Raw genomic sequence first — 144,179 nt, 5'->3', positions numbered from 1 at the left:
GGCGTAGTTTCGCTAGTGTTACTTCGCACCCTTACGCCTGGCGAATGTTCGCTAGCGACATAACTACGCAAATTCACTAACTTGCGCAGTGTACTGAACGCTACCTTTTACGCTAGACTTCCTTCGCCACCTCAGACCTGGTGAAGCGCAATAGAGTAGATAGGGATTGTTTAAAAAAAAGTCAAAAATTATTCTAAGTCCCAAAAAACGCTGGCTTGTTTTCTACATTATGGGTGATAGGCTGAAAAAGATCGAAAAATTTTTTGGGGCTCCCCTCCTTCCCCCCTACATTTCCTGACTCATGGCAACTTACCTAGACAGTGGGCACATGTGTAGGGCAAAATAAAATTTTTATTTGCTGTTTTGAAGGTTTCCCAGGCATTTGTAGTGCTGATACGTGTTCCTCGATTGAAATTTGAATTTGGCGCTGTATGCAAATTAGCCTTCGCTAGCGTAACTTCGCTTTACATAGCGAATCAACGCTAGCGCAACTTCGCAACCTTACGCTACCCCTGAGCGCAGCTTCGGATTTTAGTGAATTTGCTGAGCGCTGGCGAAACTACGCCTGGCGAAGTGCGGCGAAGTTGCGCCTGGCGCAACTTCGAATCTTAGTGAATTTGCCCCAAAGTGCTTTAGTGCAGGTAGAAGAACAGGTAGAAGAGGTAACTTGTCTTTATTTATTTCTGAATGCTGAATTGCTGACCATGGGCCAGATGTGCCTGGATTACTATGGGTCTATTCAAGATATCAATAGAACTCCCCACCTAACATACTTCTAGGCCCCTCCTGGTTGTTCCATTACAGGTATGGGGTCCATTATCTGCAAACCCATTATCCAGAATTACCAGAAGTCCATCTCCAATAGATGCTGTTTAAAAAAAATGATTTCCTTTTTTCTCTGTAATAGTGATGGGCGAATTTCTCTAGTTTCGCTTCGACAAAATGACGACAATTCCAACGCCAAATAAAGTCTATGGGCGCCTAGAATTGTCGCCAGCGAAAATTCACGGGCAAATTTTTTCGCCGCCGGCAAAACACGGAAATTCGCCGCAAATTCGTGCCTGGCAAATAAATTCGCCCATCACTACTCTGTAATGATAAAACAGTAGCTTGTACTTGAACCCAATTGAGATATAATTAATCCTTATCGCAGGCAAAACAGTGCTACTAAGTGTAGTTAATGTTCAAATTAAGCCTTAAGGTCTGGAGATCTACATTACGGAAAAATCCCTTATCAACAAAACGCCAGGTCCAAAGCATTCTGGATAGCAGGTGCCATAACTCAGTAGTCAGTAGTCTTCACCCCATTTAGCAACTTAACCACCCATGTGGCCCAGTCCTATTGCTTTACCTCTCGATAAGGAATCAGTCAGCAGACAGACAGGGAGAAAGATAGACACTGGCAAAAGCATTGGTGAAATTTAAAATAAATGAAGACACAAAACTTTTTTTGCGAATGGAGGAAACTTAAGACATACAAGTGGAAAATAGTCAAAGCGAAACCACATCCCTTGTCTATGTCATCAAAACCAAGCAGCATGTGTTTTCCAAGCAAATAACCAATAACATATTTAAGGGATGAGAGAACCGCACTTTTTCTGTCTTTCTTTCTTTTTCCCCAACCCTATCATTTTCTGCTAATTATTGTTTTTAAAGGGTGGCAGACAGAAATAGAGAGCCTGGCTGAATACAAATTGTCTTTTTCTCAAGACTGAGGCTTTTCAGATTCCATGAATTTCAGCAGCAGCGTCTGCCAAGGAAAAAGGTTGACTTGGTAAAATCAGAAATAGCTGCGCGAGGTATAAATTACGGAGAGACACGAGGAGAGAGCCTCTTCCATGGGAGAGGAGGAGAATGTGCTTGCGGAAAGAGGTCTCCTATCCAACATGTAATTCAGTGTCCCGGCATGAAATAATTTCTGCTTTATAAGTGTCTGCGTAAAATACCAGTTTCTAAAAGACATTGCTTGTACCTGTCTAATTGTCGTACATCTACTGGCATAGTGCCATTGTCATGCTGATCTTGGTACATAGAATATAGAATGGGTTCATCAATAAACAAGAACAACAACATGGTCTTCATAATGCAACATACTTTCCAGGCAGCTCATTGTCCGATATCTACCCCATGAGTTTATGGGTGTTTTTTGGAGTTTGGGGGCACCACAACAAAACCATTGGTATCATAGGTCACGCTTTGCCAAAAAACCTAGATAAAAACTATGTTTCCCAAACATATACAGAAATTGTGTCAGAACCTCATCCACAACCACAGCCTTCCTATAGCCCCACACCTATTAACATAGGCTCACCTTTTCCATACCCTGACACCTGATAGTAGTTAACCCTTAAAGTGTCATGTGCATCCAGTACAGGTATAGGATCCCTTATTCGGAAACCCGATATCCAGGAAGCTCCCATAGACTCCATTTGATCCAAATAATCCAAATTTTTAAAAATGATTTCCTTTTTTCTCTGAAATAATAAAACAGTTGCTTGTACTTGATCCAAACTAAGATATAATTAATCCGTATTGGAAGCAAAACCAGCCTATTGGGTTTATTTCATGTTTAAATGATTTTCTAGTAGACTTAAGGCATGAAGACCCAAATTATGGAAAGATCCGTTATTTGGAAAACTCCAGGTCCCGAGCATTCTGGATAACAGGTCCCATACCTGTACCACTCGTAGGTAAAGTGTTTCTCCTATAGGGTGTTGGCATGCTGGTACTTCAATTCTAATGCCATAGATTCTATCATTGGTGGCATTTAAAAGGTTAAAATGCCCCCCTCCAAGAAATCAGTAACAAAAGATGTAACTAAATGCCCATATGCTACAGCCTGGCCAATCAGCTTCTAGTGATAACTTAATATAGCAGCAGTGTTTTAGAGCAGTCCATCATCATCATCCTACAGTTTGGAATAAATTATTCATACAGAAAACACTACTTAGCATAATCCTGCATTACGCAGACTCCACAAGTGCTTTTATTTTGTATGTGTGTGTTTTTTAATTTAAATTTTCATGGAAAAGGTTACTTTTTTCCTACAACTATGGCTATTAGAAGGGGAGGTATAAATAAATAAATGCAGCTTTCAGGGAATACCAAAATACATTCCCTCTAATATTAAGACGACAATATAAATAATCCTTATTGACAAAACATGAAACCAATAGGATGTTGCATTTAAGGTATGAATTCCAAATTACAGAAAGACCCATGCCCGGATTTGTGGAAAGGCCACCTAGGCCCAGGCCTAGGGCGGCAGGATTTTAGGGGGGGAGGCAATCTGACCAACCACACCCACATTGGTTCAAAAACACTGGGGATGCGCTGGAGATACAATCATTTTTTAAATTTCCCCATTGATGATGAAAATTTGCATGAATAAAGGGGAGGGGGCAGGGGCGACGAACGGCAGTGGGCCTAGGGGCACCCACTATGTAAATCCGGCCCTGGAAAGACCCCTTATCTGGAAAACCCCAGGTCCTGAGCATTCTGGAGAACAGATCCCACAAACAATGGTCACACCCTCATTGCACCCCCGCCTAATGGTTTTAAAATTAGTGGTGAGCACAACTTTCCCTTGTTTGTTATAGTTATACAGGAGCAGTGACCAGCTCCATGTTGTAGCTCCCACCCCTCCCAGCTATAGTCAGGTGATCCCACTGGTGTCTAATAAAAGGGCAGCCAAGTTTGGGAGGTTTACTTTGAAAGCAGCAAGTAAGTTGCAGGTAAAACCTAGTCCCTTTGTAAAATGTATAATGAAGCAATAGAATTCTTAATGAATCAGATAAAATTGAGCATAGGACTGGCCAGATTTGGGATGACTTTGACGTAGTTGGCCAGCTTAAATATATTGCAATATATGGACAAACAATCCCTGTTTTGTTTAAAGGGTAAGGCATTTTTCAGTAGCAGTGTGCACAAATGTCTCTGTCTTAAATATATTGATAATGGTTTGAGTGCAGAGGACTCTTGCATTTGTATGTGTATATATATATACGACGGTTCAGAGAGAACCGAAACGCGTTGATGTGGGGTAGACTGTAACACTCCAATAAAAATCATTCTTCACAACACCCGTGAGTGCTCTTAAATGATTCAATATGCTATCTCCTGAAGTAGCACCCGGGGCTTGACGTTTTGAGGGTGAGTGCCGTTCCACTACATGATTTATATATATATATATATATATAAATGCTGGACTTTATATACTGAATTTACTGAGCTAGCCCTGAGGTTTAGCATATTTGTAACAGCAATGACCCAGGCCTTTAAAGTTGCCCACAAGCAGCTGTCTTCAGATCTTGTTAAACTATATTTTAAGTATCAATGGCGCTGCATATGCTCAGTTTGCTCTGGGCAGCTGTTCATAAACAAAGCTTAGGTGTTGCTGAAAATGATATAATTAGAAAATTAGGTTTGTTTGTCATACCTAATGCTACAGGGCTGATTATTAATCAGTTACAGAATGCTCTGGTTTCTCCTCAGCCTGTATATTTTACTGAATATTGTGAGTAAGTCCCTAAGCTCAGTAAGTGACAGCAGCACAGAGCATGTGCAGTGAATCAGCAGAAAAGAAGATGGGGAGCTACTGGGGCATCTTTGGAGACACAGATCTTTACTGCTAAAGGGCTGTGGTTGCCACAGTTTAGTATAGAAGCCCATCTCAAAATAAGTAGCATTTCTAGCATAATGCTTTGATTTTGATCTTGACCTTATATATGAAAAACATAAAGATAAAAAAGAGTTATTAAATTAGGCAAAAAGTTGATATAGTTGGTATTTTTTGTCCACTGACAGGTACAGTACACATTGATATCTTTAGAAAAGAACAGCATGCTAAGTTCAGCTGTTACTTTTAGAAAGCAGTGGGATGTTGGTCTAAAGAGACATCTGATTGCATTTTGTTAAATCAGTATAATTAGGATCCATTTTTTTAAGCAAAATGATACGACACCCCTAACAGTGTGTAGCAGACTCCATGAAATTCAACCTTTTCAAAGCAGACCTTCGCTAAGATATTGGTCAAGGAGACTGATCAATGGGGCTCCATACACTGCCAATAGGCTGCCAAATAGGTCGGAAGAAAATGAGTTGGCAGCTTTTATAGACCAGCTGATAGGGATTGTTCAGCTTCCGAACAGTTAAGCTGTTTTCAGATAGTACACAAGAAATAAAGACTTTTATGCAGTTGCTTTCTATTTTTTTCCCAACATTGAACCTTAAAATTGAATGTTCCGGTCTCTGGCATTTCGATCTGGCAGCTCAGTAATAGCGGCAGATTCGTAACAATTTGCTACATTAGTTGATACATTTCTCAGCAGTATCTGTGGAATATTAGGAACTATTGTATCAATTCTAACAGCTGCCTTTAATGAAACGCAGAGTTTCTGCTCAGCAGGGACAAACATAAGAAACGTATAAACTAAACATATTATTTAGAACAGTTTACGGAATTGGCGACCCCACCCCAAACCCCAAACCAAGCTTCTTTAGAAAGAGAAGGTGAAAACGGTCGCAACTAGAAAATAGAAAGTAATTGAAAAGTCTTTATTTCTGGTGAACTGTTTGAAAACAACTGAACTGAAAAAAAGTGTTGGAAGGTGAACAACCATTTTAAGCCTTGAGGTAGGAATCAGGGGGACCCTGTGAGAGTAGATTGTAAGCCTTGGGGTAGGAATCAGGGGGACCCTGTGAGAGTAGATTGTAAGCCTTGGGGTAGGAATCAGGGGGACCCTGTGAGAGTAGATAGCTTGAGTGCTAGTTGAGATGCTGTAGTAGTAGTTCTGGATAGCAAGAGCTAGGCAGAATAGTAACAAGTCTTCAAAGTAACATCATGTGACATTATAATAACACCATATATACCATGCTGTGAAATTCCCTATATGAAAGTATACACTAAGTTTTGTTGCTGTTGGTTTGCACACGCTAAATATACAGTATGCTCTTTCTTACTGGTTAATACATTATTACTGCTTATTAAGAACCACAGGACCCAGCACATTCCTTTTTCTAGGCACCTTATATTATATTCCCTGTAACCTATGTTAGATAAGCCAAATCTAACTGCTGACTTCATGTTACATTGCAGTTAAAATGAATGTAAAAAAAAAGACCCATGTCCATCACTTTAGCTTTGACTTGTTGGCTGTGTCATGAATAGGGGCCATAGTTTCACCTTTCTCTAACACTTAATATTAGACTAGACCTTCAGCAACATGATGCAGCCCGCTGTGATATTTTCAGTGTGTAGCCACTAAATATCATTATATAACGTTGCTTGTTCCTTGTCACTAATAAGCTTTATACTGTTATATAGGGCATTGTGTTCATTATAACCCTGCTGAGAAGATACACTGTCGCCATGCTGTGCAATTAGTATAGACACTCTATCAGCACAACATAGTTCAGATTAAATGCTGATTTACATATTTTGCCATCTGGAACACAAAGATGCCCACATCCACCTCCTCAAAAAGCCTATTATAGCTTTCAGCCCACCAAAGCAGCTGCCTCCGCTATTTCTAGGACCCTCCTGGAATCTCAACTGTAGACAGTAGTAGTCTCGACAGGGCCACACACATACAGCTGAGGACAGCAAAGCCCAAGTTACACCCGTCTGCCGAGAAAAAGAACATTATTCCATTTACTGGATGCTGTAGAAACAGAATGAACCATGGGAACTCTGCCCAAAACATTTCTGAACAAAGATTTATTTGTGCACGAAAAAAAGGATCACTATAATAAAAAGTTTCTATCGTGTGATCTGAGAAGCCCCAAGACCCACATTGTGGAAAAACACTTTCCCTATGGTCACCAGGAGTCAAATTTGACATGAGGGAATGTAATAATCATAAAATCCAACTATTTATTTTTTACAATCAACTACAAGATATGCACCTTCAGAGCATAAACACCGCCCCTCTATCAGTAGTCATTACTTTACCTGAGTCCCGCCATCCTTTTTCCATGTCAGCAGCCTAACTTTAGCAGAGATGTTCATTTTTTGTATGTTCTGTCCCATGTTTTGTATGAGTTTGTCATGGCCACTGGAATTCACACATTTTTGACCCCTCATGACGATGTAACTATTCCAAGGAACATGTGAGTAACCTTACACTTGATAAACATGTGGACATATGGAATGGCACAATAAATGCACAATTGCAAGGAATGAGACTTTTGCTGCCATAGAATATCTTTTATTCTTCCTTTGCCCATAGAAGTTAAACCATTGCTTTAAAAAGGGGCACTATACCCCTATATATTCCTGTGCTCAACACAACAAGTCAAAGTTGTGTTGAAAATGTATTCTGCCTAATGTATGAATTAAAAAAAAAAACAATTTTCCCAAGTTTTTGCTACTGTAAAACACTAATGTAAAACTGTTCATTTTCCATAAACCACCTCCTCTTCTTCTCTCCTCCCTTTTCCAAGCTGCAGCCTTGGTCTTGGAACTCACCAATTTCAGCCAGCGGGGGGGGGGGATCCATACCAGTAGGGAGATATGGTAGAGGTCCTGGGTTGGAGAGGTTCATGAGGGCTGGGGCCCACTGTTTTTTTCCTATTGCCCTGCCAGCCCATTCTGACACTGATTCTGAGTAAACATGCCCCTAAGCAGTTCCCTTTGTCACAACAAATAATGTAATTAGAAAAACCAATCTTCATAAAGGGATACTTTCATGGGAACAAAAAAAAATTAAATACACATTAGTTAAAAGTGCTGCTCTACCAGTATTTTGCACTGAAATACGTTTCTCAAAAGAACAAACAGATTTTTTTTCTGACAAAGGGCTAGACATATTGTCCTTTTCCCATTTGCCTCCAGTCATGTGACTTGTTCTCTGATAAACTTCAGTCACTCTTTACTGCTGTGCTGCAAGTTGGAGTGATATCACCCTCCCCCCAGCAGCCTAACAACAGAGCAATGGGAAGGTAACCAGATAACAGCTCCCTAACACACGATAACAGCTGCCTGGTAGATCTAAGAACAGCACTCAATAGTAAAATCCAGTTCCCACTGCGTCACATTCAGTTACATTGAGAAGGAGAAACTGCCAGAAAGCAGTTCCATCCTAAAGTGCTGGCTCTTTTTGAAAGCACATGACCAGCCAAAATGACCTGAGATGGCTGACTATATACCAATATTACAACTAAAAAAAATACACTTGCTGGTCCAATGACATTTTTTATTGTAAAGTGAATTATTTGCAGTGTAATTTTAAAATTAAAACAACATCATAAATATCATGACAGAATCCCTTTAACCAAATCCACAGCAACAGAGCTCAACTCATTCGCCGATACTGTAAATCCGTAAAGGGATTTTTAAAAAACGTTAGCGGAGATAGAACTTCATGAATCACCCACTGAATACAAATATATTCCTTGAGACGTATATCACCAGAAAAATATGATGGATCATTAGAAAGAAGAATGTCCATTGTATTTTCATAAAAAACCCTGTTTAATGTGCGCTGCCAAGAATATATCAGTGTGACATCTTTATATGAGTCCCTGTTGTATGTACAACCCACTGTGAGATTATATGGCTTTGAGATTTTTTTTTAGTAGTTCAGCAGCTAAATTTATGTCCCCAAATCTGTGTTTGGTGCCCCTGTTGCTCCGAATGGATCTTCTGTACAGGCTGCAGCAGGTCAGCGAAGCATTTTTGTTTGTCTTTATAATGCTGAAAATGACCTTAAAGCTATTGATTCTTCAGCGCTTTTATCGTTTTCAGTTGCTGATTATTATGGGTATTAAATGTACAACGCAGGGATTTGTTTAACCAAGATTCACTTTTATGTTTGCTTTTTTCTTATTTAACCACTCGGCTGATGTATTATTATAGCGATTAAATGTAAAAGGTATGGATTTGTTTAACTATGAATCAGCCTTATGTGTTTTTAACTACCCAGTCTGTATATTATTATACATCATGGAAACAGCATTTACAGTTTGTATGGTATTTGTTTTATGCCAGGGTTTGTATATATGGTGTTATTTCTTTCAATTAGTGTATGCCACACTGTTCAGTTGCTACTGTATATAGTGTCCTGTCTGGGGTTGGACTGGGCCCCCTAGGACCCATTAAAAAAACAGACATACAGAGCCAGATCCTGCGGTTCTCTGGATGGCCAGTTTGATCCTTTTTCCTGCATAGGGTTTTCTGCATGGCTGCCATCATGGATGCACCTACAGGGGGGGGAAAAGGAGTGGATTTGGAAGGCAATCTTGCCTGGAGTGTCAGCAGTCACATTGTGAGGATAATAACTGAACATCAAATATTTTCTTTGAACCTCTAAACTGATCAAAACTATAGGCTGGTTGGTTACTCCCTAAAGTAGAAGTGCACCTTTAAATATCCTTTTCGTATAATGTAGACAATGATATGCTAAGACAATTTGCAAATGGTAATTTTTAAATTTTTTGCCATTTTTTTCAGTTCTTGAGTTTCATAGGAGAGGGCCTGAATAAAAAAATGACAATAACAATAAAACTGTAGCCTCATAAAGTCATTGTTTAATGGCTGTTGTGGTCACTAACCCACATTGAAAAGCTGGAAAGACGCAGAAAAGGAAGTAATTCAGAAACTATAAAAAAAAATTAATGAAGACCAATAGCAAAGCTGTTAAGAATAAGACAATAGAAAAGTTAACTTAAAGGTGAACTACCTCTTTAAACCAATTGGGACTAATGTTAGTAAACCCAGACCCAGTAAGTTGTGTAGTTGATCAGTGTAGCCAATGACTAATTGGTTGAAGGTGGCACAGTGATATCACAAATGATGTGAATAATCGCCACGTCTCACGAGGCAATTTCGAGCGACTTTGAAAAACGTGTCGCCGCGACTTTAGCACTAGCGGGTGCGAGATACCAGCAAGCCATTCAGGGAGATTAGTCGCCTCAAAAACGCGGCGATTAGTCGCCAGGCGACTAATCTCCCTGAAATCTTCCCATGTGGCCTAGCCCTAAGTGTCAATTGCTGAGAACAACAAAAGATAAAAGACAGGAGATAGTGAGCAACAAGCAGGGCTATGCCAGTAGACACAGGAGCATACTATCTAATGAGAAGATCAAAGTACCCTTTTTTTATTAGCCCGACAACAAAGAAGACAATAGTCTCTCCAAATAAAAATGACCCAGATCTTGTGAACCAACAGGTGTTCTCAGATATTTAGAAGCCCAGCCTTAAAACACTGCAATACTGACACTTCCCTTACAGGCAGAATTCTGGATGTTGGAGACGGGCTTGCAGCAACAACAACAAAAAAAGAAAGGGGGGGGGGCAACGAGAACAAAATAAAACAAAACCTTGCAAAATATTTTAGTACATAAATTACATATTTCTTGTACATATGAGGCACAAAATATACTGCTTAAAGCTAACTGCTAATTGGTTGCCAGTGTTGCTTACCCATATTAGTAAATTGACCCTTAAAAGGATTGTTCACCTTCCAACACTTTTTTTAGTTAGTTAGTTAGTTTTAGATAGTTCACCATGAGTAAAGACTTTCATTTTCTATGTGTGATGTAAATTGATACATTTAGTTGATACATTTCTTATCTTTGTCCCTGCTGAGCAGAACCCTGAGTTTCATTACAGGCAGCTGTTAGATACAATTGATACAATAGTTGCTACTGTTCCACAGATGCTGTTGATGCTGTTGAGAAACAGTTTAGAGTCTGCACCTGAATTACTGAGCTGCCAGATTGAAAGACCTGGGATATTAAACTTTAAACTTAGATTTTGGAAAAATGGTAAAAATGAAAAATAGAAAGCAATTGAAAAAAAATATATATGTGAACAAAAATATATAAATGAAAGGATGTTATTGCTGTTCTTGCAGACCAGGGCCGGAACTAGGGGTAGGCACCTTCCTAAGGAACAATGATAGGGGGTGCTGGGCACGTATCTGTTAATGGGTTTTCTGCCTATCCCTAGTTCATGTTCACTCTCCTCCGTCACTCTCCCCTCCATGACTAACCCCTCTCATCTGCCACTTTCCCCTCTCCTCCATCACTCCTCCCTCTGTCACTCTCCCCTAGATTCACTATTCCCTCCCATCTGTCAATCTCCCCTCCATCACTCTCCCTTACGTCACTCTCCCCTCCCATCCGTCACTCTCCCCTCTCATCTGTCACTCTCCCCTCCCCTCCATCACTCTCCGTTCTATCACTCTCCCCTCCCATCTGTCACTCTTCCCTCCCCTCCATCACTCTCCGCTCCATCACTCTCCCCTCCCATCTGTCACTCTCCCCTCCCCTCCTTCACAATCCACTCCATCACTATCCCCTCCCATCCATCACTGTCCCCTCCATCACTGTCCCTTCCCCTCCGTCACTCTCCCCTCCATCACTCTCCCCTCCCATCCGTCATTCTCCCCTCTCTCACTCTCCCCTCCGTCACTCTCCCCTCCATCACTCTCCCCTCCCATCTGTCATTCTCCCCTCTCTCACTCTCCCCTCTCTCACTCTCCCCTCCATCACTCTCCCCTCCATCACTATCCACTCCCATGTGTCACTCTCCCTTCCCCTCCTCCACTCTCCCCTCTGCTAAGGCTATGCACACACATATATTCGCTGTTGGGCACACACTCGCATGGAAGGGGGAGCGGAGTGGCCAGCTGGGCTGCCTAGGGAGTCTGGCCCTCCCCCGGATGCAAGTGCTTAATGAATGAGCAATAAGGGTCTTTATTTTGCACCTCACACTCCTCTAGCACTTGAATCATGGGTCTTAATAAATGAAGCCCCTGACTGGTTGCTTTGGGTAATTACACTAATGCAATTTTGCATCTATGTTTATGAATCAGCTCTTTTATTTGTAAATGTTGCTATGACTTTTAGTTGCTCCTACGTTATCTCCTACTGCAGCATTATTTTGTTTTTTACTTTCTTGCTCAACAACCAATTTTAACCAATTTAAATTCAGTTGAAATACAGTTAAAGGGATTGTTCCCCTTTTAGTTAACTTTTATTATGATGAAAGGACTGCTATTCTGAGACAATCTGTAATTGGTTTTTATTTTTTATTATTTGTGGTTTTTGAGTTATTTAGCCTTTTATTCAGCAGCTCACAATTTCAGCAATTTGGTTGCTAGGGTCTAAATTTACCCTAGCAACCATACATTGATTTGAATAAGAGACAGGACTATGAATAGCATAGGGCCTGAATAGAAAGACGAGTAATAAAAAGTAGCAATAACAATAAATCTGTACCCTTGCAGAGCATTTGTTTTTAGATGGGGTCAGTGACCCCCATTTGAAAGGGGGAAAGAGACAAAAGAAAAAGGCAAATAATACAAAAATTATTAAAAAATAATTGGTCATTATATAACAAACTAAAAATTAACTTAAAGATGAACCACCCCAAGACCTCACCCTTCTTTTATTACAACATCCTCACATTCTGTATAAATAGGGACAGGGTTTGCCTTGCCTTACCTTGACACCTTACAAACAGGGTCTGAATGCTCTAATTTCTACTGTATTGCTTCATCTCAATGAATGTGATGAGTAGTGATGGGCGAATCTGTCCCATTTCGATTTGCCAAATAATTTGTGAAATGGCGAAAATTTGCAAAATGCATTGAAGTCAATGGGCGTCAAAATAATTTTGGCGTGCAACAATTCTGATGCGAGCGACAAAAAAAATGCATTAAAGTCAATTGGCGTCCAGTTTTTTTTATTTTTCCTGACTGATTTTAAGCTTGCAAATTTTTGCTGCAGTTTCACGAATTTATTTGCAGGCAGCAAAATGCGGAAATTAGCCGCGAATCCACGCATGGCGAATTTATTCACTAATCACTAGTCTAATAGGAGGCATAAAGCACAATTTGAAAACCTTTACACACTATGCATAATTATAATTTGAGTTTTTCCCTTCCCCTCTAATGTATATCCTAATGCACGAGGTAGTGATGTAATTTCCATATGTGATTTATTTTACAAATATTCTCCATCAAAACTGCCTTTGTTTGGTTCTCTTTAATGTAGAGGCTGCTACAATACATTTTGATTCTTAGCCTGGAAATCCCTATGCTAATCCTTTACCCTAACATATGTTATACATAGAGGCCAGGATACAATCCCACATATATGCACTGCATCTGTGCCCCTTCTATATAGATTTCTTGGATCTGAATCAGCTGAAGAGCAGCTAAAAAAACACTAATGTATCTTACACAATATCAGTAATAGCAGTAGTCTCCCACACAAAAATTCCAGGCATGTGCCATCATGAACAACTGGTTTATTGTTATTATTAATGTAGGTTACCCAAGGGGTTAATGCCCCTACTGGTTTATAAAGTCCCCCAAGCTATGATGATTTGTGCCTGGTGGGTGGAATGTGTTCCCAGTGAGTTGTTCCTGATCTTAGATCTAAAGCAGGGGTCCCCAACCTTTTTTTTACCCGTGAGTCACATTCAAAAATAAAAAGAATTGAGGAGCAACACAGGTATGCAAAAGGTTCATGGGGTGCCAAATAAGGGCTGTGATTGGCTATTTGGTGGCCCCTATGTGGACTGGAAGACTATAGGAGGCTCTGTTTGGCAGTACACCTGGTTTTAATGCAACCAATACTTGCCTCCAAGCCTGGAATTCCAAACTAGGCACCTCCTTTGAGGCCACTGGGAGCAACATCCAAGGCTTTGGAAAGCAACATGTTGCACAAACACTCGGCGGCTGGGGGCGGGGGAGTGTGCACACGCGCGGTGGTGCACCAGGGCAGTCTGATTCTGTGTACTGAGATGTACCTGCTGCTACCTGTTAATAAATCATTATTTGGTTCATTTCTAAAGCTCTATGGGGCAGATTTACTAAAGGGCGAAGTGGCCGTTGCTAGCAACAATTCTGCAGAAATCTCATCCGCAGGGACATCACCAATTTACTAACAAGCATGGACTTTGCCACCTTAGACCTGGCGAACTGATAAGATGAAGCTACATCCTCCTCAATCTGCAATTTGCTGGTGTTTTTTTCATTTTAAAATTTAAAACAGAATTGCTATTTAATTTAAATAGTAGAAACTTGCATTGGTTTTATACAATGAAGAAGACAAGAGAAGGAATGCACTCTGGTGCCAGGTACCCAAATGATAAACACTCACACACGTGTGAATGAGACTTTGGGAAACGTCATTTGGGGTAAGGTATAACCAATATATAAGGGCAGATAAAAGGGTCTATAGTTAACAAGGAGCATTGTAAGCAGAGTTTTAGTTTGACGTGTCAGTATAATTAAGTGAGACCAAATAAGGTGAGGCATTACAATTCGTAAGTGAATAGGTCGACAGCTGGGAGAATTCAGATAAGCTAAACAGATAAATATCAGGACATATAATGATTTTGTGTAACAGTTGGGTCGGGGTGGTAGGAAAGAAAAGTTAGTGCCAGCAAGTTATGCAGCACTTTACATTCATTTATAACAAACAGGGCACTGACACAAACAATACAGAGTAAAAAAAAGCAGAGATCCCTGCTTGCAAGAGCTTACAATCTAAAGGATATAGATAATATTTACCATTGTAAAGGCTTTAGACATTCCAAGTAAGCACTGATTTTTGTGTCATGCTTATTTGGAAACACTCACTGCATATTGTATTGATTTAATATAATGTGGAGAGTGTTCATTTGGATTGTGGGTGCACACAAGCATTTGCTACAGTCTGTAGTGTGCACCCTGTGTTGTTGAACTGCCACAAGTCTCTGTGCTGCAAAACACATGAATACAGTGCTGCCTGCATTTAGCTGCAATTTATTCATTAGGGGTGGTGAGGGGAAGCACAAATGTGTTGATCTTCTCATCCTAATCATCATCATTTATTTATATTGTACCAGCTTATTTAATTAACAGAGTAACATATAGGACAGAAGATCCTATTTGCTAGAACTTGAACCATCTACCAGTCCTGTAAATTGTTCCTCGTTCCGATATGTAAGTTAGGGTGCACCAGCGGATCAGAGCGCAACAACTTCCTTTCTACCCAATTTATGCAATGCTCTGCATGGTGTGTGGCGACATATTCCTTTATAAATATCAGAATAAGCTTAGATCAGTGGCACAGCTTTCCAAATCAGTAGCTCTTGCTTCTATTGATGCACGGATCCCTTTGCACTCAGTGTACATACACTTAAAGGACTGATTGTAGATGTCACTTACATCAGGGTTGGACTGGGCTAGTGGGACACTGAGAAAAACCTGGTGGGCCCTGGACTTTAAAGGGCATGTAAAGGCAAAAAAATAAAGTCCCATTTTTACTTTCTTTAATGAAAAAGAAACCTATCTCTAATATACTTTAATTAAAAAAATATGTACAGTTTTTATAAGAAACCTGACTGTATGCAGTGAAATTCTCCCTTCATTTACTGCTGAGGATCCGAATTGTCAGATGGTCCCTAACTGCTGAGCAGGGAAACAATCATACTTATGAACAGCAGGGGGAGTCCCCGCCTTACTTCCCAGCCATGCAGAACTCAAGCAGCTTTGTTTATGACGATCCCTAAGCAGCCCAGACCACACTGAGCATGTGCACAGTCTTAGTCTTGCAAAGATGTATAACAAAGTTACAAGATGGTGACCCCCTGTAGCCAACTTTGAAAGCATAAATTATTTGTTTGATTAGGCTTGTGGTGCAGTAAGTTCATGTTTATATTTAGTATACAAAAACAACATTTCCAGCCGTATTCTATTTTAGACTTTACATGCCCTTTAAGGTCCCCACTGACCCAAGCGAATTCCCCATGACTCTGGAAACTCTTTTATGCCTCTTCTTCCCAGTGATGGAGGAAGAAGGTAAAAGAGATGTGTAATGGGGGGGGGGGGGGTGACAAGGGGAAGTGTTGCACGAGGGGGGGGGGGATTGTGCAGACGTTGAGAGGGGGACACCCCAGTTTAACTTGCATGCCGAACTCTACAAATGATGCCAGTCCAACTTCCTCACTATTGTGTCTTATTTGCAATGAAATGGGTGCAGGTGAGTTCATTACCCCTTTGTGCAGCAGTGACACTGGAAATCTTGAAAAAACGCTGCATTGTGGGAACAAAAACATGACAATTGCACTTAAAATTTCGCTTTGCTCACTGCAACACTGACGTCAATGAGCCCTAGTGTATATATACAGTTATGCACTCAGTAATGTGTTATAGTGTGCATATACAGCATAAGAAGGAAGGAGTGGTTGGCTTGTATCAATATATGATATTTGGGACTGTACCATTTAATAAATCACTAATCATCGCCATACCAGAAATCCCTGCGTTTGTAGATTATTACACATAGAGACAGTCCCACTTTAGCAGGATAGATGGGGGGAGTGACTGCTACTGTACCCCCCCCCATGTCTCTTTCTGCTGATAGATAATCCCAAAGAGGCAGCTGACTCGCAGGCACATTTGTGTGAGCAGCTGACCAACAGAAGGAGCGATAAAGTGCAGCAGAGTAAAGCACAGATGCCCAGTTCACTGCTGAGCATTTCAGACCATTAGGTGGTTTCTCAGCTGTCCCCCGGATAATCTAATCAGGGTCCATGCCTCCTGCAATTACTTTTTTAACTAGTGATGCTTTGGTAAATGAACCCATTGTGCTACTGATAACTGCGGCATGCTGGGGGTGTAGAATGTTCTGTTGGTTCTATATAGGAATTATATAGCTGTGGTTCTCATCACTAGGTGCATGTACTATACAGCATGTCTATTTATGTCTATCGGAACGATTATTATAATTAGTAGTGGTAGTAAAACAAATTTATAGAGCTGCAGTATATTCGTACAGATGTTATAAGGGGCCCTGATCAGTAGAGCTTACCATCCAAATTGTTTTGTTCTTCTGTGGACGTTTTGATTTTATAAAGGTTCCTATAATTTCTATAAGAGAAATATTGAGAGTTGATTGAGTAAATTTATTCTACCTTTTGCACTATTTACTGCAGCTTCTAAGATGGGTTTCTTACCCAGATTGCAATTTTAGCCTAAGATGTTATTTATTGCCTAACTGGCAGCCTGGCCGCAGCCTCCTTCAAGGGATACATAAAGGGGTTTTTCAAAACGCAGCAGTTAATAGTGCTGCTCCAGCAGAATTCTGCACTGAAATCCATTTTTCAAAAGAGCAAACAGATTTTGTTTTATTCAATTTTGAAATCTCACATGACTGGGGCAGCTGGGAAACCGACAATATGTCTAGCCAGATTTCAAAATGTAATATAAAAAAAATCTGTTTGCTCTTTTGAGAAATGGATTTCAGTTCACAAGTCTGCTGGAGCAGCTCTATTAACTCTATGTTTTTCCATGACAGTATCCCTTTAACATCTTCCATTGGGCCATGGGTTTGTGGTCCCTTAGGAGTCACTAGGAGGCAGGTCCGGACTGAGAATTAAAATAGGCCCTGATATTTCAGGTACACAGAGGCCCAATCAGCCCACACAGAAGCCCAAACAGCCCTCACCAGCCCACTTAATACTGACTTTCTATGGCACCTTATAGCAGCCCCTCTGGCATTTGCCAGAACCCACAGATTGCCAGTCCGGGCCTGCTAGGAGGTATAACTACCTAAATAGGGACCTGTTTATCTTATATAGAGATGTACCATAAACCCATGCTAGCTTAGGTGTTCCTCACATGTAAGGACAATGCTGAAGAAATGACTCACCCTATAAAAATTAGATCATTTTATGACTGTACCCAAGCATTGAGAAATTAGGCCTAGGGTTCCCTGCTAGATTCAAACAATATCAGGAAGTGACATCCATCCCTGCTATAAACTATAAACTTTGCAGACCCACCCTTCTGTGAGGGTAGCATTAAACCTCAGGATTGGAGTTCAGCAGGATTTTTTAGTCTGCTGATGGATTACAAATCTGCAGTATCTACAGTATTATCCATATCACTGTATCCCAGTCTGCATCTCCGAGCTGCTCAGTTGCACATCTCTCCTGGAGAGCGGTGGTTAGCTTTGTCATTGCAATGTTTGACTTTGTTCAGCCATTTTTCTTCAAGTACTTTAGTGTATTAAACGTCTTTCTCTCTCATTGTTCGGGCAGTGGAGCACATTACACTGCTGCCTCCTACACTCATCAAGTCTAGACAAAAGCAACCGCAGTTTAATGGGGTAGAAAATAGGCTACAAACTGACAATATTCCTTTTGTTTGTAATCACATTAGACAAGTGAGAGCCTTCCTTATGTTGGGGTTTTCTTCCCATCTCTTCAACCTTCCTGAGTATAAAGTAGTTCTGTTAGTCCAAGACTATTCTAAGGGCCTGCAGTAAATCCCATATTTAAAGGGATACTGTCATGGGAAAAAAAATTTTTTTCAAAATGAATCAGTTAATAGTGCTGCTCCAGCAGAATTCTGCACTGAAATCCATTTCTCAAAAGAGCAAACAGATTTTTTTATATTCAATTTTGAAATCTGACATGGGGCTAGACATATTGTCAATTTCCCAGCTGCCCCAAGTCATGTGACTTGTGCTCTGATAAACTTCAATCACTCTTTACTGCTGTACTGCAAGTTGGAGTGATATCACCCCTCTCCCTCTCCCCCCCTAGCAGACAAACAAAAGAACAATGGGAAGGTAACCAGATAACAGCTCCCTAACACAAGATAACAGCTGCCTGGTAGATCTAAGAACAACACGTAATAGTAAAAACCCATGTCCCACCGGGACACATTATGTAACATTGAGAAGGAAAAACAGCAGCCTGCCAGAAAGCATTTCTCTCCTAAAGTGCAGGCACAAGTCACATGACCTGTGGCAGCTGGGAAATTGACAAAATGTCTAGCCCCATGTCAGATTTTAAAATTGAATATAAAAAAAATCTGTTTGCTCTTTTGAGAAATGGATTTCAGTGCATAATTCTGCTGGAGTAGCACTATTAACTGATCTGTTTTGAAAAAAACATGTTTTCCGATGACAGGATCCCTTTAAGTACTGGCTGTATGTGTGTGCATGTAGGAGTAACTCAGGACTTTTCATATAGAAGAAAAGGAACACAACCTGGGTCAAGGAGCAACTCTGCAAGGAACTACATAATTTCCTTCCTGCTGGGTCTCATTGAGTTGAATCCCCAAAATACATAAGTTGCAGGTGCTATGCTGTTAGTGTACCGGGTTTAGCTATTCTCACCATGCCACTGTATAGGATTGTCCCATGCCAGCATTATGTAAGTGCAGTCTGAGGTGAAATAATCATTACCATCCAAACTGCAAACTATTAAAACACCTTGTGGCATCTCCAGCCATGATATTGAGACTATATGGCAGAAAAGCAAAGCTAAAGGTGACCAAACACACTTGCCTCCAAGTCTAGAATTCAAAAATAAGCATCTGCTTTGAGGCCATTGGGAGCAACATCCAAGGGGTTTGGAGAGCAACATGTTGCTCACGAGCTACTGGTTGGGGATCACTGTTATAGAGTATGGACACCTTAAGTTAAAAGGCACATTTGATTGTTAGTGCTTTCAGCAGGTTAGTAGTATAACCCAACCATGCTCATCCCTCCTCCAAATTTTCACCCAGGCCTGACCTTAACCTTCGCTTGGATTAAAGAATCTGTAATAGCCTGCAGGGCTGCCTTTGATATGTGATCTGCCGCTAAAGCACAATAAACATTTACATATACATATTTGTTTATTGCCAGAGCCAGCTTTCTATTAGCACGACATCCTTTTAATATAGATTTTATTGTAACCCAAAGCCATGGCATAGAAATCTCATATCATAAATCACATAAAAAGAAAGACAACTTCTTTCTCGAAATTGCTTTAAACAATAGAAATGTATCACTGAGTATTTAGTGTTCCAGTCGACTGTTACAAAGTTAAACAGGGGATAATAGGAACTTAAAGGTCTTCGAATGCCTGGAAACTCAGGGCTGCAAATAAACAATATTTCCATTAGCAAGGGGATAAAGATCCTATCATCTCATACAATAAATACAGTGCTCATTCCACATGATAAAAGCAGATTCTTCTTAATAAATGCATAAAATAGACATGCAAGTTGCATTGCCAACAATAACAAATGCCTTCATTGAATGCCAAATAGACTAAAGGGCAATAAAGGAACAATATAATTTTCTTCTGTCTGAAGTCTTCTGCCATAATGCCAGAGCATTGTCTGAGTGGGTTCTAGGGCCCATGGGGAACCTGACATCTAGGGCCCACTCCAACAGCAATTAGATGGAAACAGTGGCAAATGGATAGGGTCGCTACCTTTTCAATCATATTGCTTGATGGGGATTGGGGACAGTTACATTAGTAAATAGTACAATAGTAATACTGGCCTGGCCTTGGCCTCAGTTTTACCATCTAAATAGAAATACTGGCTTAGTGGAAAACAGGTGGAAATAAGAAAGGGCGAATTCCCTGACCAGGGCCCAACAGGAGATCTTCAGGCACACTGATAAACTAGTCTGACTCTGTGCTGTGACTTGGATTACTTGTCTTAAATGAGCGCAAAAGCCTAACTAAAGAAGTAGGTTAGCAATGTTGTACATCATGTTTTGAGCTTCTGTACCAGCCCAAGGCAACCACAGCCCTTTAGCAGTAAAGATCTGTCTCCAAAGATGCCCCAGTAGCTCCCCATCTTCTTTTCTGCTGATTCTCTGCACATGCTCTGTGCTGCTGTCACTTACTGAGTAGGGATGGGTGAATTTTTTCGCCTTGTTTCGCCGAAAAAATGACGCCCATAGACTTTTATGGCATTGTGCATCAAAATAAAAACAATTTCGCCGGCGGCAAATTTTTGGCGAAACTAAACGGGACAAATTCGGGCATCCCTATTACTGAGCTTAGGGACCCACTCACAATATACAGTACACATAGTATAGAAATGTCACAGTATAAGGCTGATTAGTAATTAATACATATTATCAGTGGCGGAACTACCGGGGGAGCAGGGGGTGCGAGCGGGCCAGGGCCCACACCCCCTCAGGGCCCCCCGGCAGCTCACGTGCCACTGACAAATGCGGCTGTACGGAGGGGGGCGGGGCCCGGCTGCGCGTCACGCACCAGGGCCCGCCCCCCTCTAGTGACGCTACTGCAGATAATTACTACATGGCAGCACAGAAACCAGTGCAATTAACATCAGAATTTAATAATCAGCCCTATAGCATCAGCTTATATTACAGACCAACCTCATTTTCTGCTGGATAATTAGTGACGACCCCTAAGCTTAGCTTCTCAACAGCTGCTCAGAGCCCACTGAGCATGTGAGTGTCACAGACACTTTCCAAGATGGTGACCCCCTGTGACAAGTTTAAAGTCCTGGATCATTGCTGCTATTGACAAGCTGAAACTTTAGGCTGGTGCAATAAGTTTAGTATATAAAATATGGCATTTCTAGTCATACTCATTTTTAGGGTTTAGTTCTCCTTTAAAGGGTATCCTGACAAGTGTAACCTTACTGTAAAAGCTGAGCTGACAACCTTAAGGGATAAACTCCACTGAAGAATTTGTAGGATGGTGTTGGACCGACAAAACGTATCCTACAAGTCAGATTCAGTTGCATGGGTCAAAGTATAATGAGACTGATACAAAAAAATCTGATGTGTAAACTACATGGAAATGTTTCCATGTGACGCAACACGACTGTCAGACAGGAACGCAGCATGCAGCACGGGGCTGGAATTAGGGGTAACCAATGTGTAAAAGAAAACGGATCCGTACACACACCGATTAGTGCAGTCGGGGATTATCCCCTTTTATTCAGCCACCAAACATCAACGTTTCGGGTGGGAACAAACACCCACCCTTCATCAGGTCCTGATGCAGGGTGGGTGTTCCCCCCCGAAACGTTGATGTTTGGTGGCTGAATAAAAGGGGATAATCCCCGACTGCACTAATCGGTGTGTGTGCGGATCCGTTTTCTTTTACACATTGGTTGCTAAGGGACCCGGCCGGGTCAACGGAAGGAACGCACCACCAGCTTGCAGGAGTGGTGAACTACAGGTGTGCGGTAGGATAATTACATTGGAATTAGGGGTAGGCAGAAGAGGCACCTGCCTAGACTCCAATATTTGACACAGCAGCACCGATACAGGAAATTTAGTTAAAAATGCCTTTATTTTAACATATGGCTTTTGATCTGCGACAATGGAACTTTTCTGGCCTGGCCCCAGTCCTTTATCAAGAGGCACCTGCCTAGGGCACAAAGATGTGGCAGCACTGGGCAAGTACCTGTTCAAAGGTCTTCTGCCTACCCCTAGTCCAGGTTCTCTCCCCTGTTGCTCTCCCCTCCCTCTGTCACTCCCTCTTCCCTGCCCTTTCCCTTCGTTGCTCCCCTCTCCCTTCTTTTTTTATGGGGCATGCACAGTTGCAAGCATGCACACACATGGGGGGCGGGGGTAGCCGACCAGGCGGGGTGCAAAGGGTGCCCCAAAGGGTGCCCCGTTGCTTCATCCAACAAGATAAAAATCTGATGAGGTCTGAAATACACTGACTGTCAGCTGTAGCTGCATGAACAAACTACATCAAGCTTTATCTGATCCAACGTTACATTCTATGCAATAGTAGCCTGCGCCAGAAAAAGCACCAGAAAATCCGAAGCGCAAGTTTACTAAAGTGCGAGCATTTTTGTCATTGCAAATATTCTGGCGAACATATATATTAACCCCAAATATTGCATTCAATATTGCATTGTTCACAAGGTGTGCTAAAGATTCAGATCACCAGAATTGTCGCCAAATATGCATGAAATTGTTGCCAATCTTTATGGCCACCCAGAGAATGGTTTTATATAAAAAGAAGACAGAAATGATAGAGTAAAAGAGGAGTATACTTTTTTTAAACATAAGGTGGGCAATTTATACGAACTTTAGTAAACGGACCCCAAAATCGAACTCACAAAATCTGATCAAAATCATGTTGTTTTACCCTGAAACACTGTACATGTGCAAAGGCATCTTTAGAGACATGAATGCTCTATGTGTATCTCCAGCCTAGTACAGTAGAAGGTAACATTCTCATAGCCTATTCTTCTGTTCAGCTTTAACTGACTGACGTGAAATAGAACACCTCTGTATATTCTCATATATACTGTAGTCATATAAATATCTTTATATATATATACTGTATGTACTGTATGAAACTGTTAATAGAGGTCACACACATGATTATTTCATTAGAGAGCAATCATTTGAATGCAATTTGCCTGAATAGGCTATTTATTTCAATCTCATGATTGATTCAGCAGATACGGTCAGCCCTACAGACACTGAAAGCATTTCATAGTCTGGCTGTGCGCTACTAGAAACAGTAACATTGAAATTATCTTTAAAAAAGGCATTTTAATCATGTGGGCTCTGCCTCCCTTTCTGGGTGTTTGCCCTCAGTATCGTTTCTCCTACACAGGGCCTTGGCTAAACTCTTTCTCAGCAATTCATTTCAGGGTTATTCTCACAGTCTCACAGGAACAAAACAGATCTATTGGTGAGGATGACTCCCCTGATTGCTGATTGGGTGAGCAAGACAACTTAATTATGTCCACCAGATTCACATATACTGTATATATAGTGGAGAAAGGCTTTGGTCAGGTATAGTTTGAAGAGTAAAGTGAAACTATATCATTATAATTAATATCATCAATACCATTATAATAACATTCTCTGCTTGTCCCTTGGATGGGAAGGGAATAACGATTCAAAACAATGGCTAACTCCCATATGGTCCCAATGGAAAGTGTAGCAGAATAGATACAACATGAGTTGGAAATTGATAGTGTCGGCTTATGGAGGACGTGTAAAAGAAAGTCTATTTTTTTCTATGGAACTAAGATATAGGCACAAGGTTGAGAGCCAAGATGAAAAGCTTGGGAAATCTAAAAGAGAGGGGGGAGAAACGCTGGGAAGAGGCATTGTTTGGTATTGTTAATAGATACCTAACATTAAAAGTCATTTGCTTGGTCGGATTGGCAGAAAATCCATTGACATTGCACATTATAATTCCTATGCTAAACCAGTTTACATATGTGACTGTCTAAGTATGTGTAAATAAATATATATATATACATATCATGTTATTTAAAGGTACAAAAAAAAAGCACAGCACTCACATGACCCTGGATAAATCAAATAAATAATTTTTTTCCCTTGTTTCGCCGCGGAAATGACGCCCATAGACTTGTATGGCATTGTGCGACAAAAAAAAGACACGCATCAAAATTGTTTTGACGCCCATAGACTTTAATGGGCGTCTGCGACATTTCGCCAGCGGCAAATTTTTGGTGAAACGAAACGGGTCAAATTCGCCCATACCATTTATGTTTTTAAGAAGATGAAACTCTTAGAGCAGAATGGAAATACAATTCAATAGTTTCCTACGGTGTTTCCTATGGTCTGTAGGGATTGTGTAATAAAGCACAACTGAAAGTGGTTTATTTTTATTATAACCCCCCCCTCGTGGAAGCGAATAAAATCAATGAGGGGTGCCTGGGACATCACAACAATAAGGTGTTGCATGGCTCCTCATGCAGTATCGTGGGCTGGTGCTTTTTTTTTCTTTTGAGTTCAGAAAACAATTCAGAAAAGGTGGCAACCCTAGCTCCCACACACCCTAATACAAAGAGCAATAGAGATACCTGGTGCTCAAAAGGTAGAGGCTCGGCCACCTCACAGGTACAGTTCAATAAAGAAATCCAATAGCACCCAGGATTAATGCAAGAAAATCTGCCTTGCGTGTTTAATGAGGAGTGCAACGTTTCGGGGTCACGCCACTTTGTCAAGCATACAGCCCAAATGTGCAGTGAGTATATATAACAAAGTTAACCATTATTCAATTAAAGGATAAGTAAACCTTAAAAATAAGTGAATTTTAAAATAATACGGGTGTTATTCTAAGCAATTTTGCATTGTACATTCATTATTTATTTTTCTTAGATTCCAAGATATCAAAGGATACAGGAACTGTTATCATAAATGAATTTTGTTACAACAGTGACACCTACTGGCCAGTTTCTGACCATTCTGACCACCAAGTAGTCAAGGAAGTTTTCAGGAGAAAGAAAGAGGCTGCTCCGTCGTTCGTCTGCTTAGGAAAGATGTGAGAAAGGTTTCTAATTTTTTTCCTAAGCAGAAGAACTTTAGAGCAGCCTCTTTCTCCTGACAACTTCCTTGACTACTTGGTGGTCAGACTGGTCGGAAACTGACCAGCAGGTGGCGCTGTTGTAACAAAATTAATTCATATTAACAGTACATGTATCCCTTAATATCGTGGAATAAAAACGAAATAAAAAATGAATGTAGCTTGCAAAAGTATTTAGAATAGCACCCTCATTCATTTGAGATTCACTTATTTTTAAGGTCAGGACAGTGAGGTTGTGGAATGCACTGCCGGGTGATGTTGTGATGCTGATTCATTTAATGACTATAAGAATGACTTGGATGATTTCTTGGACAGACATAATATCAAAGGCTATTGTGATACTAAGCTCTATAGTTAGTATAGATATGGGAATATATAATTTATGTAAAAGTAGGGAGGGGTGTGTGTATGGATGCTGGGTTTTATTTGGATGGGTTGAACTTGATGGACTTTGTCTTTTTTCAACCCAATTTAACTATGTAACTATATTTCCAAAATGTTGCTGCGAATAGACAGACTACCCTATCAGCCTTTGGATAATGTGCTGCGGTCGTACTGTAGTTTTCACTTTAAGACACTAATGAAGTGCACCTATACCCAAGCCACTGTGTGCACTTGTGACTGAACCACTCTTTATTCTGTAAAGGGACTTACAGTATATTTCCCTTATTATATGCATTCTTCATATTAATCCTGCATGGAGGGCAAGTCATGCTTCTCTTTGCTCGCATGTCCAATTACCTAGGGTTTCTCTTCTATCATTAAATTATCCAGCCAATTTATTTCCTTAGCTAGTAGAAATACAATTTATTTTCTGTTTTGCTTGCTTGCTCTCCAACTGGGGCTGCAACTGTTCTCATTTATTTCTCAATGTATGGTCTGTAAGAAGAGATAATTGGCAGTTTGTTATCTTTCAATGCCTGGATACATTCTGTATACTGATGGGATCACTTACCTGTCCCCCCTGGACACTCAGATCCGGATGACTTATGATTCCATCTGTGTCTTCAGACTCTTGCTAAAAGAGCAATGTATTGTGGCTAAGCACCGTATGCTTTTATTGCATCTGTCACAGCATCATGGCATCTTGTCAGTCCAGACTCACCCAAGCTGATAAAGTATTGCTGGAGGCAATCAACCAACAATAGAAAAAGAGACACATACAGAGTATTAATGCACATGCTTTTATGCTCTTAATAACAAGTTTGTATTACTTAAAGGAATTGTTATACCCCTCAAACAATGTAGGTCTCTATAAAAATATATTGCATAAAACAGCTCATATGTAAAACCCTGCTTCATGTAAATAAACTATTTTCATAATAATATACTTTTTTATTAGCATGTACCATTGGGTAATCATAAATAGAAAATTGCAATTTTAAGTAATAATGACTGCCCCTAGGATCCTACGATTCACGGTGCACACAAACAAACCATACACGTTAGGTCACATGAGCCAATTAACAGACAGAGTTGTGTCTTTTGCTTCCACACTTCTTCCTGTTACAGTTAGAGCTGTAGTATTTCTGGTCAGGTGATCTCTGAGGCAGCACACAGACCATCACGAAATGGTGGTTCAAGGCAAGAGATGTAAAAGGGCAATATTTACGTAAATACATATTTCAGTTTGGTAAGATTCTTTAATATGTCACTTAATTTGATACAAACTTTCTGTTGCTTAAGTATTCATTTTGGGGGTATAGTTTTCTTTTAAAGGGATGCTTCATCTTTAACTTTTACTATGTTATAGAATGGCTAATTCTAAGCAACTTTTCAACTGGCCTTCGTGTTTTTTATTCTTCTGACTCTTTCCACCTTTCAAATGACTGACTCTATCTTAAAACAAAAGCTCTGTAAGGCTTCCCATGTATTGTTATTCCTTCTTTTTATTACTCATCCCATTATTCAGGCATCTCCTATTCATGTTGCAATCACTTATTCAAATCAATGCATGGTTGCTAAAGTAATTTGGACCCTAGCAACCAGACTGCTGAAATTGCAAACTGGAAAGATGCAGAATTAAAAGCTAAATAAATCAAAAACCACAAATATTCTATAATGAAAACCAATTGCAAATTGTGTCCGAATGTCACTCTCTACATCATGCTAAAAGTTAATTTAAATGTGAACAATCCCTTTACGACGTTTTGCCTCTTGTAACAAGCATTATAACAAGGCTCAAGGGTTTAGAGGACCCAGATGGATGAGCAATTAAAGAGTATGTTTGCACTGTAGATAATGCTTTACAGAGGTATATATGCTTTTAAATATCATATGTCACAATACTGTCTCCCTTAGGAATTGAGTGTCACCACTCTTTCTCCTTCAGAAACTATTTCCAGGAGACAGCTTGCATTCTTTAACTGCTTTTAAATTCTGGTCCTTGGTATAACATGATATTCCTGCCCTACCTTGACGCATTCCTGTTTCCGGTGTCTCTCTGTTTTACTATTTCCAGCTCCACCAGGACACTTTTCCAGGGAACATTCCCAGGCTCAGTGTCTGTCTCTGTCTGTGGATGCCAGACTTCTCAGATATCTCCCAGTCATCAGAGGGGCTTTTTCTGGGCCCTCCACCTGGATGGGACAGCGTCAATATATCTCTTAGACTGTAGGTCCATCAGCGTATTTCCAAAAATACACAACAATGTAAGACATTTTGCTCTATGTGCTCCCTTCCTGCACAATGATTAGACTGAGCTGCTACAAAGCAATGCAATAAGTGACCTACAAGTGTCCCAAAAATATATTTATAGACATATTTATATATGAGTACTTATGTAGATTTATACAGATTACTGTGACCACATTCATCCAAGTACAGAATGACTACAACTCTCTTTATTGCTCAAAAAAATGTCTGGACTTATTCATGCTATAAAGACAGGCTTAAATATCACAATTAATTATTCGGCATGTACAGGCAACCTGACAGAGGATTTTGGGGTAAGGGCATCTCTATGCACAACAACATTTGGGCAGACCCCCCCCAATGTGTGCTCCAAACAAAGATACAGAAAATAAGGTCCTACAGGTCACATTGCTAGAGTTCCCAAAATATCTGAGAAAGTAAATTCACTATCAAACCTTGCACTAAAGGGCCTTTAGGATGTGCCACTGCCCAGCCTCACAGTTTAACCTGTTCCTAATAGACGCAGCACATTAGGATAGGACTGATAGGAGTCAAAACTGTCCCTGGCATTTCAAGTTCACAGAGGCCCAATAAATTGTGACTGTCTATGGCATCTTATAGCAACCCCTCTGGCATTTGCCAAACTGTAGAGTTTGCCAGCCAAGGCCTACTGCACACTTAGCTTGTAACCAGGGCCGGAACTAGGGGTAGGCAGAGTAGGCACGTGCCTAGGGCACAAAGCTGGGAGGGCGCCAGGCACGTACCTTCTCTGTCTCCTACCCCATGTCCGGTTCCCTTCTTTTCTCTTCTTGCTTCTCAGCGCTTCTGCGCATGCATGCGGGCAGGAATTTGCGCATGTGCGCGAGCAGGAATTCGTGCATGCGCACTCGAGCGCATATTCGCGCATGTGCACGGGCGCCGCAACTGCCGGATCTGCCTAGGGCGCCTGCCCAGCGTGGCCCGGCACTGCTTGTGACTCCTTCAGCCACTCCAGAAGTGTCACCATAAATGATGTTCTTGCTTGCAATACAGTTGGTATTAGTTATCCCTGTCCTTGCAAGTGTACCAAGCCCTTGAAACCTGAGGATTTGTTTCCCTTGAAAACAAAATGTTAGCACTATAGTTACTGGATCCAGGATATGATGTCTGTGCAAGAATTTCTTAATCTGCTTACAATACATCCATGGTCCATTGGTACTATCCTGAAACTTCCAATTTCCATCAGCTTTTGCTTTGATGAGGTTCCTTCTGAACGCTAGAATTATAGTTGCATAACAATATGCCTCAGTCAGATCATGGATTGCTTCTGGGCCTTAGGCAGTTCCTCAAAGAAGGATGGACCTATCTGTAAACCTTTATCTAATCAATGGCCTGATCTCAAATTCTCTTTTGAGGATTCCTTCACAGTTCTGGCTTGAGCAATTTCTGAATACAAGTGTGAACGTTTTCTGTAGTATTAAACAAAGGTCCAACAGGCACAAAGCAGCCCTGCTCATGGAGCAAGCGGTAAGTACAGGGCTCTGTTGTGGCCTGCAGCCTCTGGTGCCTTCAAACTTGGATGTCTGAATAACTCACAAGTTAGGGGGCAGCAGGGGGGACCCTATGTGCCTTCCCTTCCCCTCATGAATACAGTGCTGTTTTCAAGCAGTGCTGTATTCATAAGGCACATAGGCCTTCTTCTGTGGGAGAAAAACCTTCTCATTAGAGTGGGCCTCTCCATGAGATATTAAATAGGGAGAAGCTCATTTTGAATCATTACTGTTCAATAGAAGAGGTTATGTAGCATGTGTGATTCTGTTTGATCCTGTCCTTTATAATCAGATGAATTCCTTTCAGTACTTAATTAATGCCACGTGTTATGACAACATTCTAAGAGTGCCACAAGGGTTGGCAAAGAAATCAAAAAGCATCACGAGGAGTACTCAGAAAAGACAGGAAAGAAATAGAAGCTCAGCAAGAGGAGCACTAAAGCACACGGTACTTGCAAGATGAACTCATTGCAACACCAGAATCCAGAAGTCTGAACAGGAAGAGTGAAAGCAGGAACAGGACCAGGAATGAAGAAGAGCAAAACATCTATAATAATAATAGACGTGGAAGGATTCTTGGACCATGGGGTGTCAGACAAATTTGCTGTGCACATTGATAATACAACAATTGTGGAGGGGATAAGGTTGTGGTTAAGCAATAGTTTTGCAGCTGTTGAGGCGACTGGCTCCTACTTGAAAGCTGGAAAAGGACAGAAGAGGAAAGCAAATAATACAAAATAAAAAATGAAGACCAATTGAAAAATGGCTGGGGCCTGCCTATTTACTGACATTCAAATGTCTATTTTTTCATGAATCTCTAGAAATGTGTGGGTTTTTTTCTATTTCTCTAAAACTGTAAAAAAGATGTATTAATTGTAACAATCATTGAAAACTCTGAGACAGAAATTTGCCAAGTTAACGTTGGCAAATTTGTCAAAGTTCTATAGAAGTCAAGACTTGCGCTGATCCTATTGGACTTTTTTTTTTAAATCACTTTGGACTTTTAGAGGTTTTGGGTTATTTTTTTCTTTTGCTAGGACTTGTCCAAAAAATTCAAATCTTAAGAGGTATTTTTATTTGTTTGGCTTGTTCTGTGCTTTTTGTGTTTGTGCTATTTAAATTTGGATCTTTTAATTCCATGGCATTCATGGTTTTAGAGAAAGTGAATTTATTTGTGGTTTCAAAAACTTTTAAAACCACTAAAATAAGAATGCTGATAAATCTGCCCCTAGGACGTACAACGTACTAAACGTACTAAATGTTACAACGTACTAAATGTTAACTGGAACGTGAGCTACTCTTTTAAGATGACGAAACACAACAGGTCCTGAATTCAATAACCTGTACAACCATATGCTGGGAATCATGATTCCTTTTGCTTTGTTTGCTGTAGTGAAAAGAAGTACCAGTGAGCTTGCTTGCACCTTTTCATGGGCACAAACCCAAAAAATAGGTCTTTCTCCAAATTACGAAAAGAAACAGCATTTTGCAATGTCACATGGATAGAGAGATATGTAGCTGCATAGGAAGAGTAGCATCATAGAAACTGAGGTTATAAGGACACATGTGAGGTTAAAGAGGGGTTCTACATAAAATATAGCACTGGGGGGTCTTTTACCTTTATTTATGCCTACGAGGGCCATTGGGGCATATCTGTTCATCAATGATGGCAATAGAAACTTGTTTGTAGCCTGTACAACAAAACAACCACAAAACTACGTTCAGGTATGAGATCTGTTATCCAGAAACCCCTTATCCAGAAAGCTCTGAATTACAGAAAGGTTGTCTCCCATAGACTCCATTTTATCCAAATTATTTATCCAAATAATGATTTCCTTTTTCTCTGTAATAATAAAACAGTACCTAGTACTTGATCCCAACTAAGATATAATTAATCCTTATTGGAAGCCCTATTGAGTTTATGTTTAAAACATTTTCTAGCAAAATTAAGGTACGAGGATCGAAATTACGGAAAGATCCGTTATCTGCAAAACCCCAGGTCCTGAGCATTCTGGGGAACAAGTCCCATACTTGTACTAAGTATAATTAATTACTAGATGTAATACTCAGTGGGCATTTGAAGGATGTACATTTTATCTGTTATTTCATAATTCTGCTCAATATGTATTTCTCAAACAGGAAACAAGAATGCAAATCAGATCAAACATGTTGGCTAATTTATTTTATCACTCACTCACTAGCACGGCACCTGCACAAAGCACAGGGTGTATCCGATCATCTCAAAGCCTGTTTGTACTGTAACCTGAAAGCAATATTATTTGTTATCTGTGCAATGAAACGTGATTTGCTTTGAGCTTCCGTTACAGAGTGTTTGAGGGGATGTTATGGATAAAGACTAGGGCAGCCTTATGAATAAAGGGCCCTTTTACAACTGAGGTAGTGCAAAAATGGATACAACTTCTTGCACACACTGATGCCATTTATGAAAGGTACTTGTGTGTGTCTCCTCTTCTGAAGCTCAAGCGAGTGCTTGAAATGCAGCATTGTGGGTAAAAATTTTGCCATTTGTGTGTTTATAAATGAGTCCTAAAACGTTATAAAGCCAGGCAAGACTTCCTCTATTTTTCTGATGATTTAACCACCGGAGTGTGTGAATAAGGTTATCTCTTCAAAGCAATCATGGCTGCCTTCATCAACTGAATATGTACAAGCAAGCAGATCATTAGGTCTCCCTTGACAGACAAACCAATGCTATGATATTGTAGTATGTATTATTAGCATAAAATATTGAAAGTAAAACAGCATAGAGTATATTGTCCCTGTAAGAAGGTCCTGCATCCCTTCAGCATTTGTTAGCATTAAACCTTCATCGCTAACACTTGGGGGCACATTTACTAAGCTCGAGTGAAGGATTAGAATGAAAAAAACTTCAAATTTCGACCATCGAATAGGCTACTTCGACCTTCGACTACGACTTCGACTTTGAATCGAACGATTTGAACTAAAAATCGTTTGACTATTCGACCATTTGATAGTCAAAGTACTGTCTCTTTAAAAAAAACTTTGACTACCCACTCGCCACCTAAAACCTACCGAGCACCAATGTTAGCCTGTGGGCACCTTCCCCATAAGCTTTCTAAGTAATTTCTGATCGAAGGAAAGTCGTTAAAATCCTTCGTTTGATCGAAGTAAATGCGGTAAATCCTTTGACTTCGATATTCGAAGTCGAAGGATTTTACTTCGATGGTCGAATATCAAGGGTTAATTAACCCTCGATATTCGACCGATAGTAAATGTGCCCCTTGATATTCTGGTGATGGTGTTTTTTTTTTAAAAACTCTACTTCCACCACCTGAAAAGTTCCATGAAAAATGATGTTCAATTGTCCAGCACTGTTTCATGGGCTTGGACTGTGTCCAGCTGAACACTGGGAGGCGAGTTTATCAGTTTTTATGTTCAAGTTTGTTCAACACAAAACAAAAAACAATCGATGGCTAACGTACTGTCGATACGATCACAAAAACACTTGGTTTCAGCGAAAAAGGCATTGTTACGTTCGTTTTTACAAATCTAACTGGTATAAAAAAAGCTACAAAAATAAAATAGTATTTAAAATATTTTTAAATACACCTCCCATTGACATCTACGGATGCATAATGTAATCAATGTTTTCACTTTGAATCTCTTAGGGCTAGTCCACACGGGGAGATAGCGACGCGTTTGCGGTCGCGGCGACAGTCGCCGCGACCGGCGCAGGCGACAGTTTTGTATGGGCGCCTATGTAAAAACGCCTGTGCTAACCACACGAGGCGATGCGCTTTTCAACAGTCGCCTGAAAATGCCTCGCCAGGCTTTTTCAGGCGACTGTTGAAAAGCGCATCGCCTCGTGTGGTTAGCACAGGCGTTTTTACATAGGCGCCCATACAAAACTGTCGCCTGCGCCGGTCGCGGCGCTTTGTCGCCGCGACCGCAAACGCGTCGCTATCTCCCCGTGTGGAATAGCCCTTACACTGTGTCTGTAATACCATTTGTTCTAGGACACCCATCTGGAGATCTATAATCTGATCCCACGACAGGCAAAAAAAACAGATCAGCAGATTAAAATGCACGTCCAAGTGTTGAAGTTTTGCTACAATTTGCTGGGCACTAGGGTTCATAGCTAAGTGATACATGATTGCCTTTCATAGTTTCATCTATGCACTTAAAGGGGACGTCACCCGAAAAAAAATTCCAAATCATATTTTATCGCGTTTCTCGAGCGAAATAAACTTTAATTACACTCTAAAAATTATTTGAATCTTGTTTCCATCAGTGTGGGAATTCATAATTATAGGAAGCAGGCAGGAGCCTGCAAAACCAGCCTATTGGGTTTATTTAATGTTTAAATGAATTTCTAGTAGACTTAAGGGGGCAAATTCACTAAGAGCCGAAGCGCCTAACGCTAGCGTCAATTCGCTAGCGTTGGGCAATTTCGTTACTTCGCAAATTCACTAACGAATGCTGGCGTAACTTCGCTAGTGTTACTTCGTACCCTTACCACTGGCGCATTTGCGCAACGGACATAACTACGCAAATTCACTAACGCACGCATTGTACTGAACGTTACCTTTTACGCTAGACTTCCTTCGCCACCTCAGACCAGGTGAAGCGCAATAGAGTAGATAGGGATTGCTTCAAAAAAAGTTCAAAGTCCCAAAAAACGCTGGCGTTTTTTCTATATTATGGGTGATAGGCTGAAAAAGATCGAATTTTTTTTGGGGCTCCCCTCCTTCCCCTCTACATTTCCTAACTCATGGCAACTTAACTATACAGTGGGCACATGTGTAGGGCAAAATAAAAATTTTATTTGATGTTTTGAAGGTTTCCCAGGCATTTTTAGTGCTGCTACATATTCCTCCATTGAAATTTGAATTTGGCACCGTATGCATATTAACCTTTGATAGCGTAACTTCGCTTCACTTAGCGAATCAACGCTAGCGCAACTTCGCAACCTTACACTACCCCTGAGCGCAACTTTGGATTTTAATGAATTTGCGGAGCGCTGGCGAAACTACGCCTGTCGAAGTGTGGCGAAGTGCGGCGAAGTTACGCCTGGCGCAACTACGAATCTTAGTGAATTTGCCCCAAGGCATGAAGAAAAAGAGTAAGAAGAATTTCACCGGCACACAGGAATTGTAGTAGCAGGGCAAGCCCTTGCAATTTTATTATGCAGTAGTGCAACGTTTCGAAGGGGCGTGACCCCGAAACGTTGCACTACTGCATAATAAAATTGCAAGGGCTTGCCCTGCTACTACAATTCCTGTGTGCCGGTGAAATTCTTCTTACCCTTGTTGTGAGGCTGCCGATTCCTCTATCACTGGGCACCAGGATAAGAACCTTTGGGAGTGTGTGGTGTGCGGCTTCTCCATATTCTATTGGCCAAGGCATGAAGACCCAAATTACAGAAAGATCTATTATCCGGAAAACCCCAGGTCCCGAGCATTCTGGATAACAGGTCCCATACCTGTACATAATGATTTTCCCTTATTTTACATTATCCTTCATTTTACACCATTCTTTTCTGATCCCCTAAAAATGTAAAAGGGGGGACTTTATCTTTCATGCCAGTGTGGGTCTTTACAAACCAAAAAGTGTTTATATTAAACTCTTTCCATCACTCTGTATACTTGAGGATCCTTTTGCTGTTTTACCATTCAAGCCTATATAAGCGCTGTGCAAAGTGAGAAGGTTTTTCAAGGGCGTTTTCATGCTTGAGAAAATTCAAGCAACACATATTAAATATCTCATGAGTAGAAATGTTCTGCAACAGACCGGGTATGAGATGCACTGGAAACATTTTGACAAATCTACTCTTAAAAGTCATAAATGAGTCAGTGAATTGAATATGCATTTATTGTATGTGGTGTATAAATACCAGGCTTCTTTCTGCCTAATAAAGTGATCATGTGCACATATAATCATATAAAGGGCAAAGCAATTTTAGTGATTGAGACTAAATACCCAATTACTTGGGAAACAGGAGTATTTGCCACAGTGATGTAGTAAATTGTGACCTTTTTTCCATTAAAGATGAATATAAGCTGCTTTTTTATTTTTCTAAATTGTGCTACTTGTTTGCTCAACTGCTTCGCAGCTCAGCTGAAAATGCCCTCGTTAGTTAATTCCTCATAAATAGATACAGTAGCTTAGATGAAGGCATTTGTTGCATAATGTTGAATGCAATGTTCTTGGAATGTGAGAGCAGAACGGCAGCAGGTCTTTGTTGCTAGATGTGTGTAATAAAGCTTGCCAATATCACATTCTCACACAGAGCTGCTTCCTATCTTTGACAGTTTCACAAAGAGCAATATATTCTGCTTCACATGTTGATAAACACACCATCTGGTGTTTAATAGCTTACCAGCTGATTGCTGCTACCAGTGACTTATGAACATAACCTCCAGTGGATTTTCTCTTCCTCAGACCATGACTTCCAGGCTGCTCCTGAACAGGCCAGTAATTTCCACCCTAGGAGCATGATAGCACAAAACATAATCATTGGCTTCTTGCAAATAACCAAGTTAACACTTGGCCATGGTCCAGTGGGCTACAGTGTAACAGCTGTTAAACCAGCCAAAAAGAGGACAGCTAACTGGATACCTGTTCATAAAGTTCACTTTTATATACTTTGACAACAAGGATGCATCACATAACTTTACATACATTTGACATTAGAGCCTTGATTATATTTAATTCTCCTAATTCTGAGTCTGGAACATGCTTAATAACAGGTACTGTGGCACAGTGACCGAGAAAATCCTAGAGGGTATGTATGTCTTTCCCAGAATTCTCCGTGAGACAAAGACAATGCGGAGAATAACAAGGGCTCTGTTCACTCAGGCTGAAGAAGCCATTTAAGGAGTTGTAATGTGGGAAAAAGGAGTGGGAATGTAAGTGGGTTCTCTCTTCCGGAAGTAAGAACCAGGAAGAGGGGGACTAGCTTGTATAGCTGAGAGAGCTGAGGAAGTGAAAGAGAAAAGATAGTGAGTTGATTATTTTGCCCTTATTATGAATGAGGCAAGACACAAAGTGGAGCAAATTCACTTAGCGACGAAGCGACTAACGCTAGCGTAAATTCGCCAGCGTTGGACATTTTCGTTACTTCGCCGATTCACTAACGAACACTGGCTTAACTTCTCTAGTGTTACTTCGCACCCTTACGCCTGGCGAATTTGCGCAACGGACGTAAATACGCAAATTCACTAACGTGCGCATTGTTCTGAACGCTACCTTTTACGCCAGACTTCCTTCGCCACCTTAGACCAGGCGAAGCGCAATAGAGTAGATAGGGATTGCTTCAAAAAAAGTGAAAAATTTTTCTAAGTCCCAAAAACGCTGGCGTTTTTTCTTTATTATGGGTGATAGGCTGAAAAAGATCTAAAAATTTTTTGGGGCTCCCCTCCTTCCCCCCTACATTTCCTAACTCATGGCACCTTAACTATACAGTGGGCACATGTGTAGGGCAAAATAAAAATTTTATTTGCTGTTTTGAAGGTTTCCCAGGCTTGTGTAGTGCTGCTACATATACCTCTATTGTAACTTAACCATCGCTAGCGTAACTTCGCTTTGCTTGGCGAATTAACGCTAGCGCAACTTCGCAACCTTACGCTACCCCTGAGTGCAACTTCACATTTTAGTGAATTTGCGGAGCGCTAGAAAAAATACGCCTGGCGAAGTGCGGTGAAGCGGACGCCAGCGCAACTACGAATCTTAGTGAATGTCCCACAAAGAGCAGATTTCTTAGTCGGACCAGGCTGCTATCAGAATAATGAACGTTGATTAATTGGTTGCATATGCTGTATCAAAAAAGTTTCTTATTTTGTTGGAAACCCCACTATAAATACAGTATAACAGAGGCAAATACCTTCTTACACCCTGACTGTTGCTTGCTCTTCCTTTAAATAGGTATTAACACTTGTCCCATTTGAGTGAACTGCTTGCTTGTTTTGTGTTTTGAGGGGAAGTGGCAGTGAAAGTTGCAGTTCCATAGGGGGTCTCTATTCTTGGAGACCTATACAGTGAGAAATCGAATACACAAGATGAAAACTCATTAACTGATTTTTCATTAACTGATTATCAGACTCTAATCACAAGATCAGTGACCATTGCCCCACTGGAACAAACGGCAGCTTTGGCGGCTTCTCCAATGTCTGAAAATCACCAGAAAGAATGTGTGCGATAAACCTAAATGTCCTGTAACAAGTCAGCCAAGCAGCAATGGTTTACTAAACAGCAGGATTTAGGTATCATGAATCATCCAAATACATAGCAAAATGTTTCTGCTTTGAATGTATTATTATATGGCTTTATAGTTAAAGTTAGTGTCTCTTAAAGATATTTTGCCCTCTGGGAAAATGTTTCCTACTAGCATGTTTCCTATTGGTCAGTACTAACAGCAACATCTGTGCTTTCCATGCATTATATAAACAATTGAGCTGGAATATCCATTGCAACATTTTCCCTTTTAATACAAACGTATCATTGCCTTAGCCCAGTAATGCACCGTGGCAACTGGCCTTGATCGGATGGTTTACCCTCCTACTGCTGTATGTCTGTCTTTTGAAAAGAGACTGGTCAGTACTTTTATGACATTAGGTTTATTTACCTAAATGTAGGAAATGGTAAAAAAAAAACAGTAGATCCCATATATTCAATTTAGTGCACGATTCTTTTTACATTTGCCTCTGGCTTTGAGATGTAGGGAAATAGCACAGGTGTAGACTGGCTGGTGGGTAGCTGTAAACTCTGTTAATTTGGCTATACATTGGAGTAAGGAATGGCCAAGTTGAGACTAAAGCTGGCCATGGAGGGGCCGATAAATGCTGCCAACAGACCAAGTCGGCAGCTTATTGGCCCGTGTATGGGGCCCCCCAATCTGTTCGTTGATGCGGTCCCGCGATCCGACCCCCGTTTCCCATGCGTTAGGATCCGATCGTTGGGCCCTAGGGCCCATGATCGGATCAGCCCCATATTGCCCACCTCAAGGTGGGCATATCGGAGAAAGATCCGCTCATTTGGCGACATCGCCAACCGAGCGGATCTCTCCTTGTATGGCCACCTTAACTTACAGAGAAAACAGGTATGGGATCCGTTATGCAACAAGATCATAGTTACAGGAAGATCATCCTCCACATGACTATGAAGATTTTCATTCATCCAGGTCATGGTATTAAGTTCAACTGACTGGTGTTGGTAGCCCTCGGCATATAAATTCTTCCACTGATCTTATCATAATGGCAATTGTGACTCTTCAAAGAGGTGACATCTGATTAGTGGAAGAGATTATTTGCCAAAGACTTCCCAGACCAGCCAGTTGAACTGAAGAAGCTGCTCGGATGAGTAGTAAAAGTCTTTAATGATAACTCAGCAAGTTCAGTTGTTTAAGCTGGCCATAGATGCAAAGATTTGATCATTCGAATCCTCGAACGATCGGACTTCCCCATCTCCCGACCTGCCATGAACCATTCATCAAATAAAGTAAAAAAGAACAGATCTGCCGATGTTCTGTCCCTGACAGCAATTGTATGAAAGTTATGTCCGACCAAAGCTAGTGACAGTCTCCCACTGAAAATCGTAAGATCGGCAATACACGCAGAGATATTATCGGCAGCCGACAGAAATTTTCTAACCTGTCCGATCGACCAAACGACCGATCTAGCCAGACGAAAAATGTCGGGACTCTCTACACACGGTCCACAAATCGGATGAGTCTTCGATTCATACGATCGGATCTTTGCATCTATGGCCAGCTATTACTATTAGAATTACTTATACTAGATATCATCCTCCACAGACTGCATTTTAATCAAATAATTCAATTTTTTCAAATGATTTCCTTTTATCTGTAATAATAAAATAGTAGCTTGTATTTGATCCCATCTAAAATATAATTAATCCTTATCAAAGGCAAAACAATCCTTCTGGGTTTAATTCATGTTTAAATGTTTTTAAGTAGCCTTAAGGTATAGCGATCCAATTTACAGAAAGAACAGGTTCCATACCTGTACTAAGGAGTATGATTGAACTCAAGACAAAAAATAGAAAATTACATCACCATTTATCTCAATGTGTACACAGAAGCATATTTTGCATTTAAGGGCATATTTAAAAGACTGCACATAGTCCTTATGAGCGAATTAATCAAGGACTTGGTCTATGGAAAATTAGTTAATTAGGGTATTCATTAAATTAGGTATGTTACACCCTTTCAGACAGGCATAACACATTAATGTCAATGAGACCGATTCAAGCGGGGAAGAATTTCTGCTCCTGGCTACACATTGACGTAAAATGATAACAGTGATACTTGTGATTTTACGTCAATGTGCTGTGTCTGGTTTACTTCAACCTCTTTAACTATAACTGTTAAATACCTTCATAAAAACCTCCCTTAATGATTTTATTTATTTTTAAGAATTATTTTTAAAGAACTGTTGTGACCGCATAGCGTCAGAGTGGTATAATGTGACCGTCCATTGCACATACTGTACATCTGATCTCCATAGTGGTAAAGCTGGGAAATCCATGTTTTCAGTCTGTTCTCCAAAAAACATTTTATAATGTCTAAGTTGCCCTACAGAAACAATCCTTTTCCTAAAAAAAAGAGTTGTTTGTGCTGAAAATAGTGGAAAACATAAAGGAAAATGTCAGAACTGTGTGACATAAATATAATGTATAAATATAATGGGTGGTAGCCTCAAGTCTTGGATCTTTCGATCCTTACCATTTTCATCAAAATTTCTGTTACAAACATAAATGTTTGCCGTAAATACATACCCACATATACAAGCATTTAGATGACTGCACTATTCCCAGCTTAGCAGGTGGCAAAGTCTTTATAAAAATTCATGGTAAATGAAGATGCAACTGCAGGTCAGGAGACTGACGCTCACAAAGAAGTGCCCTGAGTAATTTTACATAAATTTGAAGGGGTCAATCCCTTTTACCTAGAGACAAAAAGGCATCAGTCAAAAATGATGAAAATGTTCAGACAGCACACCAAACAGTCTTGCTTCTTCAGTTTCCACATGGTGTAACCATTTATCTTTATATAGAGAATAATGGATCCCCTGTTGTATAATATAGCATCCCCCGAAACTAGGGGTAGGCAGAAGATGCACTTGCCTAGGGTGCAATGATAGGGGGCGCTGGGCAGGTACCTCTTAAATTGTATGCTGCTGTTTTCGCATCCCGTGCCCACAGAGGGGACAGGGGGTAGCGGGGTGGATGGCCCGGTTGACGAGGGCCCGGCCGTGCACTTAACAGGACCATGATCATATTAAGGCACAAGGACAGAGGCCGGGTGCTTCTAGGGTAAGAGTTCTAATAGCAGCTCAGATGCCCCGGGATTAGCATCTGCGTTTTGCAATTTAAAGATAAATAGCTATTGCCAGATACAATTTATTAACATATTTCTAAAGCTGTGGAGCTAGGCTGAGAACAGTACAGTGAAAGAACAGGTGATTGAGTGAGTGGTAGAGTGTGAGCGGTTGGGGACAAGGGTGTGAGCAGTGGGGGTTGCATGTGGCCTAGGGGTGCTTGGGATTAAAATCCGGCCCTGCTTATATATTTGTATTTTACAATAATGCACATACCATATGATATCCTTGTATTTACATATATTCACTGCATAATCACAGAGCTATCTTGGTAGGTCCTTCATGCTGACCTTTTGTTAAATCTGGGAGCAGATATACAGGTTCCCTTGTATGTACGGAGGAACAGTAGTTCCTAGCACAGGCTGAGTATCTGAATGAATGGCTACTGTACAGTAGCGTTTGGCCCGGCCTGCATGCTATAGGATTTTGTATTAAGCGGTGCATATTCGCCTCAGTGCACGAATTTCTCAGGTATAGAAATCAACGGCAGTGCTTTAAATCTTTCTCTGCCATCTGCTAGAGCACTCTTTCCTCCTATACTTTATATCCATTATGTATATTTCTATATATACAGTAACTACAATATTTCTGATAATATTTATTCCTACCTTTGTTCCTATAATTCAGAAGTAGTTGTCCCTTAGAGGGGTTGTTCACCTTTGAGATAACATTTAGTATGATGTTGAGAGTGATATTCTGAGATAATTTGCAATTTGTTTTCATTTTTTATTATTGGTGGTTTTTGAGTTATTAAGATTTTTATTCAGCGGCTCTTCAATTTGCATTTTAAGCAGTCTGGTAACTAGGGCCCAAATTACACTAGCAACCATGCATTGATTTGAAAAAGAGACTGGAATATGAATAGGAGAGTCTATATAGAAGGATCAGTAATAAATAGTAACAATACATTTGTAGCCTTACAGAGCATTTGTTTTTTAGAAGGGGACAGCGACGCCCATTTGAAAGCTGCAAAGAATCTGAAGAAAAAGACAAATAACTATAAAACTATAAAACAAAAAATAATGAAAACCAGTTGAAAAGTTGCTTAGAATTGGCTATTCTATAATATAATAAAAGTTGCCTTTAATGGCTAATATAATCCAACCCTATCTAGTTATGAAGGAATTCCATGTGAGCTGTTAGCCAGACAGTCTTTTTAAAAAAATCAATGTGAGTTTTTAGTTGAGATAACATTAAACAACATAACATAAAAGTGAATATATATATGTTTGTTTGTTTTTTCTCCTGACGAAGATCCCTGTGGGGGATCGAAACGTTGAGGCTTAATAATAAAACATTTTTTTGTTTTTTCACTAAAACCCTGTGAATGCCGCAATCCTTGTTCACTGCTTATTTCCCATGCTGGCACCCAGGTATTAATTTTGTCTACGGAGTGCACCATTCCCTTGGTTATATATATATATATATATATATATATATATATATATATATATATATATATATATATATATATATATATATATATATATATATATATATATATATATACATATATTTATGCAGTAACCTATTTTAAGAAAAATTGACAATGTATTCTCTAAGCTTGCTTAAAAGCAGCTTGTGCAGTCTTGTTTTTTTATATAAAATATATACATTATGTTCCCCCTTTTTTTCAATAACTGACAACAATAAAAAGCACTGTGAAACAAAATGTTGGCTCAAACACAGGGATCCCATTGGCTTAAAGAGAAATCCAAGATATCCAATGATGCCATCAGAGTGTGTATGGAAAGGCAAGCTGCAAAATACAGACAGATGAGCAATGTTGTGAACAATGCTATGTTTTTTGCCCACAATGCACCCTGCCAATCCTAAATTGCACCTGACATTCACAGATGCAACTCTTTGCTTTCCCTAAATGGAGCGCATAGAGATGCACCTGTATGTGTATAAAACATTACTGCTCCTGCTGTACTTCATACAAGGGGTGCAGCAAATGGGCAGGAAAAGGGCTCCCCACATTAACCCTTGCCTTGAGTATTTTTTTATTTCTTCACTTTTAGGTCAAGGATTTCATCAGGACTGTATTTATTGACTTGGCTGGTCAAAATGAGAATTCTAATTAATAGGGAAGAAGAGGAAGAAGGTAACCTGCCTCAGATACATATACCCCAAACCTGGGGTTTTCTGTAATTTAGGTCTTCATACCTTCTACTAGAAAATCATGTAAACATTAAGGGGCTGATTCACTAAGGGTCGAATATCGAGGGTTAATTAACCCTCGATATTCGACTGGGAATTGAAATCCTTCGACTTCGAATATCGAAGTCGAAGGATTTAGCGCAAATAGTGCGATCGTACGATGGAAGGATTATTCCTTCGATCGAACGATTAAATCCTTCGAATCGAACGATTCGAAGGATTTAAATCCAACGATCGAAGGAATATCCTTCGATCAAAAAAAGTTAGGCAAGCCTATGGGGGCCTTCCCCATAGGCTAACATTGACTTCGGTAGCTTTTAGATGGCGAACTAGGGGGTCGAAGTTTTTTTTAAAGAGACAGTACTTCGACTATCGAATGGTCGAATAGTCGAACGATTTTTAGTTAGAATCCTTCGATTCGAAGTTGTAGTCGAAGGTCGAAGTAGCCCATTCGATGGTCAAAGTAGCCCAAAAAAAACTTCGCAATTCGAAGTTTTTTACCTTCGAATCCTTCACTCGAAGTTAGTGAATCGGCCCCCAAATAAACCCAATAGGCTGGTTTTGCTTCCAATAAGGATTAATTATATCTTAGTTGGGATCAAGCAGAAGCTACTGTTTTATTATTACAGAGAAAAAAGGAAATCATTTTTAAAAATTTGGTTCACTCTGATAAAATGGGAGATGGGCATTCTATAATTTGGACCTTTCTGAATTACAAGTTTCTGGATAATGTATTTTTGAAAGTTCAGAAAAGATTGAAAGATGATAAACTGGGAAAAAAATGAACAAAATGCAGCTTAGGTGGGTGGCTTTTAAAGAAAGGAAATTTGGTTTCCGCTACAGATCGTTTCTAAAGAGAGTAAAGGAAATTTAGAAAAGGTATTGGAGTACAAAAGATAATAAATACTTTTTTTTAACAAAGCATTTTATAGAAAGAGGGAAATTATGATATTTGATATCCTTTTTATCCTTCATTGTTAAAAAAAATAGCAAGAAATACTCAGTGTTCCTGTGCAGATAAACAATATCATTAGCTGACTGACACTCTCTCTCTTTAATATTCACTAAGGGGCAGATTTATCGACTTTTGAAATAATCAAAGTTTTTTGCACTCCCATAACTTCGAAATTTGAATAAAAAAAGACCAACCAGAACTTATTAAAAAAATCTACGTGTTTTTTTTTTGCGGGTGAATAGGCTGTATTCAATCTTTCGAATCGTATTCCATCAAATTCGATTCGAAATATTTTTTTAAACAAAACTTCCAAAAGTCCACCGATTAACTTCAAATAGGTTCCATTGCTAAAACAGCAATTCGCAAGGTTTTAGATGGCGAATGGTCGACGTTTTAAAGAGTACATGATAAATTTCGAATAAAATAGAATTTTTGAATTTTTTTCAAATTCGAATCAAATTTGGACTATTCCCTAGTCGAAGTACACAAAAATACGTATAACATATTGTATTCTTCTCAAGTTTGAAAATGAAAATTGGGATTCAGATTTGATTTGGAATTTGTTCAAATTCCTAAAACCTAAAAATGATGGATTCAGTGCACCCCTAATAAAATCCTATTATATAGGAGGTTTGGCTGAAGAAGCAATAGGTACATCATCTCTTACTGTACAGTATGTAAAATAAATAGAATGTGAATGAATAGTACAATGGAATCAATATTTGCAAAGATCTGAGGAGTTAGTTCTCTCCTTGGACTGAACATAACTCAAGCCTGAAACACAAATATGTCCCAGAATACAAGGGGATCCAGTGAGAGCGCAACACAGAGGTATGTAAGGTTGAAATGAAGGCAGAAGAGAAAATAGCCCAGTTTGTGCCAAAGGCTGACAGAACATTCCTTTAGTCCATCAGTGAAAGGAAAATAGTCTGGTTGAAGACTGAACATGGCAGGTGTGCTGGGGCAGACAAGCAAAGAGCAGGTAGCCAAATAGTTGATTATCTTCCGGTTGGGCAGATGATGAGCATGTAGGCAATTCCCATTTAGAGACAGACTTCAAAGGTGGGTCTATTTGTAAACTTGGGTCTTGGGGATCAATGTATCCTTCCAACCAGTTACATTAAGTTATTCTGTAGTTACTTCATCTAGGCTCTTCCTATTCCAGGAGGCTGTCCTTGCACAAAGCGAGTAATAGTAATTAGTGATGAGTGAATAAATTCGCCAGGAGCGAATTTCCACCTTTCACTGTCGAATAAATTATCGAAACTCCCACGAAAATGTGATGGCGTCAGAAATTTGGACATACGTTGTAATAGTCGCCCGCCTCAAAACCATTGCTCGTCAGCACTATTTGAAAGCCCATTAACTTTAACGCCGGCGTCAGAATTGTCACGAATTGACACGGGCGTAAAAATTCGAGTTTCACAAATTTTTCACCATTTTGCGAATCTCGTGTGAAATTCACTCATTTCTTAGCGAATCGAAACGGGAGAAATACGCCCATCATGAATAGTGATACAATGGACAACAGGCAACAGATACATCTGGTGTGTCATACACAGATCTACCCCTTTGTGGTCCAAGTACGTCCTACATGAGGAGTAGTTTAGGAAATGTTATTTTTTTTTGTCATCTCTCATTGGCTAAAGATATTGTCCATAAATTGACAGACCAGGGGCATAACTATAGAGGAAGCAGACTACATGGTCACAGAGGGACTGAGCAAAAGGGAGGCTCAGACTGCAGGGTTACCGTATATACTCGAGTATAAGCCGAGTTTTTCAGCACCCAAAATGTTCTGAAAAAGTCGAACTCGGCTTATACTTGAGTCAGTATATGAGTGGCTGTGCACATTCCGCCAAAGCTCCAACCAAGCTTTCCCCTCCTCTGTGGGAAGTTTCTTACTTACCGGGAAACGCTGGTTTCTCTTTGTGACTATAAATGGGACAGAACCTGGAGACTCGCAGCAGCACATTCGATCTCGCACCCCCCAAACAAACAGTGCAACGGTGGGAGCAGCAGCTCGATCAGTGGGGAATCTACATCAAAACCCACATGATCTGTAACGTCAGCGTGCGTGCCATGGGAGACAGGGGGGCAGCATTTCTTCAGTTTGTGATGTGCAGCCAATAGGAATCATTTTTTATTTTACATTTTTGGAGGTAACAACTCGGTGGAAAAAAGGGTTGAATTTCATTAAATGATCGTGGTACCTGCTTGTCTAACGGTCTTATTTGTGTCTAGGCTTATACTCGAGTCAATAAGTTTCCCCAGTTTTCGTAAGTAAAATAAGGTACCTCGGCTTATACTCAGGTCGGCTTATACTCGAGTATATATGGTATTATACAATTATTTCAGATTTTTCACCTGAAAACTCAGATTTCTTATGCTTTTTTGCCCCAAAAACTCAGAAAACTTCGGGGTTTTGCACAAAACCCAGCTCGCATCAAAAAATCATTGGGACTTCTCCCATTGACTCATATTCAACCTCGACAAGTCTGAGATGAAGCATTTTATGATTCCGACTTTTCCATCCTTTGGATTCCAAAAAAAATTGTGATTTTTTAAAAAAAATTCGGGATTTTTGCATTCGGTATTTAGTAAATAACCTAATGTGAATAAATGTTTACAAATGGAACAATTTTGCCTTTTCAAACATTTTGAACCTCATGCGACAGTAGGATAGCGATTGCAAATGTTATTGTTTGCGCAGTGTATGTAATAAAACTTCTTAACGAAAAAGTTATGTTTGCACCAAAAGTTTAGGCCACCTTCAAGCAGGTTTGTGATGCACAATTAAGATTCACAATGCAATAAAAGCCTAATGAAGAATATTACATTTTTATTCGCAAATGTGTTCTCTTTGCAAATTTTATTACATTTTCCCCCATAGTGCAACAAATGTGTGCAATTTGAGAAATTGCAGCAGGTCTCTGTCCTCCCAAAAGGAGTGGATGACTTGGCAATCAATTTTAGAGCAATTCCCTGTACAGACCTTGATTTGTTTACCTGTGCATGTAAGTTATTACTATATGATTTTGCTCCAGGGAGTTAGGCAAATACCCAGTTTAACCTTCAGAAATCTATTGATGAATGTTTCAAGCAGTGTTAAGGGCATGAAACTTCGTTCCTTAATATGGGTGTATATAATAATATGCAAAAGATCAAAGCCCTGGTAAACCACTATCCCTTAAAAAGGGTTGTTCGCCTTTGAGTTAACTTTTAGTATGATGTAGAGCAGGGGTCCCCCAACCTTTTTCACCCATGAGCCACATTCAGATGTAAATTAAGGTTGGGGAGCAACGCAAGCATGCAAAAAGTTCCCGGGGGTGCCAAATACGGTCTGTGATTGGCTATATACAGTCATATGAACCCCCCTCAGCCTGCATAATAATTTACTCCATTTTCAACAAAAAAGATAACAGTGGTATGGCTTTCATTTCCCAGGAACATCGGAGTACTGGGGTGTTTTCTGAACAAAGATTCAGTTGTATGAAATTATATGAAATGTGAAAAACTGGCTGAGCAAAAATGTGGGTACCGTTGTAATTTTGCCAATTTGAATTCATGCAACTGCTTAATACTTATTACTGGCAATACCAAATTGGTTGGATTAGCTTGTTAAGCCTTGAACTGCATAGTCAAGTGTATCCAATCATGGCCAATTGCAAGTTGTGCTTCTGTTGGAATCTCCTCTGAAGAGTGACAGCATGGGATCCTCAAAACAAATCTCAAAAGATCTGAAAACAAAGATTGTTCAGTATCATGGTTTAGGGGAAGGCTACAAAAAGCTATCTCAGAGGTTTAAATTGACAGTTTCAACTGTAAGGAATGTAACCAGGAAATGTAAAACCCAGATCTGGCAGGCAAAGAAAAATACAAAAGCGGCATATGCGGAGGATTGTGAGAATGGTTACAGACAACCCAAGGATCACATCTAAAGACCTGCAAGAACATCTTACTGCAGATGGTGTATCTGTACATCGTTCTACAATTCAGCGCAATTTGCACAAAGAACATCTGTATGGCAGGGTGATGAGAAAGAAGCCCTTTCTGCACTCACGCCATAAACAGAGTCACTTGTTGTATGCAAAAGCTCATTTAGACAAGCCACATTAATTTTGGAACAAAGTGCTTTGGAATGATGAGGCAAAAATTTAGTTAATTGGTCATAACAAAAAGCGATTTGCATGGCGGAAGAAGAACACCGCATTCCAAGAAAAACACCTACTACCTACTGTCAAATTTGGTGGAGGTCCCATCATGCTGTGGGGCTGTGTGGCTAGTTCAGGGACTGGGGCCCTTGTTAAAGTCGAGGGTCGGATGAATTCAACCCAATATCAACAAATTATTCAGGATAATGTTCAAACATCAGTCACAAAGTTTAATTTACGCAGGGGTTGGATATTCCAACAAGACATTGACCCTAAACACACTTGGAAATCTACAAAGGCATTTATGCAGAGGGAGAAGTACAATATTCTGGAATGGCCATCACAGTCCGCCGACTTGAATATCATGGAAAATCTATGGGATGATTTGAAGCAGACTGTCCATGCTCGGCAGCCATCAAATTTAATTAAACTGGAGATATTTTGTATGGACGAATGGTCAAAAATACCGCCATCCAGAATCCAGACACTCATCAAAGGCTATAGGAGGCGTCTAGAGGCTGTTACATTTGCAAAAGGAGGCTCAACTTATTGATGTAATATCTCTGTTGGGGTGCCCAAATTTATGCACCTGTCTAATTTTGTTATGATGCATATTGTATATTTTCTGTTAATCCAATAAACTTTATGTCACTGCTGAAATACTACTGTTTCCATAAGGCATGTTATATATTAAAAGGTAGTTGCTACTTTGAAAGCTCAGCCAATGATAAAGAAAACTCCAGAACTTGCCTCCAAGATCAAGCACCTGCTTTGAGGCCACTGAGAGCAACATAAAAGGGGTTGGTTGGTGACTGGTGAGCAACGTGTTGCCCATGAGACACTGGTTGGGGATCACTTATGTAGAGAGTGATATTCTGAGACAATTTGCAGTTGTTTTTCATGTTTAATTATTTGTGTTTTTAAGTTATTTAGCTTTTTATTCAGCAGCTCTTCAGTTTGCAGTTTTAGCAATCTGGTTGCACTGATTTGAATAGGAGATTGGAATACAAATAGAAGAAGGCCTGAATAGAAAGATGAGTAATACAAAGTAGCAAAAGTAATAGATTAGTAGCCTTACAGAGCATTTCTTTTTTTAGATGAGGTCAGTGTCCCTATTTGAAAGCTGAAAAGAGTAAGACGACAAATATCTTAGAAACGATCAAAAAAAATAATGATAACCACTTGAAAAGTTGCTTAGAATTGGCCTTTTTATAACACACTAAAAGCTATGGGTGAACCACCCCTTTAAAGGAACAATAATGTTGGATGAGCGAGAAGGTTCTCCCCCCCAAGGAGAGTAACTGGATGCCATTTGCTTCTGGCTTTAAAAAAAGGAAAAATATTTAAATTTCAGCATAATACACCACAGAGTATAAATCTCCTCTGCTCTTAAACGATTAACTGTTTTCTTGTGTCATAATAATTCATTATGTTAAATGAGATGAGAATGTGGGAAAATCCTTCTTCTTAGAGAAACAAGGCAAATACCTGGAATCACTTAATTTTCATAGTTTGTACTGAACATGTGTAAGCTAGTGAAGGCCTTCAAGCAGTGCTAGTCCCAACTTGTTGCACCTGATAGAGATATGGAGTGTGTTGCCAGCAGTTCTCATCCACAGTACATAATGTATGAGAGCTGAATATACTCTATATACTGGAATGGGAAGTTATTCTCACTCACTATATGATTATAGGATCTCAGTCTGAAATGATGTTACATACAGGCATAAAATATTTAAGTCCGGATGGGTTTATTTTCAGATAGATGACAGAGGGTGGGCTAGAGAGGAAAGGGTCACAAGAGAAATGGAAGGGAGGCAGCGTCGGACTGGGCCGGCGGGACACCGGAAAAAAACCCAGTGGGCCCAGACAGGATGGCTAGACATAGCTGGCGCTCCTGATTTCCCCCTGCCCGATCGGGAAAGGAAGGAGCGATACTTGAAGTAGGTATGCGCCAGCGGGAAGGGAGGGCCAGAGTGAGCCCGACGGGGGGGCCCTGCCACTGGGAGGGGGAACGGCGGGGGCCCTGCTACTGGGGGGCCCATGGCGGGCCCTGATGTGTCAGCCCTGGTGGGCTCTGACCCCCCCCCACAGTTCGACCCTGGGCCAGGCTCTGCTAGCCAGCACTCATGACCTCCCCCCGCCTCATCACATAAGAAAGGCACAATGCGTGAAGCAGATACGCTCTGGTGGAGGGGGGAGTGGGAGTCCAGAGACTGGGACAGTGGGGGGCTGTGCCACTGGAGAGGAGTGGTGGTGGCCCTGCTACTGTGGGGCAGCAGCAGAGCCCTGATGAGTAAGCCCTGGTGGGCCCTGACCCTGAAGGGAGGGGAGAACAAGTAAATAAGCAGAGTATAATCATTGTATGGTACTCCAAATCTGAATATACAAGGCAGGTAAAAGTTGACAGGAACTTTAAATATCAATCTAGCTCTCTCTTTCTCTCTCTTATCTATCTATTATCATTATCATCTATTTATGCTATCTATCTATCTATCTATCTATCTATCTATCTATCTCTCTCTCTCTCTCTCTCTCTCTCTCTCTCTCTCTCTCTCTCTCTCTCTCTCTCTCTCTCTCTCTCGCTATCTATCTCTATATCTATTGTCTATCTATCTATCTATCTATCTATCTATCTATCTATCTATCTATCTATCTATCTATATATCTATATATCTATCTCTATATCTATTGTCTATCTATCTATCTATCTATCTATCTATCTATCATCTATCTATCTATCTATCTATCTATCTATCATCATCTATCTCTATCTTATTCTATGCTATCTCTATAATCAGAGTATATATGCTTCTGTCCTATTTCATTCTATTCATCTATGTATAATCTAATTATCACTCTATTATGGAGCTCCTCAACATATTTTACCCATGGGCATATTCAAATGTAAAAAGTGTTGGGAGCAACACAAGCATGAGAGAAGTTCCTGGGGTGCCAAATAAGGGCTGTGATTGGCCATTTGGTAGCCCCTATGTGGACTGGAAGCCTACTGGAGTCTCTGTTTGGCCGTACACTTTGCTTGTTTTTATACAACTAGAACTTGCCTTCAAACCAGGAAATCAAAAATAAGCACCTGCCCTGAGGCCACTGGGCACAACATTCAAGGGGTTGTTCAGCAACATGTTGTTTTTAAACTACTGATTGGGGATCACTGCTGTATCTGTCCTCTATCCTCTTCTGTTATACTGTATATCTATACTCACAGGAGAGCAATCTGCAATGAGACAAGGTTCATGACAATGAGTATGAGAGACACTGCTTTACTTCTTGTTACAGAAGTGGTCGAGTAGAATTTGCATATTCTGCCCCACTTAGAATTTCACAACTTCAAAGCAGATCGAATCACTTTATCAAAATGTGGTTCCAGACCAACTAAAAAACACTGTGTTCTAGTGTTCCGTATGAAATCACTTTGGTATATGAGATCTTAAGTAATGGAAATCCCAGCTGCACATTTGGCAATTCAAAAATGAGGGAGCACCTTGCTAAATGCTTTGTGGTTACTGAATTTCACACATGTCACACATGTAATCCCCCCTGCATTGTTCACACCTATAACACCTCTATTGTCAAAGCTCTTTACTGTTTAAACCTCAAAACCAGACTGAAACCGCCCACACTGTTAACCTGTACACACCTCAAACTGCTGGAGGGGCACCAGCATTGTGTCACAGTATATAACACAGTATGAACTGTTCATCTTAGACTGGTCCTGATAGGTTTCCCTGTCTCTAAGCTCTATTCTGCCTTTTCTTAGCTCCCTGTGTGTGCCATACTGTGCCTTCCCTATGCTCCCTGTGTGTGCCATACTCTGCCTGCCCTATGCTCTGTGTGTGCCATACTCTGCCTGCCCTATGCTTCCTGTGTGTGCCATACTCTGCCTGCCCTATGCTCACTGTGTGTGCCATACTCTGTCTGCACTATTCTCCCTGTTTGTGCCATGCCCTGTCTGCCCTATGCTCCGTGTGTGTGCCATACTCAGTCTGCCCTTTGCTCCCTATGTGTGCCATACTGTGCCTTCCCTATACTCCCTGTGTGATAATATGGGTGTGGTTTAAAAGTGGAGTGGTCAACACTGGCTTCCATTATTGGCCCTGTTCCAAGTAGGGCAGAAAAGTTCAGACCCTTGTTAGAACAGAAGTTGGACAGCACTGATTTAGGGGATAATAAAGGAGATTGACACATATCATATAATAGTTCCACATAAAATATAATTATTTTCTAGTGTATACAAAACAGACATGAGTATGATTCTTTTTTTAAACGATAAGTAAACCTTAAAAATAAGTGAATGTAAAATTGATGATGGTGCTATTATAAGCACTTATTTATTTTTTTATTCCAAGATATTAAAGGATACATGCACTGTTAACATCAATGCATTTTGTTACAACACCTGCTGGCTATTTTTTCAACCAGTTTGACCACCAAGTAGTAAAGGAAGTTGTCAGGATGTTCCGATGTTTTTCCGGTTAGGAAAAATTTGAGAAAGGTTTCTAATTTTTTTTCTTAACCAGAAGAACATCAGAGCAGCCTCTTTCTTTCTCCTGACAAACTCCTTAACTACTTGGTGGTCAGACTGGTCGGAAAATTACCAGCAGGTGTTGTAACAAAATTCATTGATTTTAATAGTACATAAATCCTTTAATATCTTGGCACTAAAAAAAAAAAAAAAAAAATTTATGTACTTTCCAAAAGTTATTATAATAGAACTCTCATCAATTTTACATTCATATATTTTTAAGATTTACTTATCCTTTATTAGTCACTGCAGTAGAGTAATAACAGGTTCAAAGTTGGTGTCACATCTAATATTCCATAGCAACCAATATGCAGGCAGCATTTTCTGGTCATTAGATTAGATTAGATGCCGGCACTATTCCCAACTCAGCAGGTGGCAAAGTCTTATAGAAATTCATGGTAAATGATCTGACCAAAAGGATGCAAATGCAGGTCAGGAGACGCTTACAAAGAATAACCGACCAATTTTACATACATTTGGGGAGATTTGATCCCCTTTACACAGAGCCAAAAGGCAATCAGTCAAAAATGAGGATTGGTGTGTTCAGACAGTGCACTAGTGATGGGCGAATATGTCCCGTGATTCGCGGATTCCCGGAAAGTTTGTGAGGCGGTGAAAAATCTGTGAAACGCAAATTTTGATGCCTGCTTCAATTCTGACGCTGGCGTAAAAAGTCAATGGGCGTCCAAATAATGTTGACACGCGATGAATTTGACGCAAATGACTTTTCTGACGCACATCCAAAATTGTATATTGCTGGTGAATTTGCAAGCCAGTTTCGCAAATTTATTCGCCGGCGCTAAAACGCTGAAATTCGCCAAATGTATTTGTCCATCACTACAGTGCACCAAACAGTCTCTATTCTCCAGTTTCCACATGGTGTAACCATTTATCTTTATATTGGGAATAATGTATCCCCAGTTGTAAAATATAAATAAATTTAAAGTGGACCTGTCACCCAAAATCTGTATAACAAAAGTGCTTTCCAAATTAAACATGAAATCCAATTTCTATTTTTTATTAAAGCATTCATAGCCGTTGTAAACTCATTTAATAATCTCAGCTGTCAAATATTGTCTGCCCCTCCTCTATGCCTTAGGCATAGAGGCGGTTCAGAGAATTCACTTTCCATTCACAGGTGCGGATTTCTGACGAGGGTGCCCAGAGGCCAGAATCCTCTGGCGCCCCCTCCCTCCCTCCAGAGTGCATGCGCATATTTTCTTAGATTAGCATTAAGCGTCTAGCACGCTTAGTGCTCCAGGATCGAGGCAAATAAATCTGCGGCTGGGCCCTTAATTTTTGCCACCCTAGACCCGGGCTTTTGCGGCCTCAGCGCAAACCCAGGCTTGTGCATTCTGGACTTCCTAGATGTCACTGCTCTCCACACATTCCCCCAGTTCTCGTCACTGTTTAATTGTGTAACCAGGGCATGGGGATGGACATCAGGACCCCCATTCTGGTGCACAAACAAGATTCTGAGCTGATGCAAGGCTTCTCTTAATAACAGTGTCCACAAAATGGCTCCTGCCTGCTTGTTATAATTATGAATTCCCAGACTGAAGGAAACAAGATTCAAATAATTTATATAGTGTAATTAAAGATTATTTTGCTTGTCTAATGTGCAGTGCCGTAACTAGAGGGGGACGAGCCCTGGTGCCCCTCCCCGCCCCCCCTCCGTACACCATACCTCCCAACTGTCCCTTTTTTGGAGGGACAGTCCCTCTTTTGATAGCTCAACCTGCAGTCCCTCATTTGTACTGAAAAGTCCCTACTTTCTCTGCACTGAACAGCCAGAAAAAGAAACAAAGTTTCTCACTTAATTGGCTTTTAGCAGAAAGCACAGAACAGCTAACAGGTGCAAATAAGGTACTTTGTAACAATTTTGAGACACAAAAAAAACAGTTAGATAAGGAGAAATATTTTCAAACTTTCATAACCTGTTAAATTATGTAAAATTAACATGGTAGTTAAGGGGTGTGGGCACATAAAGGGGCTTGGTCACAAAATTTCGCTGTTCTACGTGCGGAAAAATTTTTTGTCCCTCTTTTTACTTCCAAAATGTTTTGAGTTATGCCATACACGACGGATTTCACTGGCGAGCGGGCTGGCGGGGGGCCCTGAGGGGGTGCGGGTCCTGGTCCTCTAGCACCCCCTGCTCCCCCAAAAGTTCCGCAACTGCTAATGTGATAAAATAGAATTTTGAATCTGAATTTGACAGGCTCCTTTTAAATTACAGAGCAACCCCATGACCATATTAAAAGACCAGTAACATCAAATTTAAAAAAAAAAAGAATTCATTAGTATACAACGAAAAAAACCCACGAAGACAAATGAAACTTTGAAATCGCTAAGTCTTTATTAAGAAATAACTTACCGAAACTCCTCTTGCGCTTCTCTTCAGAAAAGGCGATCCATCTCGATTTCTCCTCCCTGCCTTCCTTCTGGGAGATAGCCAGGGAGGAGAAATCGAGCGCCGCACGATGGATCATCGCCCTGTCGCCTTTTCTGAAGAGGAGCGGAGTTTCGGCAGAATTTTGCAGCAGCAAAAAACATTCACAAATTGTATTCGTAAATGAGACTTATAATGTCCAGGTAATAACACATTTGATACAGGCTGTTACAGAACATGACGAGGAATTGGTGTAGAAATTCTCTCAATATTATAGTGTCCTTATGCAGAGCAATGCTGGCTCATATGTAGAGATGTCGCGAACTGTTCGCCGGCGAACTTGTTCGCGCGAACATCGGGTGTTCGCGCTCGCCGGAAGTTCGCGAACGTCGCGCGACGTTCGCCATTTTGGGTTCGCCATTGTTGGCGCTTTTTTTTGCCCTCTCACCCCAGACCAGCAGGTACATGGCAGCCAATCAGGAAGCTCTCCCCTGGACCACTCCCCTTCCCTATAAAAACCGAAGCCCTGCAGCGTTTTTTCACTCTGCCTGTGTGTGCTGAAGAGATAGTGTAGGGAGAGAGCTGCTGCCTGTTAGTGATTTCAGGGACAGTTGAAAGTTTGCTGGCTAGTAATCGTTTTGATACTGCTCTGTTATTGGAGGGACAGAAGTCTGCAGGGGTTTGAGGGACATTTAAGCTTAGGTAGCTTTGCTGGCTAGTAATCTACCTTCTACTGCAGTGCTCTGTATGTAGCTGCAGTGGGCAGCTGTCCTGCTTCTGATCTCATCTGCTGACTGCTGCAATAACAGTAGTCCTTGTAAGGACTGCTTTTATTTATTTTTTTGTTGTTTTACTACTACTACTACTACTACTACTATAAGAGCCCAGTGCTATTAGTCTAGCAGTGTTGGGGAGTGGGACTGGTGTGCTAATCTGCTGCTCCTAGTAGTTCAGCAGCACCAACTTTAATTTTTTTTTTTAATATTCATTTTTTTTTATTTTACTTTTTTTTATTTTACTACCGCTGTAGTAGTGTATAAGTTGACCTTTTAGGCATTATTTGCCCTGTAGGCATTATTTGCACACTGTTTTCTTCAACCCGCCATCGAGCTGTGTGACCTTGTTCACATTCTGTCTAAATATCCATAATATTACCGTCTCCAGAAAAAACACCGGAGTCACTTTTTTCAAGCAGCCATAATATATTTTACGTAATCCGTATCCACCGCTGTAGTAGTGTATACGTTGGCCTTGTAGGCATTATTTGCACACTGTTTTCTTCAACCCGCCATCGAGCTGTGTGACCTTGTTCCCATTCTGTCTAAATATCCATAATATTACCGTCTCCAGAAAAAACACCGGAGTCACTTTTTTCAAGCAGCCATAATATATTTTACGTAATCCGTATCCACCGCTGTAGTAGTGTATACGTTGGCCTTGTAGGCATTATTTGCACACTGTTTTCTTCAACCCGCCATCGAGCTGTGTGACCTTGTTCACATTTTGTCTAAATATCCATAATATTACCGTCTCCAGAAAAAACACCAAACAATGCCTACAAGGTCAACGTATGGCAGTTGTTTAAAGAGAACAGTAGATTACTAGCCAGCAAAGCTACCTAAGCTAAAATGTCCCTCAAATCCCTGCAGACTTCTGTCCCTCCAATACAGAGCAGTATCAAGCAGATTACTAGCCAGCAAGCTTACTATCATCTGTCCCTGAAATCACTAACAGCTCTCCCCCTACACTATCTCTTCCAAGCACACACAGGCAGATTTTTCAGATACATTTTTGCCCTTGATCCCCCTCTGGCATGCCACTGTCCAGGTCGTTGCACCCTTTAAACAACTTTAAAATCATTTTTCTGGCCAGAAATGTCTTTTCTAGATGTTAAAGTTCGCCTTCCCATTGAAGTCTATGGGGTTCGCGAACCGTTCGCGAACCGCTCGCATTTTTGCGCAAGTTCGCGAATATGTTCGCGAACTTTTTTTCCGACGTTCGCTACATCCCTACTCATATGTCTAGCAGAGAGAGAGCCCGGTGACTGGATATGTTAGTGATACACTATGAGGGGCATTTACAAACTTGAAGGCACAGAGCAAGCACTTGAGAACAAAGAGGTTTAATAATGGAAGAATAGAGAATAGTATGTAGAGAAAAGAAACTAAGAGAATAGTATGTAGAGAAAAGAAACTAGGAGAATAAAGAGGTTGAGTGAGGAGAGGGGGAATAATAGATTGGAAAGTGGGCGGCTGGGCCCTTAGTCTAAGGTTTTCTGGTGGGCTCCTGGTATCCCAGTCCAACAATCTTCTACCTGTCTTCATCTTCTGTCTTTCTATAGTTTAATCTATCTGTCATATTCTGTTCTATCTCCATACTGAGGTTATCTGCTTGTCTGTCTGTCTGTCTAACGTTTCAGCTATTTCATCTTCTGTACAAACGCACCCCTCCATCAGTCACCACTCCCGTTTCAGTGCGTGTCGTGCAGCCAATGAGCGTGTGAGCAGAGCGGTGCCTGTGCCTGTCATTGGCTGCTGTCCATGCCGGGAGTCAGTACGCACGGGAGTAGCGGGGGAGGCGGCGCGGATCTGAGCGTCCCAGTAACACACTAGCGCTGTCACCGTGACAGCAGGACACGCAGCCGGGCGCTCTGGGGTGACGCGGAAGAGACACGGGGATCGAGTCTGTGCTGATGCAGTGGAGCTGCGTGTGTGCGAGTGGCGTGGGGCTGCGTGTTGCGGAGTGACAAGGCTTTGGCGTATTGACGGGTGGCGGATCCATTACAAAGGGATCGTTTAGCCCCAACGTGAGAAGGTCATTGGTTTCATTGTATCGCTTTCAAAGCCGGCGAGAGACGCTCAAATAGCCGATCGCAGAATCATCAGGACAACACCCAGCAGCTCCGCTTCCAGCCGCCAGTGTAGTGGATTAGCGATCAGCCTGCACCCCCCGCCGTGTCACTGACAAGCAGCCCGAGCCCAACACTCATCCCTCCAGCCCAAAACTGCCCACAGGAGCCTGACACTGCTGCCCCAGGTTCAGGCTCAAGCTAACTGTCAGCTTAAAAAAGTGTCAGCAGTGCAGGTGACATCCAGCAGCAGCTTTGCGGCATTTGTGCTTTGTTCTCTTTGTAGTCTAAGGCATTATCTACATGATACAGGAGGATTCATATCTTGGGCAAGCCCTACCCTGGCTGTGCTGCATCATCTTTATCCAGGGGCTATTGTGTGCCCCCCATTGACATATGAATGCACCCCTCAGCACAGGTACTAGCTGCTGCCTCACTTTTTGGCTCTGAGGTGCCGCCAGGGACAAAGGATAAGCTGTAAGAGTTATTGGCTTGGCTCCTGGACTGTTTATGTGGCTTCCTTTACCACTGAGTCTTCTTCAAAACTCTCCTTCCTCAAGAACCCGGGCTCATACCCCAACCCAACCACGTAATGGAGCGGCTCTGCTGGGGTTGGTGGTGGCATCTCAGTATTTTGTGCCTTCTACACGGGGCAGCTGGAGACACTGGAAGTAAAAGCAAAAGCTGCAGTGAGGTGAAGCAGGTGTACCTGGCTAAAGGCTTCAGCCTGAATGGAGCACCCCAAGCAGAAATCTCAGGTGAGTGGCTCATTTAAAGCTTGATGGGCATGACCAGCCGTCTTCTCAGTTGAGAGTCTAACCACAGCTCTGGTCGCTTAAGCTGCTTCTCATAGAGTCCCATGTTCTCTCATCAAGCAGGACAGTTGTTTTATATATTCAGGCTTGATATGAAGAAAAAGGGAGCCCCTGCTTATGAAGGAAGCCTACGTAATGTGAGCTTTAAAGCAAGAGAGATCTTCCTGATGTGTAAATACCTGCAAATCAGACAGTTGTCACACAGTTAAATCTGTCCATTCTACTTGCATCTCCATTTTCGCCACAAGGGGCCCCTCGGGAGCCCTGGCTAAATGCTCTTTCTTCCCGACCCTGAATTTCTTTAGTGATTTAGCAGATTTAGCAAAGCCTCCACAGACATGCAGGTGGGGTACCATTGTGTGTGTGTGAGTGCAAGCTCTGTTGCTTTTGGAGCTGGAATCCAGCAATGACTTAGGTTAGTCAGAGTGGGCAAATGCCAGCATGTAGAGTGTGTCATGGTAAAGGGGTTCCTCAAGTCGAAAGGAATATATTGCTGGTGCTGTTCATTGTTGATGTTTCAGATGTCCACAGTTGCTTGAAGATTCTGAAAACGTCATAAAGTAACATGTTCCTGAAAGAAGGACATTTGATTTGGGGCTTGTTCTGTTATACAGTATATGTTTTCTAAGGAAATATAGCATCACCTTATTCAGGGAAGCCAAATATCACTTGTGCCAAATTTCATGGACACGTCTAAATAGCTCAGTCTTAGGAAAAATGTGCTTATATTTTTTTCTCCACATTGTAATTGACTTCATTTTTGAGGGTCACTACCTGAACTGCTTGTTGTGCTCCCATGCACATAGGTGGTGTATAGGTTTATCTGCCCGGCCAATAGATGTAGCACCCTGGAGGAGTCGATTATAATGTTACCCATTTTGGCACAGACTGTAGCCTTTGGCACCAGTTATAGTCTATAGAGGGGTGTTCCACTTAACAGTATTCCAACCCCTCATTGGATTATGCTACCCAATACCAGCACTCATTGTTAATTCTTTGAATATTAGTGCTCATTTAAGGATATACCAAAAAAAAAAAAAAATACTATGTCTTTGTAGCCAATAATATTCACTGCTCTCCTGTCTTTGCAACCATCACTGTTGGAGACTAGTTAGTTTTTCTAGGTTAAAGCTGCCAAAATTCTGGGCTGAGCCAGATGAAAGAGAAAATCCCATCTGTAGCCTCTACAATTTGCCTCAGAAGGTGAAATATTCTTTTCTGACTAAATTGCCAATTGGACCAGTCCCTGGATCAACTTTGTTCGAAAAACTTATTTCAGTAACTTTGTATTTTATCACTTTCTTAAAAGTCATCCAACCCCCTCTCAAAGCTATCTCTCAAAGCTATCGAGTGTATCTGCCATTACAACTGATTCAGGGAGAAATCAAATGCAAATTAGGGGTGGTAAGGGAAATCGTGTGACTTTTTGTCACAAAACAAGGAAGTAAAAAATGTTTTCCCCTTCCCACCCCTAATTTGCATATGCAAATTAGGATTCGGTTCGGTATTTGGCCGAATCTTTCGCAAAGAATTCGGTGGTTCGGCCGAATCTTTTGCAAAGGATTCGGTGGTTCAGCCGAATCCAAAATAGTGGATTCGGTGCATCCCTAATTTTTACACAATTCTCCAATGTAAACAACCCCAACTTGGCTGGTCTTTTTTCATAAATTCGACTTTTCCTACCCTTTACCAGCCTAGTTGCCCTTCTCTGGATATGCACAGCATATTTTAAATGGGGCCTTACCAGTGCTCTGTAAAGGGGACAAATGACCATCTCCTCCCATAAATCTGTGCCACTTTAATACAGCTTAAAACCTTGTTTGCCCTTGCAGCTTCTTGCTATATTCAAATTTATTATCGACAAATAATCCAAGGTCCTTTTCCATAATGGATTTGCCTAGTTCAGTCCAATTCATGGTATAAGTGGCTTGCATCCCAGATGCATGACTTTACATTTATCAACATCGAATTTCATCTGCCACTTAGCTGCCCGGATTGCCAGTTTGTCCAGATCCTGCTGCAAGGTGCTACATCCTGAATGGAATTAACTGGCCTAGATAGATTTGTGTCATCAGTACATACTTGACCCAATACAAAACCCTGTAGAACGCCACTAAGAACCCTATACCAAGTAGAGAATGTACCATAGACAACCTCCTTTGCGCATGATCCTTTAGCCAGTTTCCTGCCCATGTACAAACAACTTTAATAAAACCAACAGACCTTTGTTTCAAAAAGCAAATGTTTAGATGGCAATGACGAAGGCTTTGACAGAATTCATATAGATCCCATATACAGTGGACTTGGAGCTTATCTGCTCATTGCTGTGGTCCTTGTTTGCCGCATTTTTGTAGGCTCCCCTGGATAATTGGGACAGTTATTGGATTAGCCCAATTTGGCCCAGCATGTGGAACCAAATCTAACAATTTGGCAAACAAGCAGATCTCGCATCGTATAGCCTCCTTAAAAGTCTGTAACTGTTTGAAAAACTAAGGTCCAACAAACCCAAATAGCCAGGAGCAAATCTGCCTGGAAAATGGGTGAGAATTGTTTCTAAATAAATCTGGTACATACTGTATTGTCCACCAAAGGCTGATATCATTGCTGGAAAATGTTGACCTAAATTGTATTAAAGCTTATGCAAACTGGATAATACCAATACAATAGGTACCCAAAAATATGGAACAGAAAAACAGCAAGATCCTTATACCAAAGAACTTGTGTGTAAGGGTATTAGAAGGATTTTAGCAATCTTTGATGAGCCTTTATTTGCCTTAAAGGAGCAATGTTACCCCAATGCCAAATAAAAATGAATGTTTCTCTCCTGTAGTTTAACCCTCTAAGAATGACTAATTATCTTTCACTGGAGAGATTATGGGGGTTATTTATCAAAGTCTGATGTTATCTCAACATTTTCTGCTACAAACTCCGATCAAATCCGTTCGGGTTGTTTACGCTTATTTATTATTACATTTTCCTGAAAATTTGCTTTGCGGGAAAGAAATCAAAATTTCAAATTTTTTTCAGATTTTTCACTCGAAATTTCTTATGCTTTTTTGCCTGAAAACTCCGCAAACCCTGAAAACTTTGGGGTATTGCACAAAACCCAGCTCACATCAAACAAGACTTCTCCTATTGACTTATATGCAACCTCTGAGGTTTAATAAATTCGTGATTTTTCAAAAGTCAGTTTTTATTTTAAAAAATCACTAATTTTTCGGGATTTTTGCATTCGGAGTTTAGTAAATAACCCTCTATGTGTGCATGTGTATTTACCTCGGCAATGGAAAGGGGGCACTATGGAATCATGAGATGAGAAGCAGCCCGGGGTCATAGATAATTAAACTTTGCACATAAACATTGGAGAAATTTAAACATTTTCAGTGCATCCAGTTCTGTGGCTTGGCCCAGCTACCAGCCATAAAGTCCACCTGCGGAATGGAAGGCCATTTGTTTTTCATTAGAGAAATAAAATGTCACAGTGATATTTTGGCAGCTGCATCCATGTTTCACTTGCTTTTGTTACCCTTTGTGTTATTCTTGCTGTGATTAAATTATCTGCTTTTATTGGCAAATTCCTTAACAATCATGAAGCTGAATGAACCAATGTTATAGGGCCGATGTACTGTATGAGCATTCCGGTGCACCAACATCAAATATCAGTTTTATGTTATGTTATTGGTCTGGCCTGCCCCAAGGCTAATAGGCACAATACAGGTATGGGACCGGTTATCCAGAACGATCGGGACCTGGGGATTTCCCGATAACAGATCTTTCCGTAATTTAATTATAGTGGAGTCTATAAGAGACGACCTTTCCGTAAATCAGAGTTTCCAGATAATGGATCCTATACCTGTACTATAAATACAGACTGCCGGATGCAGAAGCCGGGCATCATAAGGTTGCAGGGTTGGCAAATAGCAGACTTTGGCTTAAACCCGCCCAAAACCTGAAATGAATGTGTGGTTGACAGGCCAAACCCATCTGACCCGCAAATCACTAGAGGTTGAACATTGGGGGGGGGGGGGGGTTCTGGGTAATTTTTAGGAGATGTGGGAAACAATCTCACTTTGGGGCTGCTGCGTCTGCTGGCATCGACAGCAGCGTTATGCAATGGATATACTCAACCAAGCTAGTATTTACTAGGGCTATATACTGTAAGCCACCCTTTTTAAGGACAAGGAGAGCCTATTACACTGGGGAGGGGGTGCCAAAATGTTACCCCAGTGAAATACATACAGTAGGTATGTTTTTCTCTGGGCCAGTGCCCCTCTTTGTAGAATATTGTGCCACCATGTGGAAAAAGTGACTATGCGCCGCACCAGCATTTTCCTTACCTTTTCCTCAGCATCCCAGCCATCCCTAACACAGACTCATATTTGCCCATCCCAGTCGGAATAAAGGCAGAAAGTTTTACTGCAAATGTGCACATGCCCAAGCCCAATGTTTAGCAAGTTGATTCACAGGCCTGTGCAGTTTTTTATGAAGAGGTGCACCGCACTGGCGAAGATACCAACTGATCATAAATCATCATTTATTTATATAGTGCCAACAAGTTATGCAGTGCTTTACATTAGTTTATTATGAACAGGGAACAAATGGTGAATTACAAACAAAGATTTACAGAGTACAATAGGAATAGATTCAATTAGAATTTGAAAAAAATTCATCATGCACTGTCTCCTCAAAACTTCGACTTCAACCATTCGCCATCTAAAACCTGCCAAATTGCTGTTTTAGCCTCCTAGAACCTATTAGGAGTCATTTGGTGGACTTTAAAAAAATCTAAGTTTTTTGGGGAAAATACTTTGATTAGAATTCGATCGCATGCATAAGAATACACCCTATTCACCCAAAGTTAAAAACTTCGATTTTTTTTTAAAAAGTTTTGATTGTTTTTTTTTTTGTTTTTTTATTCGAATTTCAAAGCTATGGGAGTTAAAAAAAATCCCATTACTTCAAAATTCGACCCTTGATAAATCTTCCCCTTAAAAGTTTAAGAAGCTTGAATATCATTGGGAGCCAGTGAAGAGATATACATAGGTGAACAGCTGATGTTGAGCGGCGAGCTAGATGAACGAGTCTAGCAGCAGCATTTAGAACAGATTGGAGTTGTGAAAGGCGACTTGTTGGAATACCGATGAGGTGTAGGTTGCAGTAATTAAGGTGGGAGATAATAAGAGGCTGGACAAGTGTTTTGGTTGTATCTGAACTGAGATACGGTTGTATTCGGACAATGTTGTTGAGCTGAATATGATAAGATGTTGCCAGTGTTTGGATGTGTGGTAAAAAGACAGATGTGAGTCTAAGATAATGAGGAGGAAATATGATGAGTTCTGTTTTTGAAAGATTCAGTTTCAGGTGGTGCTGAGACATCCAAGAGGAGACAGCAGAAAGGCAGTCTGTAACTTGGGAAAGGACAGAAAGAGAGAGGTCAGGAGTAGACAAGTAGAGTTGGGTGTCATTAGCATAAAGGTGATACTGAAGTCCAAAAGACTGAATAAGTTTTCCTAGCGAAGTAGTATAAAGTGAGAACAGCAGAGGACCTAAGACAGAGCCTTGAGGAACTTCAACAGAGAGAGAAAACATAGTAGAAGTAGAGTTAGAGAAGGCAACTTTAATGGAACAATCAGACAGATAAGATGTAAACCATGAAAGAGCAGTGTCAAGAATTCCAGCTGAGTGTAGAATTTCTAGGAGGAGTGGGTGGTCAACTGTTTCAAAGGCTGCAGAGAGATCTGGAAGGATGAGTATAAATTAGTGACCTTTAGACTTTGCCAGTAGAAGATCTTTGGTTACTTTGGTGAGTGCAGTTTCAGTTGAGCAGAAGCCAGATTTCAGGGGGTCGTGAAGGGAGTTGTGAGTGAGATGCTGGGCCAGGCGTTTGTAAACAAGCCTTTCCAGCAATTTAGATACGAATGCAAGAAAGGAAACTGGATGATAGTTGGCAGGAGAGCTGGGATCAAGGGAAGGTTTTTTAGAGGATAGGAGTGATCAGTGATTGTTTGTATAAAAATGAAAAAGTACCTGGAGAGAGTGAAAAGTGAAATAGGTGGGACAGTGCAGGAGAGAGTGTATCAGAGATTGAATAAATGAGGCAGGTTGTGGGTTCGAGGTTAACTTAATCTAATGTTGTGGGGGTGAATTAGTGCAGAGTTGATGTGAGAGGACTGCAAGATAAACTGATTTCACTGAGGGGTTCCTAAAGGGGTGGTTCACTTTGAAGTCAACTTTTAGTTATACAATATGTTATAAAAATGTCCAATTGTAAGCAAATTTTCCATTAGTCTTCATTATTTATTTATTTTTTATAGTTTTTTAATTATTTGCCTTCTGACTGTATCCAGCTTTCAAATGTGGGTCGCTGACCCCACCTAAAACAAAAGCTCGGTAAGGCTACACATGTATTTTTATTGCTATTTTTTATTATTCATCTTTGTATTTAGACCCTCTCCTATTCAAATTCCAGCTTCCTATTCAAACAAATGCCTGGTCGCTAAAGCAATTTAGACCCTAGCAACCAGATTGCCGAAATTGCAAACTGGAGAGCTGCTTGGTAAAAAGCTAAATAACTGGAAAAAAACCCCAAAATTAATAAAAAATGAAAACCAATTGCAAATTGTCTCAGAATATCACTCTCTACATCATGCTAAAAGTTAACTCAAAGGTGAAGAACCCCTTTAACATATTGGCTCCCTGCAGTGAAATGGCTTTTTTTTATCTTTGAAATTTGCTTCTTTGTAATTGTCTATTGAGGCTGCCTGTGAGTATTGGGAGTACAAAATAAAAGGAGAAGGCGCACACCCTTTAAATCGAATTACAGGGTGCTAATCCATAGGTGACTCCCCATAAGGGTCTCCATAACGAAATACAACTACTGTAGATAATGGATAGCACACCTGATTTAAAAAGCAAAATTAATTTATTACAAAAAAGAAGAAAAAAAAAAAAGAAAAAATTAAGCAAAGAAAATACACAAAACATAATCAAAATCAAAAATGAGCCCAACGCTTTTCGACCTTAAGGGTCTTCATCAGGGGCACAAAATAAACAAAAAATCAAAAAGGCAGGATTGGGAGCGCTGACCTGTGATTAAATGTCACTGGCACAGGGATGGCACATTATTTGTCCCTAAAATCACTTTGTAGACCTGTTATATGATAGGCATGGTACTCTGCCATAAAATATCCCCAAGAATGAATTTTATATGTTAGCACCCGTGGCTTTGCTGTCTTGCTCACTGCCAACAAGTGTCCATCTTTCAAGTAGCTTTTATTATGATGTAGAGAGTGATATTCAGAGACAATTTGCAATCGGTTTTAATTTTTTATCATTTGTGTTTTTTGAGATACTAAACTCTTTGTTCAGTAGCTCTCCAGTTTGCAATTTCAGCAATCTGGTTGCTAGGGCCCAAATTACACTAGCAACCATGTATTCATTTGAATAAGAGACCGGAATATGAATAGTATAAGGCCGGAATAGAAAGACAAGTAATAAAAAGTAGCAATCATAATACATTTGGTAGCCTTACAGATCATTTGCTTTTTAGATGGGGTCAGTGACCCCCCAATTGAAAGCCGGAACGTAAAAGGTAAACTACGCCTTTAACACTTGGGCTGCCAGGTGTTCTTTCCACAGGCTTGGGCTGGACACATGGGCAATATAGGGAGTTATGAAAATCAGAGTGTTTTGTGCATGCACCCCACCAAATGCCGGTGCAAGGAACATGTGAGCCAAATAAATATGATGGCCATGCGGTTCCCAGGAAGGTACCCCAGTCCATTTTTATAGAGATTAGTGATTTGTTGATCAATGAAATGGTACCTCCCAAGCACAGGATCCTAGCTGCGTACTGTATATGAAACAAATAAGCCATGAATTCTATCAAATGACTGATTATTATTTGAGGCCTGTAATGTAAAAAGCCAAAGTCATTATATACTCTTGTGCTTTTGTTTTCTTTTCTTTTCTCCTGCACATTTTCTCTGTAAACAAATTAATAGGCTGCAGGGTTGTGATATAAGGGAACAAAGAGAATTCTGACTCTTGCTTTCAACAACTGGAAGAACTGGACTGGCTCCTATTCAAGCGCTAAATTGCTGCAGCCCACTCGCTGTTAAAGTAAAGCCACTCTGATCATAGTGATCATTGCGGTCTGTAAGTGCTTACAGTGGGAGCTGACAGCTCGTCTAGGGGGTCAGCACAGATTTGAAAAATTCAACTCAGGGTCTGTTTTATTGTAGCCCCTTGTAATAGAAATTACAGGACTGATATTCAAGTGTTCAGTTATAATTAAAGGTGTCAGGGCCTATTTGGTGGTCCATATATAATGGCTAGGGCCCCAATGAAAATGCAATATTTCCAACCCTCATACTGTTGTTGAATTATAGCTTCCATCTTCCAGCCAACTCAGAGTCACACTGGGGCACTGAGGGCCATTCGTGACTGTGACATCAAGGGCCCCCTTTGCAATGTCCACCCCCCTGCATGCATTTAGTGTCGCACCAGTAGTGATGGGCGAATTTGCGCGATTCGCCGCCAGCGAATGAATTCGCAAAACGCCTGCAAAAATTGTCCCAAAAAAACATCCGTTTCGCAAATTTTTCGGCGTTTCGCCCATCACTACGCACCAGCTACCGCATACAGTGTACTGTGTACTGCCTAAACCTTGAGGGGGCAGCGGACCTGGGCCAGCGGGGCCCACAATGTTTCTCCCAGTATATTATGCAAAAAGGAATAGGATGGAGCACACAAATTCAGCAGCTTTTACTGCAAAATATTTATTTAGCACAACATGTTTCGGATCTTCATGGATCCTTTTTTTTTGACACTTGAAAAAGGATCCATGAAGATCCGAAACATGTTGTGCTAAATAAATATTTTGCAGTAAAAGCTGCTGAATTTGTGTGCTCCATCCTATTCCTTTTTGCATAATATATTTTTGTCACAAAAGAAGGAAATAAAAAATGTTTTCCCCTTCCCACCCCTAGTTTGCATATGCAAATTAAGATTTGGTTTGGTATTCTGCCGAATCCTTCGTGAAGGATTCGAGGGTTCGGCCGAATCCAAAATAATGGATTTGGTGCATCCCTAATAATCAGGGATGAAGCTGAGATTAGATGTGGTCAAGGCAGATGAGGAGGGTGATGGAAAGAACTAAGATGCACCTGGATCAGTTCTGATCAGGGTTGGGATCTGTATAGGCCAATGGCACAAGGTCCATTCCACTCTGTTCCTCCTGTAATTTAGGCAAAAAGTGACTTTCTGTACCTGGTTTTACTGTGCCAGATGAATATGCTGGTGGAGAAGTTACATATGCCATGGACCTTATGAATATACTTAGAATATATAAAAATGTTTAAACAACATCATTATTTTATTATTTTTACACAAGGGTCTCCTGAGCTGTCCTTTATGTAGCCTTAGCAAGTCCTACAGGGCTCCTTTAGCACCCATATCTTTGTTATAGCTTAGTTATACTATTGTTAAAGGGCAACTATCATCAGAGAAATTGTCCCCCCCCCACTGGAGGTGCGGGCTACTAGAGTTTGCACTCTGTTTGGGAAAGAATATTTTTTTTTTCTTTTAAAATGTTCCCCGCAAGTGATATGACAAACCCATTGCGGATGGCTGTGTTCTGTTACACCCATACTCATAATAGGCAAGACTACCAGCTCGCTCATTATGCATGTGACTGTGACAATTTTGCTTAGGGGGTTATTTAGAAAAACTTCAAAAGAGGCTGGCACAAGGCGGTTATTTATAGGTCGAATATAAGAGTAATGTGAATTTTTATAAACACTAACTAATTCGATTTTATTCACAAATCGAATGAAATGTTATTTATGAACAAATTTGAAAATTCAAAAATTTGGCTCATCACTACTATTAACATCTTGAAATAGTTCAACAGACCTCTGGCTTTGACTTCTACATGAACTCAGCAGATGGAGAATAGTCGAATTAGAACTGTTTCCAGGATCGAGATAAATCTCACATTTGAATTTCAGTTGGTGGTTTTAAATTTGAATTTGTGAGTTTTGACCAAAAAACAAATTCAGATTAGAATTTACCATTCGAACATTACTAAATCTGTCCCTTAGTGTCACAACATCGCCACCTGCACCAGTAGCCAAGCAGAGGGTAGATTTTAGCCCAACCTTTTGGTGGGGAAAACTTTTTCTTGATCAGGGGCAGAAGTTGGTAGGCTAAAAAGGCATGTGACTTAGGTGCAAATTGGGGGTGTATTTTATAAAATAACAGGTTCTATACCTTCACGGCAAATGCACTAGATGGAACCATTTAAAAACAAACAAAAAAGTCTTTCTAATTCAGGGATAATTAGCTTTTAGGCAGTGAATTGCAGCCTAGTTATTGGCTGATATGGAACAGAATAAATCATTGTGTTACCCTGAAATGCTCATTACGGCTGCGTTAAGAAGTCATTCAATCAAGCTAAACTGATGTGGGGCAGATAGCACGCTAGGATCAGAAGTGGAAGTCATGAGGTGTGCAAGAGCAGTGCAGAATGTGCCGCAGGGAGCTAAAGGCAGAACTGAACTCCAATGGCAAAAAACAGCCAAGCATATTGTTTTATAAATGTGTGATAGTATTTGTGTCCTCTTTAGAAGCTATACTCTTGTACAGTGCTGTCCAACTTCGCTGGTACCGAGGGCTAACATTTTACTGGCCTGTGTGGTGGAGGGCCGATAATGGAAGTCAGTGTTGGCCACTCCCCCTTTTAAACCACACCCACTGTAAACCACACCCATATTACCACAAGAACTTTTAAGATCGTATCCACATTAACGGTGGTAGCACACCAAAAAACCTAATGGTTGGTGCTCACTGCAGGGAAATCCCTCATCATATGTGAAAAATTAAAGGCATGTTAAAACATACCCTTAAATCCATATGCCTCGTCCACCCCTGTGGATAATACAACAACCCCCCCCCCCAACACATGATTAAACACCTTAGGGGCCCTTAACAACAATTTCCAAATGCTAACAAACCCCTAACAGGCTTACATTCCACGGGTAGCATAGGGCAAGCAAAGAATGACACACACAAGCAGCACTGGACAAGCAGAGAATGGCACACACAAGCAGCACTGAGTAAGCAGAGAATGGCACACACAAGCAGCACTGGGCAAGCAGAGAATGGCACACACAAGCAGCACTGAGTAAGCAGAGAATGGCACACAAAAGCAGCACTGGGCAAGCAGAGAATGGCACACACAGGCAGCACTGGGCAAGCAGAGAATGGCGCACACAAGCAGCACTGGGCAAGCAGAGAATGGCACACACAAGCAGCACTGGGCAAGCAGAGAATGGCACACACAAGCAGCACTGGGCAAGCAGAGAATGGCACACACAAGCAGCACTGGGCAAGCAGAGAATGGCACACACAAGCAGCACTGAGTAAGCAGAGAATGGCACAGACAAGCAGCACTGAGTAAGAAGAGAATGGCACACACAAGCAGCACTGGACAAGCAGAGAATGACACACACAAGCAGCACTGGGCAAGCAGAGAATGTCACAAACAAGCAGCGCTGGGCAAGCAGAGAATGGCACAAACAAGCAGCACTGGGCAAGCAGAGAATGGCACAAACAATCAGCACTGGGCAAGCAGAGAATGGCACACACAAGCAGCACTGGGCAAGCAGAGAATGGCACTCACAAACAGCACTGGGGAAGCAGAGAATGGCACACACAAACAGCACTGGGCAAGCAGAGAATGGCACACACAAGCAGCACTACGCAAGCAGAGAATGGCACTCACAAACAGCACTGGGGAAGCAGAGAATGGCACACACAAGCAGCACTGGGCAAGCAGAGAATGGCACACACAAGCAGCACTGGGCAAGCAGAGAATGGCACACACAAGCAGCACTGGGCAAGCAGAGAATGGCACACACAAGCAGCACTGGGCAAGCAGAGAATGGCACACACAGGGAGGGAAGGCAGAACAGAGCAGGAGACAGTGAAAGCTATCATTCTAAAATGTACTACATACAGTGACACGGTGCTGGTGCCCCATTAGCATTTGAATAAGGTGTGAACAGGTGAACAATGTGGGCAGTTTCAGTCTGGGTCTCAGGTGTGAAGAGTACAGGGTAGGGTGTGAACAATAGAGGTGTCACAAGTGTGAACAATACAGGGGGATCACAGGTGTGAACAATACAGGGGATTAGTCTGAATTTGAGGTTTAAACAATGCAGGGGCCAGTTAATCTCTGTAATGATACCTTTTAAATTTTACACATGGTAAGAAGGCACAGCATGTGGGGGGCCACAGAAGGGGGGGTCACATGCCGTGGGCCGCCAGTTGGACAGCCTTGCTCTTGTAGATTTGCCCTTGCCCATAGCCATTACTTGCTCTGCCCTCAAGCAATAGTTTACCTTATGTTTTAATCTTGCAAGAAAATTATACTGATTTATAAAGCAGTACAGCCTTTACATGCCTTGCATTGCTATGGCGCTGTTCCTTGGTAATACCAAACAAGACTTCTACAATTTATAATGATCAGCGAATGTTCTTAAGCCTATTCTCAATCAACATTAAGGGCTGAGAAAAGCCCCAAACACTGCACTAATAAATTGTCTAGTTGGCTGCTGGATGTCTTTCCTTCAGTCTCCTTAAATCACGACCAGCAGTCCCTGACATCTAGTGTGTGATAAGCTCCATACAGGTTTTCCTTTCATATGGACGACTAATGGGTGGTACTAGTGACGAGCGAATCTGTTGCTGAAAAATTTGCAAATCATGGAAACATTTGCGGAACGGCAAAAGATCCATCAATTTCATTGATGTCAACTGGTGTTTTTTTGCCTGCATTTTATTTTGCTGTGTTTTGACAAGATTTTCGCTGCAAAAATCCATGCCAGCCAAACAATTTCCCTCATTGTTCTGTGGTACGTAAGAAAACCAGCACGTCTATCATATTCATTCATTTCACTTCTATGTCATATTCTTTTTATATTTGAGGGGTTGTTCACCTTCCAACACTTCAGTTCAGTTGGTTTCAGATAGTTCATCAGAAATAAAGACTTTTTCCAATCACCTTCTATTTGTAACCGTTTTTCTAATATTTAAGTTTAAAGTTTCATTACTCACCTTCTTACTGTATGTCATTTTAAAGCAGCACGGGGAGGGGGGTCACCGACTGAGCAGAATCCCTGAGTTTCATTATAGGCAACTGTTAGAATTGATACAATAGTTGCTAATATTCCACAGATGCTACTAAGAAATGTAGCAACTAATGTAGCAAATTGTAACAGTTCTGAATCTGCTCCTGGATCAACGAGATGCCAGAATGAAACAGCAGAGACATGAACATTTAACTTTTAGCTTCAATTTTAGAAAATCTGTAAAGCATTTGAAAAAAAACCAAAAAAAAAACCTTATTTCTAGTGAACAATGAGAAAAGAACTAAACTAGTGTTTGGAAGGTAAACAGCCCCTTTAAAAAATTTTTTTCTAGATGTGAGCAATGCTGTTCTCCTGAACTATTATCTTCCTGTAAGAGCTCTATTTGTTTCTGTCATATCACATATCTTGCTTTACAGGAACATTTTCAGGATCAGGGCACAGGCCTCTAGGTTTTCTTTCTTCCTTTTTTCTGTAGCAGACTAAAAATCAAAAAGAGAAAAGAAGGAAAGAGTCTGAGCCACATGTTTTTTGAGGCATATATACAATTGGCACAGATGAATAAACTCAGGGTCAGACACTGAAAAAAAACCCAGTGGGCCCTGGCTCTTTTGGGCCCCGTCGGCCCAGACCCGCTCCCAGCACTTCCTCTCCTTACCTCTCTCCCTGACCCCGGTCCTGCCAGAAAAGGTACGTACTCGCAGGAGGCGCATGTATCGGCAGAGAGGACTTTGTAGCCCGGGGAATGGGGGTACCTGATGCTGCAGGCCCGGTGGGCCCTGGGCCCCCCAGTCTGACGCTGAATAAGCTGCAAAGTCTAATTTTCTGAAGCTAGGCTGGTGCAGAACCCTACTACACTCCCCTCGCTCTTCTAGATTGATGTAGATGTCAAAAATAAATTACTGTAGTCATGCTTCTCTGACGCTGACAACAGTCCACCTGAACAGTACATGTTCTCAAATATTTTCTCGGGAAAAAACATACCTTGTGGCAACAATGTGTTGTGTATCAGTCATCTTGACATATAACATTATTTCTTTTAGGGAGATTTTTCAAGGGAGATATTTGGTAACAGATGGACAAAACGAATGATCTGGTCCTTTTAGGAAAGCTGTTTTGGTATTTGCAGACAAGGCAGGGAGGTCAAGGAACAATGCAAGTGGGACTAAAATACATGCCCTCTGTCTTACACCTGATCCCCTCTGCATTCGTAATAAATACAGGTATGGGACATATTATCCAGAATGCTCGGGACCTTGGGTTTTCCAGATAAGAAATTTTTTTGTTTATTTGGATCTCCATACTTTAGGGTGGTGGCACACATAGCGTTCTGGGAGATTAGTCGCCCAGTGACAAATCTCCTCTTCATCAGGCGACTAATTTCACCGAAATACCTTCCCGCCGGTTAGAATGTGATGGCACTCTGATCACTTCGGTTTTCCGAAGTCGCCCTAAGTTTCCTCGCGAGGCGACTTCAGAAAATTAATGTGAATCGCCGGTGGGAGGGCATTTTCCTGAGATTAGTCACCCGAAGAAGACGAGATTTGTCGCCACACCACATGTGCCACCACACTTAATGTCTAAACACTAAATAAACCCAATATTATTGTTTTGTTTCCAACAAGTATTAATTCTATCTTAGTTGGGACCAAGTACAATGTACTGTTTTGTTATTATTTTTTTTATTGTATTATATTATTACAGAGATAAAGGAAATCAAAAAAATTTAATTATTTGCTTATAATGGAGTCTGTGGCAGATGGCCTTCCAGTAATTCAGAGCTTTCTGGATAATGGATTTCCTGGTAACAAATCTCAAACCTGCATAGAAAAAACTGATTTGGGGGGGGGGGACAGATTTAAAGAAAATTGAAAAGCTATGAAAGTAGACAGCAAAATTAAAAAAAGGTCATGGGTGATTTTGAGGACACATATCAATGGAAATAAAAAATGGAAATAAAATGTATTTCTGATAGTTCTGGACTCTTCCTGAAAAGAAAGTAGCTATCCGGCTATAGTTTCTTAATGTGATTTTTTTTTAAATACTCAGGGGGCACATTTTGTGTGTAAGTTTCTAAATGGTACCCTTAACTGTTAGTATATTGCCCACAGACCCCCAGAGAAGCTCCCTGTGCATATTGGTAGAGAAAATAAACTGAACAATCTGTGTTTTATGAATAAATGACCTTTAAGGTTTTTGTATCCTTTACAGTGCTATAAAATGGATATACCAAAGGGCAATGCTTTTTTCGGTCTCTTTAATTCCCCGAAACAGCCCCCTGTAGACTAACACAGCACAATGCAATCAGTGAAATAACTGAGCATATAATATAGCAATATAGGATCAGTGAAACAGAAGATGAGAGCACCTGGCTCACCGGAGCTTACAATCTGAATTTATAGTACAGGCACAGTATTCGTTATCAGGAAACCTAATATCTAGAAAGCTCCGAATTAAGGGAAGGCCATCTCCCATAGACTCCATTCTAATCAAATAATTTAAACTATTTAAAAATGATTTCCTTCTTTGTAATAATAAAACTGTACCTTGTACTTGATCCCAACTAAGGATCCTTATTGGATTATTTTTGAAACACTCAGGTCCTGAGCATGCTGGATAACAGGTCCCATACCTGTAATTAAAAGCTGTATAATGAGATTGGTGCAAGAGGTTTTTATAGAGGAACAAGGGAAGACACAAGAGGGAGGCTGGTATGTTATACAGACTGGGGGGAAAAGCATCAGCCATTAGCATGGAAATGTATGTTAGAGCAAAGTAACTAATACATGACATTTCAAAGAGAGTGTCTGACACAAAAAGGACCTGTGTGGTTTAGACAAGTGAATGCTGATTAGCATGGGAAAAATTCCCTTTCTGAGAGAGACAGAAGTGTTGAAACAAGATTCTGTTGTGGGGTAAAATCGCCAAGAGTATGGGATTTCCCCCAAAGGCGACAGGATGAATAAGTGCATGTCTTATGTGGATGAAAGGTTAGTTGTTGGGAGCAAAAGAGCAATATGCAGATGATCTGAGAAAGATGGGGCAGCCCTGACTTGTTCTTGTATGGGAAAATGGGCAGGTGGGCTTTAGTATTGAACGTTTGCTGGGATGGAAGATAAAGAAAAAAATTAAATAATGTTGCTTTTAAGTATGTATACAGTGTTTTTTTTTCTTTATATTTATATGGTTTACAATATCTATGTTCAGGTTAGCCACCTGCCTACCAACTCTTGACTATACAGGCAGCTCCTGTAGTGGTGGGATACTAACCTCTAGCAAGGGAGCAAGATTCTGTACACTAAACAGTTACTGCCAATTCCTACTACTCCAGGTGAAAAAGAACCAGAATAATCTTGTCATTATTGTCTCAGCCCCTAGGCTGGTGCTAGGTGAAATCAGACCGGAGCAACCAGGTAGCTGCTAAAATATAAATTGGAGAGCTGTTGAACAAAAAAGCTAAATAACCATCAGCAGTATTCAATGGCGCTCCGCTCCTCTTCGGCACCACTTCCAAGATGGCGGTGCCCATAGCTGCCACGTGGACAATGGCGCCAGTGCAGTGACGCCGGAGCACAGACATGTGACGTCATCACATCGCATCTGGCTCCAAAATTCAATATAAGGGAACGCCGAGGTCACAGGTTTTATGCCCACTTATAAGATTTGTTTGTTTCATTCCTGGGTGTTCCTAAATTTCTGAAATTACTGATTGTTGGACTTTTGACCTTTGCCTGAACTCTGGACATTGATTCTTGCCGCCAGCCTACTGAACTATTGCCTGACTACGTTTATTCTTGATCCCTTTTGTACCGCAAACTTGGACTTTAACCAAAAGCTTTCTCCTTGTTCCAGACCTGCCCTTTGGGAGCCGATATGAAAATAACAGTGGCACCGTAAAAAATAAAGACAAATTGATACATCATATTTAAAGTTAATATTAAAGTAACCAACCCTTTTAAACCCAAAAGTACTCTATAAACTTGCCGGAAGAAGGATTCATGTGCGAGTACCAGGGCTTGTCATATAACTGGTTTGTCTGTCTTTGGGGTGCTGCTTTGTGGGGGTTTAATCAGCCATGTGTACCATTAGCCTTAGGCTTCTGATTCACTGTCTGATTCACTGTCTTGCCCTCTGGTTCACATAGTTATCGCTTGGCAATCATTTCCCTTTCAACTTGTTGGTGTGAGCAAGTACAATCTTGCCCTAAAAACTTCACAAATAACTCAGTATTCTGGGCAGATTAGGTGCAATCGAGATTTTCTGTTTTTGCTGTCGGCTGCGGAAATTTAAAGGTGACATTCCCAATTAGCAAAGACATTCTTCCTTGAAGTGCTTCTTTCCCTTGTATAGGCAATGCCTTAAATATGTCCCCTGGAGAAGCCAGACTGTGTTCTTCCTCCTGCAACATAGTATAACTGCTTAAGGGAAGGTAAAGAGGAGCCATTGGTATAAGCCCAGGATGGGGTATAATGGTGCCATAACTAGAAGTTACTTGACTGCAGGAATAAGACATTGTTTATAATCTTACATAGAAACTGCAGAAGTTTGTGCCTCACTGGGCCCATCATACTTCCCACCCAAGCAGTCGCAGGGTTTTCTTCCTCTATAGACATTCCCATGGGTACAGCTTTATCATGCTCTGTCTGATCTATAGTACCTGTCTAACATGATGTAACCTTGTGTAAGTAATGCATCACTGCACCACAGGGCACAGTTAAAAAAATAGATATAGCCAACTTGCATAGATAGATAGATACTGTAGATAGATAGATACTGTAGATAGATAGATACTGTATATAGATAGATAGATAGATAGATAGATAGATAGATAGATAGATAGATAGACACTGTAGATAGATAGATAGATAGATAGATAGACCGATAGACAGATAGATAGACCGATAGACAGATAGATAGACCGATAGACAGATAGATAGACAGATAGATAGATAGATAGACAGATAGACAGACAGACAGACAGACAGACAGACAGATAGATACTGTAGATAGATACGATAGATAGATACGATAGATAGATACGATAGATATGATAGATAGATAGATATGATAGATAGATATGATAGATAGATATGATAGATATGATAGATAGATAGATAGATAGATAGATAGATAGATAGATAGATAGATAGATAGATAGATCATAGATAGATAGATAGATAGATATGATAGATAGATATGATAGATAGATATGATAGATAGATATGATAGATAGATACGATAGATATGATAGATAGATATGATAGATATGATAGATAGATAGATAGATAGATAGATAGATAGATAGATAGATAGATAGATAGATAGATAGATAGATATGATAGATAGATAGATATGATAGATAGATATGATAGATAGATATGATAGATAGATATGATAGATAGATACGATAGATATGATAGATAGATAAGATAGATAGATAGATAGATAGATATGATAGATAGATAAGATAGATAGATAGATACTGTAGATAGATAGATACTGTAGATAGATACTGTAGATAGATAGACAGACTGATAGACAAATACATAGACAGATAATAGATAGATGATAGATAGATAGATAGATAGATAGATAGATAGATAGATAGATAGATAGATACAGCATCATATTTCCCCCTTGAATGGTTATTTCTTATTTGTACAAGTCTAAGGATAATTAAACCCATCCCTATTGTTCAAACCCTCTAATTGCTATTCCATGATGGGTATTGCCAGAAACCATTGTTTTATTGTCCTAAGAAAGTCCCAGATAGGATAATAATATCCTATTAATCCCCTATTCCTAGCAACTTGGTTTTCATGATTTATTTCTTCTGCCTTTCATATGGGGGTCACTGACCCCCAACAGCCAAAAACCATTGCTCTGTGAGGTTACTATTGTATTGTTATTGTTCCTTTGTGTTACTTTCTTCCTGTGCATGTCCTCTACTATTCATACTATTCCCATCTCTCTTTCAAAGCAATGCCTGGTTGCTAGACTAAATTATACTCTGAGCTTTGACAGGGTATTTGGCTGGAGGGTTTATGGGCAGACATGTGTGTATTTTACACTGTGGTTGTCAAGATGTTTCAGCACCCAGTATCCTCTGTTGGTGCTCTCTATTAACCATTGTGCAATATAAAGCTGTTTAATTAATACAAATCATCAACTTTAAGGTGGATATGAGCCATTGTAGGCATGTGCCTGGCCCAGACGGAAATCCTCATATTGTTTGTTATAACAGTATTTTAATTGTTGCTAAATGTGTGTAATTGATGGGCTGGGCCACATTGTAGTTGATTAATTAGAGTTTTTTTTCGCCTCATTCCCCTATGAATCTATCTGGGTGCGTTAGTGCCTCTCTCTTGTTCCCGTGCATTTCAGGCATCTCGCATTCCTCCCCACCCCTGCTACACGACCAGCGTCCTTTCACTCCTCATTTCAAACAGTTCTATGACAATTATTCTGTATTTCCAGAAATGTCTGGGAGGGTTTCTTTATGGATGAAGTGATGAAAGACTGGCAGAAAGGCTTTTGAAGTCTTCCAGTGTGAGCTAATGGTTGTCTGCAAGGCAGGGAGCTGCAGAATGGTGGGTGAGGTCATGGAAATCAATTGGAAATGCAATTTGTGATATAATAGAGAAGCCGAGCCCTGAGTTATGGGTCATATTTATGGATCCCAGGAGCAGCTAATTATTAGTGCGTCTATAATCCCACTATGTTTTAGGTAATAAAATACAAAAGGCTAAGTATTCAATCCATAAACGAGAAGGAGAGAGAGAGAAGCAAGTTGGCCTTGCGAGAGATGCTGGACAGAGAGACATCTGTGCCATCTTCCATCCATGACTTGCTGTCTAGGGTTTTCTGGATCAATGTTTTTCACTGGAAATCACAAATAGAACAAGGTATTTATACAGCGAGGCTGTTTTATTAATGAGAGACTCTCCTGAGAACCATTAAGTGCAGAGGCTGAAATTATGGGATTTTAATAGGCAAGCTCTCTAATAAGCGAAATCTAATAACTGATTACGGTTTGGCTTCTGAGGCACAAACGGTAATGATTTGGGGTAGGGTTGCTTTCTAGTAAGATACATTTAGCTGTAATGGAACAAGTCTTTGTGTGCCAAATAGTATCGTATTTTTTATCCAAACAGTGAAATCAATGGCTTGGTTGGCAAAAATCAGCAGCATGGGGTATGGTACAATGAGGAAGGAAAGTTTAAAGGGGCAAAGAAGTTGTTTTTCTGTGACTCAATTAAGGATGCACCAATTCCACTTTTTTGGGATTTGGCCTTCAGCGAAATCCCGAACCAAGGGGCCGATTTACTAAAGGGCGAAGTGGCTAACATTTAGCCAGCGTTGCCACCCACATGGACATAGACGATTCACGAACAGGCGTAGGCGCCAATTCGCTAGACAACGGGACCATCGCTAGCGTTCATGCGCACTCTATCGCCAGGCGACTCACATCATATCCTGTGTGATTAAAATACATTAAAGTTCCAAAAACGCTGGCGACTTTTCCTTTTTTAAGCGGGATTGCCTGCAAAGGTCCTAACTAACTTTTTTGGGTAACCGGTTTTCTCCATACATTTTATAACATATAGAACATTCATTTGACAGTGGGCTCATGTGTAAGGCATTATATTAACTCTCTTAAACCATTTGCAGCAACATTTATAATAAAGACGTCCATACAACTTTAAAATACCCCACCCTATGCAAATTGACCTAAGCGCAAAATCACTAGCGAAGTTTCGCTAGGCGCAAATGAATGCTATCGCATCTCCTCTATGAAATGCTTGCACAGCCAAAGTAACGCTAGTGAAAAGTCGCCAGCATTTGACTCCTGGGAGAAAACTTTGCACTTTAGTGAATTAGTGTATTTGTAGCACATTTGCACCTGGCGAAGTGACGCGATGGGTGCGAAGCTGACGGTGGCGAAAATTAGCCGTTAGTGAATCTGACCCCAAATCTGAACCATAGTTTGCATATGCAAATTAGGCCATGGAAGGTATAATGATACATTTTTTAAATATCCTTGTTTGTATGATGAAAAGTCATGTCCTTTTTATTATTTGGACTTGGTTCGACCAAGCACTTGGATTTGGCTGAAATCTGCTGAAAAAGGCTAAATCTTGACCATATCCCAAACTGAATCCTGGATTCATTGTATCTCTAGATTCAGGGTGCAAGAATGATTTCAAGTATATCTACAACAGCAACTACATTTTTCACTCTAGAGCTCAGTCTAATTGATCTTCAAGCTGAACTTTCAAGTGTATCAGGAGAGCAAATGTCATTCTCCCCAAATCTCATCCTTCAGTCTAAGCCCCCTTGCCACTTTAGGATGTGTTACTTCAAAAGCAGAGAGAATATTAATGATTTAGGAAGTGTCCAGCATGTATAAGTATATGATATAATCTCTCCTATTGGGAGTTGCCCATTGGTAGCCTCGGTAAACCATCATTTTACAACCTCCCGGGTATATTTTTATGGTTTATTTTGTACCTATAGTATATGTGCAGCTGACTTGTACCTAGCGAATAGCCAGGGTAGGACTGGACCAATGGGGCACCAGGAAAAAAACCTGGTGGGCCCCCCTGACCCAGATGTGGGTGGTTAATGTCCTTCCTGGATCGCAGGTGCAAAGGACGGAAGTCAACAGGTATGTACGGCAGGGGAGTCAGGGGAGGGTTGAGGCCTCTGGATGAGTTCAAAGGACATGTGGGGGCCCCTGTGGAGGCAGCCCCAATGGGCCCTGGCCCCCTAGTCCGTTCCTGTGAATAGAATGCTATTGCCATTAATGGCACTTACTGGAGGTGATGCCGTTTACACTGGCTCCAAATCTGTACATTACTACCTGCAATTACTTTGGAATTTTGGAACAATAACAGCATTTTGGGTAAAACATGTGGCAGTTTAATTTGATATTTTGCAGTAGTCAGTTTACTTTTGTACACTCATATTTCTGATCTCAGGTCCTTTTTTTAAAACCAGAATAATAAAACCATATAGTAAAACCATATAGTATAGTATATAGTATAGCATATAATATTGTTTTACTGTCATTGTAGTGTTCTGTTACTACAGTATAATGCATCTCCAACTTAAATTTATATAGGTAATAACATACCCCTGTTGTAAAATATATGCCAATTATAAGAAGGAGCTCCATGACCTATATGATATCACGAGTGCTTTTATGCAGTTCATGGAGTTCCAAGGTAACGTCCCATTTCTTTATATTTTGTAATATGGGGTTCCTTACATGTTTCAATGAGCCATGTGACACAAATGACATCACTAAGTATTGTTTATAACTGATGACATCACTAAGCACCATTTCTAAGCATGCATGTTGCAGATTACCTCTATATATAGCCCTTGTGACTTCAGCTGGGAGAAAAGAAATTAGAGGTCATCTTGCCATTCTTGCATATACTGTATTATTACAAAGTTCTGGTGTCCCTTATTAACTAACTCGGGGATTCTTCTGTGGGTATATTTGAGTTCAGTGCTGTTCTCTAAATGTTCTAGAATTATTCTATAGTCATGGAAACTGGCTGAGCTGGTTTAACTTCTTTATACAGATATGGGACCTGTTATCCAGAATCCTCTGGACCTGGGGTTTTCCGGATAAGGGGTCTTTCCCTAAATGTGTCTTCTGTTATCTACTAAAAAATCATTTGCCTCAAATAAAGATTCATTTTATCATATTTTGAATCATTATTGTATTATTAGGAAATCATTTTTAAATATCGGAATAATTTGGATAAAATGGAGTCTATGGGAGACTGCCTTCCCGTAATGCGGAGCTTTCTGGATTATGGATTTCCTGGATAAAGGATTCCATACCTATACCCCATGAAAGAGGTTAGAAATGATAGGTCTGCTAGGTAACGGAATGAGGGGTATAGCCCCTTGCTAGACAATGCTGCTGTCTATAAACTTATTTTCAAACGCATGGGTTCATGTCAATGCTTATGCACTGCACTTTGGATCATGTTCAAAATAGACTTCAATCAATGCTCAATGCATTATTTTTAATCGTCTGCACAATCCCCCTAACCCCAACACCATCTAATTTACTCGGCTGACCTCTTTATTTGGCATTGTCATACAGCATCCCTCCCTCGTTCTGCATTAAAAAAAAAAAAAGAACGTTTCCTTCCTGTTCTTTGTCAGGTCGGTGCCAGTTTCTATAATATCATTCTCTCTTTTGTATCGAAGAGGGCCAAGTTCAAGTGAAAACGCCGTATACAATAAACGCTCCTCTCCCTCAGGGCCCCCTCTTGCCTGTTATTTATGTTGTGAGAAGCCGAGTGTGTGAAGCATTTTCAATGCATCGTCGTCTGGTGGAGAGAACATTCCATGGGAACCCAACACGTTGCTACTTGAAGGCTTCCAAATACCGAACAAAAGCCATTAACTAGGGATGTAGCGAACGTCGGAAAAAAAGTTCGCGAACATATTCGCGAACTTGCGCAAAAATGCGAGCGGTTCGCGAACGGTTCGCGAACCCCATAGACTTCAATGGGAAGGCGAACTTTAACATCTAGAAAAGACATTTCTGGCCAGAAAAATGATTTTAAAGTTGTTTAAAGGGTGCAACGACCTGGACAGTGGCATGCCAGAGGGGGATCAAGGGCAAAAATGTATCTGAAAAATCTGCCTGTGTGTGCTTGGAAGAGATAGTGTAGGGGGAGAGCTGTTAGTGATTTCAGGGACAGATGATAGTAAGCTTGCTGGCTAGTAATCTGCTTGATACTGCTCTGTATTGGAGGGACAGAAGTCTGCAGGGATTTGAGGGACATTTTAGCTTAGGTAGCTTTGCTGGCTAGTAATCTACTGTTCTCTTTAAACAACTGCCATACGTTGACCTTGTAGGCATTGTTTGCCCAGTTTTTTTGGACGCAGCCACTGAAGCACAGTTGCCAGAAAAAATATGCCATATAAATGCTGAAAATAGTCATTTTTCGCCATACGTTGACCTTGTAGACATTGTTTGCCCAGTTTTTTTGGACGCAGCCACTGAAGCACAGTTGCCAGAAAAATTATGCCATATAAATGCTGAAAATATAAATTTTTTTGGTTGCAGCCACTGAAGCACAGAGGCCAGAAAAATTATGCCATATACAGTGGTGTGAAAAACTATTTGCCCCCTTCCTGATTTCTTATTCTTTTGCATGTTTGTCACACAAAATGTTTCTGATCATCAAACACATTTAACTATTAGTCAAAGATAACACAAGTAAACACAAAATGCAGTTTTTAAATGAGGGTTTTTATTATTTAGGGAGAAAAGAAATCCAAACCTGTGTGAAAAAGTAATTGCCCCCTGAACCTAATAACTGGTTGGGCCACCCTTAGCAGCAATAACTGCAATCAAGCGTTTGCGATAACTTGCAACGAGACTTTTACAGCGCTCTGGAGGAATTTTGGCCCACTCATCTTTGCAGAATTGTTGTAATTCAGCCTTATTTGAGGGTTTTCTAGCATGAACCGCCTTTTTAAGGTCATGCCACAACATCTCAATAGGATTCAGGTCAGGACTTTGACTAGGCCACTCCAAAGTCTTCATTTTGGTTTTTTTCAGCCATTCAGAGGTGGATTTGCTGGTGTGTTTTGGGTCATTGTCCTGCTGCAGCACCCAAGATCGCTTCAGCTTGAGTTGACGAACAGATGGCCGGACATTCTCCTTCAGGATTTTTTGGTAGACAGTAGAATTCATGGTTCCATCTATCACAGCAAGTCTTCCAGGTCCTGAAGCAGCAAAACAACCCCAGACCATCACACTACCACCACCATATTTTACTGTTGGTATGATGTTCTTTTTCTGAAATGCTGTGTTACTTTTACGCCAGATGTAACGGGACGCGCACCTTCCAAAAAGTTCAACTTTTGTCTCGTCGGTCCACAAGGTATTTTCCCAAAAGTCTTGACAATCATTGAGATGTTTTTTAGCAAAATTGAGACGAGCCTTAATGTTCTTTTTGCTTAAAAGTGGTTTGCGCCTTGGAAATCTGCCATGCAGGCCGTTTTTGCCCAGTCTCTTTCTTATGGTGGATTCGTGAACACTGACCTTAATTGAGGCAAGTGAGGCCTGCAGTTCTTTAGATGTTGTCCTGGGGTCTTTTGTGGCCTCTTGGATGAGTTGTCTCTGCGCTCTTGGGGTAATTTTGGTCGGCCGGCCACTCCTGGGAAGGTTCACCACTGTTCCATGTTTTTGCCATTTGTGGATAATGGCTCTCACTGTGGTTTGCTGGAGTCCCAAAGCTTTAGAAATGGCTTTATAACCTTTGAAATTGAACTCAGGTGTGATAACCACAGTTAAGTTATTTTTTAACAAGGGGGGCAATCACTTTTTCACACAGGCCCATGTAGATTTGGAGTTTTTTTTCTCCCTTAATAACGTAAACCTTCATTTAAAAACTGCATTTTGTGTTCAATTATGTTATCTTTGACTAATAGTTAACGGTTTTTGATGAGCAGAAACATTTAAGTGTGACAAACATGCAAAAGAATAAGAAATCAGGAAGGGGGCAAATAGTTTTTCACACCACTGTAAATGCAGAAAATATGCATTTTTTTGGTCGCAGCCACTGAAGCACAGTTGCCAGAAAAATTATGCCATATAAATGCTGAAAATATAAATTTTTTTGGTTGCAGCCACTGAAGCACAGAGGCCAGAAAAATTATGCCATATAAATGCAGAAAATATGCATTTTTTGGTCGCAGCCACTGAAGCACAGTTGCCAGAAAAAATATGCCATATAAATGCTGAAAATAGTCATTTTTTGCCATATACGTTGAGTCAACGTATGGCAAAAAATTACTATTTTCAGCATTTATATGGCATATTTTTTCTGGCCTCTGTGCTTCAGTGGCTGCGGCCAAAAAAACTGGGCAAACAATGCCTACAAGGTCAACGTCGTTGACCTTGTAGGCATTGTTTGCCCAGTTTTTTTGGCCGCAGCCACTGAAGCACAGAGGCCAGAAAAAATATGCCATATAAATGCTGAAAATAGTAATTTTTTTGGTCGCAGCCACTGAAGCACAGTTGCCAGAAAAATTATGCCATATAAATGCTGAAAATATAAATTTTTTTGGTTGCAGCCACTGAAGCACAGAGGCCAGAAAAATTATGCCATATAAATGCTGAAAATATAAATTTTTTGGTTGCAGCCACTGAAGCACAGAGGCCAGAAAAATTATGCCATATAAATGCAGAAAATATGCATTTTTTTGGTCGCAGCCACTGAAGCACAGTTGCCAGAAAAATTATGCCATATAAATGCAGAAAATATGCATTTTTTTGGACGCAGCCACTGAAGCACAGTTGCCAGAAAAAATATGCCATATAAATGCTGAAAATAGTCATTTTTTGCCATACGTTGACCTTGTAGACATTGTTTGCCCAGTTTTTTTGGTTGCAGCCACTGAAGCACAGAGGCCAGAAAAAATTAAACCAGTAGGGTTTGCACCCTAGTTTGTAACGGTGGCGGAGGGAGGAGGAGGACGCTAAAGGACAGCTGTGTGTGGAGTCATGAGGCTTGAAGAGAAGGACAGCTGCATAGAAGTCAGAACAAGTCTTCCGGCGTGCAGTAACCCTCCGAGATCCACCCCTCATTCATTTTAATAAAGGTCAGGTAATCGACACTTTGTGACCTAGGCGAGTTCTCTTCTCAGTTACAATCCCTCCTGCTGCACTGAAGGTCCTTTCTGAGAGCACACTTGAGGCTGGGCAAGACAAGAGGTTCATGGCAAATTGTGACAGCTCTGGCCACAGATCAAGCCTGCGCACCCAGTAGTCCAGGGGTTCATCGCTCCTCAGAGTGTCGATATCTGCAGTTAATGCCAGGTAGTCCGCTACCTGCCGGTCGAGGCGTTCTTTGAGGGTGGATCCAGAAGGGTTGTGGCGCTGCCTTGGACAGAAAAACATTTGCATGTCTGACGTTACAGACTGGCCAAAGGGCTTTGTCCTTGCAGGTGTGCTCGTGGCAGGATTACTGGCACCTCTGCCCCTGGAATGTTGATGAGTTCCTGAAGTGACATCACCCTTAAAAGCATTGTACAACATGTTTTGCAGGCTGGTTTGTAAATGCCGCATCTTTTCGGACTTGTGGTATGTTGGTAACATTTCTGACACTTTATGCTTGTACCGAGGGTCTAGTAGCGTTGCGACCCAGTACAGGTCCTTCTCCTTAAGCCTCTTGATACGGGGGTCCTTCAACAGGCATGACAGCATGAAAGACCCCATTCTCACAAGGTTGGATGCAGAGCTATCCATCTCCGCTTCCTCATTATCAAGGACTGCATCATCCACGGTCTCCTCCCCCCAGCCACGTACAAGACCAGGGGTCCCCAAAAGGTCACCACTAGCCCCCTGGGAAGCCTGCTCCTGTTGGTCCTCCTCCTCCTCCTCCACAAAGCCACCTTCCTCCTCTGACTCCACTTCTGGCACCTCTCCCTGCGTTGCAGCAGGTGCCTGGGTTCGTTCTGGTGATTCCGACCAGAAATCGTGCGCTTCCAGCTCCTCGTCACGCTGGTCTACAGCCTCATCTGTCACTCGTCGCACGGCACGCTCCAGGAAGAAAGCGAAGGGTATTAGGTCGCTGATGGTGCCTTCGGTGCGACTGACCATATTTGTCACCTCTTCAAAAGGTCGCATGAGCCTGCAGGCATCGCGCATAAGCACCCAGTAACGGGGGAAAAAAATCCCCAGCTGTGCAGATCCAGTCCTACCACCCAGTTCAAAAAGGTACTCGTTGACGGCCCTTTGTTGTTGCAGCAGACGTTCCAACATAAGGAGCGTTGAATTCCAGCGAGTCTGGCTGTCAGAAATCAAACGCCTGACTGGCATGTTGTAGCGCTGCTGAATGTCAGCAAGGCGTGCCATGGCTGTGTAGGAACGTCTGAAATGGGCCGACACCTTTCTGGACTGGGTGAGAACGTCCTGGAATCCTGGGTACTTGGAGACAAAACGTTGGACTATTAAATTTAACACATGTGCCATGCAGGGCACATGTGTTAAATTGCCTAGTCTTAACGCTGCCAACAGATTGCTTCCATTGTCACACACCACTTTTCCGATCTGCAGTTGGTGTGGGGTCAGCCACCGATCGGCCTGTGACTGCAGAGATGACAGGAGTACAGATCCGGTATGGTTTTTGCTTTCCAGGCACGTCATCCCCAAGACAGCGTGACAACGGCGTACCTGGCACGTCGAATAGCCTAGGGGGAGCTGGGGGTGCACAGGTGTGGAGGAGGAGAAGGAGGACCCAGCAGCAGAGTAAGAAGAAGAAGAAGACGAGGTAGAGAGCGATGGAGGAGTAGAGGTGGTGGCAGAACCGCGTGCAATCCGTGGCGGTGACACCAACTCCACTGTTGTTGTTGAGCTACCCATTCCCTGCTTCCCAGCCATTACCAAGTTCACCCAGTGGGCAGTGTAGGTGACATACCTGCCCTGACCATGCTTGGAGGACCATGCGTCAGTAGTCATATGGACCTTTGGCCCAACACTAAGTGACAGAGATGCGGTAACTTGGCTCTGCACATGTTGGTACAGGTGTGGTATTCCCTTTTTAGAAAAAAAATTGCGGCTGGGTACCTTCCACTGCGGTGTCCCAATTGCTACAAATTTGCGGAAGGCCTCAGAGTCCACCAGCTGGTATGGTAAAAGCTGGCGGGCTAAGAGTGCAGACAAGCCAGCTGTCAGACGCCGGGCAAGGGGGTGACAGTCAGACATTGGCTTCTTACGCTCAAACATGGCCTTCACAGAAACTTGGCTGGTGGCAGATGACTGGGAATGGGAACAGGTGGTCAAGGTGGAAGGCGGAGTGGAGGGTGGTTCAGACGGGTCAAGGAGAGCAGAGGTAGAGCAGTAAGATGCTGGACCAGAAGGAGTGTGGCTTTTAGTTTGCCTGTTGCCTTTGAGGTGTTGCTCCCAAAGTGCTTTGTGCTTGCCGCTCATGTGCCTTCGCATAGAAGTTGTACCTATGTGGCTGTTGGGCTTACCAAGGCTCAGTTTCTGACTGCACTCATTGCAAATTACAATGCTTTTGTCAGAGGCACACACATTAAAAAAATCCCACACTGCTGACTTTTTGGAAGTGTGCGATCTGGCGGTAACAGTAGAAGTTGGCGGAGTTGGCGGTATTGGCGGCAATGGCGGGTGCGTTGGCCGGCTGAACACAGGTGCCGATACATGTTGTTGCCCTGCTGATCCCTGCGGGCTGTCCTCCCTGCTTCTTCTAAGTCTTATTCTCCTACTGCCTCTCTGACTCTCCGTCTCTCCATCTGAACTACCCTCCTCTTGCTCTCTTCTACTAGGCACCCACAAAACATCAATCTCCTCATCATCATTCTCCTCAGATGCATCAATTTCTTCTGACACATCACAGAAGGAAGCAGCAGCAGGGACCTCCTCCTCATCACTCATTATGTCCATCTCTATCGTGTTCTCTGCCAGAATTAAATCTGGTGTAAGGTCCTCATCTCCTTCATCTTCTTCTGGCAATAATGGTTGCGCATTACTCAGTTCAAGAAACTCATTGGAAAATAACTCCTCTGACCCCAGTGAAGAAGGGGCACCGGTGGTGGAGGAAGTGTTACGTGGGGTGGCCATAGCAGTGGAGGATGAGGAGGATGTTGTGGTAAAGTTAGAAACGGTAGAGGATGGGGTGTGCTGTGTAAGCCAGTCAACTACCTCTTCAGCATTTTGGGAGTTCAGGGTCATTGGCTTTTTAAAACTGGGAAATTTGCTAGGGCCACAGGATTGCATAGCAGCACGGCCCCTAGCACGGCCTCTGCGTGGCGGCCTGCCTTTGCCTGGCATTATTTTTAAAAAAACAACAACAACAACAAAAACTCAGTTGGTTTTTCTGGAAACGATAATACACACAGCTAGATGGCGGGTTGAAGAAAACACTGTGCAAATAATGCCTACAAAGTCAACGTATACACTACTACAGCGGTGGATACGGATTACGTAAAATATATGAATGCTGCTTGAAAAAAAGTAACTCAAGTGGTTTTTCTAGAGACGATAATATTATCAATATTTAGACAAAATGTGAACAAGGTCACACAGCTCGATGGCGGGTTGAAGAAAACAGTGTGCAAATAATGCCTACAAGGTCAACGTATACACTACTACAGCGGTGGATACGGATTACGTAAAATATATGAATGCTGCTTGAAAAAAAGTAACTCAAGTGGTTTTTCTAGAGACGATAATATTATCAATATTTAGACAAAATGTGAACAAGCTCACACAGCTCGATGGCGGGTTGAAGAAAACAGTGTGCAAATAATGCCTACAAGGTCAACGTATACACTACTACAGCGGTGGATACGGATTACGTAAAATATATGAATGCTGCTTGAAAAAAAGTAACTCAAGTGGTTTTTCTAGAGACGATAATATTATCAATATTTAGACAAAATGTGAACAAGCTCACACAGCTCGATGGCGGGTTGAAGAAAACACTGTGCAAATAATGCCTACAAGGCCAACGTATACACTACTACAGCGGTGGATACGGATTACGTAAAATATATGAATGCTGCTTGAAAAAAGTGACTCCGGTGTTTTTTCTGGAGACGGTAATATTATGGATATTTAGACAGAATGGGAACAAGGTCACACAGCTCGATGGCGGGTTGAAGAAAACAGTGTGCAAATAATGCCTACAAGGCCAACGTATACACTACTACAGCGGTGGATACGGATTACGTAAAATATATGAATGCTGCTTGAAAAAAAGTAACTCAAGTGGTTTTTCTAGAGACGATAATATTATCAATATTTAGACAAAATGTGAACAAGCTCACACAGCTCGATGGCGGGTTGAAGAAAACAGTGTGGCAAATAATGCCTACAAGGTCAACGTATACACTACTACAGCGGTGGATACGGATTACGTAAAATATATGAATGCTGCTTGAAAAAAAGTAACTCAAGTGGTTTTTTCTAGAGACGATAATATTATCAATATTTAGACAAAATGTGAACAAGCTCACACAGCTCGATGGCGGGTTGAAGAAAACACTGTGGCAAATAATGCCTACAAGGCCAACGTATACACTACTACAGCGGTGGATACGGATTACGTAAAATATATGAATGCTGCTTGAAAAAAGTGACTCCGGTGTTTTTTCTGGAGACGGTAATATTATGGATATTTAGACAGAATGGGAACAAGGTCACACAGCTCGATGGCGGGTTGAAGAAAACAGTGTGCAAATAATGCCTACAAGGCCAACGTATACACTACTACAGCGGTGGATACGGATTACGTAAAATATATGAATGCTGCTTGAAAAAAGTGACTCCGGTGTTTTTTCTGGAGACGGTAATATTATGGATATTTAGACAGAATGGGAACAAGGTCACACAGCTCGATGGCGGGTTGAAGAAAACAGTGTGCAAATAATGCCTACAAGGTCAACGTATACACTACTACAGCGGTGGATACGGATTACGTAAAATATATGAATGCTGCTTGAAAAAAAGTAACTCAAGTGGTTTTTCTAGAGACGATAATATTATCAATATTTAGACAAAATGTGAACAAGCTCACACAGCTCGATGGCGGGTTGAAGAAAACACTGTGCAAATAATGCCTACAAGGCCAACGTATACACTACTACAGCGGTGGATACGGATTACGTAAAATATATGAATGCTGCTTGAAAAAAGTGACTCCGGTGTTTTTTCTGGAGACGGTAATATTATGGATATTTAGACAGAATGGGAACAAGGTCACACAGCTCGATGGCGGGTTGAAGAAAACAGTGTGCAAATAATGCCTACAAGGCCAACGTATACACTACTACAGCGGTGGATACGGATTACGTAAAATATATTATGGCTGCTTGAAAAAAGTGACTCCGGTGTTTTTTCTGGAGACGGTAATATTATGGATATTTAGACAGAATGTGAACAAGGTCACACAGCTCGATGGCGGGTTGAAGAAAACAGTGTGCAAATAATGCCTACAAGGCAAATAATGCCTAAAAGGTCAACTTATACACTACTACAGCGGTAGTAAAATAAAAAAAAGTAAAATAAAAAAAAAATGAATATTAAAAAAAAAAATTAAAGTTGGTGCTGCTGAACTACTAGGAGCAGCAGATTAGCACACCAGTCCCACTCCCCAACACTGCTAGACTAATAGCACTGGGCTCTTATAGTAGTAGTAGTAGTAGTAGTAGTAAAACAACAAAAAAATAAATAAAAGCAGTCCTTACAAGGACTACTGTTATTGCAGCAGTCAGCAGATGAGATCAGAAGCAGGACAGCTGCCCACTGCAGCTACATACAGAGCACTGCAGTAGAAGGTAGATTACTAGCCAGCAAAGCTACCTAAGCTAAAATGTCCCTCAAACCCCTGCAGACTTCTGTCCCTCCAATAACAGAGCAGTATCAAAACGATTACTAGCCAGCAAACTTTCAACTGTCCCTGAAATCACTAACAGGCAGCAGCTCTCTCCCTACACTATCTCTTCAGCACACACAGGCAGAGTGAAAAAACGCTGCAGGGCTTCGGTTTTTATAGGGAAGGGGAGTGGTCCAGGGGAGAGCTTCCTGATTGGCTGCCATGTACTTGCTGGTCTGGGGTGAGAGGGCAAAAAAAAGCGCCAACAATGGCGAACCCAAAATGGCGAACGTCGCGCGACGTTCGCGAACTTCCGGCGAGCGCGAACACCCGATGTTCGCGCGAACAAGTTCGCCGGCGAACAGTTCGCGACATCTCTACCATTAACCACTTTTACTCTCCCACCAATCAGCTGTATATAGATTCACCCCTCTAAAGTCATGTGACCTTACAGCTCTGGACCTGGAATATATTAAGGGGCAGATTTAGCAAAGAACTCATCACAGAAAAACGCACCCACATTCTATTCTTTCCTATGGGAATTTAATCGTTTATTTATGAATGGGTGAAAGTTACATTTCACTAAATATTAAAGGGGACCCGTCGCCCAAAAAAATTATTCAAAATCCTATTTTATCTCATTAGTCAAGCAAAATTAACTTTAATTACACTATATAAATTATTTGAATCCTTCAGTCTGGGATTTGAAAATGATAGCAGGCAGGAGCCATTTTGTGGACACTGTTATTAAGGCAAGCCTTGCATCATCTCAGAATATCTGGGTGACAGGTCCACTTTAAATACACTTTCGAAAAATCCCATAGGAATGAATAGAAAGTGGGCGAAATGTACCTCTTTTGTAATCCGTATATGCAAGCTGCTCTATCTCTGAACCTACGAAGCTCCGGAGCCTTGTACAATAGTATGATTTCACTTCCATGCTTAATTACACGTACCAGGGTGTTCTTAATTGATTGCTGCCCAATTAAAAGCAATTCTGCTTTCTGTTTATGTCGATAGACTCACAACAATCGTCTCTGCAGCTTTTACCGTCCCTCGGGGACTTACCTCTTGTTAACAGTTCTTTGAACAAACTTGGAAATGTGCAGTTGTAAGGGAAGGAAACAGCGCAGACTAATGCTTCTGTGTCGATAGATTGATAGGAACACATCAATAGTTACGGTTCATCTGCCGAGGGGCTATATCTGGCCAGGAGACATATTCCTTTTGTGTCAATCAGACATGTTCAGAGATTAACAAGGTAGTGGATGATAAACTTTTAGTTTTATATTAATTTGAATAGTATTTCTCTGTGTATATATATATATATATATATATATATATATATATATATATATATATATATATATATATATATATAAATATATATATATATAAATAATATTCGGGAGCTCGGCTGCCATACTGCTTGCCTCACCTGATGCACTTGTCACCTGCTGCAATAACAGCATGCAATAAATAGATACAAATTTCCACTCCTCCTTAACATCAGTTTTCTCCCCTGTAAATTATAATTCCTTGGTTGGGTGAAAATATAGGCAGTGGGGGGGGGATATGGGTGAAAATGTAGGCGGTGGGGGGGATATGGGTGAAAATGTAGGCAGTGGGGGGGGGGATATACTTTGAATATACTCTGTTCTAGCCTCACCTGCCAATAATTCTGCAAATACAGTAAACAGTGCAAGGTCTATATGCAGAATTGCACAGTCCTTCCAGTGCCTGTATAATAAGGGGTTGTTCAGCTTCAAAACACTTTTTTTCAGTTCAATTGTTTTCAGAAATAAAGAGTTTTTTCAATTACCTTCCATTTTTTATTTGTTACCGTTTTTCCAAAATCTAAGTATAAAGTTTAATGTCCCTATCTCTGGCGTTTGAGTCTGGCAGCTCAGTAATTCAGGCGCTGATTCTGAACTGTTACAATTTTGCAACATTTATTTGATACAAGTCTCAACAGTATCTGTGGAATATTAGCAACTATTGTATCAATTCTAAAAGCTGCCTTAAATGAAACTCAGGGATTCATTTAGTCAAAGAGAAGAAATGTATCAACTAAATGTATCAATTTAGAACAGTTTAAGGGTCGGAGACCCCCCTCCCCAGAGATGCTTTAGAAGGTGAAAAAAGACACTTTACACTTCAATATTAGCAAACAGTCACAAATAGAAAATAGAAAGTAATTGGGAAAGTCTTTATTTCTGGTGAACTATCCGAAACCAACTTAACTGAAAAAAAGTGTTGGAAGGTGAACAACCCCTTTAAGTAGGGATGCACCAAATCCATGATTTTGGGATTCGGTCGAATCCATTGTGAAAAATGAGGTCGAATACTGAATCAAATCCTAATTTGCATATACCAATTAGAGTAAGGAGGACCGCACATGCAGCTTGTTTGTGGGACGAAAAGTCCTGTGATTTTAAGGATTCAGATTCGTTTAGGCAAGGCGAATCTGAATCCTGCAGAAAAAGGCTGAATCCTGGCCGAATACAGATCTCAATCCTGAATTCGGTGCATTCCTACTTCCGGCACCAAGTCAAGGAGGCACCCAAGGCAAATAGCTCTTGATAACACATGGAAGGGGGGCTTGAAAAAAATTGCCAGCACAAAGATCCTACAGGACCTCCCTGTCAGTTACCCTGGACCTAAAGTAGGGGTAAGCAACACCCCACCATTACGCCCTAAGGCACAACAGTGGGGAGGTGCAAGGCATGTACCTCTTCTGCCAAACCCTAGTTCCAATAATAAAAAGATTCCCGGGGTCTCCCTTTCTTTGCCTGCTCCAAAAAACTCCTACGAGTATAGTAAACCAAACTTCCTTCAAATAACACGGATTCAGCTCTAAAACAGCTTAAGGAAACAAGCAGTATAGAAAAATTTGTGAAATATAGTGTAGTATGTTTGCAACTCCTTTTTGGTCTGTTTAGCTGACTTTCCAAAATTTCAGATGGTCAGGGTTCACATATACACCGCACTTATGTGGCTCACATGCATGTTAACTTCAGGATACCACGTGTGGTTTTGGTGGATACTGACTAGCGTTTAGTATTAGTATATGCCCATCAAGATTAACTTAATTCTGGTCAGCATAAACGATCCCACGATGTAGAATTGTAGCAAGGTTTCCAGCATTGTAATTTCCCCAGTCACTAGTCCAGTCTGCCGCGTGTTTCCCTTCTGGGTGCCTGCTGATGGCGTCAGGTGCTCGCTCCTTGCTTTGCCTGACGCGTTTCGTCGGTGACCCGACTTCCTCAGATGCCTCAATTGAAACACTGCGCATGTTATGCTCCTCATAAGGGGGATCGTTGTCATGTTCATGCGTCTAGTCTTTTTGTATATCGTTGTTACGCTCTTTTTCCATGGCAACCCTCCCATCTTTATCCAAACATTCAACTTCATGCTCCACATTATTTCAAACTACATTTGACATGAATTATAATCTATCTAACATCAATCATTTCGTATATGAGTATAACGAACTAATCAAATCGAAATAGAAAATGCAAGAAAGAAAAAAGAATGATATCTCAAACGAATTCATCCATTGACATATAAAACTGATTAAATGACATGGTAGTTTCTAAAAATCTTAAAACCAATTTTTTCATGTATTTAAAAATGTATTTATTGCTTATCAAGTTATGATTTGTGAATTCGTTTTCCTATCATTCTATTTTTAGGTTGACACATCGTATTGAGCAATAACAAATACACAATTATTTTAAATCCGACTATATGTCTGGAAATTCCCTCCACTTTTCACTTTTTATAAAAATTCCCTAATCAGCATGCCTTACACATGGGGGGCAGGGATAGAAACCAGCCCATTCCTCTACTTTATGTTCCTTTTTTATGACTTCTGTCTCTATAAGATTTCTTGTTAAAATTTCCTTTAATTCCTCAATTGCTTTTTCAATTCCTCATCATACTTTCCAATGTTTTATAACGATTCTCTCTATTCCTCTTGCTAGGGGATTATATGTTGTTGACGAACCCCTAATTCCAGCTCTGACTAAGGCAAATAAGCCCAGGGCAGGCTTCATGAGCATCAGAGTTGAGCAGCTAACAAAGAAAGCTGAGCAGAAGAAGAACATTGTATAAAAATATATATTTTAAAACAGATATTTGAAAACATTATGATATCAACCATAAAAGCTCATGTAGAAGCGCTTCACTGTCTGCAAAGAGCACTTTTCAGATCCAATTTGCTATGTTTTTGCCCTAAATTCCAGCGTATTTCTGTAAATCCAAAGCAAAACGCGGCAAGCATTTTCAGAGTGGAGAATTACCTCAATTACTGCGAGAATTACCGCACTTCGCATACTAGTCACCAGAGCAGGCTGGGCAAATGGGCATTTTCTCCAATTGGTACCACTGTGTCTGCTATAATGCTCCTTCACTATACAGCCTGACCGATGGCAAGTCAAAGCTGGTATTATAAAGAATGTGCCATTGTTATTATGAGGGTGACATTTATTTGAAACGATAATGCAGGTATAAAGAGGGGCCATTGTAAATGAAAGCTGTGGCATTCTTTAAAAAAAAAGAGTATTTGTCTCCTTTAATTAATAGTATTGAAGAATCCAAAGGTCAAACGAGGTGGGCTGTTGAATTCCATGTTTCTAGAATAAATTTATCTCGTAGCTCTGATTTAATATATCATTAGGGTTTAATAACCTGCTGGTGTAATGATATTGTGCTGAGTTCTCCTGCCGATACCGATGGTAGGGAAGATCTTACACTGGATCAACGAACACTGACGTACTGACTCTTGTAGATAATTGCCCTCCAATAATGTGTGAGGGACAAGCGCTTGAATTGGGTTTGATTTTTCTCCAATTGACAAAAAAGCACTGAAGCGCCCGTGAGAGAACGAATGTCTTTGTGATGACAAACTGTCTGAAGGGAAATTGAAATCAACACATCTCTGTAGGTGGATTTAATTAAATGGAGAGAAAATGAATGTGCTCCATTTAAGCAGCAAAATGAACCTTAATCACTGAGCAAACCTGCAGTGTAAGTATAAAGCAATTATAGTGAGTATATATATATATATATATATATATATATATATATATATATACATATACATATACATATACATATATATAGGCCACACAGGAGGGAATATGTAACATGCCTATCAGAGTTGGAAGAGTTACATTCCCTGCTGAGGCACCAAAAATAACTATCTAGCCTTCTCTTTGGCATCATGAGAATCATTTTAATACCTTTCTTCTCTCTTGCCAACGCAGCCCAACTTAGTGGTGCAGATATTCCGATGCATCACATATTCAAGGGGCAAACGGAAATAGAATCAGACGTCAGTTGAGCCCACGAGCATGCTAGGAGCCATATATATCCTTCAGGGGTCCTTATTACCCTTCACGAGTTATCCCTGTTCTGTAGGCTTGCCCTTGAACAGTATAATCTTATGCTATAGTAAGCAGGATGCCTAATGAAATCACACTACAAGTCACTCACTTTTTTAAAGAACTGATCAAAAGGAATGTTAAATGTGTAGCCAACTACATTTCCCATCATCCTTATTGGGGCTCATTTATAAACACTGGGCAAATTTGCACCTGGGCAGTTACCCATAGCAACCAATCAGTGGCTTTTTACAGGCAGCTGTCGGTTGAACAATGAAAGCAAACATGTTATTGGTTGCCATAGGTTACTAAATATAGACACAAATTGATTCATTTCAATGCTAGTAATTGTGTTTTCCCTTTAAAATCCATTAGATCATTTCATGCAGTATTCATTAGCCACGGGACGAATCGTGATAAATATATAGAGATGACATAGCGAGCCAGATGAGTGAGAAATTATACTGTAAGAGGTTTTTCAAGGATTAATTGAAAAGTCAATGTAGAAATGGCCAGGCTTAGTGCTCAAAACCCACCTGAGTATTCAGGCCACAAGCCCCACCAGAAATCATGTGCAGACAAAGCTTTTGGTGGCAAAACCAAAGGATTTAGACCCTGTGTCTGTATCATGATGATGGACAGAGACTCAAAAGTATTTCCATGGACTGTCCCAGAAAATTCATGTAAATGGATTGAAATGAGAACACACAGTATCCTGCTAGTCATTCAGAAAATGTTATAGAGGCTGGTACCATATGGAACAGGATTTAGAAGGGAACGAGAGACTGTATACTAGAATGGAGATGTCTCACTTGTCTTCTTCATTTCAAATGCTTGATTTTATATTCAGGAAAATCACTTTTATCTAGGAGTCAGGCTTCTATGCCTACCGGTGAATTTTAATGTAATATACTGGTTTTCCTTGGGTTCCAGACCCTGTTGAAATAAAGACTTTGTGGAACTGTCACATGTCCCATCATAATGTTGAGCTGTCTGGAGTTCTACAGGTCTGGGGCCCCAATCACAGCTTAAAGAAAGAGATAAAATAATAGTCTACAATTATCTTGATATGAAGAACATGTAGTGTGTGAAACCCAACAGGACTGAGGTCTACATCACCTCAATGGTGGAGTAAAAGTGGAATTCAAGGAGCCCTAATTCCAATTGTTTGAATTGAGAAGTTTTGTCTTTTGCACATGTCATAAATTGAAAGTGCCTTTAGCAAAGTGCACCAATTTGGCAGAACCTCTTACAAAAGTAAGTAGTTGCTGTAAGTTACTTGACGTTATTAATACTAATTGTATTGGTTCATAATGTCAAACACTGAAAAATGGAGTTGTTGGAAACACTTACTCCAATATTCTGGTTAAATAATGTGAAACTGGCATTGAAATATTTATTTGCCAGTAGATGATTTTATGGCATAAGCATGTTTCCCCAATTTTGTAATTGGATTTTGAGAGAGAATCTTATATAAGACTCTCATCAGATGGAAATTTAAAAAAGTTTTTTTTCCCTCTCTCTATACAGGAGAGCATCTGAGGATCTGCCCTCAAGGTTACACCTGCTGCACCTCAGAGATGGAGGAGAACTTTGCCAATATAAGCAGAGTGGAGTTTGAATCCAAACTACGGGAATCCAGTGCTTCTATTCAGAGGCTGCTCACCACGCAGCACAGGAACTTTGACAGTAAGAACTTACTGCTTGCAATGCTCAGTATTAGGTTTTAGAAAAGCCAACCCCCCCTGTCTGTTAAGGCAAAACAAAGCTATGAAGGGCTACCTCAGTATTTTGATCATTTTTATATTCCATTTTCTGATTTAGCTCATATGTTAATGTAATTTAAAAATAGCCATTTGCAGGTTGGAGGAAATTCTTGCGGCTCAATCCCTCAAACAAGAAATAGATTAATCAAATTTTCAAATATGGCTCACCCAGTGCAAAATTGGACCTGGGTGTAAAAACCCCAGGTCTATCACATGCAGGTGAAGCCGTAATTTATCAAAAGCATAAGGTGAAAGCCAAAATGTATAGATTATCGCAGTGAGTCAACCACACTCACCAATGGCATCTGGTAGCTCGGTGCAGCGCCCCGAACCTGTAGCTTGGGGATTAATGACAACAATGGCAGAAAATGGACACGCACTCCAGGAGCCAGTCAGTGCCGATAAAATAATCTTAATTCAAGAGAGCTAAAACAATGGTCCTAACGCGTTTCGTATCCGAAGATACTTAATCATAGGTACCTATGATTAAGTATCTTCGGATACGAAACGCGTTATGGTATCTCTGTAGAACAGTAATATGTCTCTGAACTATTACGATATATCTGTGTTGTAAAACCAGCAGTTCTGGATGCAATAGGGAGGTCAATGGGTATTCACACTCATCTCAGAACTGTAATTCTTTCTCTAGGCTACTTCCAGGACTTGCTGAATACATCAGAGCGGGTTCTTCAAGAAAGCTTCCCTAGCCAATATGGAGATCTTTACAGCCAAAATAGCAAGATATTCAGAGACTTGTACTCAGAACTGCGTCAGTATTACAGAGGCTCCGGCATTAACCTGGAGGAGGCCTTGGCCGAATTCTGGAGCCGCCTGCTGGAGCGTGTGTTCAAAGCACAGCACACACAGTACTCCTTCTCTGAGGAGTATATGGACTGTTTAGTGAAGCAATATGAGCAGCTCAAGCCCTTTGGAGACACCCCACGAGAGGTGAAGCTTAAAGCAGCCCGAGCATTTATTGCAGCCAGATCCTTTGTGCAAGGACTCAATGCTGCTGCTGATGTTGTCAGGAAAGCCAACCAGGTAAGTCACCATAGTGTGTAGCAATCCCTGGCACAAAACTGGGCTATTGTGTGCCTTATAATAAATCCCATACTTCTGCTCCCAGGATCATGAATAACCACATATGCAACTAGTCATATTTAAGTTCATACTTACAGGATGTAATGCTTAAAAAGTTGTATGTCTACATGTACACTATATGACCCAAAGCATGCAGATACCCCTTCTAAATTACAATCAGCCATTATTGCAGACACAGCTGTCACACAATGACATTCTTGACAATTCTATTTTTCTTACTTTGTGGCAACAGCTTGGGGAAGCATCTTTCCTGTTTTTGCCCTACAAACCCCCCCCCCCCCATGCACAAATTAAGGATTATACTGAATGGGTTTGCTGAGATGGGAGTGGAAGAATTGGATTGCACAAAACCCTAATCTGAACCCACCTGAAAACCTGTAGGATCAATGGGATGCTCAGCCAGGCCTGATTCACATCATGAGTTTCCAACCTCACTAATGCTCTTGTGGCTGAATGGAAGCAAATCCCACCAACAATGTTCTTACATCTAGTGGAAAGCCTTCCCAGAAAAGCAGAGGCTGTTATAGCAGCAAAGGGAGGATCAACTTCATGATATTCCCCTTGGTTTTGTAATGGGATTTTGAACAGGCAAGTGTCCACATACTTTTGGCCATATAGTTGTGTAGGTGCAAGTTTTGTACCTACAACATATATTACTTTGCCTTTGCTTATTATAAGTAAGATTGGGGAAACATTGTATCATAATGAAATGTTTCCTAGATTTTCATTGTTGTAATACTATTGTGACATTATTTCCTCTGCAATTCCTTAAAAGAGAACTAAATCCTAACTAATGAAACAGGCTAGAAATGTTGTACATTGTGTTTTGGGCTTCTGTACCAGCCCAAGGCAACCATAGCCCTTTAGCAGTAAAGATATGTGCCCCCAAAGATGCCCCAGTATCTCCCCATCTTCTTTTCTGCTGATTCACTGCACATGCTCTGTGCTGCTGTCACTTACTGCTGTCATATAGCTTAGGGACCCACTCACAATATACAGTACACATAGAATAGAAATGTCACAATATAAGGCTGATTAGTAATTAATACAGATAATTACTACATGGCAGCACAGAAACCAGTGCAATTAGCATCATAATTAAATAATCAGCCCTGTAGCATCATCTTATATTACAGGCCAAACTCATTTTCTGCTTGATAATTTGCGACAACCCCTAAGCTTAGCTTCTCAACAGCTGCTCAGAGCCCATTGAGCATGTGCGTGTCACAGACAGTTTCCAAGTCTGAAGTCCTGGATCATTGCTGCTATTGAGAAGCTGAAATTTTAGGCTGGTGCAATAAATTCAGTATATACAATATGGCATTTTTAACCATATACACTTTTAGGGTTTAGTTCTCCTTTAAATTCCTAAAAACAAGTAAGGTTTCAATATATATTAGCCACTGACCATGCTGTTGTCTCAGCACAACCTCAGGGACCCTGTCAGAACAGAGAAAACACACATCCATCACAACGACAATTGCTTCTGATTGGCTTCTACTGCGCATAGAGGACTGTGCAAAAGGAGACCAATGTGATTACTTCAAAATTGAAGCAGGGACTTGTTAAGGCTGCTTGTTGGACTGGAGGAAACCGGATCATTTATCTTAATTAGGGTTGCCACCTTTACTGAAAAAAATTACCGGCTGGTGGGGGGCGGGCACAAAAAGGGGGCTGGCATGACACAAAAGTGGGTGGAGCTATGCAGCGTGTCGTGAAAGGGGCAGAGCAACATCGACCCGATGTCAAGAACACTGCAAAAACGGTAAGTTCTGTGCGAATTGGGGGCAGGCCGAGGGCTTTTTTTAAAGGGTATTACAAATTACCGGCAACTGCATTGCCGGTAAATTTGTAATACCGGCCCCGGCCTTGGCAGGTGTTTTACCGGCTAGGCCGGTAAAATACCGGCCGGGTGGCAACCCTAATCCTAATGCATATATATTAAAATCCCATCTACTTAATGACAATACATCACCTTTAATTAACTGTAATACAAACTAATTTGTTAGTATACATAGAAAAAAACACCAAGACAAATTAAACTTCAAAATCTTTAAACTTTAAAAAGTCTTTATTAAGAAATAACTTACCAAAACTCTGCTCCCGCTCCTCTTCAGAAACACAGAGACACGGTGACGATCCATCGTGCGGCACTCGATTTCTTCTCCCTGGCTATCTCCTATAAGGAAGGCAGGGATGAGAAATCGAGCACCGCACAATAGATCCACTGATCGGTTTCTGAAGCAGAGTTTCGGTATGTTATTTCTTAATAAAGACTTTGCGATTTTAAAGTTTAATTTGTATTGGTGTTTTTTTTTCGATGTATACTAACGATTTATTTTTTATTTTTTTGATGTTACTGGTCCTTTAACTTTTCTCAGACTGTCTAATTAAACCTTTTAGGCCTTTCCAGTTTGCAGTTTATATCTCAGACTATCCAGACACATTCATATACTGTAGGCATCAGGAGATGCAATTCCTCTACAAAAGCTTAAAAAGTTACTGCACATTTTCCCATGCTCTTTGCCAAATACCACAGCTTAGCATTTGTCATCAAGTCATAGAAGTTATTTGAAGGGTTGAATTTGCCCTTTCTTTTGTCAGTATACTCTACTATGGAAATAGGATCGTGTCCCCTCAGGACATCAGGTTACCCTACTTCACCTTTTTTTTTGCCATCACTGACTCAGCTGTCAATTTCTATTTTTATTAAAGCATTCATAGCTGTTGTAAACTCATTTAAAAATCTCAGCTGTCAATCAAATATTGCCTGCCCCTCCTCTATGCCTTAGGCAGGCAATTACTTTCACTTTCCATTCAGCACTTCCTAGTTGTCACTGCTCTCTACATTCCCCCGTTCTCTTCACCATTTAATTGTGTAACCAGGACATGGGGATGGACATCAGGTCCCCCATTCTGGTGCACAAACAAGATTCTGAGCTGATGCAAGGTTTGTCTTAATAACAGTGTCCACAAAATGGCTCCTGCCTGTTTGCTATAATTATCAATTCCCAGACTGAAGGAAACAAGATTCAGATAATTTATATAGTGTAATTAAAGTTCATTTTGCTTCATTAATATGATAAAATAGGATTTTGAATAATTTTTTTGGGTGACGGGTCCCCTTTAATAGTGCAAAAGTATAAATGCATTAAATGAATCAGACATGGAAAGATGCAGCAGGCATTAATGCTCTGTTTCTCAGCCTGTGTCAGGAACACAGTATTATTATTATTATTATTATTATTATTAACATGTATTTATATAGCGCCAACATATTTCGTAGAGCTGAAAAGTAAATGTGTTTATACAACTAAATCACATGAATTACATACATAGAACATATGGAGTTACATACATCACAATAAATACCTTTACAAAAGGTGAGGAAGGCCCTGTGCATAAAGAGCTTACAATCTAAAGGGAAGGGAGTAATACACAAGGTACTAACCAATGTCTGCCCTCCACTGCCAATCATTACTAGTCCACTTTGTGCTCCAAGTGCAAAGGGCACATGACCATTACGCCATTGGCAGTAAAGCACAGGTATGAACATATCTCTTAAAAGAATCATGCCTACGGTCATGTTTCAATAAAAGAAAACTTTCAAAAAATATCTTAGAAAATACCCTGAAAGGAGAAAGAAAGCTACCAAAGCAGTTTATTGCCAATAGATTAGACACTATAGTGCTATAACACTATATTTATTCTGTAGAATGCTTAACCATACCTGCGTAAACAGCTCTAGAAGCTCTCTCTCTGTTTGTTTAGGATAGCAGCTGCCGTATTAGCTTGGTGTGACGTCACTTCCTACCTGAGTCTCTCCCTGCTCCCTCATAACACTGGGCTCAGATTATAGCAGGGAGGGGAGGATGGAGGGGTAGAGAGAGAAATGAGCAAACTGAGCATGCTCAAGCCCTAGCCCTGGAAGTTTATGCTGAAAACAGGAAGTCTGAGCCCATGTGTACACAAGTAGACATTTCTAATAATACTTAATTTTAGCCTTTCCTTCTCCTTTAACATTTCTCTATTTTCCAGGAGATTTCCCTTTGCCTCCAGAATTTTACTTAGCATCAGGCACAAGGACAGCTACTTGTCATCATTAAAAAGTGACTGAATTATACTTTTTTCTGTAATTTTTGCCGTTTGTTGAGGGTTAGCACACGCTCTCTCTCTGATCATGCCACATGGGCACGGTTGGTTTGTTTGAAGCAGGGGCACAGTGAATATGATGGTGCTCCTGGGGGAGACCTTGTCAGGCAGTAGGAGGGAGAGAGACAGGCAGAGAGAAGAGCTCAAATTGCACAGGGGTTTGTCGCAAGAACCCGACAGAGAAGATTTCCGCTCTTTTAGTTAATGACGGCTTCCACCCACCGGAGAGAGAGAGAGATGAGTCAGTGCAGATACAAAGAGTGGGAGATACAGTAAAATATATCTTCCGTATTTCACTGAATCCCCCAGACTTTTGCTTTCATATCAAGAACAATCTAATGTACTCATTTAGTCTGCTGTCTCTTTAAAGAGAAATACTATATATAATACTAATATTTTTATATCCTCGGCTATTCTGTGATGTGGCCAACATTGGGTTCATAGATAGATAGATACAATTCAAATGCAGTACCTGGAGGAACCCTCTTTAAACTGTATAATTCACCAAAAAAAAAGGCTTCACTCAAACTGAATGAATTATGGGAATGGGAGGCTCCTGCATTACAGGAGATTTATTTTCTCTGCTCCATTACATTTTTTACACATGCCAAGTGCACCGCTCATATCTCTGCCTCATTCTAAATGACACTAATGTAGAAAGGCTGTCATGCGGCACTGCAAATGAATCTAAAGGGCTAGACTTAACTAGGAATCACTAACTGCACAGGGAAGGCTTGTAGCACCCTCTGTTGGCAACTCTCGTTTTTCTTTAGCAAATAGACAGTAGTACAAAAACCCAAGGGGCCTATTGTCTGACATTTGAATTTTCTCTCTTTTGCCTCTTCTTCTGTGTTTCCAGGCGTGTTACCCAAAGGCAAATAGTCATAGAAATAGAATGGAAAGGTCATTCTTTAGTAAAGGGGTCTCAAAGTTTTCATTGTGTCTCCGATACCTGTAGTAAGATAGACACGTCTGTCGAGTTCAACCTTTTATACTGTATTGTGAGTCAGTCCCTAAGCTCTATTGTGACAGCAGCACTGAGCATGTGAAGTATATAAATAGAAATAGATGGGGAGCTACTGGGCATCTTTGGAGGCACAGATCTTCCCTGATAAAGGGCTGGGGTGGCCATGGGCTGGTAGAGAACACTAAAAGATACAGTAGATGTAGCATCACTAGCCTAATGCTTTGTTGATCTCCATCCTTCTCCTCCTTGACCTATCATCTGCATTTGATACAGTTGATCACTCTCTCCTGATGCAGATTCTCTATTCACTTGGCATCCGTAACCAGGCTGCATCTTGGCTCTCTTCTTACCTTTCTAACCAATCATTCACTGTCTCCTATGATAACAAAACCTCATCTCCAGTTCCACTTAATGTGGGGGTGCCGCAAGGCTCTGTACTTGGTCCGCTGTTGTTCTCCCTGTACACTCTGTCTTTGGGAGATCTCATCCATTCATTTGGCTTTAATTATCATCTGTATGCTTATGATACCCAAATATATTTATCCACCCCTTCATTAACAGCTGAAATAGAGGCTCAGATCTCTAACTGCCTCCTGGCTATCTCAAATTGGATGAACCAGCACCACCTCAAACTCAACCTAACAAAAACTGAACTTATCATCTTTCCACCTAAGCCCGGTCCTACTCCCCTATTTACTATCTCTATTGATGGCATGCTCATTAATCCTGTCAACTCAGCTCACTGTCTGGGGGTAATCTTTGATTCCTCTCTCTTCTTCTCTGATCATATTAACACCACTGTCAAAACCTGTCACTTCTTCTTACGCAATATTGCCAAAATCCGTCCCTTCCTTTCACCTGATACATCCAAGACTCTGATGCATGCTCTCATCCTATCCAGACTAGATTACTGTAACCTTCTACTAACTGGCCTCCCTAACTCCCATCTCTCCCCTGTACAGTCTCTATTAAACACTGCTGCAAGAATTATCCTCCTCTCATCCAAAAGGGTACAGGCCCCCCTCTGCTGAAGTCCTTATCATGGCATCCTATAAAATTTATAAACTCCTCCTCAAAACCTTCAAAGCTTTCATTCCTCTGCACCTAACTACATCTCATCTCTTGTCTCTCTATATGTTCCTGCCCGAAATCTCCGCTCCTCTCACAGCAACCGCTTGGTTGTACCCCCCACTACTACTGCTGTTTCCCGTATCAAACCCTTCTCTCTTGCGACTCCTTATATTTGGAATGCCATTCCTGAATCTCTCAGGAGAGAATCCTCCTTCAATGTTTTTAAAACAAAACTCAAAGACTACCTCTGGGAGCACCTGGATAACACCTGAACTGGCACTTATAGAACAGTGTAACAAACTGTAACCCACAGCACCTTAATACCCCTCTGAATTGTGTCTGTATGTTACCCTCCCATTTAGACTGTAAGCCCTACGGGGTAGGGTCCTCTAGCCTTTTGTTTCCTTGACACTGAGCACTTAATCTGCATTGTAATTATATTTTATATTTATGTGAATTGTATTTCTAATAATGCACTTATTGTTACTTTTTATTCCAATGACCCCTTGTTTGTTACTACTAATTTATTGTTTTGTTGTACAGTGCTTTGCTCTCAAGGAGCGCTTTACAAATAAAAATATACATACATACATACATAATTATGTAAAAAGCAACTTGAGCAACAACATAAATGTTATTTAAAGGCAAAGTGTCATTTTTCTTCAGTTTGTAATAGCCATATTGGTTTGTGTGTTCTCTTCCCCCAGGTTCCCATGAGCACAGAGTGTGCACGTGCCGTCATGAAGCTCATGTACTGTCCTCACTGCCGCGGCCATTCCAGCATAAAGCTGTGTAATAACTACTGCTGGAACATCATGCGTGGCTGTCTGGCCAACCAGGCGGATCTGGACTCAGAATGGAAAAATCTTATTGGTGAGCAGCTACCTGACCCCCTTGCTGTTTTTAATCACAGAATGATGAGATTGTGTACACACTGCTCTGCGGCCTCTCCTCTCATTCACCAGTCCTTTTTTTTTTTCGCAGAGTCACTGCTGCTGGTGGCAGACAAGTTTAGTGGGTCTTCCAATGTGGAGAATATTGTGGGGTCAATCCACACCAAGATCACTGAGGCAATAACTCACATGCAGGAAAACAAGGAACTCCTAACAAACAAGGTAAGAGTCCACTGGATTCTTTTTAGGCTCCTCTGTGCAAAGAAACAGGAGATATGCTAAAATTAAATTGAGGTATCCCTATACCCTCCAGAGGGCAGAATAAAGCCCTGGCACCACCCATGGCCTGGGAAGGCTGAGATAAGGCCATATATTCCCCTTTTATACCTGAGAAATACAATAGCTCATGAGGCTGTTGATAGGAGCTGAGATTTTTACCTGAAGGGACTACACTATTGTTTACCTTAAAAATTGTGGACCCAGTCACCCAGCATTGTCTGCACTATAACCCACTCACAACACCCCAACCACCTCTCTAGTTTAGAACCTGCGGTTCAGGAACCTTTTGGGCTTCTGTTTGGAAAATCAATTAATGTTCCCATATTGAGAACTTGCTGGTCCCAAACAAATGGCTTTGATTTGCGGAATTTATATTGTCACGTATTGGCCCACAGCCTTCCCAAAAATTTCTGTTACTACTGTCCCAGGTAACATACCAGAGTATTATTATGATGTTAAGTTTATAAATGGTCCATAATTATTTCTGTATTTAGCTGAATGATGAGCTTTCTCCAATCAGGTATTTAAAGCCTGCGGGAATCCAAAAAAGACCAACAAAGGTTCGAAATCCGAGGAGAGAAGACGCAAAGCCAAGGCTACTCAGGAAGAAAAATCTGCTGTTGCCATAATGGACAACCTGGTTGGTGCTGAATCTCCTGCTGTTTGTTTTAATGTGTCCTTATAATAATATACTAATATACTTAACATGAAGCATTAGGATCATGTAGTCGGGGGGATGGTTGAGGAGCTAATACTCCCCTTGTGGGCTTTAGTGCTGACATTCAGTCATCTGAAACCCATCACTGTAGAAAAGCTGCATCCATAGGGAGGCTCAGATAAAGCAGGCAAGATTAGGACCTGTCTTACGTTCCTAGCAGCACAATTGGATCTCAGCGCCATATGCCTACTGTTCACACAGGGGAATCAATAAAAAAAGATTAACAAAAAAGCATAAGGGAGACTTCCCTGCCCTGCACACCTTACGGTCCAGTAATTCTTGAGATAGTCGTCTGTCAGACATTCTGCCGGGGAGATAATGAATTAATTGCACTGTTCTCCCTGATAACAGCATGGCCCTTTCCATTTATTCTGAATGTATTTGCTTGTATATGGGGGATAGAGGTCATTATATCAATATAATAAATCAGAACAGCCCCTTCTAGTTGGCCTGTTAAGAATTTGAGCCAAGTCTAGACTCGTGTAGTACCAGAGTTGAGGGAGTGAGGAAGGTGCTATTGCAGGAATGCCTGGCTTTTATGCCATTAAAACTGAGGAGGAAAGGTCATGGGGCCATTCACCTTGAGTATGCAAGCCATAATCCATATTCATCATCCATATTCAGTCTGCCTGCTGCTTGTGTATAAGCAATCCTCCTAATTCGATCAACATTTGCAAGGGTAGCCCATCCACTAATGAAAATAATGAAAATAAATGATGTTCATATACTGGGATTAATACATAAATCCCAAATATAGAACTAGATTCAAGTCCTTGCCAAAACATTATTTTATGGTTTATCATGTGAAAACTTAGGGGTCAGGTTCAATCTGAGGACAAAAATTTGAGATTTAGGGGGTTATTTATCAAAGTCCAATTTTATCTCAACATTTTCTGCTACAAACTCCGATCAGGTTTCTTACGCTTACTTATTATTACATCTTCCCGAAAATTTGCTTTGCGGGAAAAAAAATCTGATTTTCCCGATTTTTCACCCGAAAACTCCGATTTTTTTTATGCTTTTTTGCCCACAAACTTTGGCGTATTGCACAAAACCCAGCGCACATCAAAAAATTATCGACAGGTCCGAGATGCCGGATTTTCTAATTCAGACTTTTCCATCCTCTGGGTTTTATAAATTCTGAAAAATTAGTGATTTTATAAAAGTCAGATTTTATAAAAAAAAATCACAGATGTTTTTGGGATTTTTGCAATCGGAGTTTAGTAAATAATCCCCTTATTTTGCCATAAAAATATTCAATAGAGTTGACTTCCATTGCTTTGCCATAGACTTCAATAGAGTGAGAAAATCTTTCTTATCAAACAGAATCTGGCCCTTAATGTGACGTCAGATAGTGAATTCAGTTGGCCATAGGAGGCCCACACGCACTGAAATGTCATAAATACCCCAGCAAATAGCCAACTAATAGGTAAAACAAATCTGCACTTGAGGGTAAATATTGTATCACCTTATTAAGCACAAGATACCAAAGCCCCCTTCTTATAGAGACTTTGGTAACATGACTAAGGTACTGATCACACAAGATTTAGACATAAAGGATACTCCTGAATGGCCAAGCGCTTCAATCTCTCCTAGAAAATCTATTTATGGAGGAGCAACATTATTACATTATTACTATCCGTTTCTAGGAAGATGTAATGGTCTCTGTAACTCTGTGATCCTTCTGACCTATTAATTACAGTTGCATCAAGTGCCTGACCCACTATTGACCAATGATCCCCTTAGGAGAACAAATGTCAATCTTTGCTGGGCTCACTATCCCCTGTATCCTCATCACACCCATTGGGGTCTTTAAGCTCTATATTTAGGCCACTCTTCTGCCATTGGATGAGATTTTCTAAGATAATGATACACAGGAGCCATGAATTATCTGTATAATATATAACCTTATAAAAGGCTTTCAGTGATGCCATCACTTGTCTATATAACAGATATCTTTATAAAAGGTGTTCAGTGATGCCATCACTTGTAATTGGTGATTAGTGTTGTATCACCTGTCTCATTAAACATTTGTATTATAAAATGTAGTATTATATGAGGATAATAAAAGTCACCTTGGAGTCCCATTACCTGTATGGAAGCACTCAGCTTATGAACTTGTATCCTGATACAGCCAAGGTCCTCCAAGGTGACTTGCAATATATATATATATATATATATATATATATATATATATATATATATATATATATATATATATATATATATATATATATATATATATAATTCAGTAGGACTTTCTATCAATGGAAATAACTCCTGTCTATTATGCTGTTGTTTTATTGTTAGATTTCAGATGTGAAAGGAATTCTGAGTGATATTCAAGATTATTGGGTTTCTCTACCAAGTTTATTTTGCACAGAAAAGGTGACAGCAGGCCCAGGATATGAGGACAAGTGCTGGAATGGAATAACTAAGGGCAGGTAAGAGATCTGGGGGCTGCAGTGGCATTAATCTTGCTTTACTACCACGTTATAAATCATAATTTACTAATATTTATTGTAGTACAATTATCGGACCTGTTATCCAGAATGCTCGGGACCTGAGGTTTTCCAGATAATGAACTTTTCTATAATTTGGATCTTCTTACCTTAAGTCTACTTAAAAATAATTAAAATATTAAATAAACCCAAAATGACTGTTTTGCCTCCAATAAGGACGAATTGTATCTTAGTTTGGATCAAGTACAAGGTACTGTTTTATTATTACAGAGAAAATGTTAATCATTTTTAAAATGTTTTATTGTTTGGCTAAAATGATGTTTATGGGAGATGGCATTTCCATAATCTGGAGCTTTCTGGATAACGTGTTACTGAATAATGGATCCCACACCTGTATAATTAACCCAAAAATAGGCAGGTGCAGCTTTTGGGCGTGAAGACCCTGAAATAGAGGCACATTTATATGACAAGTTGCTATGGGCTATGGACCCATGTTACTGCTGACAACCCATCCCCTCTTATAAGAGAATATTGTTATTTCAGTTCCTAACTGCTGCTTGGTTACAAACTTGATTGGGTGAATTGCACAGTCCCCACTGCGTCTTCAATAAAACTAACAAACTTTTAATGGTAATTGTAACGATGATGTCTGCTTTTGACCTGTTTTAGGTATATGCCTGAACCAATGGGTAGTGGTTTGGCCAATCAGATTAACAACCCAGAGGTTGATGTTGACATTACAAAGCCTGATATGACTATTCGCCAGCAAATAATGCAGCTGAAGATCATGACAAGTCGCCTAAGAAACGCATACAATGGCAACGATGTGGATTTTCAAGATACCAGTAAGTAAATTCATAGCTTGATCTGATCTTGCCCCTGCAGCAACTCCCTATTGTGTCTGGTAACATGATGAATTCTAAGGATTACATGGTTAGCCGGGCTCTGTGGAATTCATTACTTCTGCATGACTTTTAATATGTATCCTTGAATTATCCACTGATGTGTAAATAGGCCTCTCTTTTGTCCCATTACTCTTGTGACCTGCTTAATCTGTACAATTATTCTATGTCTGGGCCTAACGCTAAAGCCACACACAACACAGATCTAGGCCTGCGGAGAAGTGCAAGCCAACAATCCGCTGCTCCTCTTATGCTTTGGTCTGCTGAGAATCCGTGACGTGTGGCCCTAGCCTGAAGGTACCCATAGAAGTAGCGATCCACTCGTTTGCCGATGTCGCCAAACGAGCGGATCTCTCCCCGATATGCCCACATTGAAGTGGCCGATATTGGACTGATCCGATCGTGGGCCCTAGGGCTCAATGATCAGATCATAATGCATCCAAAACGGGCGGTCGGATCGCAGGACCGCATACAAGCACAGATGCGCCCGCGACCGACTGGATTTTTTAACCTGCCCGATCGAGATCTGCCCGACTTTCAGCCAGATATCGAACGGGGAAGCCCGTTGGATGGCCCGACTCATGGGCAAATAAGCTGCCGACTAGGTCTGTCGGCAGCTTTTATCGGCTCGTGTATGGGGGCCTTTAGGCACAGATAGTGAAGCCATCAGCCTATTGGTGTACTTAACTTAAAAAATCTAATAAATTTCAAAAACTCAAATTTTACAGGTTTATTAAGCAGACTTTTTTTTAGAAATTTGGTATCTAAAGTTCACGTAGACGTCAATGGGAGTTAGGCAAAATGTAAGCAATTTTTTTCAATTTGAATTTTTAAAAATGGTTATTGAGCTTGCTAACTCGCAAATTCAAGCTATTTGAGTTTTTTTTACACAATTTTATTCAATCGAGTTTTTTAGAGTCTCAGTTTTTATTAAATAAGCAAACATTTTTTAACGTGCGTTTATTTGAAGAAGAAAACAACTCTACAAACTACACAAAGTCGAATTTTGATAAACAGGCCCTTCTGTGTGGCTACTATAAATATGTTTATAACCTTATAACTTTAAATCAGTGCTGCCATATGTTGGGGGATAAAAGCGTTTTGTAGTGATGCCGTTGGGATCACAAAGGGACCAAGATGCTGTCTCATGCATTTGGGTTGAGTTAAAAAAAAGTGACAAGTAGTAAAGTGCAAAAATTAGACACAAGACTCAGTTTTTTTGCACTCTCTTTGCACTCTTTATAAGAAGCATGAAAGCTGTAGCTTGTTCTGAATACAGTAATACCTTTATACAGCAGCTCTGTATTCAGAGATTGTGGGTGGCATTTGGATGTCCTCTGAAAAATCGTGCACAGACTAGGGCAGGATCAGACTGGGCCAGCAGGACACTGGGAGAAATCCCGGTGGACCCCACCATCCAAGGCCTTTCCAGGTTTGGGGGATTGAAATGAGGTGATCTAAAGACGTACGCAATGGCATGGTGGACCATAGGCTGGTGGCCCCTGGTGCCAAGTATGGCTACTTAATCCACCTTTGTTCTGTATACAGCCAACTTTAAAACTAGTTCAAGTAATGAATTTATTATTGTCCCTTTACAGGTGATGACATCAGTGGCTCTGGAAGTGGCGATGGCTGCAGCGAGGACATTTGTGGTAGAAAGCTCTCTAGAAACACTGTCATAATTCAGCCTGAAACACACGCAATTCCGAGGCAACCTAACCCCGGGGTGCCAGGGTCAGGCACACGCCTCTATTCCTGGGACCTAATCATATGTCTTGTGGCTCTACTTGTTGCACAGTGCACCAGATGGTAACTGATGTCAATTGTCATAATAAAGGAAATGCTCTTGTGTTTGCCCAAAATAAACTTGACAACGTCCAGATTTTGGAAGCAGAAGGGGGAGGCGTCTGGGTCACTATAACACTGTGCTCTTCTGCGGTCTCAGCCTGCCTCTGTACCTCTAGTTACTTTTCTATCCCAGTGCATTTTATTTGGCAATACAGATGATCCATAGGGTACTATTGTGACAAGCGATGGGGATCACACTAATTACATATCTTTTTTTGTTTTTAATGATAAATTAACTTCCAAGAAATATTTATTAGTTAAGAGACATACAGTACCTCGAGTCGCATTGCTGCAGTGCCAGCGACGAGAGCCACTTATGCAATATTCTTTCTGTTTCTATATAATGGACCCTTTTTGTTATTTACTGCGCTGGGAGTTTTCTTGTGTTCAGTGAAACACTGTGCAAACTGAAGTCACTTTGGATCCACGCCTCTGCATTGTACTTTAGCAACCATATCTGTCAGACTCTTGGACTCTTCCCACCCCCCATGGACTTGTATGGGCAGTCTTGTGTTGCTTATTAGGAAGGGGTAAGGATGATGCTACTAAGTCTGGAAAACATGGTACTGCCACCCTTTTATATCAAACCATAGCATTGTCTTGGTAGGTACTATGGGACAAGGGTCCAGTCTCTTGACTTTGTATGAAGAGTGGAGATTGGGCTAGTCCAGATAAAATAACTGAAATGAACTTCTGGGTGTGATTTTATTCACCTTGAAATTTACTTTCGGTATCTTGTTGGTAGATATAATCTAAGCAATGTTGATTTGACATGCTTTGCTGCAACCCTCCAAGTCTTTGAAGGGTTAGTTCACTTTTCAATACTTTTAGTATGATCTGGACATAGATATTCTGAGACTGCAACTGTGTTTTTTATTTATTGATCTCCAAGTTGGAATTCTAGAGTCCATCTGGTTGCCAGGGTCTGATTTACCCTAGTAACCAGGCATTGTCTTGAATGACAGACTGGGAGATGAAATGGAGAAGGTCTGACTTGAAACATACATAAAAGGTAATAATAATACAATTTTAGCCTCACAGAGCAATTGTTTCTGGGGTCAGTGACCCCCCCCCATTTGAAAGCTGTAAAGTGGCAGAAGAAGGGAGAAATAGTTCAAATAAATGTGAAATTTTGCTGTGGTGTATGCCTCCACTTTTCTAAATGTAGTTAAAAATCTAAAATAAAAATTAAAGTCACAGATATCTTATTCAAAGGGGGTAAAAAAATATTATACACAGTATTCATGTCCCAAAGTACCCCCAGTCCAAGGGTTGTACATAGTTAAATAATCACAAAAGGCAAAAATCGGGAAAGACTTACTGTTTAGTGAAAACTGAGCCCAAATATTATAAAAATGAAAAAACTTTATGAGGACATACTCTAGCCTGACGCGTTTTGTGCCAAAGGTGGGCACTTACTCATAGGCTCCTATGGAAATAGTTCAAAAACTATTTTAAAAAGTACAAATGAAGACCAATTGAAAAGAAGCATTGGCCATTCTATAATATACTAAAAGCTAATTCAAAGGTGAACTCCCCCTTTAAAATTAAATCTGGTCTGGAAGGGTCACAGGGCAGATGAATGGTCCAGCCAGACTTTGTATTGATTATCGTTCAGTTCTGGCCTTCTCCCAACCATCTTGCCTGCTGTTATTCATAAGGTTATCGGGGGCCCGCTAATAGAGCGGTTGAGGTTTAAAGCTGCAAAAGATATATAAAAAATAATACCTCTGACTTTGCAATTCTGGATCCAACAAGATGTTTAGGTTTAGTGAGAAGGAGAGGCAAGCTGTGCATGTTTATATTGGGTGAAAATGATTGTACTTAATGTGATCCCTTCTCATACTGTATATTGTTTGTATTATTCTTTAACATTCTGCAATTTGTCTCTGAGCACTGCTCACAATCTGTTGCGGATATTTTATAATTTGGTACTCCTGACACTGCTCGTAGCACATATTAAACTGTTACCATACAACCATAATGTATAAGGGTGCAAATCCAGGATTCTTAGTCCTTAGAACTTTGTCCACAGCTTGTACCAGGTCAAAAATTCATCAGAAAATGCACTGTTGGGCAGGTCTGGACTGAGAATTAAAATAGGCCCTGGCATTTCAGGTACACAGAGGCCCAATCAGCCCACACCAGCTCACTAAATAGTGACTTTCTATGGCACCTTATAGCAGCCCCTCTGGCATTTGCCAGAACCCACAGATTGCCAGTCCGGGCCTGCTATTGGGTGCAAGTCAGCCCTGTTCTTATCTACCATAGGTAGGTGGTATGTACAGACCTTAGTGACATGGAAGTTGGGGGTCAGGATACGGGAAACCTATATCCATCCTATATATGTGCAGTACAGGCAAGTCCCCATCTTTTTTGCTCACGAGATCTACCCAAGGCAGGAGCAAAGTGCAAAGAACAAATCCGCTTTGCATTAATTTTTTGCATTTTGCCAAAGATAAATAGAAACAATGAGGCCTACAAGGTTTAACTGTAGGATCTACGGCACCAACATGAAAATATCATTGTGCTAGTTCTTTAGTTTGTGGCTTTAATTTTTTGTTCTCTGCTGTGCCATGTTTATTGGCAACATGCAGTGTGGGAAGGCCCAGATATCCTGTTAAATAAAGGGTTATAGGACTAGTTCCATGATATAAAATAACTATAAAAATGCACCTGTGCTACATTGTAGGTTGAATAAATATGTCTGCCAAATAGGATTTGTTTTTATAGCTTTTTAGATATTAAATAAAATGGCTCGTTCTGGCTCTCACTCAGCTTATTTGCTGCTTAACAATAAGATCACTCTTTCTAGAGACAGCCAATCACACCTCCTATCATCCAGGGACTCACAGCAGGGCTGAGATGCTTGCAGCAGTGTCAGAGTGTTGGGTCGAGGAAGCTCTTTGGCATTTTGTATCTCAGAGACCAAAAGCAATTGTATTTGTTTTATTAACCATCCACTATAATTTGGTCGATTTTCTTGTAATGATGAATCCAGCATAATGATGTTTCACTAATAACTAGAAAGGACCGCTTGAACTTGTCAACTGGTCGTTGTCGCTATCATTTACCCACTTACAATCTACTTAAAGGAGAAGGAAAGGCTAAAACTAAGTAAGCCTTATAAGAAAGGTCCACCTAAATATACCAGTAAACCCTCAAAGTAATGCTGCTCTGAGTCCTCTGTCAAAAGAAACACTGCATTTCTTTCCTTCTATTGTGTACTCATGGGCTTCTGTATCAGACTTCCTGCCTTCAGCCTAAACCTCCTTGCCCTGGGCGTGAGCATGCTCAGTTTGCTCCTCTTCCCTCCCCTCCCCTTATCTGTTATAATCTGAGCCCAGAGCTATGAGTGAGCAGGGAGAGACTCAGGCAGGAAGTGATGTCACACCAAGCTAATATGGCAGCTGCTATCCTAAACAAACAGCTTCTAGAGCTTTTTAGTCAGGTATGGTAAAACATTCTTCAGAATAAATATAGCATTCTAGCCTGCACTATTGCAGCTAATCTATTGGCAATAAAATGCCTCTGTAGCTTTCCTTCTCCTTTAAATTCCTCTCATATTTATATATTTGGTTCCTGGTTTTTCTGTCAAATCGTTTTCACTGAGGATCCCTATATTCTCATACTCATTGTATGCATATGTTCTAACACTTGGGTGTCAGGAGAAGTATAGCATTGATGTTGAGTTTTGCCAGAGCGTCTCTGACACCCATGAAATTATATATTCTGAATTTCTAATCATCTTCCATCGCAGTATTTTCCTGCATGTTCTGGTCTGTCTGTTCATGTTGGAATGTTATCCATGAAATGTGATGTAACAGTGTAAGTGAATGTAGGAAAATTGGGAAAAGAATGGGATTTTCTTTCATGTCTGGACGAACTACACTCTGTTAAAAATGGTCAAAAATCTTATGGTGATTCCAATCCCACTTTAATCATTCTTGTACTGTCATTTGTAACCTGATTGTTTCCAGTGTATATAAGTGTTAATAGAATCTTTCTAGGTTTGATAATTGGTGAACAGTGAGTCCAGTCTGCTGGATGAGGGACTGAGATATGTTAAGTAGTCTCCAAATTAGACTTGTTATTGCAAAAACTAATCTTATTCTCTAAAAAAAAAACCTCTTATAAAGTAGGACATGCCTATACAATGAGTGGTACTTGCCTTTATTCAGGAAACTTCCTTTATATTAATCTCTTTGTGGTCCTTTTATTTTTTGTTGTTAAAATGTGTTAAAGGGGTTGTTCACCTTTAAATTAACTTTTCAGATTTATAAACGGTCGAATTGAAAATTAGAATTTTTAAATTCGAATTCCAAGTTTATTTTAGTCTAATTCGACTAGGGAATAGTCCAAATTCGATTTGAGTTTAAAAAAAATTCGATGTTTAACATGTACTGTCCCTAAAATCTGCCTAATTGGTGTTTTCGCCTATGGGGCACCTCCTACAATCAATTTGGAGTCGTTTGGTGGACTTTTGAAAAAAGAAAAATTCGAATCGAATTGAATTCGATTTGAGTTTGCGGTTTGATCCTATTCCCCCGAATTTAAAAAATTTGGATTTTTTAATAAATTTCGTTTTTTTTCGATGTTTAACATGTACTGTCCTAAAAATCTGCCGAATTGGTGTTTTCGCCTATGGGGCACCTCCTACAATCAATTTGGAGTCGTTTGGTGGACTTTTGGAAAAAAAAAATTTGAATCAAATTGAATTCGATTTGAGTTTGAGGTTTGATCCTATTCACCCGAATTTAAAAAATTGGGATTTTTTAATAAATTTCGATTTTTTTCCCAATTTCGAGTTTATACGAGTTTATGAGAGTTTTTATAAACTCCCATAAACTCTGAATTTGACCTTTGATAAATATTGTGTGACGTAGAGAGATATTCTGAGACAATTGGGTTTTGTTTTATTATTATTTGTGGTTTTTGAGTTATTTAAATTTTTATTCAGCAGCTATTTAGTTTGCAATTTAAGCAATCTGGTTACTTACAAGGCATTCGTTTTATGGATGGGGCAGTGATATTTGATAGCTGGAAAGAGTCAGAAGAAAAAGGCAAATGATTAAAAAAGTATTTTAAATGATGAAGACCAATTTAAAAGTTGCCTAGAATTGGTCATTCTATAACATACTAGTTAACATAACGGTGAGCAAACCCATTTAAAGTGATTGCAGCAGGCCCTCATAGACCCAGGATCAATGAAAAGTAATACTTTAGCAAGGTGCTTGAATGTTTTGTGCACAAATGCACTTCTGAAGCCTATAACTGAGTGTATTTGTGCATGAAATTCAAACGGCTGTTTGCATAATAAAATATCAGCTTTCGTTTACTTACTGCTTACTGTTGCAGTCTTTGATATGAGTTACCTCCTCAAGCTGTAGGTCGGACATGCACACCTGGACCCTGCATGACTTCTGGTTATATGCACATTATAGTTTCTTTCTCTATATTTACTGGGTTAAGGTGGCCATACACAAGGCTATAAAAGCTGCTACCTTGGACCCTACAGACTGAGCCAACAGCTTATTGGACCCTGTATGGGGCCCTTCCAGCATTCCTTGAAGGTGGCAGTAGCTCCAAGTTTTTTCCCCACATGTGGCTGTGGCATTCTGCTTCCTCTGCAGTTATAACCATGCTAATTACATGTACACCTTTGTGTTTTGATGAAGCAATGTTTCCATTTTTGAGAATATCACACACACAAAGAAGGAAATCTGCAATGTATTAAAATAAACGAGTTTACAAGCAGCAAACACTGGACACCTACCGTATATACTCAAGTATAAGCCGACCCGAGTATAAGCTGAGGTACCTAATTTTACCTACGAAAACTGGGAAAACTTATTGACTCTAGTATAAGCCTAGACACAACTACAGCCCTGTCTCCCAGCAGCGCTCATTCCGCCAAAGCGACCCCCCCAGCGATCAACCAGACTTCTTTGCAAAATTGATGGTGACAGAGAATTGCCAAACGGATTACTGTGTGCATTGTCCCACTGTCCCACTACCATGTGCAGAGGGTGCTGTGTGATATTGCCATCACTGTTAATCTTTCGTATAACCAACAGAGGGCGCTGTGTGATATTGCAGTCACTGTTATTCTTTCATATAACCAACAGAGGGCGCACTGTTATTCTTTCATATAACCAACAGAGGGTGCTGTGTGATATTGCAGTCTCTCCCCAAGTGAACTGTTGGTATAGGAATGATTAAAAGTGACTGCAATCTCAGCTACTGCCCGCTGACCCGAGTATAAGCCGAGGTAGACTTTTTCAGCACATTTTGGATGCTGAAAAACTCGACTTATACTCGAGTATATACGGTATGTTCCATACATACTGTTAATACAATCAATGAGCTTCTGTATATTTCAGTTGGTGATTTAATACAGATTAGGCCATAAGGAATAAGAACTCATTCTCCCATTTTAAATGAGTAACCTTTTATCCCTTTAATGGCCCCTAACAAAGGCAAAGGCACATTGGTGCACCCGTCATCTTATTAGCATTGCTTATAAGCAGCAATGGGACATAAATGATTAGCTTAATTAGTATGAGGTGACTATGATGATGTCAACAATTACGAAAGTCTTTTGATGATCACAAAGCAGACATCAGAACACGTGGCTGATTAGGCAGAAAACAGGATGGACATCACAGGTTTATAAAAAAGATGGTGCTGTGTAGGGGAGTGCATGATTTAGAATGTTAAAGGATACATGGATACGAATATGAAGGCTTAAAGGGCACCTGTTGGCTAAATATATTATCCCCAACCAAAAGTGCTGCTAATCGAGACCACACTCCAGTTGGGGGTAACAGTTGTTTTTTTTTTTTTTTTATTGCCCCCCTCCAGGGAGCTCCCATATGGAGCAGCCATGTTGGGGCACACAAATTCACATAATGAGTGAATGCTTCAATGTGCCCATTATTTGCATGTGCGTGATGTCAGAGGTGCATTTAGCATGCGCTCTGACTGACATGGGCTCTCACTGGGAGCTCTCTCCCGGTGCGAGTGTCCTATCCCTGGCGGGGGGCAATTATTAAAAAAAAACTACTGATACCCCCAGAGTGTAGGCTCTATTAGCCTGCAGCCCACACCTTTGGTTGGGGATATTATATTTAGCCAACAGGTGCCCTTTAAGAAACAGAAGTGCATATGTCACTCAACCAAGACATGAGTGTGGTGCCTCATGTACGGACAAAGATAATATGGCCAGCTGTTACTGACCCTTCAAGGAAACATTCATTTTAACACAAAAAACTGAGTTTTATTTTTATGCCATCCACTTTCTTACATTTCTCTTACCATGGATTATGCCTTCCTCTGCCCACTCCTTTTCTTTCTGGGTTACTGCCTCCCGAGTAAGGTTCCCTAAATGCTCCGAAAGTTTCTTACTGACATTAAACGTGTCCCGATCTTCTGATGACAAAGCATGATAGGGAGTATGGGCTATTCTTTTATCCTGAAAAATGTAAAGCTTTAAATAACATATAATGTGGTGTTACATGGGATCTTTGTCCTGAGCATCCTCACTGCTTGGTAATGAACTAGTCCAAAAGAGGCAAATGAAAGAGAGGTCTTATCAATGTTTTTAAAGACATTTGCATACACGAATTAAAGTATAATGCTTGTATATAACCTGTACAAACTATATTTGGGTCACCAAAGAAATTCCAAGTAATGACCCTTGTGTACCAGAGTAGTATTGTTTTATATTGTGCATTCATATAAAATAGAATTAAAACATCTATACAATCAGTGTATGAAACCATACAGCAGCACAGGGTTGTTCGAATCCTATTTTCCAGATTGTGATTGAATCATAAACTATCCTGTCTCTTACAAAGGCTATCTGGTGTACATCAGTAACACTGTAATGGGTAATTTAATCAACTGTGTGGTGACCTGAGTCACAGTAGTCATAACAGTCATAAAAAAAGAATTACTATATTTTATGTCTGACATGTGAGTTTAGAGTATGTGCCATATTCTAGGCATATACTGTAGGTTAATTAATTCTTAGGCTATAGAATCCTCCATCAGGATATGAAACTGTGAAGGTCACCCAGGAAGGTCATCCAGGATGGTCAGGTCAATATGAACAAGCATAAGTCTTCATTTGTGATTTATGTGTTATGCATTCAGCCGGCAATGTTGGTAGATATGATTGAACTGCAGGAGTGGTGGATATTTATCATAATGATTTTGTAAAATATATATTTTTTTATTATGCAATAAGAAAATTATAATGTCATAATAATATTAATATACTTTTTTGCAAATTATAAAAATATGGCCCTTTGCCTGTATATTATTTTGCTAATCCTCACCTAATCTCTGGCACTCTATATTGCAGGGCTGCTATAAATGTGCAACCCTAAGCATAGACATGAGCACAAGATAAAACTTAAATGATCAAAACTGCTTAAAACATAACCATCTGTATAAAACAAAAATACAAATCGGCCTTCCAAATTCCTCTGGTCTGTACCTGAAAATATTTGTAATAGGCATAGTCTGTGCAGGTCCAGATTCGTGGAAAGGCCACCGAGGCACGGGCGGTAGGATTTTAGGGGGGGCATGCTGCCCAACCATACCCACATTGATTCAAAAATACTAGGGATGTGCTGGCATTACAATAATTTTTAAAATTGCCTGTGTGCCAATCTCTATTGCTCTGGTCCCGATGATGGAAATTTACCTATAAGCTAAAAACACATTAGCAGGCATTGTGTAAGATGGTAGAACTGGCAAGCACGATGCATGTTATCAATGATTGTGTAGTCTGTAGGGTTCATTTACTAAAGGGGGAATATTAAAAAGATATGACGCTGTACACCTTGACTGCCAACCCAGGAGCCGCACCTGCCACCTGCAGGTTAGAGTCCTGCATAAGATCAGGTACCCGTGGAATACCCGTAAAGTGGTCGGGTTTTGGGCCTGAGTGCCTGATTGTGCGGTTAGTCCTGGGGTATCCCATCTGGGGACCCTGCTATGTTGCAGAACTGGTCCCTCCTACCCTCTCCTGAGTTTGTGGTAAGATTTCTTTCCTTACCTAGCGGAATAGGGTACCGTGTGCTGCCACGTCCGGGTAAAAGTGATGTCACTTTGCGGTAAAAGGTGACTTCCGGTTTTCATGGGTGCTGGGTCGGGGAGCAAGCAAGCTGTTTGCCAGTTGGGTCCTGTAGTGGGTCTGAGTGGAGGGGCATAGTGGGTGACGGGTGCAGGTCTGCACGTCTGGGTCAGGCATGGGTCTGTCAGATTGGGCCAGGCCTGGACTGAGAACTAAAATAGGCCCTGGCATTTCAGGTACACAGTGGCCCAATTAGCCCACACAGAGGCCCAAACAGCCCCCAACAGCCCACTAAATACTGAATATCTATGGCACCTTATAGCAGCCCCTCTGGCATTTGCCAGAACCAACAGATTGCCAGGCCTGGATCGGGCCCATGCAGCACTCTACTGCAGGTATCAGAATATGGATTTTCCAGTACAGGTACTAAATGTACAGCATTGATCAAGGACCTGTAGGCACCAATACCAGGCAGGCCAAATCAATGAGTCAACTCTTTCTGCAGCTTGCCTTCAGCAAAGCAATGAACTAAAAGCTGTAATGCTATAAGCCTGGGTGAAGTTAGTCATTCTGCCATCTGTGTTTACCTTTTTAACCATTATCCAGGTTTTAGAGAGGCATCCATGTTTACTAAGCATGCATCCAATTTTATTAGATTGAACCCATAATAAAAGCACTTTGCCTTATGTTCCCTTCTGTATACAAAGTGTTATATGCCTATAACTTAGACAAAGGTTTTATGGGTTTTTTCTAGACCTTCTAATTCCCTTCTGCTGATGCCCTTTGTCCTATCTGTAATGTAGCTTTATCCTGAAACCAAGGAGGGCATCACAATAAAATGATTATATATAAAATATTTGTTTTATTGTGATGAGGGCAGGGCAGGAGACCACTAAGGGTAGGACTACGCGGACGTTTTCGGCATGACCCGACCCGCTGCGACAAGTCGCATGCAACGGAAAAAAGGTAAAAGATAGAAATTTCAGATTAAGTCGCAGCATTGATCCGACGAGACACAACTGTCGGATGCAGACGCTGCACGTTGCGTCTGCATCCTACAGTGGTGTTGAGTCTCTATTTCTGTTGCATGCGTTTTGTCCCAGCGCATCGGATCGCGACGAAAACGTCCGTGTAGTCCTACCTTAAAACACTGTGCACTCCATGAACTATTTGCCAGTTTGCATAATACAATAAAAGGTTAATGGAAGGTGTACAATTCCTCATTGGAAACTGGCGTGTTTGCCTCTATCTTATTGTATACTGATAAAATGACCTTTCCATGTGTACAATGAGTAGATTTCACTGCTGATTGCAGCCCAAGAAACCACTCACAGATCTGCCATTAGCCGTAAATGGAAAGAAACCCACACTAATTCCTGGCAGGAGTAGGAATAAAAAATCTTTGTGTGTCACAGCCCTTATGGCAGAACTTGGTAAAACTCTTTCTGTTGATCAGTTTGCTGTATAATTGTTAATCTCCAGCATTTAAATTTAGCTAGCAGTAATTGTTTAATACAATAAGGAATAATTAATATACAGGTATGGGACCTGTTATCCAGTATGCTTGGGACTTTTGGTTTTACCCATACCTTCAATCTACTAAAATATTATTTATATATAAATTAAAACCAATATCAGGCTTTTTTTCTCATTACAGAGAAAAAGAAAAAAAAATGTAAAATTGTAATTATTTGATTTAAATGGAGTCTTTTGGGGGAGATTGTGTTCTTGGGATTCAGAGCTTTCTAGATGATGGGTTGCCAGATAATGGATCCTGTATATTTATTCTAATTAAACAAGGTTGGCACATTATATTTTTACCCTATCATAGCAATCCGTTCAAGTGATGTTCTTCCCTTCTCATAGTCATTATTGACGGCCGCACACAGGGCACTGCCCACTCCTCTGCTGAGTGGCAGGTTAGGGTCTGCTCCATTTCCTAGAAGTTCTTTTACAGCCTATGGCACAGTGAATTAAATACTTAATTCCTCAAAGAATATAACTGTCTTTATTCCCTAAAGGGCATATATAAAGGCAAAAAAATAAAGTCCCATTTTTACTTTCTTTAATGAAAAAGAAACCTATCTCCAATATACTTTAATTAAAAAATGTGTACTATTTTTATAAGAAGCCTGACTGTATGCAGTGAAATTCTCCCCTCATTTACTGCTGTGGATTGGAATTGTCAGATGGTCCCTAACTGCTGAGCAGGGAAGCAATCATACTTATGAACAGCAGGGGGAGCCCCCGCCTTACTTCTCAGCCATGCAGAACTCAAGCTGCTTTGTTTATGACGATCCCTAAGCAGCCCAGACCACACTGAGCATGTGCACAGTCTTAATCTTGCAAAGATGTTGAAGAGAGTTACAAGATGGTGACCCCCTGTAGCCAACTTTGAAAGCATAAATTATTTGTTTGATTGGGCTTGTGGTGCAGTAAGTTCATGTTTATATTTAGTATACAAAATACAGCATTTCTAGCCTTATTCTATTTTAGACTTTACATGCCCTTTAAGGCATTACCTGCCAGCTACAATGCTCTAATTTAAGCTTGACCCGCCCCTTGGGTTAGAGGGTCGTTTGCACAACACCAGAGCACTTTGATTGGTCAGCAGGTAAAAATGAAATCATGCAAATATCCCTGACCAGAAAGTGGCAGACTTTATAGGGAACAGAAGTGTGTTGTTATATTTAATGGCTGTATTTGGCAGGGGCAAAAGAATAAGAAAGAATTTAGGACTCCAAATGAAACGAAAAACAGCATCTGCTGCCACCTGTAAGTATCAGTTTAACTCTGGCAGAACATTTTGGGTTCTATGAAAGCACAGGCTACATCATTTACCGTGTATGGAGCAATGTTCTAAGAACAGAACAAAGGCACAAAGAATTCGACTTTGCACTTTGCCCCATATAACAATCCAGCCCCATACTTACATTTGTCTACGTAATGCAAATGAATTGTCCCTAAGGAAAAGTTGAAGTGCGATTGAAACAGAATTATTGGACAGTACTTGATGGGCTATTTCAATACATTGATTTTGTGAGTATAATATGAGACCGGGTTTAGAGTAAAGTTTGTGAAATTGTGTCCTATCCTGGTTTTCATACCCTTCTCAGACTATCCTCTAATGGTGACACAGTAAATGGAGACTTTGAAGTCCCGGGGCTAAGCATGATATTGGCACCTATTCTTTGTGTGGTTGAAAACACTTGAGCTAAGGAAATTACACTATATATTTATATTATCATTGTTTCTCACATGGTTCTTGTTTGGAGCCGGCCAAGTTAATTTGACGGTTGAGGAGAAGCCAGAGGTACAGATTAGAGTGGGAGTGGGACTAACATGGATTTGGGACTCAAAAAGATTACAGGGATATTTTCACACAGAAGGGATACGTACAGCACAATCCCAGCTCCCACTTTTCCATACAAAGCAGTTCTAGAGGTGCAGAAACTATGCCCATATTATATTTGGTATTTAAATCTGAGGAAGGGAATGCTGTAGTGCCTTAAACTGCTTCTTCCTAAACTCCATGCTTCATGCTTTCATTCTCCTTTATTCTTTGCATACTAAGAAACCAAGGGTTGAAAACTCCCTGATAATCTCACTTGATAATTTCCGCTCTCCACAGCCAATGAAAAGTCCAGCAAGGGCTTGATACCCATAGTGTGTCTACTGCCATAAACCGGCTCCAGGAAGTGGAGGTACTGTTCTTTTACTTATCCATCACTAGTTAAAAATATGCATCATCTTTGACAGACTCAACTGCACATGGCTCTATGTATGCAAATTATTCAGCCGTGGCCAGTTTAAGCATATATTGCTTCATCATCATCATCATCATTTATTTATATAGCGCTGTCAAGATACGCAGTGCTTTACTGCAGTTATAGCAAACAGGTAATAAATGGTGGATAACAGACAAGGATTACAGAGTACAATAGGGTTTACAAACTAAAAGGTTAGGGTACAATTGAGACATTAGGATTATATACTGTAAACACTTTGTAATTTTTGATACAGCAATGATTAATTAAGGTACATCGAATAGGCCTCTTTAAACAGATGGGTCTTTAAGGAGCGCTTGAAAGTTTGGAAGGAAGGAGAAAGTCTGACAGCTTGTGGCAGAGAGTTCCAGAGAAAAGCAGAAGCCCGAGAGAAGTCTTGTAGACGAGAATGGGCAGAAGTGACCAGAGGAAAAGTGAGGCGAAGATCAGAAGCAGAGCGTAGGTTTCGTGAAGGAGTGTATTTGGAGATTAGAGATGAAATATAGGGAGGGGTTTCATTATTAAGGGCCTTGAATGTGAGTGTAAGTAATTTGAATTTGGTTCTAGAAGAGATTGGGAGCCAGTGAAGGGACATACATATGGGAGCAGCTGATGTTGAGCGGCGAGCTAGATGAATGAGTCTAGTGGCCGCGTTTAGAATAGATTGGAGTTGTGAAAGGTGACTTGTTGGAATACCTGCGAGGAGTAAGTTGCAGTAATCAAGGCGGGAGATGATAAGAGACTGAATCAGTGTTTTAGTTGATTCTGAACTGAGATATGGTCGTATTCGAGCAATGTTGCGCAGTTGAATAAGGCAAGATTTTGCAAGTGTTTGAATGTGTGGTGGAAAAGACAGATGAGAGTCTAAGATGACTCCTAGGCAGCGTGCCTTGCTTAAGGAATATCTTGTGGGAAAGGTTTGGAGATGAAGATGAAAATGGTTGTTAAATATAAGAAAGAAAAAAACCACTGCAGTAGTTATGTGACCTTATCTGCGAATAAAAAAGGTCCACAGGGACTTTTCCAAGCAAGATGACATAAAAACCCAAGAGACTATTTAGTTTGTCTTCACCAGATATGTCTCTGTGGAGTATTCCATATTTATTTAAGGCCAATAACACATCCCCATGAGTATGTGGTATCTGTGAATGTACTGTACCCCGTCATATTCATATTCATATATGTAATCTTTGTCTCCTGCTCTAGCATTGGGGTCAGCGCTGCATGTAACAGCAGCTCTGTAATTCTGATCCCCTCTGCTCCAGGTAGTGTCACAGCCAGATGAAGGGGAGTAATGGTTCCATGCTAGGAAAAGACAAAAGTGTGTTGTTAAAGGGCATGTAAAGTCTAAAATAGAATAAGGCTAGAAATGCTGTATTTTGTATACTAAATATAAACATGAACTTACTGCACCACAAGCCTAATCAAACAAATAATTTATGCTTTCAAAGTTGGCTACAGGGGGTCACCATTTTGTAACTTTGTTATACATCTTTGCAAGACTAAGACTGTGCACATGCTCAGTGTGATCTGAGCTGCTTAGGGATCATCATAAACAAAGCTGCTTGAGTTCTGCATGGCTGGGAAGTAAGGCGTGGCTCCCCCTGCTGTTCATAAGTATGATTGTTTCCCTGCTCAGCAGTTAGGGACAGTCTGACAATTCCTATCTACAGCAGTAAATGAAGGGAGAATTTCACTGCATACAGTCAGGTTTCTTATAAAAAATTTACACATTTTTTAATTAAAGTATATTGGAGATTATATTGGTTTCTTTTTCATTAAAGAATGTAAAAATGGGACTTTATTTTTTTGCCTTCCCATGCCCTTTAAATACACTCACAAACAACAACAAGCACAAATTATGTAAATGATGTGTTTGAGAACATGACAATATGAAGATACTTTATTGCTAAGGTAGAATATAAGTTTTGATTACATAATATAACATATTATGTGAGCTACAGATGTCAAATTAATCACAAAAATTCACAAAATAGGCCCACTACAGCCTTTTGCATCAATGGAATGAAACAGTTGTATTAACACTGCACTAAGGGGTGTCCAGAAAAAGATCGAATGGCTGTAGGTTTCCCAAATACTTTCCCACCACTGTACTAAAGACTTCCCACAAGCTATGCTCACAATGCAAACATCATGACTCGGACATCAAAAAAAATGACCTTTGTCACAAGTTGTATATCAGTTTGAGCCCCTCGTTCCAGGAGTAACTGAACAATGCTGACATAAGCTGCTTTAATTGCAAAGAAGAGAGCATGCACTGGTACTCTGCACCTACTAGGGTCTGCTCCATGGTGGAGAAGTAGCCAGATAGTATCTCCTCTTCCCTCCACCCTAGACAAAGTAAAACAACATAGTTTTTTTGCTATCAAGGAGATATATATATATATATATATATATATATATATATAGAATCCCTCCAAATGACGGCACTCCAGAAGTAATCACACTTGGGTCAGTAGGTATCGATCATAAAGGTTTATTTAAGTGGACCAACGTTTCGATACCACACAGGTATCTTCGTCACCCTGACGAAGATACCTGTGTGGTATCGAAACGTTGGTCCCGTCATTTGGAGGGATTCTGCATGTGTTTAAAGACTGGCACCCGGCCCTTACAGCATTTATGGTTGTGCGTTCCTGCTCGTGTTGATATATATATATATATAAAACCTATTAGCCGGTGTCGCATTATACAGGCAATCTCAACCTTGGTAGCCAACACTCAGCCCCAAGCAAGTGTGCAGGGTATTGACATGTCTGTACTACTATTCTAAACAGGTCCTGGCAATTACAGATCTAAAGGTTCAAACATCCCCACACAGGCCTTATATAAAGCACAAGTCTAAGGCAGATTATAGTAGCCTCTCAAGCAGTTTTAAAGACTGTCAGTTCTGGCTTGCCTATAATGGGGGGCTAACAGAGCAAAATCAAATAAAAGGGAGTTAATAGTGATTAATTTTACATGGCCTAATAGAGGTTTTATTTTTTTTTAAACTGTATAAATAGTAATAAGGATAACCAAATATATTGTTTTTATCGCAACAGACGGTAAAATTCTAATGGCTGAACTACATGACCCCTACACCATGTAATTTTGTGTGCTTATATACAAGTATATTATCTACATTCTAGCTATTTACACTACTCTGGGGTGGCATCATGGTACTATTTATATTCTACTTTAAGTTTAAAATCAAGGCTACAGAAGGGAAAGGAAGAAGGGTATGTTTCCTACCTATGAGGACTGGAGGCTGGAGAATATTCTTGCCCTTCTAAACTAGGACTGGCATTATTAGTAGCATCAGAGAGAGAGGTGCAGTTTTCATGATGAGTGCATATCTGATGGGAAGCCATTCCTTTTTTTTTTACTGCAAGTTGGGAAGTCTCCAGTTCTGAATGCCCATAAATAAATAAAGAACATTTAAACTCTGAGACATAAACTGTATAGGGAGAATTGCCACCCTAAAATATTGTATCAGTGCAAGACTCTACCCATTAACTGTAAAAATATGTACAGTATGTATGTAACTTTCCAACATACTGTATATTAACTACCCCTTTCTTCTTCCCTGAGTTTGACCGTGATTATCCCTTCAGTTCTCATTTAAAATAATTTAACAGAAGTCAGATCTCCTCTAGATATTTATTTAGTTGGCTTGCAACATTGTTTTCAGAGTCAGAAAGACAGCCAGACACTGTTACGGTATAGGACCTGTTATCTAGAATGCTCGGGACCTGGGACTTTCTAGATAACGAATCTATCCGTAATTTGCATCTTCATGCCCAAAGTCTACTAGAAAATCATGTAAACATTAAATAAACCCAATAGGCTGGCTTTGTTACCAATAAGGATTAATTATATCTTGGTTTGGTTCAAGTACAAGGTACTGTTTTATTAATAAAGAGAAAAAGGAAATCACTTTGATTATTTGGATAAAATGGAGTCTATGGGAGAGTTTAAAACAATTGAAAATATGTACTTAGTGTACATTGGTAATTAAAAGATAATTGCATAAGGCCTAATTTATGAATGTGTAAATGCACAAAATTATTGGCATTGAAATGCTATTTGCAAAGGTAAATTAAAGGTGCAGTTTGATTATTTGAACCCAATGTGCAAAATATAGGATGCATGTTACCATGAGTAACAGTTGTTACCTTCAGGGCAATCTTTGCATGTTGCATGTACATGCAGAACGCATGTTCTGCATGTACAAGCAACATAGAAAGATTGAGCCTTTCTGAACAGAGGTCCCCCTGTCACCACTATAGGTGGTACATGCACAGTGTTTCCTATAGGTTACTATGGACACTGGCACAGCAGTCAAAACATCTAGTCTGCCGTTAGCCTCCAAGGTACCAAAATGAGAGCAATTTCAAATTTAGCTTGCAGTCACTATATATCCCTGGACTTTTTCAACATCTGTACGACCCAAAAACATATTTTGCACTGAGGGAACATTAAATGTTAGTGGCCAAGTACTGCTTTGTATATAAAAAGACACAAAGACATTTCATACACAACTTGTAAATCACAGCACAGCTACGGCCAAATGGAAAAGATAAATGGCAGCAGTTATACCAGGAATATCTGGAAAGGGTAAAACAATTGCTCATAGGGGATAGAAACCCAGGAGCTATTCGTTTAATGGAATATAGAAAAGTATGACGGGACCTGAAAGGTGTCAGGGCAAGCCATGGTATTAATCACCAATACTACACATTTATTTGCAACACTAAAAGCCTTTCTGCAACACAGAGCTGAATACAAAGGGCAGCTTTCTTTTATATGGCACAAAACACATTATGTAGCCAACCTGACAGAACATGTTTGCTTGTCTCCAGCCCAAATGGACCTGCTGGGCTGAACATTTCATTCTTTGCTGTGAAACCCTTGATATTTAGCACTAGCAATGGTTTCTCATTCCCCATTTATTTAATTGGATTCTTTTGTTAACCTCTATGTGCTGCTCACTGTTTATAATTAGATTTTCATAACGCTGCATCCATTAGTCTGCATTAGTTTCCCTGGCACACAGGCCGTAACACTGACCTCGCATGGTGGGAGGTTCCTCTCAGGCACATTGGATCGGAATGATTTGGCACTGTAGGCAAGCAGCATTCACAAGGACAAAGCTGAAAGGCCTTCGTCATTGCATTTATTAACATCCACTCCTTTGTCCAGAAGAAGATTAATTATTTTATTGTGACCGTTGACCTGCAAAAAAAAAAAACAGAATTGATGTTATTATGAGTGATTTCAGGCTGTGTGCAACAAAATAGAGGTCCTGGTTTACCCCCTACCAGGAACATTAAGGCATTGTGGGCTGAGAATTGAAACCTAATGGAATGCAGATTGTGCCATGTCTGTGCTGCTTTCCTCTATACTGAGAATGTTTCTGGATATGTTGTATGTGCATAATTATTTATATGGTACAATACATACACATATTTTGAAGTATTAATAGCTTTTTATTTTTGTTTTTCTTCAACTACATGTATGTAATGACAATTTAGGATATTAGAGTGAACCAGGTCAGACTGAACTGCAACTTATAGTGGTCCTGAGAATACAAACATTTTCACAAGCCTTATTTCATTTTTTTTAAAGGATACTTTTTATTGTTTTTATTCCCAATTGAACAGTAAAAACCATAATAGAAAAAGAAACAAAAAAAAAAACAAGCATATAAAGGGTTCAGGTAAAACAGTAGATACAGTGGGGCTCATTTATTAACGCAGCGCAGCGCTAAAAAGAGCGCAGTGGCCAGACATTTGCCCAGCGCATGCGAGTATTTAATAATGTAGCGCACGATACCTTAACAGTGCGATTTGTGCGCTAATGTAGACACAAGACAGGTGCGACGTGTGAAACTGCGTATCAGCTGTCGCAGTGCTTATAATAAATTGTGCGCACAGGAAGATACCGCAAAGGTAAGGATTAGTTGTGCTCATGTATGAATGCGCTGCTTTAATTAGTTGCGTCACATATTGCGCATATTGCGTTCACTTAGACGCATCTGCATTTGTTTCTGTGCTAATATTTGTTTGGTTGCAAAGGTGTTTAGCCTACCTGATACCCTTAAAGGAACCTTGGTCAATATAAACATGTTGGGTGGAAGGCGTGGTTAATATGCACTTTACAAGGGTTGTTCATCTTGAATATACTAGCGCAGCTGGGCAGGAATGCGCATTTTGAAGAGCGTTACTATTACGCCACGAAGAGGCAGGCGTAAAAATTGTGGTGCTGTTGCCCGGGTGCAGTTTTGCACATATACAGACGCAAATCTGCGACGGCCGCAGTGCAAGCGCATTGTAGCCACGCCCACAGCCACGCCCCTAACAACCACGGCATCGTTTGCGACATAAATGCCCAATCTTTTGCGCAATGCGCATAAACAAAACCATCGCAAAAGCTCTGTGTTATGCGCAATATCACGCAAATATATTAGCGATCACACTTGTGATGGCGCAGACAATCTTTTGCGTCCACTTATGCGCTGCGCTGCTTTAATAAATGAGCCCCAGTGTGTCATGTAACCTATATGGTTTTGGTAATTGAATTAAAGTTAAAGGGCATGTAAAGGCAAACAAATAAAATCCAATTTTTACTTTCTTTAATGAAAAAGAAACCTATCTCCAATATACCTTAATTAAAAGATGTGTACCGTTTTTATAAGAAACCTGACTGTACGCTGTTCTCCCTTCATTTACTGCAGTGGATAGGAATTGTCAGATGGTCCATAACTGCTGAGCAGGGAAACAATCATACTTATGAACAGCAGGGGGAGCCCCTGCCTTACTTCCCAGCCATGCAGAACTCAAGCAGCTTTGTTTATGACGATCCCTAAGCAGCCCAGACCACACTGAGCATGTGCACAGTCTTAGTCTTGCAAAGATGTTTAACAAAGTTACAAGATGGTTACCCCCTGTAGCCAACTTTAAAAGCATAAATTATTTGTTTGATTAGGCTTGTGGTGCAGTAAGTTCATGTTTATATTTAGTATACAAAATACAGCATTTCTAGCCTTATTCTATTTTGGACTTTACATGCCCTTTAAGGATCAAATTGAAAGTCAGGCTTGGTTTACTGTAGAGGTCTGAGAATTCCCATGTGAGTCTCAAAGGGCATTGACTGTCCTAACTTCAGCAAGATTGAAAGTTGTTGAGGCTCCCAGCCCAGATTCCCACCAGGGGCTCCAGATTTTATCGAATTTTTTGTAAATACCTCTGACCCCATAGGTAAATTTAATGAGAGGGATTGTGGAGTTGATCAGGCGGATACAGGAGTCTCTAGTGGGTGGATTAGGGTTCATTCAGTGCAACACCACATTTTTTTTTTTTTGGCGTAGTATAATAATACCCTGGTTCTCAAGCGGGCCTGATGAACCAGGGTGGTGATAACTTCATCTAGGATTCCTAGTAGGCAGAACGAGGGAGACACAATATGTGGGGATCCCAGTTCCGTGGCCATAGGAGGCTATGGTCGGGCATTCCCAGAGCATGTGGAAAAAGTTGGCGTGTTGGGTATTACATCAAGGGCATTGGTTGTGGGGAGTTTTCCCCATGCGTTTGAGCTTAACTGGAGTTATATATAGTTGGTGAAAGAGTTTGTAGTGGATTCGTCTATCTTGTATTGAAGTAAGGGGTTTGTATATATGCTCGGTGGCTTCATCCCAAGTCTTATTCCATTTTTAATAAAAATTTAATAGAACACCTGTCAGTGGGCCCTTGATATAATATTCTCTGGTGAGCCCCATCAGGCCCAGTCTGACACTACAATGAGCAGTAAATGTAGGGTGCCCATATGATGAACACAGATGAAACCTTCAACCTCATGAGGAGCATAATGCCAATTTATAAATGCAACATGTTGGGCCTCTGGCAATGTAAGGGTATGTGAGTCTATGGCTTTCCGAAGGGACAAAAATATCCATTAAATCTTGGATGCCCAAACTATGGTCTAGCTGTTGCTGAACGACAGCTTTCCAGGGGGTTGGGGTGCATATATAAGGCAACTAACTAGTTACTGATGTAGAATTAATATTGGACATTTTCCTCTTTATGTTGAATGCCAAAGGCAAATGCCTGCTCTGTTCTGGAGAGCTATTCTGTATATATTACTGTAGCCGGGCCCTTAAGACCCACTGGTTTGCTTTTTGATATAGTCCAGTTGTTTGATTTCCATATGTACATGTTACGTATGTGCTCTACAAGTAAATGCCACAACGATGGCTGGATTTATGGAATCAGGAAATGTACATTAGAACTACTATAATTTCCTTAACTGTACACGATTATGTTCTGAAATAACACTCACATATTCCACTAATAAAGGGAAATGATAGGGTGTATCCATGGTGAGTACTCGTGGGGGTGAAGGTGACTGCCTGTAACAGGGTGATTGATCTGATTGATCGTTTATGGATAAGCTGTGTCAGGCGACAGTATTACATTTATTATCAGATGGAGACAAGTCCTTGAATGGAATTGTGATATATCACTGGGAAGGGCAACATTGTGATATTACCTGCATTTTACTCATTTGCAGTAGCGGACACTTGGATAAAGTACAGCTCTGGAGGAATGCCATTACTGATAGGAGTATGATTATATGTGCAAGAGGGGGCTGCTCACTGAGCTGTGGCAGTTGGGGGGGGGAGATGCCATTAAAGCTTGTAAATCACATTATCTTATTGATTCTGTATTCTAATGATAGATTTACATGACAGAAAAAAGTAGAATTATGAATAATTCAAATGCTTTCAGTTGTTCTAGGTCCTCTTCTGAGCATTTTTATCATTTATATTTATTAGAATTTGGATTTTTATTATGTTCAATTCATTTGTTCTTTGCCTGCATCCTGTACCTCCAACCCTTAAATGACTGAATATCTATCTCTCATTGTTTCTGTACGACAGCATATTGGTTGCTAATTCTTTTAAACAAATACCCCTTTTGGGCCAGATAAAAATCTCCTAGTGTCATTTTAACTGTAACAATTAGTGATGGGTGAATAAATTTGGCAGGCTTGAATTGGCAGTGAATTTCCGCGGTTCGCTGATGGCAAATAAAACTCGAGAAACTGGCGCAAAAGTTCTACGGTGAAAATTCACTGGCATAAAAAAATTTTGGACGCGCGTCAAAAAAGTCGCTCGCATCAAAACCGCCGCACGTCAACATTATTCGGACACCCGTTGACTTTAATGTCATTGTCAAAATTGAAGCCAGTGCCAAAATTTACACGGGGGTCAAAATTCGGTTTTCGCAAATTTTTCGCCGTTTGTTGAATTTCGCAAGAACGGGACAAATTCGCCCATCACTAGTAACAAAGGGTCTAATTGTACTTGTATGGCACAGCACTGTGAAGCTTTCCCCAAATATGTATGATTTCTGAATGTTTCCTTTTGGAGTTTGGACAGTCTGATTATGTAGAGGCTCATTTTGGGAAGAAAACTTGGGCTTTACATGGTTGGTGACACAAAGGGCTCTGTGATACATTTTCGGGGGCAATGATGCTCTGATATATTGTGATGCACTCAAGCTGTATCATTGAAGCACATCTTTCATATGGAAGTAGGCTTACAGAACATACAAAGTACATCTGCAAATATAAGTGCCATGTTTTTTACCCAGAATGCAGCATTTTCCCCTGAATTCCAACATTGTTTTGGTCAACAGGGGAGAAGCACCTGACATTGCATATGATGGATCATCATTTATGCAGGAAACAAATCACACTGAAAGTCCAGCTGGCATCATTTTCAGCATACATTAATGTGTGCGCGACCGATTTTTTTTGGCACATCTGAGCTGCACTAATTAAAGGAACCAAAAAATGAAAGTGTTTTAAAGGAATGGCAATATAAGGTATTGGTGCCCTGCACTGGTAAAACTGGTGTGATTGCTTCAGAAATACAGCTATAGTTTATATAAACAAGCTGCTGTGTAGTCATGGGGGCAGCCATTCAAGCACAGGATACACAGTTGATAGCAGATAAGTTCTGAAGAATCCCATCCAATCTGTTATCTGCTTTCTATCCTGTGCCTTTTCTCCTTTTTTATCTTTGAATGGCTACATAGCAGCATGTTTATATAAATTTTAGTAGATTTTCTTAAAGGAGAAATCAACCTGTGGGGAAAAAAACCCTACCCCCCACCCCAGGTAGACCTCTGTCCCTCCTCCCCCGAGGCTAACTTCCATCCCCCCCCCAGGGAAATGCCCCATACTTTATACTTTCACCTCTGCGCTGATTCTTCCAGCGAAGTTCCACGCGTCCATCTTCTGCATCCTCGGTAAACTGACTGGGAGATCGGTAATTTCCGTGTAATTCCGCGCATGCGCAGTTGCACAAACTGGCAAACTGCTCCAACTGCTCATGCACAGAAATACTGATCTCCCAGTCAGCTTACAGAGGACGCAGAAGATGGATGCGTGGAACTTCACTGGAAGAATCTGCGCCAAGGGGTAAGTATGGAGTATGGGGCATTTCCCCGGGGGGTAGTTAGTCTGGGGGAGGAGGTCTACCTGGGGTGGGGGGTTGGGGTTTTTTTCCCCACAGGTTGATTTCTCCTTTAAGCAAACACACCAGTTGTATCAGTAGAGTTTGCACATTCTTTTTTTTATTACTTATAAACACTTTAATTTTTTTTAGTACATTATATCTTTATTACTTATAAACACTTTCATTTTTAGTGTAACTGTAAACTGTTCCTTTAATGCGGGCTGCTGTAGGAACCCTGGAACTGGCATCTGTTTCAGAGGTTGTAGCTGCAGGGTTCCTATGCGTCAATAAGCAAAGCAGTGCTCAGTTTAGAACAGGAGGCTCAAAGAAGGCAGCTGTGCCAAATCCAACTATTTGGAAGTGCATTTTGATGCAAGTACCTTCAATGAATGGGATTTTTCACACAACTGACTGTAGGACCTGCAACTGCTAAGTAAATGGCCCCTCTTGTGTTTAGCATATTTCTTCAATAATTATACAGTAATATATTGTAGTTCATATGCACCATTTCCAGTGTTTCGTACCCACATTCTAAGCTGTTAAATCACTTGCATGAATAAAGAGCAAACTGTCCTATGTACCGTAGTCCATGAAAACTACTGCCAGGGTGCACCACTTATTATATGTATTTAAAATAAATCTGATCCCAATAATTTACTCTGCTTATATCTGCTGTCCACATTAACAAAAGGAGGCACTCTTACTGCCTTTGTGGTACACTGTAATAAATGCCATTTAATATATAATCAATCTGCAATTTTTTTTTTCATATAAATCCCAGCAAGAAACAGCTATTACTGGTGCAGAGGTAACTTTATTGAAATGATATTAAAGGGCATGTAATGGCAAAAAAAATAAAGTCCCATTTTTACTTTCTTTAATGAAAAAGAAACCTATCTCCAATATACTTTAATTAAAAAATGTGTACCATTTTTATAAGAAAAAGTGAAATTCTCCCTTCATTAATTGCTGTGGATAGGAATTGTCAGATGGTCCCTAACTGCAGAGCAGGGAAACAATCATACTTATGAACAGCAGGGGGAGCCCCCGCCTTACTTCCCAGCCATGCAGAACTCAAGCAGCTTTGTTTATGATGATCCCTAAGCAGCCCAGACCACACTGAGCATGTGCACAGTCTTAGTCTTGCAAAGATGTTTAACAAAGTTACAAGATGGTGACCCCCTGAAGCCAACTTTGAAAGCATAAATTATTTGTTTTATTAGGCTTGTGGTGCAGTAAGTTCATGTTTATATTTAGTATACAAAATACAGCATTTCTAGCCTTATTCTATTTTAGACTTTACATGCCCTTTCATAACTAAAGAAGTATGGCCTCATGCAATATGAGCGTACCCTGACCTCCAAGTGCTCACAAGAGGGTGTTACTACTGCCACTTTTTTATAGGTTGCAGATTAATATCTGGAGAGCCAGGACAAATATAGAGACCCAAATGACACATACTTTGAATTGTAAATGTTCCAGTGCTCTGAGTGGCTGCAGGGTGGTAGAAAGTGTTAGCTCTTGAGAACATCCCTTAGCACTCTGCAATCCTGAAAGCTAAGAGCTTTGTTCAAGAATAAGCTTACACAGGCTGCATCCTGATTTAACAAATCCCATTAAATTTGCAATTGTCAGGATCATATAAACTCTGGCCAGATATCGCTGTCCACCGAAACCACAGACAAAAAAATATAGACCGACTGAAAAATGGCATTCAAACATGAGTTTCCCCTATATCCAGTACTTACCTGTGGCTACAGTTTATTAATCCTTTAAAGAAGCTATGATTTAAATATAGCAGTTCTGTCAACTAAATGTCATGTATTTCTAGACCAGGAGAAGTGTCCCACTTCAAGGGAGACATTTATATGGAAATCTGAGCACTATGAGCACATACAACATTGGCACTGTGTGCTTTTTCCATTTCTTGGAGCTGTTTTCCATGTTTTATAGTGAGCCAAGTCATATTTCATGTTGCCATTGGCTGTGGTCAGAACTGGAATCGTGTGGCTCTTAAGGTGCACAATTCTAGCTTTCTTTAAATGGATATTAAAGCAACTACTACTGTAGTTAGTCTATACATTAATGGCCAGTAAAGCCTATAAGGAATTAACAACCATGTATTCTTTAGATATTAATTGATACACAACTTTAACATTTCATACTTTAGAAAGACGGCTTCAACAGAGGGTATCACAGGTTGTTGTGGCTTACTATCTCCAGTGGCAAAGAAAAAGGAAAAACAAGAACACCACACCCATAATATCCCTTCCATTTATATGGTTACCTGAAAAATGCTTCTATCTATCAAAATTTATATCATAACTCTTAACACGGTGCAGTTAAACAGGAGTCCGTTTCTACAAGATCACCATTACACAATTCCTCTTCTGACAATATCTTGGTGCTCAGTATAAAGGTTCTGCACCCTCCCTATATTTTATACAAGACAAATAACTCTGCAAGTGATAAAAATGTCTGCATGTTTATTATGGGATTTGCAATATTTTGGCGATTGCTGCAATTCGCTTATTAAACATGTAGTAGTTGTCCTGCTCTGTTGTGCCAGTAATTTGTCTTGTACATACGTTTTGTGTATCACTGTGCAATTGCTTCTTTGCTGTAGTAGAGAATGCAAGCGAGTACAGGAATTACACCTGCACCTTAGTGGGTATTGATGTAAATGGCACTGTGGTGGATATTTAACATACTCAGATGCAGATCGGTAACAGCAACTTGCAGTGACACATATTTTTGAGTAACATTTATAATTTAGCAGGTGTAGTACTTCAGTCCTGGATCAGTATGGAGCTGTCAACTAATGTGATTTTATGAAGATTATGCAGTAATTTGAAAGAACAAAATGAAACCAATGGTGACAGTGATGCATTAAGTTTAATACTCACAGCAGCAGCATGAAGGGCTGTATAACCAGCCACAATCAAATGCGCCAAATCATGTCTCGGAATTCTGGAAACAGCATGGAAATCCCCCTCTCCAGCCAGTATTCTGGGCTGTTCCTGTGAAATAGTTGTAGTTTGGAATGATGTTGTATGCAAAGTAAAACTGTCAGCCTTTCAGCTACAGAAATATCATCCACAGTATTTAATGAGTACCCTGTGGGGTGCACTCATCTGTTAGAATCCTGTGGTGGTCGACTTCAGATTTTAACATATGGCAGGGGGACACAGTTAATAGTTGCACAAGCCCCACAGGTCCCTGGTTATGCCTTTCAGTCCTTGGCAAAATAAAAGCATTGCTAGCATTGTGTTTTTTTGTGCAGCTCTTTTTACCCAACTGTCATTGATGGCCAGCATTCATGCACATGTGGTATTTAAAATCAATAAAAGTACAGTGAGAAAAGTGCAATTTCTAGCAAAAAATGTGGTATAATAATGTTGGCGGCGTACTATATTTGCAATATTTTGTTGCAAATCTGAGACACATCTGCTGTCCAGCATAATTTTCAATGTTCACTATACAAGTGATGTCTGTGCCAAATCCTTTGGGTGCAAGTGTGCTGCACCTATTGACACCGAATGCAAACGAACCCTGGAACTACTGCTTGGTCAGGGGGTGGCAGTGGCTACAGGGTTCCCCCGCGTGTAAATAAGTGCAGCGCCTGATTCATAATGGAAGACAGGAAGGATTGAGCATCATCAAGCACAACTATACAGAAGAGCAAAGAGCACAGTTTGAAGTACCTTTAATGAAAGTGGTTTTAAAAGCAGCTTACAGCAGGGAAAAGCTCGAACTGCTCTGAGAACGTAAATGTTCCTTGTACTGTAAGTTGTGTTTTGCTATATGAAGTACACCCTACCCTGTCACTTAAACAATGCACAAATATAATATTCAGATAAATAAGTTGCATAACCCCTCCCTATAAAAAAGACACAGCAGAGGAGGAGGCCAATCAAGAAAGAGTTCGAAAAGAGTTTTTCGAAGATAATGCAGCTTGAAAGGTAATTCATTAGGACTGTTTGTTGAATGGCAAAAGTATTACTTGATCTGTAAAGACTGCCACAAGCTGCTGGCAGCATTATAGGTTTCACATTCAAGTAGGGCACATCACTTTTGTAACATGTAACATGTACAAATTGTGCAAAAAGGGGGCTTAATATGGGATACCTCATCATTGATAAATGTGGGTTACAGTCTTTGAATTATCTGAAATCATTCTTTGCAGTTGGTCAGTTATAAAAATCAGAGCCCACTGGCATTAGGGCAGTGTCAGACTGGCCCACCGGGGTACCAGGAAAACTCCCGATGGGCCAAGGTGTCAGTGGGCCCTCCTGCTTCTAACCTTTTGGCCTATTTCATGGTCATTCTCTATTTCTTTATGAGTACAAAGAGGCTTAATAATGGAAGAATAGAGTATAGTATGTAGAGAAAAGAGACTAGGAGAAAAAAAGGGGTTGAATGAGGAGAGGAGGTATAATAGTTTGGAAAGTGAGCCCTCAGTCTAAGGTTTTCTGGTGGGCCCCTGGTATCCCAGTCCAACACTACATTAGGGAGAGTTGGCAATAGTGATCAACACATTTTTGTGAAAAAGACGCCCATAGACTCTAATGGGCAAACATTTGTCACGCACCAAAAAAAATTGCCACCCATAAACTCTTATGCATTTGGCGAATCTGTCGCCATTTTATGAATTTTCGGCAAAGCAAAATGGTTCTGATTGACCCATCACTAGTTGGCAGCTGTGTGTGTGTCAAGGACTCTTGAAGCCTTTGCACAAACAATGGAATATACCGTTCTCGTTTGAGGCATTGCAAACAATTTCTAACCTGACAAAACTCATTCTGTATTTATAAGTCAATATTTACCTGTACTGTGCAAGTGTAAACCCATTGCATTTGTCTTTGAACTGACCTGTGCTTGAGAACATGCATTCGGATTTCATCCAGGTCATTGATACAAATTGTTCTGTGGGACCCAGCAATTGGTTTGTGTGCGCTGGATCTCTGTAGAAGTGTAGATCAAAGTGTTGATGTTCAGAAGGAGTGAGGGGGAGATGATCAGTGTTTGTGTAATTGGAGTATTTTTTATCTTGCAGCGTATAGTTATCTTCCAGGAGAAGGACCCTGTATCTATGCAATATAGTCTTCTGACTCTGGAGTGGGACAATCATTTTCATATGATGCCTCTTTAGACTGCTGAAGTAGCTCTAGCTAACAAGACACAGAAGGACATCCAGGCACCCAGTGTCGGACTGGCCACTGGGATACCAGGAAAACTCCAGGTAGGCCCAGGTATCAGGGGGCCCTCATGCTGTTAAACATTTGGCCTATTTCATGGTCATTTCCTATTTCTTTGAGAACAAAAATACTAAATAGATGGAATAATAGATTACAGTATGTAAAGAAGAAGAGAATAGAGGTTGAGTGAGGAAAAGAATAATATTAGTACTGAGAGTGGGGCCCTGGTCTATGGTTCTTTGGTGGGCTCCTGGTCTAAGGTTTTTGGATGGGCCCCTGGTGTCCCAGTCACTGCAGGCACTAGAATACATAATCAAATGAGGTGGCAGCCAATCCAAATGTCTACATCCTGGCAACTATCATCGTAGGTCTCAATTCCAGGCCCAGATTTGTACAGGCAATGAAAAGAAAAATAGACCATACACTTATAAAGGGACATACTCTTTTTAACCTATTGTGCAATAGTGAGGGGTTAGAATTTCCATCTGTTGAAGAAAAATACAGGTCATTTACAGTAAGATGCTGCTAGCAGCTGGTGAAACAAGGCACGATACCCAACAATTCTCAAAATAGCCATATACAAAGCAGCATTAATAAAAAATACCTGTAGAAACCACAAAACAGCAGCTGTGACCATTTGTGCCTCCGCACTCCCCCATGCTACTTTGTACTTTGTACATTTGCCCTGAATTTTTTAAGGTGAAGAATGTCATTGAGATTATAGCATGCCATTTCCATGTCCAAATTTCCAAATCCACTGAGAAATCTTACTAGGCGACACACATTTTAAACAATGGTTTAATGACAGTTACTGACCCTTAAAGGGGACCTGTCACCCAAAAAAATTATTCATAATCCTATTTTATCACATCAGTAAGGCAAAATGAACTTTAATTACACTGTATAAATTATTTTAATCTTGTTTCCTCCAGTCTGGGAATTCATAATTATAGCAAGCAGGCAGCAGCCATTTTGTGGACACTGTTATTAAGACAAGCCTTGTATCATCTCAGAATCTTGTTTGTGCAATAGAATGGGGGACCTGATGTCCATCCCCATGCACTGGCTACACAATTAAACGGTGAAGAGAACGGGGGAATGTGGGGAGTGAAGTGACATCTAGGAAGTGCTGAATGGAAAGTGAAAGTAATTGCCTGCCCCGCCTCTATGCCCAGACATAGAGGAGGGGACAGACAATAATTGATTGACAGCCGAGATGTTTAAATGAGCTTTCAACAGCTACGAATGCTTTAATAAAAAATTGAAATTGGATTTCATGTTTAATTTGAAAAGGACTTTTGTACAGCTTTTTGTATCTGGATGACAGGTCCACTTTAATTGGGAAACTGGGTGGGTGAACATGCGTTGCCAAATCGAGCCACCAAAAAAGCAGATCCATGAACGTATGGCCATCTTAAGTCACCAAACAGACCCACTCTTTCTGGCCAATTAACAACACTTCAATTGCAACATCATATACAGACGTTCCATTGTAATGTACCACATTGACCATGGCAAACTGCTCCCCCGTATAACTCAGATACTTTGTATTGAAATAAATGCTTATAATTCAACTTTTTCATCAATGAAAATGTTACTTTTGGTTTAACATTACCTTTTAAGAAAAAACATTCCAGAAGATAACAGATATTGCACCAAACTTGTTTGATACGTTATTATTTTTTGTATTTGTTTAATGACAAAACAATTCTCTGTAGCCGGGTCTTTAGTACCAGTATTACAGAAAATAACAATAGCCGTAATAAAACCAATCATGGTTGTTTAGAAAGACTTGCCAGGCACTGACCATTAGAAGAATGCAGAGGCAGACCTGCCAAACACTAATTGATTGTTGGAGCCAAATGATTCATGTCGCATGGATTGATGTCAGACTCACATGGAAACAAAATGTCCTTCACTGTGACCCATGGTTCAGCAAAAGACATGTCTCAGATACAATTATCTGCATGCATATTTATTGGTATGACCATTCAATTCCATTTATAATAATATAAATTAAATACATAGATTTAATAAAATCTTTAAAAAGACACAGAACTATCAATGGTGTTGTGAAGGGGATGCTAATTGCTAAAATACACAATATAAACCTTTTTAAAGGTTAAGTAAACCTTAAAAGTAAGTGAATGTAAAATGAATGAGGGTGCTATTCTAAACACTTTTGCAATCTACATTCATTATTTATTTTGTTTTTATTCCAAGATATTAAGGGATACATGTACTGTTAATATGAATTAATTTTGTTACAACAGCGCCACCTGCTGGTCAGTTTCCGACCAGTCTGACCACCAAGTAGTCAAGGAAGTTGTCAGGAGAAAGAAAGAGGCTGCTCTGATGTTCTTCTGCTTAGGAAAAAAAAATTAGAAACCTTTCTCACATCTTTCCTAAGCAGAGGAACGACAGAGCAGAGTCTTTCTTTCTCCTGAAAACTTCCTTGACTACTTGGTGGTCAGAATGGTCAGAAACTGACCAGCAGGTGGCAATGTTGTAACAAAATTCATTTATGTTAACAGTTCATGTATCCTTTAATATCTTGGAATCTAAAAATAAATAAATAATGAATGTACATTGCAAAATTGCTTAGAATAACACCCTTATTAATTTAAAATTTACTTATTTTTAAGGTTTACATATCCTTTAATCATGGCTCATCAGACAGAAACTTACTGAACACCTGAATTACTAAGATGTAATACAGATTAAAAGCCATTAAAACATTATTGCACAAGCAATTCAGAAAGTACAACATATTAGTTGCCCAAATACTAAATGAACCAACCAAATATAAAAATGCATACCATTAATTCAATTAACTATAATGTATGTACAATGTAGAAGCCCAATGCATTTATAATTCAGATGACAAATAGAGCTGGTTCAAATCAGAGAAAACATTTGTATAAATCATTTTACCTGTGCTCATTGTCAGTCTGCTGCCTTCATCTAGAAATCTAGAAGATGAATCACTATGAGACAGTCAAATATAGAAGTGTCATGGCTCCACAGGCACAG

General features: G+C 40.5%; 1 protein-coding gene and 1 pseudogene across 1 annotated transcript; one reads left to right on the top strand and one right to left on the bottom strand.

Annotated features, from left to right (window-relative positions):
- Positions 1 to 57,364: 57,364 nt before the first annotated feature.
- On the top strand, positions 57,365 to 115,339 carry gpc1.S (glypican 1 S homeolog). The gene is made up of 9 exons (XM_018265853.2): positions 57,365 to 58,432; positions 97,943 to 98,101; positions 98,828 to 99,219; positions 106,177 to 106,342; positions 106,454 to 106,584; positions 107,162 to 107,281; positions 109,670 to 109,803; positions 110,491 to 110,666; positions 112,322 to 115,339. The coding sequence occupies exons 1-9, from the start codon at positions 58,267 to 58,269 to the stop codon at positions 112,534 to 112,536; spliced, it is 1,659 nt and encodes a 552-aa protein (XP_018121342.1). The 5' UTR covers positions 57,365 to 58,266; the 3' UTR covers positions 112,537 to 115,339.
- A 2,764-nt stretch (positions 115,340 to 118,103) lies between these two features.
- On the bottom strand, positions 118,104 to 142,659 carry LOC108717473 (annotated as a pseudogene).
- Between the last annotated feature and the right edge of the window lie 1,520 nt (positions 142,660 to 144,179).

The sequence above is a fragment of the Xenopus laevis genome, chromosome 5S (assembly GCF_017654675.1).
Source record: "Xenopus laevis strain J_2021 chromosome 5S, Xenopus_laevis_v10.1, whole genome shotgun sequence".
In the NCBI taxonomy this organism is placed as follows: Eukaryota; Metazoa; Chordata; class Amphibia; order Anura; family Pipidae; genus Xenopus; species Xenopus laevis.
The sequence above is the reverse complement of the archived record's forward strand: the minus strand, read 5'-3'. Positions and strand labels throughout refer to the sequence as shown.

Excerpts from the sequence above, each read along its gene's own strand:
- gpc1.S (XM_018265853.2), top strand. The coding sequence starts at position 58,267 with ATGGAGCGGCTCTGCTGGGGTTGGTGGTGGCATCTCAGTATTTTGTGC. Across the intron at positions 106,343-106,453 it reads AGAATGGAAAAATCTTATTG|AGTCACTGCTGCTGGTGGCA; the intron begins GTGAGCAGCTAC and ends TTTTTTTCGCAG. Across the intron at positions 109,804-110,490 it reads AATGGAATAACTAAGGGCAG|GTATATGCCTGAACCAATGG; the intron begins GTAAGAGATCTG and ends GACCTGTTTTAG.